General features: G+C 34.3%; 2 pseudogenes; both read left to right on the top strand.

The window, feature by feature from the left end:
- The first annotated feature begins 24,956 nt into the window (after positions 1 to 24,956).
- Positions 24,957 to 26,464, top strand: LOC122212096 (annotated as a pseudogene).
- Positions 26,465 to 28,396: 1,932 nt separating this feature from the next.
- On the top strand, positions 28,397 to 124,002 carry LOC122211548 (annotated as a pseudogene).
- Positions 124,003 to 137,779: the final 13,777 nt, after the last annotated feature.

Raw genomic sequence — 137,779 nt, 5'->3', positions numbered from 1 at the left:
TGTAGTACTGCCACATGTTTTGGTGAATAAATATTTGATATTCATATACTCTGTAGATATTGAAAGAACTTTTGTTCAAGTATATGACCTATAAAGCAATTTTAATTGTTATCATATATAAATAATGCATATATGTATGTATATGTATGTATTTATATATGTGTATATGTATATATGGATTTCAAAGAATGTTCAAATAATATTCATGTAAAAATAACATGGCCTAATTTTCTTTTAATTCTGAATGTAGGGCTTTAGTGGTGAAGCTGAAGTGGTTAAGACATTTTTATGATTCTCCAGGAAGGCAACTCAGTGTAAAAGAACTAAACTAAAATCATTGTCTGGTGACCTTTCCCTTGCCATTTCAAATGTTCTTTCCATGACGTTTGTCAGTGACTCATATACCCGCCTGTGATATTACAAGACTTAGGTGTTTTTATTAATGAAATTTAAGGCATGTGACAATTTTCTGAGATAATTGGAGCCCATGAAGATGTGACTTTATCTGTCAAAAGAGTGTCTCTCATTAGCACATTGGGCTTTTCCTATGAATGATGTATACAGGGACACAATGAAGCTAAGCTAAGCAGACACTTTTGTCTTGATATTAGGTATCGTATGCATGTGATGGATGTGGAGACAGTGGAGAGAGTGATGGGTTTTCCCAAGGACTTTTTCACATTAACATTCCTATAATACCTTCCCTCTGACAATATTCTCTTAGAGGCAGTGCATTTCTACTATTTAATGATTACTTTTACTTGGTAGTTAAAACTCAGGGTATACTCACTGTCATGATCCAGAATATTGCATTGTTCTGGGAAAAAAATCTGTAACACATATATAGAAAGAGATTTAGAAATATATAGAAAGGCTTCTATAATTGCTTACTATAATTTTTTCCAGAGAAATTCTGACCCTATTTTGGAGGTTTTTCATAGGACATAACTTGATAAATAATTTGTGAAGCAGAAATATAGTGCCTAATGCCTATAATGTGCAGTGCTTAATTCGTTCCTGTCCATAGAATTTGTCTTCTATTGAATAGGTCAGTGCCATAGAACTGGTTTTCTTTGAGTCACTAACATAGTCCCATAAAGAAATAAATAATAGGCTTTATTTTTATATACACTTTTAAGATTTTTAAACATTGTTTCTTACCTATTTTATTTTTGTACAATGTTGCTTTTGATTCTGAAGACATATAAATTTCCATTTCTATACATTTTCTCTTCTCATTTGTAAATTAGATAAATATAAAGACATGCATTTTTATCCATAAATTGAACAAGTAGAATAGGGTGCATAGCCAAAGATGCTGCCCAATAAAGACAGGTATGTATAGGAACTGGATTATATGCAGATACCTGGTAGGTAGAAAGAGGGGTCACATTTTGCTCTATCAGAGGAAAAGGGAAGACAGGCACCAAAGCAAGTAGCTGGTAGAATTGGTGGGGGGTTTACGAGGGAGCCCCAATCTGATCTCCATGTGCAAACTGCTCTGCTAGAGGTGGCAAAACATGCAGAACGAAATAGTATGTAATGTTGGCCCTAAATCACTCAAATATTTTAGGGAAGTGTAAACTTATTCAGGTAGCAATACCCATGCTTAGCGTGGTAGAAGAGCCCTGAAGCAGTCATTCAGACTGCAGCCGTCCAGGGTTTACAAACTATACCGTCTCCTGCCAGTGCCAAGGAGAAGACATGCTTTTCTTGGGTTGAGTGCTTATGTCCATACTGAAGCACAGTTAATGTCCTGTCAATGTATTGCCAGCTCAAATTGCACATTTCTATACTTTGAATGGATCAGAGCTGAAGAATTTGCTTCCTTTCATGCCAGACTGTATTATGGTCAAGAGACTTTTCCTTAGAAAATAAGTAAGGCTTAAGCCTGTTATCACGAAGTTTATTGAAAGGAATAAGCCATAGCTTCAGGCAAAAGTCTATACAAATCAGTTTGATAAACCTAATTACCACTTTTTATAACACCTTTGGGCCACTTTGAAATAGAGTCGAAGCACCATACAGTGAATAGCTGACTTTCCCAAAAGGCACTGAGACATTGATTTAATTGAACTTTTTCCAAACAAAGAGCAGTTTCAATTTTTTCTCACTCTCCTAAAATATAAGGAAAAGCAGAACTCAGGCAAGTCCTGGCAGTCCTTCATTTCCGCTCTTCAAGCCTCAAATTCCTCATATGAGCATCTTCAGTGTCATTAGCTAGGTTTAGGAGTTTTACATTACACTGTCTTTTTAGCTTAACCTTATTAAATTGCCAGGTATGTTAGTACATAGAGTGCCTGATTTGCAAGGGTTTTCCAACTGTTCTCACACTAATGCATTGCTGCATAAACTATTGTCTGGTTTATTTTACCAACTGTTCTAATCCCTAAGTGTGCTATTACCACTTACTGCCTACCCTTCATTATCTACATTAATTCAGATTAGTTTTGGGAAAACTAAACTGTATTTATACTACCCTTTATACTTTTGCGTGTAATTTTGACACACCAATTCTTCTTAGCACTGTTTTTATAGCTTATTGCAGTATAATTCCAGTTTTCAAATGTGTGTCCATCCCACTGTTGTTCAGTATTAAAAACCTAACCATTCATTTATTTTTACTCAGAATTTGTTGGTATTTAGTTTAATATTGAAATTTAGCTTTATTAAAGTATAATATACACATGTAAAACTTTATAAATCAAAATATGTAGCTCAATAAATTTTCATAATCTGAATACATTTATTTAATCAGATTAAACTGTTTAATCACCAGATCAAGAAACTGAACATTAGGAATTAGGAGCACTTCAGAAGCCTCCCTTATGGTGCTTTCATTCATGAACCAGGATCCAAACTGCTAAAAGCCTATTTTGAATTTTGTACTGAAATCATATTGAATATACTTTTGTATATATATTTTCCCTAAACATTATGTTTATGGGATTCATTCATGTTGTTGCTTATACTTTGTCTTTATTCTATCAGGTTTGAATTCTCAGCTTTTTTATTATTGTTCAAAATACACAGTGTTTAAAATGCTATTTCCCAACTTCAACTTCATTTTCTACCAACTCCGCTCTTGGCATTTCTGAACGTTTCTCAAGCCTTAGTTCAAAGACTTCTTCCACAATGCAGTCCTTGTAACTTTATTTCTTCACTTCTGTTCTCAGCCGAAGGATAGTCTTCAATATTCTAAATAAGGCTAAAATATGTATGGCATTTCTAATATTGTACTGTGTATATTCTGCTCAAATAAGACCCTGTTTCAGATATTAGGAAGAATGCTGAACCTTTTGCCTTACATTTAGTTAATGATTGTATAGTTATTTGTATTGCATCTTTTCCCACTTACTGGACTCTAGGCACAGGATTCAAAAGATGGCATCATTAAAAGCAAGGCATACCTTACACTACACCAAAGAATATGGACAAACTGTAATGCTAGCATTCTCCCACAAATTGTTAAATTCCATATAAATGAATCTCAGTCTAGTCAACATTTCCTTGTGGACTTTCTCCTAGCTATTCTTTTCCATTATTGGACCAAAGACAGCCTACATGGCCTTTGTAAGTATTTTGATCATTTCACCCAGATAGGAAGGACTCCCCTAAATTTGGTTTGTATATCATGACTAATGGTGCTATACACCAAACAACAGAATATAAAGGTATTTATCATTCACATAATCGGACTTTTTGGAGGGAGCAAGGTTCCAAGCAGATCAGAAAATGGCTTGAGAGAGAAGGGAAAGGACAGTGGCTTTGTGGCTGTATGGTAATCAGGATATCGGACTGGGATGATGATCCCTGCACACCTGCTGGAGCTTGCAGATTTGAACTTCCTGCCTGTATCAGAGTAGGGGTCACCCAGATTTTATCAGTTTGGCCTGATTGGGGAAAGAAGTGGAAATAAACAGAAGTGTTGGGGCTTGAAACCTATGATCAAATATCGAAAATGGAGTTAGATTCTATTGCAGTAAACTTCTTGGTTTTACATCATAAGATTCAAATAATAATTCAGAATATAGTTTGTAGATATGGTGGGCAGTTAATACATTCAGGATTTTATTTTCATGAGTTAGTACAGATAGGTCCTTTGTTTTTGGCTAAAGGCATAAGAATGGATTTTTTTGGTTTGTTTGAGTAATTCTTTTGTGTGCACCAGGTTCTGATAAAAAATGGAGTAACAAAGGATTGTCAAAGTTCTGTGCCACCTCCTTCCCATTCCTAAACTCAATGATAGTTTTTTGTTGGTGGTGATGGTGGTGGTATTGTTCATTTTTTATTTTGTTTGTTTTGAATCACTGGTGTCAGGTAAATGTTTAACAACCACATTCTTCCAAAAAAAGCATAAATTGAACTCGATTTGTATCGTAAGCTTATTTACATGGTGTAATATTGTTACCAAGGTCTGTTTCAAGCGATCCACAAGATCCCACCGTTCTTTGAAATCTTTAGGGATTAATGTCATCAGATATGAAGTAGTTGACAAATATTTTCTGAGATTTAGCGTTTAAGCAGTATTTATCTTCAGTGCCCACATACCTAAGGCTAAGTCAGAGCTGGGAGACAACGATGGTTCTCCTTCTGAGGGCTTCAGGAAACTACCGGCAGGCAACAGCTGTGCTGTGCTGTGCTTAACAGCGTTCTTCTCAGGCAGAAGCCACATGGAAAGCCATCAGGAGGATAGTGAAGCAGAAAACACGATCTGGTTTCCTCCTGAGTACCATAGAGATATGACCCTGCTGATTCCCAGAAACGTGTGGGATGGGCAGGCAGATATTTTGAGGGCCTGTATAAGCAGATTAAGGCTAAGACAATGTATTTATAGTATCAATTTTAAATCCAAAGGTTGTTGAAGAGATGTGTTAACAGGAAAAGCTATTGGCATTAGCATTGATTAAAAACAATTGGAAAACAACTATGAAATGTAGATAAAAAATAAACTTTAGATTGAAAATACGAATATAATCCTAATTACAATGAATAATTCATGTTCATCAGTCAAGACTAATATTTACAATGCACAATGAGGATTAGTAATTCTTTAAATGTGAAGGTTTAATCTGATATTTGATTTAAACCTCATGACATATTTTTAATTTTCATAATTCATTCTGTTTGTAGTGTGCCCATTTGTTCATGTAACATAATTGCTCATCACTTAAATAATGAAAGACAGCCAAACATTATCAATTGCAGTATATTTATCCTTTTTGTGCCATAGACAATGTCAATTAGGCTCTGGGAAATGGAAAAAATTAACACACAGTACCTGAAAGTTAATAGGTATATTTTGTTTTACATGACGAGATACCTGTTGGTAGGTCTTCCATACCCAGTGTATCTTCCCTGAATCTTCCTGTACCATTCTTCTTTGTTTAAGACTTTAAAACTTCAAAGTTGCAATCTGGCTGTTACACTTTTTGGTGTTGAAATAATGAGAGAACTACAACAACAAAGAAAGATTTATTCTTTTCCTTTCTCTTCATGTTTTCCTCCTTTCCTTGCCCTCCCCTCCCCTCCCCTCCCCTTCCTTGCCTCCCTCCCTTTTCCTTCCCTCTGTCCCTCCTTCTCTCCCTCCCCTCCTTCTTCCCTTCCTTCTTTCTTCCTTTCTTTCTGTGGAAAGGAAAAACCATCCACCCAAATGCCATCTCACTAGCCAAAAACTGTGAACACAAAAACTTTTAGGTTCAAAGAGACTGGATGTTGGGTGTTTGCTTTCCAGCCTCTATAGTACAGTAACATAAGGGAGAAGTAGGTTGAAATAGTATTTGAGGAAGTCAGTTTGCAATACCTATAGATGTGGATCTTAGCTGAGTCTTAGTTGTATGCCTCAGTACCCAACTCCTATGTTAAGGGTACACAGGGAAAAAGGAAGCAAAAATACTGCAGCTTCAGAACTGATCTAGCGAGGACATTGTTGCGGTCTTCACAGAGCATTAAATGCTATCACTCTCCTTTCACTTTGCGGGTTAGCTTAGAGGATGACAATCGTTGCAGTGCTGTCACTGGCGCCCAAGAGCCACTGTTTTAATACAAGACAGGAATTCCATGGTGGAATAATTGGTAAGCAGGAAAAATATTCGGGAGCCATATTCTGGCAAATGCCTACTACTAATCCTTTGAAACTCTCGTGAAAGTCACACACCCTCTCTAACAAAAAATGCACACATTTTCATTCTCAATTTGTTACTATTAAGTAGTATGAAAATCCAGACCTAAGTATTGGAATCTCAGAGCAGTAGATGTATTAAGAGCACACTCTGAAATATGTTTTGTTTAAACATTTAGTGGAGTTGGAGTAAATAGTTTAAAGTAAACTCTGGCGAAAATATCCTTTTTTTCTAGTCCTGAGAGCCTTGAAGTTCTAGGGAGTCTTCTTGCTCTCTTTCTCAGTGATTTCTTAGGCCAGTTTAACTCTTTTCTTGCCATTGTGGCAGTATAACCCCTCTATTCTTTACATAAAACTCTTCTGTGTGCTCTCTTGATGCATTCACCCTCATAGCCCCAGTATCTAAGTGATATTCCTAAAACAATTGACCCATGTGTTCTTTTTTTTGTCACTCTTCATAAGAAAAAGAAGTGGAGAAGAGGCAAAGATGAAACACTGCAATGCTGTATAGCAGAGATCAAGGAGATTGGGTTTATGAAACTTTTCAAATCTATTCATCAGTGTATGTAACTGGGACAGTAATTAATCATAGGAAAATAATGGTATTAATATTTAGACATATTCTATTATGCAGTATTTCATGATAGAAAACAATATCCATAATATACATGGAAATTATGAAGCATAATAAGATAATATATATTCATGAGCTACAACTCCACCTAAGATGAGTTAGCATGCATCTGTATTCTCCTCCATTTCCCATTTCCCTGTCTTTTGTCAAATGTAGTTGCTACCAAATATTACTTTTCTATTATAGTTTAATTCTAAAAGCATTTATTCATAAAGAATTTCTTTTTATTTTGCGTATTTTTCAGCCTTTTATAAACAGCATCTTAATTTAAGTACTCATCCATTACTGGCCTTTCTTAGAAAGTATTGCATTTTTGTTTTGTTTTTTTTTTTTATTTTTTTTTTATTTTTTTTTATTTTTTTTTATTTTTTAATATATGAAATTTACTGTCAAATTGGTTTCCATACAACACCCAGTGCTCATCCCAAAAGGTGCCCTCCTCAATACCCATCACCCACCCTGCCCTCCCTCCCACCCCCCATCAACCCTCAGTTTGTTCTCAGTTTTTAACAGTCTCTAATGCTTTGGCTCTCTCCCACTCTAACCTCTTTTTTTTTTTTTTTTTTTTTTTTTTTTTCTTTCCTTCCCCTCCCCCATGGGTTTCTGTTATGTTTCTCAGGATCCACATAAGAGTGAAACCATATGGTATCTGTCTTTCTCTGTATGGCTTATTTCACTTAGCATCACACTCTCCAAGTATTGCATTTTTGAATATTACTAATGTTTTAGGTAACTGTTGTATGTTTATCTTCCCTGATATTTAATAATCTACAGTATGAATATCTGTTCTATTAATATAGTTGGTTATCCATTCTTTGGTTAATAAACATTTGTTTCCAGGTATTTCCTATTATAAACACTGCATTATACATTCTTGTACATGCCCCTGTACTTATACAAAGATTTCTGCAAAATTTATTCATGAGTATGGAATGTCTGGTGCTTAGGGTTTATGTGTTTTCATCTTTATAAGATAATACAAAGGTATTTTCCGAATCGTTTTTATCAGTTAGACACTCCCACTAGAGCAATGTTTATTTACTTATCTGTGCCAACATTTATTAATGACAAATTTCTCTCAGAGAAACTATCTATCTCAATGTTTTGAAAATTTACATTTTTTCCTAATACTAGTAAGATTTAACATACTGCCATTCATGTTTTTTTCTTTCTCTGTGCATTAGTAGTTTTAGATCTTCAGGCCACATTTTCCTGGGATGTATGTTTTTCTCTTAGTGACATACATGTCTTGCCCATCTTGGATATTGTTTTTTCGGAGCTATTCATTTCAAATATTTTCACTGAAATACTGTTCTATCTTTACACTATCAACAGAAATTACCAATTTCAGGACAAAGTTGTTAATTTTACCTTCTTCATTTATTCATCTTGTGTGCTTTTGCAGAAGTTGTTTTCTTTACTAAGTTGAGATCATAAAGATATTCTGGAGTTTCTTCACTTTAGTTTTATTTTATTTTATTTTTAATTTTTTTAAGGTTTATTTTTTGAGAGAGAGACAGAGCGTGAGCAGGGGAGGGGCAGAGAGAGTAGCAGTCACAGATTCAAAAGCAGGGTCCAGATTCTGAACTGGCAGCACAGAGCCTGATGAGGGCTCAAAGTCACTAATTGCAAGATCATGACCTGAGCTAAAGTCAGACTCTTAACTGACTGAGCCACCTAGATGCCCCTCGTCACTTTAGTTTTAAAGTTTAAGTTTATCTAGAATTGAATTTTGTGTTTAAAGTAAGAACCTTATTTCACTTTCATATAATAGTGTGGTTCCTGTCCTTATGGATGCTTAGGCAGTTGTTCCAGAAAAATTATTTTAAAGATTTACAATATTATCATTGTAATATAGCAATGTTCACTATGTCTGTCCATCTCTTTCTAGAGTTTCTACAGTGCTCCATATTTTATTTTATTTTTTTAGTTTTATTTATTTATTTTATATTTTAGAGAGAGAGATTGAGTGAGTGGGAGAGAGGGGAACAGGGAGAAAGAAAATCTTAAACAGATTCCACCCAGCTTCACCCTGGGATCAATCATGACCTGAACCAAAATCAGGAGTCAAATGCTCAACCAACTGAGCCACCCACATACCCCAGTACTCCATATTTTAACTGGTAAATCTACAAGATAGCACCACAGTATTGCATACAGTAGTTTTGTATTAAATAATGACATCTAGTAAGGTTAGCCATCCCAACGTATTTTCTTTCTTTCTTTCTTTCTTTCTTTCTTTCTTTCTTTCTTTCTTTCTTTCTTTCTCTCTCTCTCTCTCTCTCTCTCTCTCTTTCTTTCTTTCTTTCTTTCTTTCAATGTTTAATCATTCTTAGAGACAGAGTGTGAGCAAGGAAGGGGAGGGGCAGAGAGAGAGAGGGAGACATAGAATCCGAAGCAGGCTTCAGGCTCTGAACTGTCAGCACAGAGCCCAACGCGGGGCCTGAACTCACGAGCAGTGAGATCATGAACTGAGTCAAAGTCAGATACTCAACTGGCTGAGCCACCCAGGCGCTCCAACATTTTCTTTTTCAATCTACTTTTAGATATTGGCTTTTTCCTTTAAATTTTATACTTTTTTTCTGGAAAAGTCTTGCAAAAGTATTTGTAATTGATCTATAGAATTATTTGGAGGGAAATAACATATTTACAATATTGACTTATCCCTGACAAAACATTTGGCTAACTTTGGTTGATTGTATCCTGGAAGTCAGAGCACATACCTACCACACAGTAAGGTTAGTGAAGATGTTAGGTTAAATTAAGAAAACTTGTATGTTTTCCCTGATTTTCTCCCTTTAAACAAAACATTGCAAAAGAAAATTAAACAGGCTAGACATGTGCTGGTTGCAAGTTGTAATACATGGAGCAAACGCTCTGCTATAGCTCCTCGAGGCTTATAGTCCACTTTGATGGAGAATGTGGAGGCACAAAGTTTAGGAACTGTGACCCTGAAGTGTTGGTCTTAAGAAAAGATAAATATTTGACCCAGACTTCTTCTCAGACACATCTTCTGTTATGAGTTTCTGCCTGTGATGGGAGCCAGCATAGAGTAAGCCAGCATATAAAAGGGTACAAGGTCCCATCCAAGCTGCTTGTTTTATAAAACACAACTGAGTTGAGGGATGAGCACAAAACACAGACTTCTATATATAAGATAAAAAAAAACCCTTAGGCTTAACAACAAGATCTGTAGTTGTAGACAGCATGTATAGTTGCTTGTACATTGAGTGACCAGAAACAAATAAACAAATATTTTATTTTTATTTTTATTTTTTTTAGGAGTTGTCTTATCAAGAATTGTATTGTCAAAACACCAAAAGTAAAGCCTGGCCTGCAAAACTTAAAATTGTTCAGCCGTTAGAGCACAAGTAGGAAGTAGGACAAAAATGTTGTGCATCACCTAACTGACAGCTTATCTGAAGATTCACATCTTTCAGTAACTCCGGAAAATTCTTGGGTGTTATCTTTGAAATATTGCTTCTCTTCCAAATATCTTATTTCCTTTTCTAGGGACGATGATTAGCTAATTTTACCTCTTCTCATTCTGTCTTCCATGTCCTGTAATATCCCTTTCTATATTTAAATCTCTCTGTGCCTCATTTTAGTTAGTCATATCAAATTAACTTACAGCTAATTGTATGTGTTTAATCTGGTAGGAGTTTTTTTTTTTAGAAATAATTTTTTTTCATATGTGTGTCTGTGTAAAATACTACCTATTTACATTCCATTATGTAATTCCAAATTTCCATTATATAATCTTTTGTTCCTTGCTCATTTTTTGTGATTCTTTCTTTTATTTCATTTGTATTTCCTACCTAATAATTTTATAATTCTTACCTAAAAATTTCAATATCTTAAATACTTTGGGATTGTACCTAAGACTTGCTTTTTTTTACCTTAATTTTTAGAAAACAGTAATGAAATGGTTATTTGCTTTTAAAGCTATTCTTCCATTTGCTTTTGCTTACTGCCTTAGTGTTCCTGTTCTTACTTTGGTGTACTGCTTTTCATTGTATTTTTTTAACCAAATATACTTCTATTTTAGAGGTCCGCTAGAGAAGTTCATGATATATTAAGCTCTGTTACAATTTATGTTGCGTATACTTCATTTTATTGGGATGACTCTTTAGAATACCCAGTTCACCTTACTGCCACACATAGTGTATTGTTTTCTGCCTAGTCATATTATAAACACATAAATCCATTTCATCTAAATTATTGCATGTAATTAACTTTAAAATTAAGTTGGCATAAATACAAGCAACATCTACTGCATGCCATGAACTCTGTTCAATACTTTCCCAGTATTCTTAATGATTAAAGATCTCATGGGGTAGCAAATATGAATTCAGTTAGTAAAGTACAATGTGAAATAACAAGATGAATACCATGCAATGTTAAAATGGTGATGGCTATAATATTTTCTGTTGCTTGCAACCAAAACCTCTGATCAACATGTGAGGTTTAAAGAAGGCATGGTGGAAATACAGGTTAAGAATTTTATATCCACCTGTAGGAATCAAGGAAGGCTTCACAAGAGCAGTGCAGATTGAAGAAAAGTCAAGAAAATAAGTATAATTTAAAGTCATGCCTGGTCAAGTGGGCATATAGGTTTCAGAGAAGAGATGAATCATATATTGAAATATTTCTATTATGTCATCATTGGGGATTTGGTAAAGAATTTGGGTTTCCAGTAAATGACATTAGTGCTATATGATAATAGGAAGCAAAAGGAGAGTTAAAGAGGGCAATAAAGAGTGATTTGAGATAACCTCAAAAGCAGATGATGATTTTGCAAGTAGAGGAATTGGGATGAAGATGAGGGAACAGAATATTAATAATTTATAAACTATTGAAAATGTATGACATCTAGGATGGTTTCTGCTTTGGGCAAATGAGTAAAGGAGACTGTCATTAATCAATATTAGAAATACAAGAGAAAGAGATTCTTGAAGGTGTTTAATTTTGGATTGAGTTGGAAATGAGGTTGAGTGTTTAGTTAGGTATATAGAAATACAATTTAGCATTAAGTGAGATAAAATGAGATATGAATTATTGACTTTAAGTTTTTTCATGGACTTTATTTGGAGAGTGTATAAAATACTAAGAAGGAATGAGGCAGAGTCTTGAGCAAGCCAGTACTTACAGGATAGACAGACAGTAGAAGAGTTGCCTACAGAGGAAATTGCAATGATAAGACTTTTTTCCCTATCCTTAGTTCATTCATTATTTTGTATTTGTATAATCTTAAAATGACTTGACTAATTTTAGATAAATGTACACAAAATATGAATCTTTTCTCCAGTTGCCAAATTGTTTACATACTTCTATAGAATTGGTATGTTGAAGATGTTTGATCATACTATTTTAAGAAGTTATTTTATCATACTGAAAAATTAGCCAAGTAGTCTTTTTAACATTAAAGCAACACTTATACTGTGCCTCTGGATTTTGTAGATGTAAGAATTTCTTAGTGTTCTCAGTTTTGTCTGTCATCCTGCTTATCATTACTACCTGCTCATCATAAGGGTGCTCATATTGTAATGTCTTATATTGGTGAATATTATGTTTGCAATGCTTGTATTTGAAAAAAAAATCCTGTTGTATTTTCTTTTTCTCTTCTTTTTATAACATGATTTAAACATAGTAATTTTCTTTGTTCCCCAATTCTAGAATCACATAATTTGTTGTCTCTTAGCAACAGACGAGAGAGGCTACCAGATGCATGTATTTTATGTGGCTTGATTTCTGAGGAGAAATACACATACTATATATCATTTAAGGAGTGCCTAAAAGCACTTTCTCTAGTCAACAGGACTGTTTCAAAGCCTACATAAAAAGGTTTAATGCATTTTGCTTAGCTTATTTTTTAAGAGTTTCCAAAATATTTAATCATACTTGTTTTAAAAATGGGTTGAAAGTTGAAACCACTGTCCCCACCAAAATTTTAAAATAAATTCAGGGTAATAAAGAAGAATGATTAAGTGAGACTTAATTTAACTAGAGTGCTGTCTGAATGCCAAATTTAAGACAAACGTGAATAAAGTACCTTTAAAAGGAACAGTCCTTGATCAATAAGTTCACCTCTAGGAATCTATGAGTATATTTGCAAATCCAATGACTTTCCTGATCTATTTTGGGCAAAGGTAAACTTTAATTCACTCTAAGTTGAAAATTTACTAATTAGAATATCCAAAGGTAAAACATAAACTGTGACCATGATTTGGAAATAACAGCTATTTTCCCCCCAAGATCAGGACTGCTTTAGTTCGGAAAATGTAATGAGAAAAGAACAGGGACTATGAGTTTGCTGGTGTTATTAGTTTCCTGTAGTCACTAACATAAATTGCCGCACATTTAATGACTTAAAACTACACAAATTTATTCTTTTATAGTCTTGAGGACTGAGTCCTATGGGGTTAAAATCAAAGTATCTGCATAGCTGGTTCCTTCTGAAGGTTCCCAGGGGAGCCCTACAGATGCCCTGCAGTAGGCTGACTGCCTACAGGCTGACTGTACTCCTTGGCTTGGGTCCTTTCCTCTACCTTCAAACTTCCTCAAATCTCTGCATCTGTCATTACTTTGCTTTCTTCCTGATTCTGACTCTTCCTGGGTCTCTCTTGTACGGGCCCTCACAATTACATTGGACCTATCCAGATAATCCAGAATGATCTCCCCTGTGTATATTCCTTTTTATATGTTTGATACCATGGAGTGGTCCTAGACTTGAGAAACTAGCTTTTCTAATCTTTGAAAAAAATGTATATGGCTATTTAGCACTATTTTGAATTTTCACATATGTTTTATTTTGGGGCTTAATTTAAACTTTAACATTTGTTATATGTGAAAACCTGGAGAAAGAACATTTCAGATACAGAGAAGATCATGTTCAAAAACTCTGTGGCATTTATAAGTTTGACAGTTTTGAGGAAGATAAAAGAATTTGGGATGGCTAGAATTAGTGTTGCTAGATAAAATACAGGGCACTCAGTTGAAACTGATTTTTAAATGAAAAGATAAATACCTCTCTCTCTCTCTGTCTCTGTCTCTGTCTCTGTCTCTGTCTTTTCCCTAGAACTATATCCCAACTAATAATGTATGGCACATGCTTATACTTAGAAAAGAGGTTTTTTTTTAATCTAAAATTTAAATTTAACTTCATGTTTTCTTTCTTTCTTCAGTGTTTTTTGTTTTGTTTTGTTTAGTTAAATCTGGACTAGTTTTGTTTAGCTAAACCCTGGACTAGCTCACGAGGAATTAAGGTGTTTGTACTTGATGAATTTAGAGAAGTCAGAGTTGTATCATGTAGTGACTGTGAGGCCAACTTAAAATGTTTGCATATTTTCTACATGCAGTGCAAAGTCTTTGGAGTGTTTTAAGCATTTGAATGATATATATAATCTTTTATTTTTATTCCCAGATAATTACTCTGGTGTCGTTATGGAAGACAGATCATGACAGGGCATGCGTGAAAGCAAGGAGGTAGTATGAATAGCTGTTAGACCATTCTTGGTGAGAGATAATGGTAACTTGAATTTGGGACATAATGACAGTAGAGGAAAGTGTCATTCACTTGGGGTACATGTGCTTCAACTCAGTTGGGAGCATAGTCATTGTGGATGGAAAGATAACTTAATGAGGTAGATTCAAACAGGATAGATTGGAAAAAGCTTCCCAAACCTCCAACCCAAGTATGTTATGTGGTAGACAGGAACTTCTATTAAAAGTGACCCTGGGGAAGTGATTAAATTTCTCTCTAATAAGGAATAACAATATGAAAGAAGTAAACTTTCTGTGTCTGTATCATTTCTATATATATAAAGGAATTACAAGATTGTTAACATGCTTCTTCAGGAAAGTTCTGTTTTTCCACCTATTATAAAGGTGACTGAATATTCATTGTATTTTACTAGTTCATAAACAGATCTCTAGAAATCAACTATTTAAACTTTAGCACCTTTTTAGAATAGAAATTCAATGTTTGCCTCCTTTTTATTAGACTTTCTTTCATTAAATAGATTTTATCAGCAAATGCTATCAGTCATTGTATTCTTTCTCCAGTTATTTTTCCCTCTACATTAGTTGAACATAAAGCTGTATATGTGAACTTAACAAAACTTAATGTTCAGTAAGTAATTACATTTAATAAATAGAATAATGTATTATTGACTATGATAAATTTTGAAAAAAAATCATTAGTAGGACACAAACTGAACATACAAGGTAGTTACATTGCCACTCTATGAAAGAGTATGAATTATTTTTAAAAATCATATATATTATTCACTATATAATTAATGTCATTTTGAAAAAGAGGCACAAAAATCAGGTAATGGGATAATTTGGCATATGCCACAAAACAAATGAAGAATTAAAAAAACCATAATGTTTAGGATATTTGTCTTTTCCCTCAAAATTTTAATTCAAAATTTTGCCTTTATTTCCTCAAGGAATTGAGGTTACCTAGAACTAGTAAATACATTAATATGTTGTTTGTTATTAAATAATTATTTAACAAAAACATATATTTCAAATATATGGAATTATTTCATTTGGAAGTGATTTTCAATGGGACTTACCTGGTTAACATGAGTATGTTTAAAGCCCATGATTGTTTTCCAGAATTGTGACATTTTAAACTACTCCCAGCAATGTGTCAAGGTATCTATTCCATTGGCATTATCTTTTTTCAATTAAACCATGTTACCAGAAAATATTTGTGGATTCAACAATAAAGTAATAGATCAGTAGTTTTTTGTAATGCATCCCTTTGAGAATATCTGAAATATTTTTGAGAATGATAATTCCTGATGTTTAATTAGGTATTTACTTAAAAATGCATTCTTGTCCTTAGTTGTCCTTAGTATATAATATTGTGAGGAGAAATCTTATTATCATCACTTATGAATTCTATGAGTTCTTAATTTAGAAAATTACATATAGTCTACATAAGAAATTATCATATAGCATTTGTTGAGAATATTTTATTGTGTTTCCTATTTGTCCTTCAATAAACTGTTAAACTGTTTGTTTGTGTGTTTGTTTGTTTAAGTTTTGAGAGCAAGGGAGAGAGCAAGCATGCACACATGTACGCAAGTAGGGGAGGGGCCGAGTGAGAGGGGGAGAGAAAGAGAATCCCAAACTGGTTCCATGCTGTCATTGCAGAGCCTGGTGGGAGTCTAACTCAGGAACCAAAAGATCATGACTTGAGCGGAAGTTGAAGGCTTAACTGACTGAGCTACCCATGTGCTTCTGTCCTTCAATTTTGTTTTGAACAAAAATACTTTTGGTTGGCTTGTCTTGACCTATACATTTCTATTGTTTGTGGTCAAATTGTTTGGTCTTCTTTTCATCAAAACACCCATAATTTATGGTTTAAAAATATTTTTCTAATTGAAAATTACATTAAAAAAAACCCTTTCCTAATGACTTGATTTTTAATATTAACTCACAATTCATAAGACTTTTGAGATTCACATGTTTTTTTACATAAAACATTTATATGTAATTTTATCTTTAAATAACTTACATAACCACATATGCTGTGTTCAGACTAATATTAAAACTATATTTTATTGCTAATAATAGGGTTTTGTTACAGTTATTTTAATATAAGGAACAGATTAAAAATACATCAGGTTCCCTTATATAATGCTTGCTTGCTTACATATCATTAATCTCACCTCTTCAATTAACAGATTATTATTTTTTTAATGTTTATTTCTGAGACAGAGACAAAGCATGAGCAGGGGAGGGGCAGAGAGAGAGGGAGACACAGAATCTGAAACAGGCTCCAGGCTCTGAGCTGTCAGCACAGAGCCCGATGTGGGTCTCGAACTCACAAACCGTGAGATCATGACCTGAGCCAAAGTTGGTTGCTCAACCGACTGAGCCACCCAGGCGCCCCAATTAACAGATTATTAAAATCTGTTGTCTGAAATTTAGAGAAAGTGTAGCACCCTAATTTTTTGTTTTGTTTTGTATGTAATGTAACACAGAATTTTCCTGGGATTTAATCTAATCATTCAGCTAAGAAAGGTTTGTGCTGCCACATACATCAAATTTCCTTTGGATCTTCATGAAGTTTTAACTGTCTCTGTGACAAAAAGTCTGCTTTCTTTCTTATCTGATCCTGTTTTTACATCTGTCAGTTACATCAAATGTCCAAATTAGTTTTGCTTGAAACTATGGTCTGTACAATGTTTGATGCATTTGCTGAGAATCTACTTTATGTCCTCTTCAGACTGTATCTAAGTCTCTACAACAGGGTAAGTCTAATTATTCTTACTTTACAGATAACAAAACTGAGACTTAGAAAGATTGAGAAATTTAGCTAATAAATACTAGTACTTGAATCTCTATTCATACCTCTATGGCATATAAATTTGACTCCCTGCTCACTAGATCCTGTGGATTTCATTATATCAAGTGCAGTTAGTATAAAAAGAGCCATCAAACTGCTATCAAAACTATCAGCTATAGAATAAATTGCTTTCCATGCTTACCAAACGTTAAGATTTTCAAATGTCCTAACATTATGATTTTAAAATGTTTCTTCAGCCTCCTTAGATTTATTTATAATAAATCATATTATTATAAAAGAATTTCTCTGTGTTAAAGATTCAACTGACATTATAGAGTGTTGATTTAACCTTCTGAGATTTGTTAATGACATATCAACCAACAATTCCCACATGCCCAGCAATACTATCAATAAACAGAATGATTTATTAAGAACTAAGAATTCAGCAGAAAATAAAGATCAATGCTGTCTCTTTATGGAATCAACATTTATTTTATGTTATTGGTTAAAATAAAGTACTAAGACATGCCAGTCGATTTGGATACATATTACTTAAGTCTACTCTATGTAATTAATATCATTGATTTCTTGAGCATAAAATATATTGCTCAAATAAAAGTGTGCCTTTTTAAGGAAATATCAAAAGTGCAGATAAAAAATAAGGAGACTTTAAAAGTCTACTGATAACAGATAGGCATGTAGAGTTAATGGACTGTGGTCCCTATAATCCATCAGTTGTCAAATTGTTGCTATCTAGTGATAAAATCAATGCAAGTGCTTTCAAATACACAGCGCTGCTTCATTGAGAACTCTAACCTCAATATGTCATCACACAGGTATTTAAACATCAGGAATGATGTAGAAAAGCTTCAAATGGTTTTGAACTTGTAAAGCCTGACAAAAGGTTTATATATTTTACAGATTTGTTTTCTTCTAGCTCAGTACACAATTTCAGAATATATCAATCCATCAACTATTCTTCTTCAAACGGTTGTGAATAAATTGTAGCCAGGAATTTTACTACATCTTACATTGACTAGTTAAATGAATGCCCTGACTTATAAGAAGATAGGGAAAATGTAAAACTCCTAGAGTATAGAGATAAGCTTCCTATCCAGTATCTATTGTTAAGATATATGATTTTGCGTTTTAAAATTAAAGTCATCTTAAAACATTTCCCTTTAAATAATGTGATTTTCTGCATCAACACTCCCCAAAAGCAGTGATCTAAAAGTTATAGATGGGCTTAGAATGAATTTAAATTGAAATTCGATTTATATAGTGTGGAGAAATTTTAGTTCTAAAATAATCTATTTTGGTCCAGTGTGCTAGAAATAAGGATTTGTTGTATAAACCTCACACATGATTTTTAGTATAGCAAATGTAACTGCTTTTGGAGAAATTGTTGGTCCTCTCATCATTAAAATGGAAGGAGATTGATTTATTTCCATTCCCCTGGGGTTAAGATATTATTCCATCAGGATTCATGGCTAGAACTAGAGAATTCTTTTGTAAAGTTAATTAAAAGTTGATTCAAAATCAAAGGAATGTAGATGCACAGAATATACTGAGTAACATAACCCATGATTAAGAAAATGGCATCAGTTATTTTTCAGAATTTTGTAATTTTTATGTGCTTTCACATGTTCTCTTAATCATCTCAGCAATATTAATGTATGCATAATTGGTGAGTTTGGGAGCACTATAAAAAGCTATACTTGGCAAATTCAGTCAGTTTCCCTATTTACACAACTTAATCTCTTGAACACATTTTATTTAATTCTTACAGTTAAATAAACTGAATGAACATATAGTATAATTGTTATTTCATAGGGAAAACAGGACTGAGTAGAACATTGCTTGGGCCAAATGAACACAACTAGATACTAAGCAAAAGGATTACACAGAGACCAGTCTTGATTCTAAGTACTGTTTTAATTATTTTTTTTTATTTCATTGTCTACTAAAAAAATGCTAACTAGAAATTTCTGATTCAGAAGATACTTTGTGTCTATAAGCGTAATAAACAATACAGGTAGAATCATCTGCCCTTGAAGGCATATCACTGTATGCATGTACATAAGTTCCTGTAAGATGATGTAATTGGGTTGATGACTAGACAAGATACTCACTTTAGACTATTGAAATTTATAGAAGTATTCAGAAAGTAGAGTCAGGATTTAAAAAAAGAAAAATATTTAAAAAATGGTAATACACATTTTAGAAGTATCTTCAAAAGCTTTATGTTTAGAACATATTTATTATAAAAATAAGAGATGTCAGACTGCTTTTTAATTAATTTATTTATTTTTAAGTTTTTAGTTAAATTCCAGTTAGTTAACATACAGGATAATGTTAATTTCAGGTGTATAATGTAGTGATTCAACACTTTCATCAGCCAATGGACATTTGGGCTCTTTCCATCATTTGGCTATTGTAAATAATGCTGCTATAAACATCGGGTTTCATGTATCCCTTTGAATTACTATTTTTGTATCCTTTGGGTAAATATCTAGTGGTGCAATTGCTGGTTCAAAGAGTAGTTCTAGTTTAACTTTTTGAGGAATCTCTGTACTGTTTTCCAGAGTGGCTGTGCCAGTTTGAATTCCCAACAATAGTGCAAGAGTGTTTCCCTTTCTCTGCATCCTTGCCAACACCTGTTGTTTCTTGTTTTGTTGATTTTAACCATTCTGACAGGTGTGAAGTGATATTTTACTGTAGTTTTGATTTGTATTTCCCTGATGATGAGTGATGTTGAGCATCTTTACATGTATCTGTTAGCCATCTGTGTGTCTTCTTTGGACAAATATCTATGTCCTCTGCCAATTTTTTAATTGGATTATTTATTTTTTTGGTATTGAGTTTGATATGTTCTTTATGTATTTTGGATATTACCCCTTTATCTTATATGTCATTTGCAAATATTTTCTCCCATTCTGTAGATTGACTTTTAGGTTTGTGGATTATTTCCTTCACTGTGCAGAAACTTTTTATTTTGATAAAGCCCCAATAGTTTATTTTTTCCTTTGTTTCCCTTACCTCAGGAGATGTCTAGTAAGTTGGTATGGCCTATGTCAAAGAGGTTACTGCCTGTGTTCTCCTCCATGATTTTTATGGTTTCAGTTATCAGATTTAGGTCTTAATCCATATTGAATTTATTTTTGGGTTTGGTGTAAAAACATGGTTCAGTTTTATGCTTTAACATGTTGCTGTCCAGTTTTCCCAACACCATTTGTTGAGGAAACTCTTTTTTTCATTGGATAATCTTTACTGCTTTATCAAAGATTAATTGACCACAAATTTTAGGTTCATTTCTGGGTTTTCTATTCTGTTCTAGTGATCTATGTCTCTGTTTTTGTGCCAGTACCATGCTGTCTTTTTTTTTTTTTTTTTTTTTTTTTTAATTTTAAACAGAGAGCAAGAGAGAGCAAATTAGTGGGGGAGAGAGGCAAGGGAGAGAGAAAGCGAATCTCAAGCAGGTTTCATGCTCAGTACAGAGCCCCATGCAGGGCTCAATCCCACAACCCTTGCATCATGACCTGAGCCATAATCAAGAGTCAGACAATCCGACTGAGCCACCCAGGTGCCCCAGTACCATACTGTCTTGTTCACAACAGCTTTGTAATACAACTTGAAGTCCAGAATTGTGATGCCTCCAGCTTTGATTTTCCATTTCAAGATCGCTTTGGCTATTTGGAGTCTTTTGTAGCTCCATATATATTTTGGGATTGTTTCTTCTAGCTCTGTGAAAAATGCTGTTGATGTTTTGATAGTGATTACATTGAATGTGTAGATTGCTTTGGGTAGTATAGACATTTTAACAATATCTTTTATTGTCACCCATGAGCATGGAATATTTTTTCCATTTCTTTACATCATCTTCAATTTTTTTCATCTGTCTTTTTTAATTTTCAGAGAGAGTTCTTTCATCTCTTTGGTTAGGTTTGTTCTTAGGTATCTCTCTCTGTCTCTCTCTCTCATTTTAAAGTAAGTTTCGCTCCCAGCATGGAGCCCAGTGTTGCAGGGCTTGAACTCACAACCCTGAGATCAAGAGCTTGGCTGAGATCAAGAGTCAGACACTTAACCAACCGAGCCCCTAAAGCCCCTGTTGTTTTTGATGCAATTGTAAATGGGATTGATTAATTTCTTGTTATGCTGCTTCATTATTAGTATATAGAATGCAATAGATTTCTGTATGTTGATTTTGTATCCTGTGGATTTACTGAATTTGTGTATCACTTATAGCAAACTTTTGTTGGAGTCCTTTGGGTTTTCTACATAGACTGTCATGTCATTTTCTTTTCTCTTTTTCTTTCTTTTTTTTGCATTTTATTTTATTTTATTTTATTTTATTTTATTTTATTTTAATATGAAATTTATTGGCAAATTAGTTTCCATACAACACCCAGTGCTCCTCCCAACAGGTGCCCTCCTCAATGCCCATCACCCACTTTCCCCTCCCTCCCACCCCCCATCAACCCTCAGTTTATTCTCAGTTTTTAAGAGTCTCTTATGGTTTGCCTCCTTCCCTCTCTGTAACTTTTTTCCCCCCTTCCACTCCCCCATGGTCTTCTGTTGAGTTTCTCAGTGAAACTTAGTGAAGAGTGAAACATAGAGTGAAAACATATGGTATCTTTCTCTGTATGACTTATTTCACTTAGCATAACACTCTCCAGTTCCATCCACATTGCTGTAGAAGGCCATATTTCATTCTTTCTCATTGCCAAGTAGTATTTCATTGTATATATCAACCACAACTTCTTTATCCTTTCATCAGTTGATGGACATTTAGGCTCTTTCCATAATTTGGCTATTGTTGAAAGTGCTGCTATAAACATTGGGGTACAAGTACCCCTATGCATCAGCATTCCTGTATCCTTTGGGTAAATCCCTAGCAGTGCTGTTGCTGGGTCATAGGGTCAGGAAGAGGACAAGGATGTCCACTCTAACCACTGTTATTTAACACAGTACTGGAAATTTCTAGCCACAGCAATCAGACAACAAAAAGAAATAAAAGCATCCAAATTGGCAAGGAAGAAATTAAGCTTTAACTATTTGAAAATGACAGGCCAACTAACCTTTGTCTTTTGTTGACAGCCATCAGACTTTGTTGTCTGATTGTTGTGGCTAGAAATTTCCAGTACTGTGTTAAATAACAGTGGTTAAGGTGGACATCCTTGTCCTCTTCCTAAAAAACTCTTCAGTTTTTCCCCATTGAGGACGATATTAGCTGTGGGTTTTTCGTATATGGACTTTATTATGTTGATATATGTTCCCTCTAAAAAAATGAAGCCGAAAGCCAGTAAAAGTAAGGAAATAATAAAGATTTGAGCATAAATAAATGATACAGAAACTAAAACAACAAAAACAAAAACAGTAGAACAAATAAGTGAAACCAGGAGCTTGTTCTTTGAAATAAAATTGGTAGACCTCTAGCCAGACTTACCAAAAAGAAAAGATAAAGGACCCAAATCAGTAGAATCAGAAATGAGAGAAGAGAAATAACAATACCACAGATACAAACAATAATAATAATATTTTGAAAAACTATATGCCAACAAAAAGGACAACCTAGTGTAAATGGATAAATTCCTAGAAACATATAAAGAACCAAAACTGAAACAGGAATAAATAGAAAACTTGAAAAGACTAATAACCAACAAAGAAATTGAATCAGTAATCAAAAAAACTCCCAACAAGCAGAAGTCCAGGGCCAGATGGCTTCATAGGTGAATTCTACTAAACATTTAAAGAAGAGTTAATACCTATTCTTCTCAAACTATTCCAAAAAAATAAAAAAGAAAGGAAAACCTCCAGTTTATTCTATGAGATCAGCATTATGCCGATACCAAAACCAGGTAACGACTCCACTATGAGAGAGAACTACAGGTCAATATCACTGATAAACATGGATGCAAAAATACTCAATAAAATAATAGCAAACTGAATCCAACAATACATTAAAAGAATTATTCATCATGATCAAGAGGGATTTATTCTTTGGTTGCAAAGATGGGTCATTATTCACAAATCAATCAACCTGGCACACCAAATTAATAAAAGAAAAGATGAGAACCATATGATCATTTTAATAGAGGCAGAAAAAGCATTTAACAAACTATAACATCCATTTTATAACATTCATGATAAAAACCCTCAACAAATACTCTTGGATGTTAGAAGGAAAATAATTTTGAATCTGTGAATCTCACTTTATTTTCATAGAACACTAATTATATTAAGATCACCTTCTCAGTAGTACTAGCATAATAACACTGTAAAGATATTGGAGAAAATATAACAAACTGAGAATTTTTTAGATGACATCTAATATACAAAGTCATTTCATACATATATAGAATAAAAACATAGGAAATAAAAATATATGTTTTCAGTATTTAGAAAGTTTATAATACTTTTTATCTTTATATGATGTATTTGTCTTTAAAAAGTTTATTGTTTCTCAAAAATTCAAATTTATATCAGAAAACGTTTGACACATTTTATAACTACTTCAAAATGTTATCAAAACATTGTTCTGATTGTTACTGTACTACCTTTTCCAATGTAACTAAAAATACCACGGTAATTAGCATTCTTCCTATTTCAAAAGTTTAAATAAAATGCCATCATGTAAGTTTGTTTTGGAATAAAATCTGCAGGTAAAATTTTAATAAACATTTTTGGATAAGTTATCTTGATTTATTTAATTTCAGATTTAAATTCTTCTTTAGTTTTCTGGCAATAATTATAAATGTGAGTGATATTATACTTAAAACTCATAAATTTTACAGTGATTCTTAAGACATCACCCCAGGGGCACCTGGGTGTCTCAGTTGGTTGATTGTCTGGCTCTTGATTTCTGCTCAGGTCATGAATTCACGGTCATGAGATGAGCCTATATTAGACTCCATGCTTGGTGAGGAGCCTGGTTAAGTTTTTCTCTCTCAGGGCCCCTGAGTGGCTCAGTTGGTTACGTGTCCAACTTTGGTTCAGGTCATGATCTCACGGCTCCTGAGTTCGAACCCCACATCAGGCTCTGTGCTGACAACTCAGAGCCTGGAGCCTGCTTCAGATTCTGTGTCTCCCTCTCTCTCTGTCCCTCCCCGATTCATGCTCTGTCTCTCAAAAATAAATAAAATGATAAAAAAATTTTAAAAAATTCTCTCTCTCTCTCTGCCGCTCTCCTGTGCTCCTGCTCGCTCTCTCTCTCTCTCTCTCTCTCTCTCCCTCTCTCTCCCTCTCTCTCCCTCTCTCTCTCCCTCTCTCTCTCTTACACACACAAAAAGCTGAAGAAAAAAAAACAAAAACAAACCAACTCTCTTAGATCCATCAGATGATCAAGGCCACAGGGCAAACCATTGCCCTGAGAAATTGGAAAGAAAGCCATCAGATGCAAAGCTTATAGTTTATCAGAAGCAGAAACAGCCAGTTGAGTCAGCATTAGTAGTCATAAAGGACAGTTGACTAATTGCTAGAGGCTAGTGTTGACTATCTTGAGATATAAAAACTTCAGGAAAATCCGCCCCAAGGATCTCCTGCACTTTTGTAGTTTTTCCTCCAGGGGCCTTGCCAGGTTCTCACCGTGAAGATCTGAGAAATATCCCTCCGCAACAGGGATAAGGGAAAGTATCATTTTTGAGTATGCTCAGAGAAGTCTCTCTCTTTGATAAAGGCATGTCCATAATGGAAATTATTTTACCAGTGTGAAGTAAGGGAAATACCCATTCCCCGCCCTCCAGGCCCCAGCCTTCCTGTGTCACCTAAGGTGGGGGAAAAAAAATGAAAGAAAGAAAGAAAGAAAGAAAGAAAGAAAGAAAGAAAGAAAGAAAGAAAGAAAGAAAGAAAGAAAAGAAAGAGAAAGAAAGAAGAAAAGAAAGAGAAAGAGAGAAAGAAAAAGGCTAAGTAGCACCTGTGAAGATCACAGTTCAGGGACATAGACATACCAGAAAATGACCCAATTTGATCTTACCACTAGAGAACATTTCTCTTGCCCCACATCTTACTGCCACATCAACAGGCTTCTATATGCTACCTGGGAATTGAGGCTGAAAAGAATTGTAAGACTCAGACCCTATTCAAAAAGGAGTCTCAAGGAAAATCCAAGACAACAGAGGAGACAAAAGCTGCAAAAGGAATTTTAGTTTCTGACATCTGCAGCTAGAGCAGATTTAAACACAACATAAGTCCTAGCCAAGTAAACATAAAACTAAATACCAAGAGCCTTTAGTCTTTAAACATAAAACCGAACACCAAGATTTACCACTGTTCCTAAAGTTAATATGGTTGGTTTTCAAAATTCATCATAAGAATACAGCATATCATTAGGAGTTATGCCAAGTGTGTGTGTGTGTGTGTGTGTGTGTGTGTGTGTGTGTGTGTGTGTGTGTTATTTACACCAGTAAATTAATAAATTGTGTTGTCTTGGCTTGCTGCAGAGGGCTACTCAACAGGCTCTCCAGCCAGCACCTTACACACTCCACTGGCTCCAAGGCCCTCAGTCTCTGCTCATCTCACTGTAGGCCATGCCAACATGAGCAGCAAAGAAGGATCAGGAGGTTCAGGAAAGGGAAGCATAACAGTTCCCCACATAACCAGAGAAGAGAAGGGAAGGATGTTCATTCACCTCCACCTATGATACTGGCCTTCAAATCATTTCAGCAGAAACTTGATGCAAAACATGACAAATAGGAGAGACTTGTGAAACTTTATGGAGATATAACTGTTAAACATAGAAGGACAATTTTTCATCTCCATTGGCTTACGAGTTCTCCCGATATGGAAGAAATACTGACTGACTCGGAAATTAAATTGGATGGTATTAGACAAAAGGTGTTACAAGTAGCTCAAGAGCTCTCAGGACAAGACATGCATCAAGTCCATAGAGCCGTTACTATAGGACTGAAGGAATATGTGGACATTATCTCTTTTCAACACCTCATCAGAACATGATCACTTACCAATATGGATGAAGTTAAATAATTGATATTTACCACAGAATAATATGGAAAAGAAAATGAGACCCCCTCCTTTGATGCACAGGATAAGCAGTTTGGGACTTGGAAACTAAAAATCACCCCTGTTGATTACCTTCTGGGAGTGGCTCATTTAACTGGAGAGTTGATGCAGATGTGTATTAACAGATGGGGAAACGGGGACATTGACACCCCCTTTTGAGGTGAGCCAGTTTTTACATCAGGTTTATGATGGGTTTTTATTCACTGGCAATATGGACCTTATGCAGTTTCTAAGAAGCTGTATACCTTGAGACAAAGTTTGGCCAAAGTGGATAATACTTGGTTATGCCTTTAAAGTCAGAGGTTCAGAAATTCCAGAACATATGCTGGCAGATGTCTTTTCAGTTAAAACAGAAATGATTGATCAAGATAAGGGCATTTCTTAGAATACCGTACTTCAGTTTTTATTCTCTTGAGAGATCAGTTTGTAAGACTATTATTTAGTATTTCACTTGAGTTTATTGTGGTTTTTATATAGAAATGTTAAAAATTAAAAAAAAAAAAGGGGGGGGGCGCCTGGGTGGCTCAGTCGGTTAAGTGGCCGACTTCGGCTCAGGTCATGATCTCATGGTCCATGGGTTCGAGCCCCGCGTCGCGCTCTGTGCTGACAGCTCAGAGCCTGGATCCTATTTCAGATTCTGTGTCTCCCTCTCTCTGATCCTCCCCTGTTCATGCTCTGTCTCTCCCTGTCTCAAAAATAAATAAAACGTTAAAAAAAAATTTAAAAAAATGTTTTCAGTTGTACTTGTTTTAAAATGTATATAAGCAGTGCATAAAATTATCAAAACAAATAATTTCTTATGTCTTATAAAAGTTTGCATGCAAATGTTTGCACCTATGCCTATCTGAATTTTTGGTGGCTACACTTCGTTGTTTATCTTAGGAATGTGAACATGCTTCAGAGAGCACTTTCTGCTATACCTATTTTAATTCATATTGTGTGAATTTTGGAGTGTTAATATTTAGTGGAAGTCATTTATGATTTAACTTAGTGATTTTGTTATATGTAGAAAAAAGATTTCTTACTTGTACATCTGGACTTGACTTTCCTGTTTAAATTTCTTGGTAATATTTTGCCAAGTCTCCAAAATAGGTTTATTCCACAGAACAATAATTAAAAATATATATATCAGGTTATCAGTGTACTTAATTTTCTGAGGTATTATAGTGAGAATTCCTATTATATTCTTGCCAGTGTTCAGGCAATTTTGAATCCATTTGAAACAACCTTCCAGAAAAATCGACAGATACCCTGATTTTAGTTTTTACATTTAATTTTTATCCTTTATCACAGAAAGTCTGATAGCGAATTGGAGCTAATATTTTCACTGGTATTTAAGTTTAATTATGTACTTGTACATACATCTGAGAAAGCTTTTAGTAATGGTTATTAGCAGTTCTTTTGTTGTCATTATATTACATTTGGCATGTTTCTTGTAAATGCATTTATAACAAATTACATTTAAATAATTATAATGAAGTTTGAAATTTTCCAAATACTAAGTTAATTCAAACCTTTATAGTTGTCAGATTGTGTTATTTGATAGTAAAAAAGTTGCCACAGAAAATTTATCATGTACATCTCAGCAAAAAGACAGTTGTCAACAGAGTTGGGAATAGCAATGATAGTCTCTAGTAATGTTTAGAATTGGAGTTTGCCTATGAAATTCGTTATAGATTCTTCCCTGTGATATGAAACTGACTTGAGCATAATGCTATTGGCTGACAACCAGACATTTCCTTTTGGTTTTGTGAATTTTGGGAATCTATGTACTGGATTTTATTTTTGGAAAGATTAGCTGCTCTGTTTGCAAGAACCTGATCCTTTGAAAGTGAAATTTTCAAAAAAAAAGTCATATAAAGGAAAATAAAATATACATATGCATAATAAATTAGGTTGGTTGGTTAAATTTGGAGGTGAGCCTTTTGGGAAATCATGAGGGTGGAGATTTCATGAATGAGATTAGTGTCCTCTAAAAGTGATTCCAGAGAGCTCCCTTGTCTCTTCTGCTAGGTGAGGATACAGCAAGAATGCAGCCTTTTATGAATCAGGATATGGCCCTCACCATACACTGAGTATATGGGCAACTTGGATTTTGACTTCCATTTTCTAGAAATTTAAGATATAAATATTTTTTAAACCATACAGTCTATAGAATTTTGTTACAGCAACCCAAATGGACTAAAACAGAAATTGGGTCTAAGAAGTGAGGTGCTTCTGTAACCAATACTTAAAAATATGAAAGCAGCTTTGATCCTGGAGAATGAGTAGAGCCTGGAAGAGTGTTGAAGTGATGATAAAAAATGCCTATAGTGCCATGGGCATACCTTTGAAGGTGATTCTCTTACAGCTCAGAAAGAAAAGAGCTATAGATAAAGCATTAAACATGAACAATATTCATGTAATCCTGAACAGAATGTTGGTAAATATAAGAGCAGTAAGGGCCATTCTGGTGAGGTCTGATAGAACTGAGGAACATGTTATTGAAACAGAAGGTAAGGAAAACCTTGTTATAAAGCATCTGAAGCTTTAATTGTGTTAGTGTTCTATTGTTTTGTGGAAGGTAGAACTTGTGAGTAATGAAGTGGATAGTTATTTGAAGCTATTTTTAAGCAAAACGTTGAAGGTTCTGACTGCTTATAGTAAACTATGTGAAGGGAGAAATGACTTAAAGATGGAATTAAGAAAAAAAGGAAGTAGAACTTAAAACTTAGGAAAATTCTTAGCCTATCCATATTACAAAATATGAGAACACTAAGGGCTGTGGCCAATTGGCCATTTGAGAAGATTTGTGTGGGTCAGCCATCACACCAGAAACCAAGAGCTATTGTTCAGGACCATGGAAGGATGACTCCAAAGGCAATTCAGAGATCATCAGGTCTGTTTTACTAATCACAGGCCCAAAATGTAAGGACCTGGGAGGAAGTGTGGTTTCAAAGGAGGACCTGTGCCTTTGTGACCCACTGTTCACACAGTGCCAGGTGCCACCTAACCTTGCAGGCTCCCTTCACACTCTGGCACCAGGCTCCTTCACTGTCCCAGGTATGGTTTTGGTAGGCTCTAGTGCAATGATAGCCTCCACTCAGGAGTGCACAGGAAGCAAATTCAGTAGCTTCCTCTAGCCACAGTCCTCACCAGCAAGCAGTGTGTAAAAGCCCAAGTGGACATGTCTACCTTTACCTGGATTTTAAAGGATGGAGCCACCAGTCAGACTGGTAGGACCCAGGTAGAGAGCCACTACAGGGCTCTCCCCCTGAGCCCAGGGAGTGACATTGCCACCCCAGGAGACTATGAAGACTGAGCAGTTAGCCAAAGGTTATCATTCTTGAGTTTTAAGGTTTATTGTTATTTTTCAGCATTAGGTTTGAGACTTACTTAGAACCTGTTACCTCTTTCTTCAATTTTTTTACTCCCTCTTGGAATGGAAATGTTTATCTTACGTATGTCCCACCATTATATTTTGGAAGCTTGTAATTTGTTTGGCTTTACAAGGTTCACATCTGGATAGCAATTTGCCTCAGGATGAATTATATACACAGTCTCACCTGTATCTGATTTTGATGAGATTTTATACTTTAGACTTTTGAGTTGATGCTGGGATGAGTTAAAACTTTTGGTGTTATTGAGATGGAATGGACTTATTTTGCATGTGACAAGGACATGAGTTTTGGGGAGCCAGGGCAGAATTATAAAGACTGTGGTCCCCTAAAATTCATATGTTGAAACCTAATCCCCAGTGTGATGATATTTGGAGGTAGGGACCTTGGGAGGTGATCAGATCATGAGGGCAGAATCCTCATAAATGGATTAGTACTCTTATAAAAGACCCCAGAGAACTCCCTTGTACCTTCTACCATGTGAAGACACCATGAGAAGAAGGCCACTTATGAACCAGAAAGCAGACCCTTCCCAGACATGAATCTGTCTGCAACTTGATCTTGGACTTGTAACCTTCAGAATTGTAAGATATAAGAGTTTTTTGTTTAAGCTACCCAGTGTTTGATATTTTTGTTCTAACAGCCCAAATGGACTGAGATAGTATTCTATCACTCATTCATCCCATCAGTTCACCTAAAAGCAGCACAAAACATCAGTACTTCCTTCTTCCCACCAGGATCCCAAAGCATACACCTATGCTACCTTTATTTTCTATAAAGAAAATAGAACAAGTGTGCCTAGTTGGCTCAGTCGGTAGAGCATGAGACTCTTGATCTCAGGGTTTTGAGATTGAGTCCCACATTGAGCATAGAGCTCACTTTTAAAAAAATGAACAAAAACAAATCATTGCATATAAAAATTAAAAAAAACAAAAGCACAAAATATGCCACTTAAAAACATAACCAAATTGACATTTAACATTTAATCAACTTAGGTCAACTTAAACCAACTTTAAATCTTCACTTTTTTCATCAGAATATTTTCTCTGTCTCTTTCTGTTTCTTTCCTTCTTTCTGTTTCACTCTCTCATTCTGAATTTGCTCCTCTCTCCTGTTCTCTTAATTCTGTATATACTAGAAAAATTTTAATAGGACAGTAAGAAACTATGTACTTAAAAAATCTACAATTGTGGTTTTATTGTCCAGGAAGTTTATACCATCTGTTATTGGTTTTAAGGGTGTATTGCTTTACTTATTTAGATATTTGGACAGAAATATAGGTAAAAAAGAGATATTTTGCTGTGAAGGGATTAATGAGGAATATGTTCTATCTGGAAACAATCTGTGTCAACTACCCTGGTGAAGGAATTTCACAAAATTTATTAATAAATGAATAATCTCTGGGTTATACTGAGAAATTGAGAGTTAGCCGAATTACCTTTTGAACACAAAATGTTAGAAAAAGTTATAAATCATATAAGTCAGCATTATTGGATCTCTGAGAAACTGTATTAAATCAAGGTTACATATATTAAACATAAAGCATATCCATAACTTATTTATTACAAACCATACATTTCTATTTGTTCACATCAGTGAAATATAGATGAGATGGTGAAATGAATTAGTTATGAATCACTTCCCATTGAATGAATGCTAATGTTAAAGTTATTGATTTTTCCATGATTTTTTCCCTTCAAATTCTGGAGAACATGTCCTTTAATTTCAGTTCAGCCTTGTTATTATATTATAGTCTTTGAATGTATATTTGCATTATTAGGTATTCCAGTCTATTAGACACTTTTTAAATACACTCTGAATACCCATTCTCATCTTTAGCTCTGACGACCTACTTTTTTTCTTTTACTTTTTTTTTTTTTTTTTTTTTTTTTTTAATTTTTTTTTTCAACGTTTTTTTATTTATTTTTGGGACAGAGAGAGACACAGCATGAGCGGGGGAGGGGCAGAGAGAGAGGGAGACACAGAATCGGAAACAGGCTCCAGGCTCCGAGCCATCAGCCCAGAGCCTGACGCGGGGCTCGAACTCACGGACTCACGGACCGCAAGATCGTGACCTGGCTGAAGTCGGACGCTTAACCGACTGCGCCACCCAGGCGCCCCTTCTTTTACTTTTTAAAGTAAAGCTTAACAGTTTAAAAATCAAAGATCACAGTATATGAAAACTAATACCCTCTGGCCATTCATTAAGAAACCTTAACAAACTAAGAAGGCAAGACGAAAGGGAAGGTCATTCTAAAAATCACATGAAGTTATGATTAACTTTTCCTTTTAAAAATCTGACAAAATATGAAAATATTCTGTATGACGACAATGGGAAGCTACAAAGACAGTGAAAATTTGGGGGGTTGTAATCTTAGATTGGAGGAAAGTACAAAGTTATGACATGGGTGTTTGGGGCCTCTTTTTCTTTTGAAATGATTGCTGATTCAGAAAGGGAAACCGGTGGCAGTAGGCTGAAGAGCTGAGCAAAGATTTTGCAGTTTCATGGGAGTTTGAGAGCCCACTTGAAATGAAGACTGTAAATTTCCCAAGCTATTGATTGAGAATCTGAAAGATCCACATTGGAATGAAAGGTGAAGCATAAATAGATCACTCAGTCACAAAAGGCTAAAGCCTGGTTTCACGTGATCATAGTCTCCATGTGGGAAAAGTGATACGGGATTGCTTGTAGGCAGAGAATAGCAGCCTGCCCCAAGGAACCATAAATATTCCCTGAAGGACAATGACAGCAAAAATCTCATATATACATATGTCTACAAGTCAGTGTAAAAAAAAAAAACAGAAAAACAATTTTATCAGAACACAGAACTTTTTTAAAAAGAAAAATTCAAAATATAAAGTGACCAGAGATATTTTAAAGGGATTTTTAAACACGGACTTCAAATTAACTATGATAAATAAATCTAAGGATGTAAGAACAAGGAAAATATTGGCAGACATTATAAAGATGAAGCAAATAAGAATTTTAAAAACATCAAATAAACTATGAGTGTGATAGATTTAATGGCAAATAAGAGATAATGAACTGAAAAATAGATTGAGAAATACTCAGACTGAATAATAGAGAGACAATGTGTAAAATACAGAAGAGATCATATGAGATACATAGAACAGAGTGAAAAGACTAACAAAAATATAAATATTGTTGCACAAGAGAAGAGTTATAATAGGATACAATCGGTCATTGTAGAGATACTGATGAAGAAATTTCCAAAGTGGGTGGTAGAAATCAACTCACATATTAAGCCAGATACACATAAAGAATGCCACACTTAAGCTCCTAAAAGAAAAACTCCCAAAAATTAATATATGAATAGGCCTAAGTCTTTGATACTGTTTTTTTTTCTTTTGTATTTGCCCTGTATTTTCTTTCTTTCTTTATTGCTGCCTTTTTTGTGTGTTAATTATTTTTTAATTATATTTTTAAAAATATTCTTTAGGATGTTTTTATAAGACTTTACATATACATTCTTGCTTTGCTATAGAATTCCATGAGCTGGGGCACCTGGGTGGCTCAGTTGGTTAAGCTTCTGACTCTCAGTTTCAGCTCAGGTCATGATCTTGTGCTTTGTGGGTTCAAATCCCACATCGGGCTCTGTGCTGATGGCGTGGATTCTCTCTCTCTCCCTCTCTGCCCCTCCCCAACTTGGGCGCATGTACTCTCTCTCTCTTTCTCTCAAAATAAATAAATAAAAATAAATAAAAAGAATTCTATGAGCTAACTTTATGCCATTTTTACATATAAGATAGAAGTCTTATGAGAATTATATGTTTGTGAATGCTAGTCTGTTATCTTTACTGCTGTTGACCTTTATTTTACTTACCATATTATTCATCCCATAATATAGGTGTTTTGTGGCAAATACACAATGAATTATTAGTTAATTCCTCGCTATTCTGTATGTAGGAGTTAAATAAATCCCCAATGGGGAATAATAGATATATATCCAAAGAAGAAAGGAGTCTATTTTTAAAAGAGTTTAATCTGGCCAACTTGATAATAGGAAAACAAACTTCACAGAATAATTTTACTATTTTTGTTTAAATATTCAACTATGTTTTTAAGAAATTCAAAAATGAGAAAAACAGGTTTTACATTTATAACATATTTGCTTCTTCTTATGCATTTCATTCCTTTGTGTTTATTTCTATACTGAAAATTTTTCTTTTCACTCACTATATTCATCTGTTTTCCAAGAGCCAAATAACATTTTGTTAAAGATCCTAAAACTAAGTACTTTTGCTTGTAGCCATATAGCGTACATCACAATTCTTCAGCTTTGCTGTTGTTTGACAGTTGCATCACTAAACAGTATGTAAGTGATGAGGTTTAGCTGTTACCTTTTGCAACTTTATTTGTAAAATTAGGTGGCCAGTTTGTGGGCTACAATTTCCTGCCCCTAATCTTTTACATTACATCTTTGAACATATTTGTAATAATGCTTTTAATGTTTGCATCTGCCAGTGCTGAAATCCATGCCATATCTGGATCTATTTCTGTTGACTATTATTATTTTCCTGCTGCTGGGTCATATAATTAAGCTTCACACATATATACACGTACATATATATGTATATATGTGCGTGTATACACACACACACACACACACACACACACATACACACACATATATATAAACGTTTTATGTTGGTTATTGTAGATAGAATTGCTGTTGAAGGTTGAAGTTTTATTGTCTTTCATTATAGAGTGTTGAATTTTATTTTGGAAGGCAAGTAATTTGCTGGCAAGTGAACTTGATTCTCTTAAGGCTTATATTTGTCAGTGAGACATTAGAGAAACCTGACTGACTCTAGGTCAGGGTAGTTCTACTGCTAATGAAGCCCTTTTAGGAAACTCAGTTGAATGTTTGGTCGGTTTAATTTAGTTTTTTTGTTTCTGTTTTGTTTTGTTTTTTAATACTTCCTTTTTTTGATGAGATAAACATGTATTTATTAAAATATTTTTCACCAAGAGACTGTTAAATTTTATACTTTAAAACCCAGACCACTACTGAAAGAGAGAATGGGGGAGGCTACAAAAACTGTGTGGCATTGACCAAAGGACCAGGACAGACAAGGCCTAGGCAGGGCAGCCCCAGGGGATTAGGGTATCTCCTCTTCTGAGGGCATGAGAAGCGTCAGGTTGGAAACCCAGAGCACCCCAATCCCCTGGCATGACCCAGTGCACAAGCCTCTCTAAGAGGGAACATAGCCAGAAGAGGAACCCTCAGTATGTGTGTTCATCACACAGCTGGTTGTGTATTCTGCTCAGTCAACTCCTCATTGCTGAGGCTGCACACTGTGGCCACTCTGTGAGAATGAAGTTTCCTTTACACCAATTTTTAAACCCATAAAACTTCAGAAAAACAGGAGGTAGCCAGCCAGCAGACCATCATTCATCAATTATTTCTCTTGAACATAAAATTATATGACTCGACATTTCCAACCTTCCTAAACTGTGTTTAAATCCCAGCACACTAATGCACTATGAAAATGTTACTTGTGGTAAGCTGCTTAAGTTTTCCAAGCTATTTAAGTTTTCTGATATATTAAATAGCTTATAGAGGAGCACCATAGGCTGTTGTGAGAATTAAATTAGATAATTCATGTACAGTTCCTTACACTGAAAAATAACAAAAAAAATTAAAAATGTTAACCACTATTACTTAAACTTATGTCATTATTTTTATTATGCCTTTACTGTTACTTGTCTTTTATCTCTGACATCGAAAAATATAGTACTATATTAACTTAAGAATGCCTCAGAATCTATTTGGCATGGAGATAGGGTGAGAAGAGAACTGTGGCTGGGAAAGACTTTCAGACCTGTCTTCCCTTGAAAAGCTTGATAGTTAAATACATATTTAAAATGGGAGATTTTATTTCATGTCACAAAAAATGCCATCTTTGTTCTTCTATATCAACTTCCTCTTTGTCTACTGTAAGTTTAACTTTAGAAATGTGGGTTTATCTATAAATTAGAATGCTAGGTTCCCCTCTTTAACTTGGAATGACTATATTAACATGATTAATATTGTAATGCCTTAGGCAAACATCACCATTCTCTTCTTTTTCATTTGCTCTAAAATTTATTGATCTACAGTGACCAAAAACTGACTGCATATTATCATTCTCTTTGTAATATTTTCCACAAGGATGGAAACCATATCAAGTAACCTTCCATACTTACAAGCTTTTCAAACCCTTACTAAGTATAAATGGTTAATTAATTCCATAAAACATAACAACGTGTTTTACAACAGAAGACAGCTCTAACACTGAATAAAAATCATGAGAACAATATAGAATAATTCGCACAATCAAGAAATGCCTCAGTCAAAACACATGTAAATTAGCTTGTAAACAGACTCACACAAATAAACACTTCTTTTACTTAGTAGACAACTTAATTTAAGTCTGTACTTCTATGACAAAATCATATTTTATCACAAATATGAGTTTGTGAATAATCCAAGAAGCTTGTTCTGAGAGTTTTGAGATAGTCTACTATACTCTAATTTGAATGAAAAAACTTCATGTAAAATCAAGCAAAAGCTCATGATGGATTAATTGACCTTTAAACCATACATGCATAAGCTTGGAGTTAAAATAATTCTCAACCTGGAATATCATGCTGGGATATAAGAATATTCAGCTTCACAGATAATAAGAATTCAAATCTTTAATATAAATTCAGATCAGATAATTCAGATCTGATTCATGTGAACTGAATTTATTAGATAATTACATTTTCATTCAGTTATATACTTGAGTGAAAATATCTAATTCTGTGTTTTTTATAGCATCAATATTCAGTCATTTATACACCCTCTCCCTACATATAATATGACATACATATTTATATCCATATTATACATTATATTATATTCACATCTAGTAGATATATTTATAGGTATATAATAAATATATAATATGTAACATCATTACATACCTATATTCACCTTATACATTATATAATATACATGTCTTTATTAGCTACATAAAGTAATACATCTAGTAGATGTATTGATGTCTAACATATATAAATATAGAGATGGAGGGAAATAATTTAATATTGTTCAAAGTAAAGACAGTTCAGGTAAACTATATTTCCACACAGCATTATACAGATGGTTATAATCTAATACAGGCTTTTTTATTTTTTATTTTTTTTTAATGTTTATTTTTGAGACAGAGAGAGACAGAGCATGAACAGGGGAGGGTCAGAGAGAGAGGGAGACAGAATCTGAAGCAGGCTCCAGACTCTGAGCTGTCAGCACAGAGCCCGACGTGGGGCTCGAACTCACAGACCATGAGATCATGACCTGAGCAGAAGTCAGACACTCAACTGACTGAGCCAGCCAGGTGCCCCTAATACAGGCTTTTTTAAACTTTTGCTTTTTATAGATTTATCATTTAACCTAAAATTCATTTCTTTGGAATAATATTAATTACTACTATTGCTTTTAATAAATAGTTGGAGAATCACTGTAAGAACTTAAAGAAACATCAATAATTTCTTCCTAAAAAAGTAAATAAAACATTTTATGGGCAAGAATCAATACTGTTTCCCAGATCTAGATTATTTCCATGCTCTATAAACTCTGAGCATACCATAATAGAGAAGATTGATAAAAAGTTTTTAGTCTTCTTTTCATAAAACATCATAAGCAAAATTAAACAATATACAGTAAACTCTGAATCAGCATTTATAAAATAACGGACAGAACAAAGTGTTAATGTCAATATATAAATAGAAATCTTATTAACCTCTTTGAACAGTTAAGGGATAAGTGTATGAGGTTTAGATTGAATTTAGAAAAGAATATACCTGGGGGGCGCCTGGGTGGCTCAGTCAGTTGAACATCTGACTTCGGCTCAGGTCATGATCTCGTGGTTCCTGAGTTCAAGCCCCGTGTCGGGATCTGTGCTGACAGCATACAGCCTGGAGCCTGCTTTGGATTCTGTGTCCCCCTCTCTCTCTGCTCCTACCCCACTCATGCTCTGTCTCTCTCTCTCTCTCCTTCAAAAATAAATTAAAAAAACATTTAAAGAAATTTAGAAAAGAATATACCTGGGGTGCCTGGGTGGCTCAGTCAGTTAAGCAACTTCAGCTCATGTCACAATCTCATGGTTGGTGAGTTCGAGCCCTGTGTCGGGCTCTGTGCTGACAGCCCAGAGCCTGGAGCCTGCTTCAGATTCTGTGTGTTCTCTCTCTGCCCCTCCCCTGCTCATGTTCTGTCTGTCTGTCTCACTCACTCTCTCAAAAATAAATAATAAACATTAAAAAAAAATTTAAAGAAAAAAAGAAAAGACTATACCCAGAGAGAAATCATATAAAAGTTACAGAGATAAATTATCTGAAAAATAAAATTACAAACTGACATCTTACTTTTACTATATAAATATTTAAAATTATAGCAAATAATAGTGTGGAGAAATGGCTACCTTTATAATATCCTAGTTCTAAATTGTTACATGTTCTTTGGACAATTGTCAATGTTTATCAAAAGTCTATAGGGGTGCCTAGGTGGCTCAGTCAGTTAAGCCTCCAACTATTTCTGCTCAGGTCATGATGTCACAGTTGTGAGATCGAGCCCTGCATTTGGCTTGTGCTGGGTGTGGAGCCTCCTTAAGATTCTCGCTCTCCCTCTTCTCCTCCCCCGTGTGCTCTCTGTCTCTCAAAAACAAGTCTTCAACTAATCAGATCCTGTTGTATATCTTAAAATATATTTCAAAGGCATAATTTAAGAGAAATTTACATATGAGAATGATATTGTAATGTTATTACAGTTTTATACAGTTAATTTTAAATAATCTGAGAATCAGAAAGCTAAACTAATTTGCTATATACTCAATAAAGTCAAGAACATAATTTAAACCCAAATTTCTTTATCTCTCACTAGCCATTTTTCATTTCATCACAATATAATAGTAATACATTGATTAGATACTTTCTAATAATTATATGTGATACATACAGTGCAACCTCTATGGCAAAGATGACTAGATAATAATTTGAGAAAATTCTGATAGTATATTATTCTTATAAACTTACAAAAACATCTTAAATTGAATATATTGCATAACTTTATATAATATTTTTAATTAATGGCAATGTTGTAACACATGTCTGTTGTGCATGTGTGTGTGTGTGTGTGTGTGTGTGTGTGTGTGTGTGTGGAGAGATAATGAGAGAGAGAGAGAGAGAGAGTTATCAGTGAATTAAAATCACATCTCTGCCCTTTGTGGAACTTAATATTCTTGTGGGAAATATAGACATTTATAGAAACTAATATTTGGGATATTCACTTTTACATTCAGTTAAGTAACTTAATTGTATAAGTGATGGGCAGAAATAAAACAAAATAATGGGAAAAGAATAATGGCCTAAGAAGTTGGCATTTTCTGTAGAGTGGTCCAAAAAGATCTTTGGGATAAGAATTGCTTAGGATGATTATGGTGGTCTGGGTGAAAATGGTAGTCTGAAAATGCCTTTGTGAATTTGAAGAAGTGAAACAATGTCAAGAAATTATCTGGGGAATATCATTCCAGGAAGAAGAAAGAACAGGTTCAGAGGTCCTGTGACTAAAGTCTGATTGATATGTTCAAACATTGGTAAGAGGCAATAGTGCCTGGAGGGGAAGGCATGAAAGAACAAAACAGAAGCCCTATATGAGGCAGGGTTATGTAGGGCTTTGTGGGTCATTTGTGTGAATGTAGAATTTACTTTGAAATAAGGTATGTTTAATGGGTCTTGAACAAAAAGTGTCATGTTCTGATACTTATAGATATAGATATAGATATAGATATAGATATAGATATAGATATAGATATGGATAGACATAGTCTTGGCTCTCAACATTTAAATCAATCATGATATTAATAATTAATTTATACCAAAACCCTTCTGATATTCATGCCAAAGTATTTTATACAATAAAATTACATACACTTTGAAAGTAGAATTTATTTTACTAATTTCACAGATGAACTCAGATTTGTGAGTAAACAGAATAAATTTTTTTCTCTTTAATTAGTTTCTCCTGCTTTTCAAGTTATGTGTATTTGTAAATTCCACTTAGCATTATAAACATACTACTAATACTCATGGATATAGCTTCAGACTACAAATATGAAATGCCTCATATCTAGAATTATTATATTTTGAATATGAAGAAACATGGATTGTGACATGAGAAACAAAACAATTTTAATAATCTGTCATTTTTTAAGTTTTATTTTTTATCTTACATTTTGAATTGCTCACTTAGTATTCTCTTTTTCAATGTGGATATTTTCATTGTTGTTGTGGGTCATTAATTAATATGTTCTTTACATTTTTTATCTTTCCTTAATAAGGTTTAAGTTTTAAAATTAAGGTTTTCTTTCATAGAGAAGTTTCAGTTTTAGAAAGAAAAGTGAGTGGTAAGTACAGAGTTCTCATGCACCTCCTCTGCCCACACATAGTTTTCCCTATTAATTGTCGCTTGCATTAGTGTTATATGCTCGTTACAGTTGATAAGCCAATATTGACATTATTTTAACCCAAGTCTATAGGTTACATTAGGGTACACTGTTTCTGTTGTATGTTCTAAGGGTTTTGACAAATATATAATAGCATGTATCCAGTATTTCAATACGATACAGAATAGTGTCATTACCCTGAAAGTCTCTTTTGTTCCATCTATTCATTCCTCTCCTTTTCTTTTCTCTGTCCTTTCTCTGTTCCCACAACTGGTGATCTTTTTACTGTTTCCATAATTTTGCCTTTTCCAGAATATCGTAGAGTTGGAATCATTCCATAGAGTTGGAATCACATAAGTGTGAGTCTTATCCAGTTGGCTTCTTTCACTTAGCAATATGCACTTGAGTTTCCTCCATTACTTTTCATGGCTTAAAAGCTCATTTCTTTTTTATCACTGAATAATACCCCTTTGTATGGATGGATGTACCACAGGTTATCTGTTCACCTATTGAAGGGCATAGTGATTGCTTGCAAGTTTTGAATAAAGATTCTATAAACATCCATGTGCAGGGTTTTGTGTAGACATAAGTTTTCACCTCCTTTGATTAAGTACTAGGGATCACAATTGCTTGATCATATGGTAAGAATATATTTAGTTTTGTAAGAAACAACCAAACTGTCATCCATATTGGTTGTGCCATTTGCATTCCCACCAGCAGTTAAGGAGAGTTCCTGTTGCTCCACATCAACACTGACTTGTTAGTGTTTTAAATTAGCCATTCTAACAGTTGTATGGTGGTCTCTCATTGTTGTTTTAACAAGCAATAATCCAATGCATATTATTCATCATACTTTTGAAAGATTAATGCACACACTGTTCTATAATTTAGCGATATAGAACTTCACCAGAATGTCGCTACTCATTTTGGTGGGGACAGGAATATCAAGAAACAAGTAAATAACTAGTATAAGGTGATTTATATTTTCTAATATAGCTAATATATCTAAGATAACATCTGAAATAACCTAAATAATGATAAATTCTATAAAGAAAATAAGTCTAGGATAAGGGAAAAAATGCAAATAGATCTGTGGGTGACTCTCTGTGGGTCAAAAGAAAGGGACCATGATAGTGGTATGGGCTAGGGTGTTAGCTGGAGTTGATAAATAATGTTTATAATTTGAAAAGTTGGCTTAGTATATGGTATGAGAAAGGGATAAATCAAAAACTAATCCAAAGTTTTTGACCTGAGCAAATGGATATATGGTGTTACTGTTGACTGAGATGGGAAGGTTGAAAGCAAGATGACGTTGATGATGATGATGATGATGATGATGATGATGATGATGATGATTTTTGGCAGTATTTTAAAGTTTTGTAAAGACTAAAAATTCAGTATAAAGTCTCAAAACACTCATAAATTTAATCATTCTCACTTTTCTCATTCAGTCTAAGACCTACTACTAGAGTAATAATACTAGACACAGTTTTACTGTAGAAATTCAAATTATTTAACTGCTTGGGAAAAACAGAGGGACCAAGGAGTTTCAAGCTGTTTCCTTGTCTACTATTCACATCCCTTGCCAAGAGTGGTTTAATATCCAGAGGCTTGCAAAGAGAAAAAAGAAACAGAAAAAATCCTCCAGTGTATCTGAGACGTGAAGATGCAGCAACACATTTTCCTCTTTGCATTTCCAACTATTTCTTTTATGAAGCTTCATTCACACTGTTTAAAACTTGCTGTACTGTATTTAGCATAGTTATATATTTTCTGCCCACATTTAATTCTACTCTGTCTCTAATTTACATTTTAACAAGATCATTCTGGCAGTTGCTACTGAAGAATACATCGGAGTTCCAAAAGTGAATGCATAGGCTCATATTAGAGGCTGTTGGAGTGGTTGAGAGGTAAATATCAGAAAATAGTCTAATTTAATGTTGACACTGATGAGGTAGAGAATTTCAATACAGTTAGTGATCGTTTGGGTGTGGGTGGTAACATAGGAAAGAATAAAGGATGACTCTAGATTTTTGACCTTGAAAAACTGGATAGATAGATGGGAGAAAAGTTTATAGACACATTAAATTTAAAGAATCTCTACAAAATGGAATTTATCACTCATTTGGCATTTTACATTTCAAAGGACACAGTGAGAGGGCATTTGGAAAGAAAACAACAACTATCTTGAATCTTGGTTGGCTTTAAAAATATTTTTCATGGATTATTTCTTTTTATTTTCATTTATTTCTTTAAATGACTTTTGCTAATAGAAATAAACGTATTTCATAGGTATCTATATTATTTGTATGTTCATAGCTTTTGAGAAAAATTGCAAGAATGAATTAATGATACATATGTTATTTCTCTTTTTGTTTATTGTTTGGTTCATAGAAAAAAAATGACCTAAAATATTATTTTCTTCTTTATCATTCCACATATAATTCCTAACCGCATGCCATTTTCTGAATGAATATTACTTTTAATCAGTTTTGCTATGAAAAATGCTATATTTAAAAACATACTTTTAAATTGAGAATATATGTAAGCACACATATATATTCATATATATATATATAAATTTAGAGCATTCCAACTAACCATGTGGAATAAATATATCCTACAATCTGTATACCATTTCAATTTTATATATCATCCTGTTATATTATTTTTTTAAAATTTTTATGCTTTTTTTAAATTTTATTTTTGAGAGGGAGACAGAATGTGAGTGGGGGAGGGGCAGAGAGAGAGGGAGAAAGAATCTGAAGCAGGCTCCAGGCCCTGAACTGTCAGCACAGAGCCCCACGTGGGGCTTGAACTCAAGGACTGCGAGATCATGACCTGAGCCGAAATCAGATGTCTAACCGAATGAGCCACCCAGGTGCCCCTCATCCTGTTATATTATTAATAAGATTGTAACTTTCTTCAAATGTATAGTTTCTGTTGGACAGTTTGAAATAACTTTTGTTCCTTTGTCCTCCCTGAAAAAAGAGACCAGGAAAAGAGATAAACCTAATGCCGAATTTATTTAGAATCCTTCTGAGTATTCCCAGTAGACGTCACTATTGCAAATAGGCCTACATTCTCTTTCAAAGATCTGGCCCTACCTAAAGATCTGCTCAGAACTGGAACTCTCCATATGTTTATTTTATTTATTTACTTATGCATTTGTGTGTTTATCTATGAGTCTATCTTGGTATTCTTGAAGTCATTTCACTTAAGTGGTTGTCCAGTATAACTATACACATGGTTATCTTTGGCTCCCTTATTCGGAGAATGTTGATCGAATGGTTTTGCTGTATATGGACAAAACTCCCCCTCAGAGATTTAAATATGAAATGTCTATAAGTCACTATTAAAAACTGTCTAATGCCTTTTTATATTCTGTGCAATAAATGCACAAACTTGGTACGTAAAACTTTTTATAGCAGCATTTCCAGTGGTGAAAGACTGGAAACGACTTCTTTGGAATCTTGTGACTTAATTTTCACATAACTGTGACTTTATTGTTACCATTTAAATTACTAAGACATAATGTGTAGTTCAACACATTTCGACTTTGTTTTTTCCCCATAAGAAATAAACTTAGTAGCTTTATTTTCCATCAATTGCATTAAATATAATTAGCCTTAAATAATATAATTACCAAGACTTCTTTTCAATCAGACCTTTATAAACTTGTACCAAAAAGTGATTGTGATTCTGTGTACAATATCTAAAGTGTCATTATGACCTAAAAGCTTTGTGCCTTTTATGTACTTTAGCCTGAAATGTTTGCTGCTACTCTTACATTTTGCAATTACAGTGAAGTGAGGCAGAAAATAGCAGCTCAAAAAATGTATTCAAGTAATGAAGTTTGAACCATTAGTTTCAAGGCTGTTGTTATTTTAGTAAATATTTAATCTTCCTAGCAGCATGGGTTCCTAATTGATCTTTAAGTATTATTGTTCCTGGACATTTCTAATCGACTTGTAATTGCTATATTAAAGCAGTTAGCAAATAAAGTATAATGGATGGTGGAGACTTTTACAGTACACTAAATCAACAGAATATCATAAAATTTACAATTCATTTTTGTCATTGAACTTTGAAATGGACTACACTAATAATCACATGTATGTTCATCTCTCTTATTTTTAAGTGTTCTACCAATCTAAAGAAAAGTATAGATCATATATTCCATTTATGTCAAATTAAAAGTCACATGTCTAATGTATTTTAAGATGATTTAAAATCTCTTCAGAATAGTTCTTTATCTATTTCTTTGTGAGAACAGGTGAACCACTTCCATTAATTTATGAGGAATTTATTGAGCATCTACATATTTTGCAAGGTACTGTAAACTAGAGAAATACAACACGAAGACTTCCACTCATTGCTAGTAATAGTTACATAGACACATGGAGGCAAGTCTTACATCTCACATGAGATTCATTTCTACCTTTTCTTACATAGTTTAGTGTTTAAGATTTTTCACCATCTGTTACTCTCCACTGTATGCAGTTGTTATGGTTACTAACACTCTGAAAATGTGATACTATTTTCCAGAGAGTTTCTAACTATTACAGTATTATAGGATTTTTTATTTGGCTTATCCTGGATACATTCTTTCATGGACATTTTTTTTTCTTTCATAGATAAGCACATTATGGACTTAGTCAATTATAGCAATACCTCGGTCTTTTTTTATGTAATTGACAGAAAGGAAGTGTTTTGTTTTCTTTTTCCTAGGGTTATAATTTGTAGGGATAGAGTGACTGGAACCTCGTTTGACACCACATATAAAAGATCACTCGAGAACAAACATAACATAGAAGGAAAAAGACCTGAGGGCAAAACTAGAGAGACAAATACCTGGTGATTTGGTTTGTGCTCTTGTGTTCAGCTCTACCTGAAGATTATAAAGTACTCTACTTCCCAGTTTTATGAGTGAGTCTGTGTGTTTGCTGATTTTTTAAAGACAATTTTTTTTTTAGATTTTTGGTCACCTAAAATAGATTATTTAATCGTGTAAATAAATTAATAATGGTGCTAGGTTGTTGGCAGTGACTCTTGCATTGCGTTGGGGGTAGGAGGGCAGGGGATTTTGTTTTCTTAGTTAGAAAGTCAGAAATCCTAATCAAACAATAGCAAAGTACGTGGCTTTTGAAAATTTTGTTCTTTCCTGTTGCTTAGATCATTAATTATTAATGCTAATGGCTGTGATGATATCAGATAAAATATCAGGGGGATTCAGCAAGAACCTGTAAAAAAGCGACAAATGATTGCCCTGGCAGATTTGAAATTAGAGACGGATTCTGCCCTTATAGAAAAGACAATATGCCTGAAGTTCATGAGCCAAGATGTTTGAGAGAGGCTCATGTACCTTAGAGGGTTTGAAAAGTGTAATTCTTTTTCTAAAATTCAAGTTGATAAAGGAAAGGTAAGGGAGCTAAAAACAATAGGCAATGTGACTCAGACCAATTTTAGGTGTTTGCTCGGCTACTGCAAAGCTCCATTATAAAGAGTAAGCCATTATAAAGAGTAAGAAAAAAGTAAGTCTTTTTTCTGTGTCTATGAATTTCCTTTTTTTAGATTTTACATTTAAGTGATTTGATTTGATGTATTTGATGACATGGGTGAAGGGGGTCAAAAGGAACGAACTTTCAGTTATAAGATAAACAAGTTTTGGGGATGTTTGTGCAGCATGGTGACTACAGTTAGCAGTACTGTACTGTGTATTTCAAAGTAGCCAGTAGGTCTTAACAGCTCTGTTCATAAAAAAATAACTATGTGAGCTTATTGATGTTAACTAAACTTATTGTGATAATCATTCACAATATATACATATGTCAAAACATTATGTTATACATTTTAAAATATTACAATGTTATATGTCAATTATCTAATGGAACTGGAAAAAAAAAAGAGTAAATCATTAGGATGTAGCTTAGAAGAAGAGGAAGATTATCCCATTTTTTTTTTTTAATGAAATGGCCAAAATTGACAGTGGCCAAGGTAGCAGTCACTTAGCTTCAGGCAAGGAAAGTGAGTAGCACATTGATATCTATTATTTAAGGACAAAAATCCTAAAGACAGATCTTATTTAAAGATCTAACAACACATGGATTGGGGAAAAAATGAGAATCGACAAAATGTCTACTGAAGTATTTCAGGGGGTCAAAGGTGTCAAAGGTAGGCTGGTATGATGAGTGGCTGTGTTTGAAAATAAGGCAATGCAGAGAAGAGGAGAGAGAGAGAGAGAGAGAGAGAGAGAGAGAGAGAGAGAGAGAGAGAGAGAATGAGAGAGAAAGAGTGCTGATGTTTTCATCAAGCCCTGGTAGACAGCTTTGCTCTGCTTTCCTAACTGGAAACACATGAACCCAGCCCCTCCCCCCACACTGCACACCATGCTGCCTCAGTTGATAACATTTGACACACACACAAAAACATTTCATAGATGCTTTTCCTGTCAGCTCTCTAAATATTTATCTTATTTATTTATTTTTGTCATCAGGATTTCCATCCTTGAATAGTTGAAAATTAGAGGAACATTTAATGTCTAATCATGGAGGAATGATAGAAATTCAAAGATTGACATTGAGCCTCGAAGGAAGGTGCATATTTTAGAGATTTGTTTCATTGTTTCTTGAAGTAAAAGAGGTCCAAGTGTAAATACATGTCTCTAATATCAATAGTACTGCTACTTAAATTAACCTTTTTTTTGTTTTTTGTTTTGGTATATGAGTTCTATTTTCCCAAGATAATTCTGTTATGTTTAAGTGTTTAAAATGACTCCTCCAATTACTTTATTTGGCTTTTCACATATTTCATAAATTCTAAAAACATGTAAGTATGTTTTGAACTGTCGCATTGCATTAAGTTTTTTAATGTCATTACTGAAGAATTAATTATCTTTTACTTTGACATAACTCACAATTGTAGTAATACTTATAATGCATATTACTCATACTATGTCAGAAAAATATTTTACTGTTTGATTTTCTTTGTAATTAAACTTTGTAACTTTAATATAAATAGGTAAAGTGCTTGTAAAAAGATTGAATTATTCTCTTTATTAAGTATCACTTTTGTTTTTAACCCTGAATGATAATTTTTACTGATTTTACTTGCATTAATAATTGTGAGCAAATCATGTGATTAAAACTATCGGTATTCATTTTAAAAGTATAGACAATTAGAAAATAGTTAATGGTTGTTTTTTAATTTCATTTGAGGTCACTGAATATTTGAATTTGATTGTATCCCACTATTTTTTTTCTTTGAAACTGTGAATAGTAGTTAATTGCTAATGACCTCTTCATTTTTGTCATACAAAAATAGATAATCAGAAGTTTCTGGAAATGTGACAGAATATTGTTTGAATAAAAAATTCTTCCTTGTGATACATTAACTAATTCAGCAGATTTTACTAAACTTAAACTGAGACTCATATTACCAGGTTAGATTCAATATTATATTACAACTAAAGTAGTTTATTTATGTTCAATTTAGGGAAGCTCTGCATACCATAAATCTGAAATGATGAGATGGTTATACCCATTGACTACTGGAGTCAAGATAAATCTAGTTTTCATTGAAATTGCTTATTAAATCTGGTCAATTTCTAAGAGGTAATTTATTTCCTCATTATAGTGGTGATGAGAGTAGTAGCTACAGAACTGTTTAATTATGAAAAAAATACATGCTGAATAACTGACTAATTAAAGTCACTAAACTTCTTGATGTTTTTCCTAATTAAGCCTGAGGGAAATAGAGGGGGTATTTCCAATTACCATAAACCATGTAAATACACTGATTGCTGCAATTTGAAGTTTGTCTTTACATTTAAGGATTTAGAAGTCATGGTGCATCCAGAAATAATCTGATCTGATCCTTTATTTTTATAGAAATAAATAAACTATTAAGTTTATCTCTAAAATATGTGATTTTGAATAGACAAAAAGTTAAAAGACAAAGGAAAGGATGGTTTTTGACTATAAGACCCATGACATCAGAGACAATATAATACGACTCTTAAATTGACAATAACATAAGGTATGGTAAGAATTTTTTTTTCATTGTTACATAGAGAAGGAAATACAAATTTGATCCTTGAAATAATGAGGATAGTGGAAAGTTTCCAAAGTACGAGGAAAACAAAAATCATGTTCTTGGTAAGAATATACATTAATTATTTTCTTTTTTTTTTATCTTTAAAAATATTTTTATGAACTTCATTTTGTTTGTTTTTTTTATTATGAAATTTATTGTCAAATTGGTTTCCATACAACACCCATTGCTCATCCCAACAGGTGCCCTCAATACCCATCACACCCACCCCTCCCTCCCACCCCTCATAAACCCTCAGTTTCTTCTCAGTTTTTAGGACTCTTATGTTTTGTCTCCCTCCCTCTCTAACCATTTTTTTCCTTCCCCTCCCCCATGGTCTTCTGTTAAGTTTCTCAGGATCCACATAGGAGTGAAAACATATGGAGTCTGTCCTTCTCTGTATGACTTATTTCACTTAGCATCACACTCTCCAGTTCCATCCATGTTGCTACAAAAGGCCATATTTCATTCTTTCTCATTGCCACGTAGTATTCCATTGTGTATATAAACCACAATTTCTTTATCCATTCATCAGTTGATGGACATTTAGGCTCTTTCCATAATTTGGCTATTGTTGAGAGTGCTGCTATAAACATTGGGGTACACGTGCCCCTATGCATCAGTACTCCTGTATCCCTTGGGTAAATTCCTAGCAGTGCTACTGCTGGGTCATAGGATAGGTCTATTTTTAATTTTTTGAGGAACCTCCACACTGTTTTCCAGAGTGGCTGCACCAGTTTGCATTCCTACCAACAGTGCAAGAGGGTTCCCATCTCTCCACATCCTCTCCAGCATCTATAGTCTCCTGTTTTGTTCACTTTAGACACTCTGACTGGCGTGAGGTGATATCTGAGTATGGTTTTGATTTGTATTTCCCTGATGAGGAGCAATGTTGAGCATCTTTTCATGTGCCTGTTGGCCATCTGGATGTCTTCTTCAGAGAAGTGTCTATTCATGTTTTCTGCCCATTTCTTCACTGGATTATTTGTTTTTCAGGTGTGGAGTTTGGTGAGCTCTTTATAGATTTTGGATACTAGCCCTTGTCTGATAGGTTATTTGCAAATATCTTTTCCCATTCCATTAGTTGCCTTTTAGTTTTGTTGGTTGTTTCCTTTGCTGTGCAGAAGCTTTTTATCTTCATGAGGTCCCAATAGTTCATTTTTGCTTTTAATTCCCTTGCCTTTGGGGATGTGTCAAGTAAGAATATGCTGCGGCTGAGGTCAGAGAGGTTTTTCCCTGCTGTCTCCTCTAGGGTTTTGATGGTTTCCTGTCTCACATTTAGGTCCTTTATTCGTTTTGAGTTTGTTTTTGTGAATGGTGTGAGAAAGTGGTCTAGTTTCATCCTTCTGCATGTTGCTGTCCAGTTCTCCCAGCACCATTTGTTAAAGAGGCTGTCTTTTTTCCATTGGATGTTCTTTCCTGCTTTGTCACAGATGAGTTGGCCATACGTTTGTGGGTCTAGTTCTGGGGTTTCTATTCTATTCCATTGGTCTATGTGTCTGTTTTTGTGCCAATACCATGCTGTCTTGATGATTACAGCTTTGTAGTAGAGGCTAAAGTCTGAGATTGTGATACCTCCTGCTTTGGTCTTCCTCAAAATTATTTTGGCTATTCGGGGCCTTTTGTGGTTCCATACAAATTTTAGGATTGCTTGTTCTAGTTTCGAGAAGAATGCTGGTGCAATTTTGATTGGGATTGCACTGAATGTGTAGATAGCTTTGGGTAGTATTGACATTTTAACAATATTTATTCTTCCAATCCATGAGCACGGAATGTTTTTCCATTTTTTTATATCTTCTTCAATTTCCTTCATAAGCTTTCTATAGTTTTCAGCATACAGATCTTTTACATCTTTGGTCAGGTTTATTCCTAGATATTTATGATTCTTGGTGCAATTGTGAATGGGATCAGTTTCTTTATTTGTCTTTCTGTTGCTTCATTATTAGTGTATAAGAATGCAACTGATTTCTGTACATGGATTTTGTATCCTGCGACTTTTGTGGATTCACGTATCTGTTCCAGCAGACTCTTGGTGGAGTCTATTGGGTTTTCCATGTATAATATCATGTCATCTGCAAAAAGCGAAAGCTTAACTTCATCTTTGCCAATTTTGATGCCTTTGATTTCCTTTTGTTGTCTGATTGCTGATGCTAGAACCTCCAACACTATGTTAAACAACAGCGGTGAGAGTGGACATCCCTGTCGTGTTCCTGATCTCAGGGAAAAAGCTCTGAGTTTTTTCCCATTGAGAATGATATTATCTGTGGGGTTTTCATAGATGGCTTTTATGATGTTTAAGTATGTTCCTTCTATCCCGACTTTCTCAAGGGTTTTTATTAAGAAAGGATGCTGAATTTTGTCAAATGCTTTTTCTGTGATTGACAGGATCATATGGTTCTTAATTTTATTTTATTAATGTGATGTATCACATTGATTGATTTCCGAATGTTGAGCCAGCCCTGCAGCCCAGGAATGAATCCCACTTGATCATGGTGAATAATTCTTTTTATATGCTTTTGAATTTGATTTGCTAGTATCTTATTGAGAATTTTTGCGTCCATATTCATCAGGGATATTGGCCTGTAGTTCTCTTTTTTTACTGGGTCTCTGTCTGGTTTAGGAATCAAAGTAATACTGGCTTCATAGAATGAGTCTGGAAGTTTTCCTTCCCTTTCTATTTCTTGGAATAGCTTGAGAAGGATAGGTATTATCTCTGCTTTAAACGTCTGGTAGAACTCCCCTGGGAAGCCATCTGGTCCTGGACTCTTATTTGTTGGGAGATTTTTGATAACCGATTCAATTTCTTCGCTGGTTATGGGTCTGCTCAAGCTTTCTATTTCCTCTTGATTGAGTTTTGGAAGAGTGTGGGTGTTTAGGAATTTGTCCATTTCTTCCAGGTTGTCCAATTTGTTGGCATATAATTTTTCATAGTATTCCCTGATAATTGTTTGTATCTCTGAGGGATTGGTTGTAATAATTCCATTTTCATTCATGATTTTATCTATTTGGGTCATCTCCCTTTTCTTTTTGAGAAGCCTGGCTAGAGGTTTGTCAATTTTGTTTATTTTTTCAAAAAACCAACTCTTGGTTTCATTGATCTGCTCTACAGTTTAGATTCTATATTGTTTATTTCTGCTCTGATCGTTATTATTTCTCTTCTTCTGCTGGATTTGGGGTATCTTTGCTGTTCTGCTTCTATTTCCTTTAGGTGTGCTGTTAGATTTTGTATTTGGGATTTTTCTTGTTTCTTGAGATAGGCCTCGATTGCAATGTATTTTCCTCTCAGGACTGCCTTCGCTGCATCCCAAAGCATTTGGATTGCGGTATTTTCATTTTCGTTTGTTTTCATATATTTCTAAATTTCTTCTCTAATTGCCTGGTTGACCCATTCATTCTTTAGTAGGGTGTTCTTTAACCTCCATGCTTTTGGAGGTTTTCCAGACTTTTTCTTGTGGTTGATTTCAAGCTTCATTGCATTGTGGTCTGAAAGTATGCATGGTATGACCTCAATTCTTGTATACTTATGAAGGGCTGTTTTGTGACCCAGTATGTGATCTATCTTGGAGAAGGTTCTTTGTGCACTAGAGAAGAAAGTATATTCTGTCGCTTTGGGATGCAGAGTTCTAAATATATCTGTCAAGTCCATCTGATCTAGTGTTTCATTCAGCGCCCTTGTTTCTTTATTGATATTATGTCGAGATTTTCTATCCAATATTGTGAGTGGAGTATTAAAGTCCTCTGAAATTACCACATTCTTTTCAATAAGGTTGCTTATGTTTGTTATTAATTGTTTTATATATTTGGGGGCTCCTGTATTTGCCACATAGACATTTATAATTGTTAGCTCTACCTGATGGATAGACCCTGTGATTATTATATAATGCCCTTCTTCATCTCTTGCTACAGCCTTTAATTTGAAGTCTAGTTTGTCTGATATAAGTATGGCTACTCCAGCTTTCTTTTGACTTCCAGTAGCATGATAGATAGTTCTCCATCCCCTCACTCCCAATCTGAAGGTGTCCTCAGGTCTAAAATGAGTCTCTTGTAGACAGCAAATAGATGGGTCTTTTTTTTTTATCCATTCTGATACCCTGTGTCTTTTGGTTGGTGCATTTAGTCCATTTACATTCAGTGTTATTATTGAAAGATATGGGTTTAGAGTCATTGTGATGTCCGTAGGTTTCATGCTTTCAGTGATGTCTCTGGTACTTTGTCTCACAGGATCCCCCTTAGGATCTCTTGTAGGGCTGGTTTAGTGGTGACAAATTCCTTCAGTTTTTGTTTGTTTGGGAAGACCTTTATCTCTCCTTCTATTCTAAATGACAGACTTGCTGGGTAAAGGATTCTTGGCTGCATATTTTTTTCTGTTCATCACATTGAAGATTTCCTGCCATTGCTTTCTGGCCTGCCAAATTTCAGTAGAGAGATCGGTCACGAGTCTTATATAGGTTTCCCTTTATATGTTAGAGCGTGTTTATCCCTAGCTGCTTTCAGAATTCTCTCTTTATCCTTGTATTTTGCCAGTTTCACTATGATATGTTGTGCAAAAGATCAATTCAAGTTACGTCTGAAGGGAGTTCTCTGTGCCTCTTGGATTTCATTGCCTTTTTCCTTCCCCAGATCAGGGAAGTTCTCAGCTGTTATTTCTTCAAGTACACCTTCAGCACCTTTTCCTCTCTCTTTCTCCTCTGGAATCCCAATTATGCGTACATTATTTTGCTTAATTATGTCACTTAGTTCTCCAAGTCTCCCCTCATACTCCTGGATTTTTTTTCTCTCTCTTTTTCTCAGCTTCTTCTTTTTCCATAATTTTATCTTCTAATTCACCTAGTCTCTCCTCTGCCTCTTCAATCCAAGCTGTGGTCGCCTCCATTTTATTTTGCAGCTCATTTATAGCATTTTTTAGCTCCTCCTGACTATTCGTTAGTCCCTTGATCTCTGTAGGAATAGATTCTCTGCTGTCCTCTATACTTTTTTCAAGCCCAGTGATTAATTATATGACTATTATTTTAAATTCATTTTCTCTCATATTGCTTAAATCGTTTTTGATCAGTTCGTTAGCTGTCGTTATTTCCTGGAGTTTCTTTTGAGGAGAATTCTTCCATTTCGTCATTTTGGATAGTCTGTGGAGTGGTGCGGAACTGTGGGGCACTTCTGTGCTGTCTGGAGTAACTTGTGTTGGTGGGTGGGGCCGCAGTCAGACCTGATGTCTGCCCCCAGTCCACTGCTGGGGCCACAGTCAGACTGGTGTGTACCTTATTTTCCCCTCTCCCAGGGGTAGGACTCACTCTGGAGTGGTGTGGTCTCTGTCTGGGCTACTTGCACACTGCCAGTCTTGTGGTACTGCTTCAGTGGGATCTGGCATATTAGCCAGGGTGGATCTGCAAGGTGCACAGGGGCAGGAGGGGCAGCCTCAGCTCGCTTTGCCTTTGGTGGTCCGCTTCGGGAGGGGCCCTGCAGCACCGGGAGGGAGGCAGACCCGTTAGAGGGATGGATCGCAGAAGCACAATGTTGGGTGTTTCCGTGGTACAAGCAAGTTCCCTGACGGGAACTGGTTCCCTTTGGGATTTTGGCTGGGGGTGGGCGAGGGAGAAGGCACTTCCCAGTGCCTTTGTTCCCCGCCAAGTTGAGCTCTGTCCTCCTGGGTTCAGTAACTCTCCCTACCGCTCTCCGAGCACAGCTGTTGACTCATAACATTCCAGATGTTAAGTCCCACTGGCTGTCAGAACACACTCCTTCCGGCCCCTCCGCTTTTGCAAGCCAGACTTAGGAGCTCTGACTTGCCTGGTGGGCTGGCTGCCCCTCCACCGCCCTGGCTCCCCTGCCAGTCATGTATCGTTCACCGCCTCTCCGCCCTTCCTACCCTCTTCCATGGGCCTCTCGTGTATGCTTGGCTCTGGAGAGTCCATTCTGCTAGTCTTCTGGTGGTTATTGGGGTAAATTAGGCAGATGTGGGTGGAATGTAAGTGATCAGCAGGACGCGGTGAGCCCAGCATCCTCCTATGCTGCCATCTTCTGAACTTCCTACATTAATTATTTTCAATTACAGTTAATTAAAAAGTGATGGGTGGTGGGCCATTCAGTTGGGAAATTTTAATTTTTAAAAATTTTAAAGTATGAATGAACATTTTTTTAGTGAAAAAATTCTTGGTGGAAATATGTAAGATTAAATTTTTAATATTTTAATTGATGATTGGTAAATACATATTTATACAGGCATACCTATTTTATTACTTTGCTTTATTGCACTTCACAGATGCTGCATTTTTTTACAAATTGAAAGTTTATGGTAATCCTGCATCTAGCAACTCTGTCACCACCATTTTTCCAACAGCATTTACTCACTTTGTGTCTCTGTGTTACATTTTAGTATTCTTTCAACATTTCGCATGTTTTCATTATTGTTTGTTACGGTGATCTGTGATCAGTGATCTTTGATGTTACCATTGCAGTTGTTTTAGGCCACCATAAGCTATGCCCATATAAGACGGTGAACTAACTGGAAGGCAAAAAAAAAAAAAAAAAAAGCAAAATAGGCCAAAAATTAGCCCTCTTGAGCCAAACAGCCACATCTTGAATGCAAAGGAAAAGTTCTTGAAAGAAATTAAAAGAGCTACTTCAGTGAGCACATAAGTGATAAGAAAACAAGACAGCCTTATTGTTGAGATGGGGAAAGTTTTAGTGGTCTGGTATGAATTTCATACCAGCCATATAATCCCCTTAAACCAAAGCGGATTCACAGCAAGGCCTTAACTGACATCAATCCTATGAAGGCTGAAAGAGATGAGAAAACTACAGAGGATAAGTCTGAAGCTAGCAGAGATTGGCTCATGAGGGAAAGAAAAAAAAAATCTCTATTACATAAAAGTGTAAGGTGAAGCAGAAAGTACTGGTGTAGAATCTGCAGAAAGTTATCCAGAAAATCTAGCTAAGATAATTAATGAAGGTGCCTGCACTAAACAACTGATTTCAAAGTAGATGAAAGAGCCTTATATTGGAAAATGCCATCTAGGACTTTCATAGCTAGAGAGGAAAAGTCAATACCTGGCTTCAAAGCTTCAAAGCTTCAAAGGGAAGACTTGCTTTTATTAAAGGCTAATGCACCAGGCCACTTTAAGTTGAAGCCAATGTTCATTTACCATTCTGAAAATCCTGGGGCCCTTTAGAATTATGCTAAATCTATTCTGTGCTCTATAAATGGAACAACAAAGCGTGGATGACAGCATATCTGGTTAAGACATGGTTTACTGAATAGTTTAGGCCTGCTGTCAAAACCAACTGCTCAGAAAAAAAGATTGTTTTCAAGTGTGACTGCCCATTGACAATGCACCTGGTCACCTAAGGTGTAATGGAGATGTATAGTGAGATCAGTGGTGTTTTCCTGCCTGCTACCACAGCATCCATTCTGTGACCCATGGACCAAGGAGTCATTTCAACTTTTTTTAAAATTTTATTTTTTTAAATTTACATCCAAATTAGTTAGCATTTAGTGCAACAATGATTTCAGGAGTAGATTCCTCAGTGCCCCTTACCCATTTAGTCCATCCCCCCTCCCACAATCCCTCCAGCAACCCTCAGTTTGTTCTCTATATTTATGAGTCTCTTCTGTTTTGTCCCCCTCCCTATTTTTATATTATTTTTGTTTCCCTTCCCTTATGTTCATCTGTTTTGTCTCTTAAAGTCCTTATAATCAGTGAAGTCATATGATTTTTGTCTTTCTCTGACTGACTAATTTCACTTAGCATAATACCCTCCAGTTCCATCCACGTAGTTGCAAATGGCAAGATTTCATTCTTTTTGATTGCCGAGTAATACTCCATTGTATACATATACCATTTCTTCTTTATCCATTCATCCATCGATGGACATTTGGGCTCTTTCCATACTTTGGCTGTTGTTGATAGTGCTTCTATAAACATGGGGGTGCATGTGTCCCTTCAAAACAGCACACCTGTATCCCGTGGATAAATGCCTAGTAGTGCAATTGCTGGGTTGTAGGGCAGTTCTATTTTTAGTCTTTTGAGGAACCTCCATACTGTTTTCCAGAGTGGCTGCACCAGCTTGCATTCCCACCAACAATGCAAAAGAGATCTTCTTTCTCCACATCCTTGCCAACATCTGTTGTTGCCTGAGTTGTTAATGTTAGCCATTCTGACAGGTGTAAGGTGGTATCTCATTGTGGTTTTGATTTGTATTTCCCTGATGATGAGTGATGTTGAGCATTTTTTCATGTGTCAGTTGGCCATCTGGATGTCTTCTTTGGAGAAGTGTCTATTCATGTCTTTTGCCCATTTCTTCACTGGATTATTTGTTTTTGGGGTATTGAGTTTGAGAAGTTCCTTATAGATTTTGGATACTAACCCTTTATCTGATATGTCATTTGCAAATATCTTCTCCCATTCTGTTGGTTGCCTTTTAGTTTTGCTGATTGTTTCCTTCACTGTGCAGGAGCTTTTTATTTTGATGAGAGTCATTTCAACTTTTAAGTTTTATTTTTAAGAAATACATTTGATGAGACTATAGCTATCATAAAAAGTGGTATCTCTGATAGATCGTGGCAAAGTGAATTGAAAACTTTCTTCTAAAGAGTCACCATATTAGATGCTACTAAAAACATTCATGATTCATGGAAAGAAGTCAAAATGTCAACATTATCAGCAATTGGAAAGAAGATTCCAACCATCATGGATGACTTTGAGGGATTCAAGAGTCCAATAGAAAAAGAAATTGCAGATGTGGTGGAAATAGCAAGAGAGCTAGAATTAGAAGTGGATCCTGAATATGTGACTGAATTGCTGCCAACTCATGATTAGTATTTTAACACATGAAGAATTCTTCTTAGAGATCAGCAAAGAAGTTATTTTTTGAGATGCAATCTTCTCCTAGTAAAGATGCTGTAAAGCTTGTTGAAATGTCAAGAAAGGATTTAGAATATTACATTAACTTCGTTGATAGATAAGTGGCATGTTTCAAGAAGATGGACTCCAATTTTGAAAGAAGTTCTACTGTCAACAAACAACATTGCATGCTATAGAGAAATAGTCCATGAAAGGGAGAGTCAATCAGTGAGACAAACTTTATTGTTGATTTTAAGAAACAGCCACAGCCACCCCAACCTTCAGCAACCACCACTCTGATCAGGCTGTAGCTGTTGATATGGAGGCAAGACAAGACCTTCCACCAGCAAAAAGATTATGACTCACTGAAAGCTTAGATGATGGTTAGCACTGTTTAGCAATAAAATATGTAATTAAGGTAGTACATTTTTTGAGACATAATGGTATTGCACACTTATAGTATAGACTACTTATTGTATAAACATAACTTTTATTTGCCTTGGAAAACTAAAAACTTCTTTTGACTTATTTTATTTCAGTATTCTCTTTATTGCTCAGAGATATTAGCTAAATCTGTTACTGTGGAGAATTCATTGTAAAATAGTAAATCTTATTGAGAACAATTAGAAGACAATTGGATTATTCTTATCAGGAGAAGTTAGACTGAACAAGGTTTGAAATCAAACTGACCAGAGTTTCAGTTTAAGAATTTGCTACTCATATCAATTGGACCTACTTAAATAGAAAAAATAAATAAATAAATAAAAGATTAGGTTCGTAACATATTATTTCTACTAGTGGAAAGGCAATAATAGCTAAAACATAAATAAATTTGATATCATAATATGTGGCTTGTTTAAAAATGACCAATAATGTTTTTCACTTAGGCAATACTATAAATGTAATGAAATGCAGAATAGATTTGTACCTGAACATTGTTAGTTTTTTTCTACTACATTTGTATAAAAGAATAAATATTTCCCCTACTAAATTTCATTCTATCTTTTGTGTGCTTATTTCTCCTTTATTATAGAATATTTCTTGATATGTAAACTAGTATTTAATGAAAATAACTCATGGGATAAGTGAAAATGAAATTAAAATAATTTTGTTGATGTGATAATCCTATTAATATATTCTGGAATATTTTTCTCATCATTTTCATCCATCTGAAAATATCTATTGATTGTTCCCAGTCACTAGGGATTATAATAGGACCAAAATTATGATTAAAATCATCAAACAAACAAGAAAAAAAAGTATTACTCTGTTGGCAGAGTTCACCAATAAGATAAAAGAAGTAAACCAGCTGTGTTGAAGCAGATTGTACCCATTGATTATTCAATTAGATCTAATCATAAACACAACTCTTGTCTCAAATGTAAGTAATTTGTTCGTTAACATTTTTTATTGAAGAAGATCGTATTAAGGATTAATTACATCACTGACATTCACAATTTTTTTTTTTGCTGTCAAAATATTTTAACAGGAAGAGACCTTGGTAAATTTTACCTCAATGAAGTACTAGGGATTTGCAAAGCATGTTTAATAAACACTGTTTAACAAATGGAGTCCACAGACTACTAATCTGATCTTGTGATTGAAAAGGGATCCCTAAGGCAATTTGCAATGTCCAGAGTAAAGAGAAAATGGGAACTAAAACATTGTTTTCACATTTTACAAGTCTAAAATGCATGAACAGTCAATATTTCCACTCATTCAATTTCATTTATAGAAATCACTAGAGGTCTAGAGATTGTGTGTGTGCTACACGACTATGTTGACCATTTTTGTATTGCTTGTATAAGTCAACACAATGAATTTTGTCTCCACTTATCATTTTATCACCTCATTAACATGCTGTTATTATTGTTTGTTAAAATTTTCCCTTTGTTAATATTATCATCATACATCAGAGCTCCAATTCATAAAAATAAATCAAAGGCTCAGAAATGGCTTATTGAAGTATCATAGCAGTGATAAATATAAAAACATTAATAATATAATGTAGAACTTAATTGTAAATGTATAATAATGAAGAGAACCTAAGGGTAAATTTATTTTACCCTCACCTTTGCTTTCTGAGAGCTCTGAGAGATCACCTCTATTTTATTGCCCCTCACACAGTACTCCAAGCCCTTGGCAGTCCCTACATTCAGAACATGTTCATTCACATTCTTGACTCACTTTGGCTATGGAAACTAGAGACATATGGCATATTGAGGAAGCAGAGAACTTAAAAGTGACTGTAGATCTTAACATGACCTAACTAACATATCCAGTACCCTTTCAAACCTGGGGCAGTATTAATAACTGCTATCAAATATTATATATTATATTAATATATTGAATCATAATGTATTTAAAGCTAAATATTAAATATTACTGTTTAAGAATAGTAATTATGACTGTTAACCTATTATTCAGACACTGCTTGACAAAGGGCCCCTTATTCCTACTTCTAGCACCTGGAACACACCCATTTTATCCAGAGGTGAGGGAACCAACCCAAAGTATTATCAATTCATCCAAGATTTGTAGGTCATAAATAAAACTGTGAAACCAGATTCCTTTGTTCCCAAACCCCAATACTTGATCTTCATGTTCATACCTCCAATGCCACTCATTTTGCCATTGTTGAGTTATACTCTGATTTCTTCAGCATACACCTTCACCCTAACTCCCAATACTCCTCCTTTGCATGGAAAATCAACAATATACCTGGATAGTCATGCCACAAGGATTTACAGGAAGAACCACCTTATTTTTCTGAGACATTTGTCTTGCAGTTCAACTCTTATGTAACATGTATATGACTTCTTTCTTTGTTCTACAACATTTAATAATTCTTTGCAAGGTACCCAATATTAAAAACTTTGTATGGACATAAGGTATCAAGAGATAAAATCATCTCATCATTTAGAATAATAGAGCTAATGGGCTATTAAAATTAAAGATTGCTAAACTGATGAAAAGACTTAATCTTTACTGGCCTGAGATTTTACTCTTAGCCCAGATTTTGCTCTTCACTCTTTTTCTGCTGGGTCACACTAATGTCTACATATAAAATAGTAACTGGCTGATCTGTGAAAATTCTCTATTCTTCCTGAGCTCTTGAAGATTCTAACATGATCAATCAAGACCTTGTAAAATACTTCAAGGATCTTATTAATTATATTCACACTGCTCATCAATGAGTTGAGGCTGCTTTCCTCTAGTTTTCCAATGAATATCACTGTACAACCTATAAACTCAAAACTTACTTTTCTGGAGAGGATATCATCAGAAGACCAATATTCAACCCTGTTTGAAAGACCCTTATTTCATCTTTCTTACCACTAGCATTGCTACCAAACTTAAGGAGGGCCAAACTGGATGCATGTCGCTTCACCAGAAGGGTACAGAAGCTACTCTGAGTGGTAGTCACTCCAGTTGGAGACCTTAATCATGACTCTGTCCAGATCCATCAGAAGATGGCACTCGCGGGTAGATTGCTTTCTCAAATACTTTGGACCATGATGATGACAATACAAGTTGGTTTGCTTTCCTGCCAAGATTTTGGAAAAGGCCATGTAGGATTCCTTTATTTCCTATCTTCACCATTTTTATTGTCCTTCTTTGCTATATACTCCTTCTCTGTCTCCCCCAGCATAATCCTTACTATCCACATGATTGCCTACCCCCCACTGCAACTACAGAGTCAATAATGAGTCTTTGTATTATCTCTTTTCTCACCTTATCCAATCTGTTCTCCCATTCTTTCACTCAACTTATAGCACACCTCACAACCCTATTTCTGACTTCTGGTTATGTACTCATTTTCCTTATGAAGCCTCCAGCTTCCTCCAAGTTCCTATACCCATTTCAGATTTAAAGACATTTATCACTCAGGGGTCCTTTAGCTTCTCTCTTTAGATTTAAAAATGAACTTTCTTTAATATGTTTCCAAAAGAGCCATCTTTGTTTTTACCCTAACATTATCAAGGGTCCTTTCACGTGCCTAACTAGTTGCAATTACACATACTGTGCTAACAATCAAAATACTTTCATTTTTATCAGGAAAAGTAAGAGTACATATTTCTTGCCTTATTATATGCTCTAATAAACCCAGATGATCCTAAGCATTACTTCACTTGGTGTGGTTGGGTTTGATCTTCCTTTAAACAAAAATCCAAGAACTTTTCTCTTCCTAATTTAATAGGAAAATGCTACATCAAAAAGGCCAATATAAGCTCTGAAATATTAATCTATGGGACAGTTATTTCCATGACCCCTGGATAGAACTTAATAAGAAATATTTTATTTGTGGCAATATTGCCTATTGGTGTCTGCCTATTTATTGTACTGGATCCTGTTATCAAGCTAACTTAATGAGCTTTTATCAAATCTTTAATGAGATTGCCTTCTTTTCTTACTTTAACTATTCTGTTACCTTGGATTTGAGTTTTCTAGGCACTACATGATCCAAAAGCCTACAAAACTGTGTCACAGTGGGAGACTTAGGTACAAAATCCCAGTCCCAGAAGAATATGAGAACTGTCTTTTTTTTACCAGATTTTTAACAAGGCTTAGAACAAGAGGCTAAAAGGTTGGAATTAAACTTAAAAGGTGTTAGTATTGCGGCAGATAGTGTATTTGTGCCTGGAGCAGCTGCTTTATGATCCATTCAAGGAGTAACTGGAAGTCCTGCATTTTCCATTCTCTACTCCAGGAAATAACTAGGATTGTGGGCAGTCTTATCAAAATCGCCATCATTTCCAGAAAGCCAAGGTGACTTTAATGAGTGGTCCTCTACAATCACCTGCCTTTAGGCATTATTCTAGCTCCGAGGGACTGCTAGCACAGTGGCCAAAAGTGACTATTGTGCATAAATTCCCTGGGACTTTTTGGATGTCTATATCATAGCCAAAAATATTCAAACAGAAAATTGAGAAATTAGATTGTCACTGTTGTCCTTACTGTACAATCTAAAGATGCTTTGGCCCCAGTGTCCTGAATCGTCTTACTGGCTCCATTCAAACCTCAGATTTCTATTTAGTTTTCGTACTTAGTGCCTGTGTTATTTTTAATACATTCCTAAGCATACTCTCATCAAGTGCCGGATCTCTAACTCCCTCCAACAGTCAGTCTGACAGCATGCTCAACAGATGCTACAGGTAGTCCTTTAAGGCCAACAAGAACATGAAGTCCATTCCACCATGAAAACTACTTTGACCATCTTTACCCTCACAGTGACTCCTAATTTATCCCTAATTGTGTTTAAAGACCTACTTTGACTAAAACAGAGGAGATTGACCACTTACTTACAGTTGCCCATTACTCACAAACTGACTTGGCTTGACCAACTTCAGTCAAGCTTTACTCCTCCTCACATGAGCCTCAACTTGGTTCACCCTCAAACTTATGCAAGGGAACATCTTCCTGTAATGGATCATTCTGATTGCAAAAATACATATTTCCTGGCAACCCATCTGGATCATGCTATCTGCTCACTCGCTTCTCTTGCCGTGATACTTTGAGAAGTTTGTGCTCACCTTGCTTACCCTGTCTCATAAAATCAAGCCTTTTTTTTGTTTGTTTGTTTGATTTTGAGTTTCTTGTAGATTCTGAGCTTGGAGCACTCCTGATATTGCAATAGTCTTTTCTAATAAAATGTCTACTTATGGAAGTCTGATTTTTTTTTTATTTGACCATATCCACACTTTAGTTTTATGATAATTTATTAACAGAGTTTACTACCTGAGTGCCAGCAGCTTCTTTTCTTCCAGGGAGTTAATTTGTGGAGATGCTCTGGAAATCTTGAGCAAAATGACTTCTAGCCTTGGGGCTGGTTCTGCTCCCATGCAGAGCCTCCTCTTGTCTCTAGGCCATAACTCTGTTGTCACTGCTGTTAGTTTTGCTGTTGTTTCCCTTATCACTATCAAAATTCTCTAGCCCAGGGGTGCCTGGTTAGCTCAGTTGGTTAAGCCTCTGACTTTGGGTCAGGTCATGATCTTCCAGTTTGTGAGTTTCAGCCCCTTGTTGGGCTCTGTGCTGACAGCTCAGAGCCTGGCTCTCAATAATAGATAAATGTTAAAAATTTTTTTTTAATAAATAAAAAAAAAATATCAGCCCCAATTTTGCCTAGACCATACCCTCTGTGCTCCCTAAGCCTCAAATGCTGTGGCATGCATGTATATGCTGGGTGATCACATATTCTCAATGCACATATTGCCCACTGTTTCCCAACACCCCTTAACCCCTTCCCCACCACCTAGCAAACCCATAGACTGAGCCTGCATGTGCTTGTTGCCACCCAAGATCTCTTCTCTGCTCATGTGCAAGCTCCATCCTGTAGTTAAATTGCACTGACAAAATAACAAGTTCAAATATAAAATTATTAAAAATTTCAAGATGGTGGTGGCACAACATTTAATCAAGGGTGGGGACATTCCTGAATGTAAGGTTCTTTATCACTAAACTTGCCTCATACTAATGAAGCCAGTTCTTTCAGGAAAGTTTTCCAAGGGATTGGAATCAGGGCCTTATAAAGGTAGAACTCAGCCTACTGTAGGAGCCCACCAGAGTGTCAACCCAGTGAAATATAACAAAAGCTACAGACATGTGGCTGCTATGACTCAGTTTTTCCCTGTTTATTACAGAGATGTTTATTATACCAACTCTATCCAATTATTTAATATGAAATGACAAAAGAAAGTATCTTTTAAATTTGAAGTTGTCTGAACCAAGAAATATCACATTTGAGCTTTGAATTTTTAGGCTGCTATTAGATGGAACTTGTTAGTTTCTGTCTTGAAAAAGAGGATCGTTATATTTTGTGCACAAAAAGGAGTATAGGTTTCATATGAATATTTTTGGCCTGAAGTATAGCCATCATTAAGGCTATTCATAAATGTCCTATTCTTTCTTGCTGGAGACAGTCTGATCACTCTTTGCTAACTGGAACCCGGGCATTCCTTTCTGAATAAGTTATATGTGAAGTATTGAGGAAGAAGATTTTAAAGCCAGTCACCACATTCTCCTTTTTCTGTCTCTGGTATCATGAATATATGTGTCATGTTGGAGCCTCTGTTAGCCAGGGTCTCTGGGAGACGGTGATGATCAAGTGCCAAACCATGTGCATATGCACCAGACAAAAATAAATTTTGATGTATTAAGCGATTGAAAATGTAGTTTTGTATTCTACAAGTAATCCAGAATAATACCAGTAATAAATTATATAGTACAGTGTAAAGATTGCAACTATTGAAAAAAATAATATAAGAGCCATGTTGAATTTTAAATTGGGTATAGATATCCTATGGTAAGACTCACTATGAAGATTTTTGGGTTATTTTTATATAAAAACCAGTGATTCCCTGTAAAAACTAATCATAGCTTTCAAGAATAAACAGAAAATAATGCTTTGTAGGGCTAAATTAGTAAATACTGTCACTGAAAGTGGCAAACAGACCAAATCTAGGTTTCAATGTATTAGGAAAAAAAAACCCAAAAGACTAGTACATCTTATAATTAAGAAAATGGAAAACAAGATTTAAGATTGGTGGAAAATATATTTGGGAAAAAGCAGAATGAGTTGTTGGCAGTTTTTCTCATATTACATGCGTAGTTTGGTTATAAGATCACAGAGATATAATCAATTAAAGTAATTAGAAGCCAACATATTATTTTTGTAACAAATTATTTGTTTAGAATGACACAAAACTGTCACTAAACACATGTATTAGAGAAAAGGGATTAGTGATTTTTTTATATGTTTATTGCTGAAATGCATAATATAAGAAGGAGGTTTTTTCCTTAGTTAATGACAATTTTAAGACACAAGACACAATATAAAATGGAATATAATATTTTAGTGTAAGTGCCAGTAGACTATCAACTATGTAGCAACAAGAAAGTATTTCCTACAAAATTAAAACTATTACACGTGAATTTTAAGCTATTTTATGATATATTCCTATAAGATATCTGGAAGCCAGAAATTTCTGTACATTTATTCACTGCTGGAAAACATTCTAAAAACGTATCACTATTTAATGTATCCATCAGTATAGATTTCTTCAAGTGCATGGTATTTATAAGTAGAGAGTAAGTACAGAAGCATGATGACTTTAGAAGAGAAGATGCATTTAGATTTTAATAACATGATTTAAAAATTGTTTATGAAATAATTGTCTTCAGTGAAAGTGATTTCTATCATGTAAAATAACTACCCTCAGTTTATATCTCAGTGATATTAGTCAATACCTTGAGTATCCTAAACTGATCTATTCAGGACCTTTTAGCTTTCTGAGATTTTCATTTAAGAAAAATTATTTATTTGCAGTCATTTGAACTTCAATATGCAAATTTAGGATTTACATATCATACAATTTAATTATGCATGCCTGACCTTTATATTCACTTGATTTCTAATAAATTTTTGTGAAAGACATAGTACTTACCCAAGCCTTATTTATTCAGGCTATTTAGTTGTATGGAACAGAGCATAAGCAAAGATGAATTTGAATATCTTAAAAATAGCATGATAGTAATAAGGATAACATTTATTGAGCTTTGTGCCAAGGATTATGGTGAGAGCATCACACAAATCACTTTATGTAACCAAAAGGGGCTACTATCCTCTTGTAAACTTTGGTTTGGTTAAGTGAAGCAACTATGTTTGAGGGGCCATGACACTAATTAGTCCAATTTTGGCAATCTCTCTCCAAAGTTTATATCCTTAATGTCATGTTCTTCTTGTGTTTTACTGATTTACCTTTATCTTGCATCTGGACTTCTCATTCAACATCCATTGAAGACAGTTCCTAAAATTAATACAATCAGGTGGACTCTTGTAATCAATTGCCTTTCAGATTCTGTGTCTCCCTCTGTCTCTGCCCCTCCCCTGTTCATGCCCTGTCTCTCTCTGTCTCAAAAATAAATAAACGTTGAAAAAAAATAAAAAAAAAAAATACAAAGTTTTATCAGCCTCAAGTGTCAGAAATACCTAAATGTTATTTCAGTTCTACAGAAACAAAATGCCAGTTGTGAATTTGGGAAAGGACACTAGGCATCATGTTTGTGACTATTACTTGAATATTATAAAGCGTCACATTGAAAATTAGAAGTTTGTTGAATGGATATGTCACATTTTATTACACATTATTATTGGCAAGTCTCCAATGGCTCCTAGTATTTGGAACAAGATCCTGTAGTTCTATAATATGAGGAATGAGCTATACCAAAACTTAGCTGAAGAAAGAAGCCTGACAAAGTAAGATTAAATGCAGCAGATGATAATGTAACTCCCTGAAAGTCTTTTTCTCCACCCTCCAAATGTAGTTCTCTGTGCCTAGTGGTGTGTCAACATATGGTTGTTTTGTTGGTTTCTAGAAGCTGAATTTTGTGCTTCATCATAGTCATTTTATACCTACAGCTTATATCACCTGTCTGTAAGATTCTTTGCAAATAACCAGTTTGAGATATGAACATAGCTTATGAATTACAAGCTAATGTTTCTTCGTATGTGTATCTTTTTATAAATGAGGAAGCCTTTCTTGTTTAAAAAAATATTTATCTTTGGGAGAGAGAGAGACAGAGAGAGAGAGAGAGAGAGAGAGAGAGAGCATGAGTGGGGGACGGACAGAGAGGGAGAGAGAGAAACCCAAGCAGGCTCCAGTGCTTTCAGCACATAATCCAACGTTGTGTTTGAACCCAAGAACTATGAGATCGTGACCTGAGCTGAAATCAAGAAGTCGGATGCTTAACCGACTGAGCCACCCAGGTGCTCCAAATGAGGAAGCCTTTCTAAGAATTCTCAACAACTTTGCCTAAGTCTCATTGGCAGAAATGTTATACCAGCTACCTCAAAGTTAGTAACCAGTTAATATGGGGAACCATATTGTCCAGATTTGCCTAATCAGGACTTAGCTGTGAGCTTTTTAGAGGGTCATATTCCTTTTCCAACTATTTTAGAATAACCTTTCATAAATGATGAAACACTAGTCCCAAGTATTTTTAATATGTGCTTTTTTTTCAAGCATAAATTTCCCTACAAGAGGAATTTTATTGATGACACTCATTTATTTCCCTCTCGAAAGACCAACTGGAACCAAATGAAGTGAACATAACCTGTAGATTTTATTTTCTTCATAATATAACAAAATATGAAGCTTGGAACTGGATCACTTGACCGTTTCTCTTCTTACCTCTTCATACTTCAAAATGCTTGTATCTCTTAATAGCCAGCATTCTCTTAGATCAGCAGTTGGGCTCAGCACATCCAAGCCTCAGTACAGTCTTCTTTATATTTTTTTTTTTCCTTTTTCCGGATAATTGGCTGAGCTTGCCGAACAAAGCCACTCTGCTCCCTGTCATAATGTCACTTTTCCTGGGCATAAAGAGAATCTTTGCCTTTCTTGTACTATGTCACTCTGTGGGTTGGTGCTTACCACACTTCTCGCAGAAAGTCTGGTGGGTTTTAGGAACATTCACCATGGTTGTGAGAGCGCTATCAGCAAAGAAAGACAATATGTGCTTTTAAAAACAAAGATATAATGATGACATTTTTAGATAAACAAGTCTGAGAATTCCCGTGCTAAGCAAAGTCAAATACTTTTCCTTCCTTCAGGCATTCTCAGAGCCTTTAATATACTAAATCACTTTGTGGAGAACATAACTGGAAGCCTTTTTTCTTTCTTTCTTTTTTTTTTTTTTTGGTAAAGTTTTAACTAATTAATTAATGTTTTAATTCCAGCATTGCTAACATACAGTGTTATATTAGTTTCAGGTGTACAATATAATGCTTCAACACTTCTATACATTACTCAGTACTCATCATAATAAGTATACCCTTTATTCCCCTTCACCCATTTCACCCATCACCCCACCCACCTACCCTCTGGTAACCTTCAGGTTGTTCTTCATAGTTAAACATCTGTTTTTTTCATTTTTTCTTTTTTCTTTGTCCATTTGTTTTATTTCTTAATTCCACATATGAGTGAAATCGTATAGTATTGGTCTTTCTCTGACCTTCTTATTATTTCACTTAGCATTATACCCTTTGGATCCATTATGTTGTTGCAAATGAAAAGTTTCCATTATTTTTTATGACTAATATCCCATTGTATACATATACCACCTCTTTTGTGACCATTCATGTATCAATGGACACTTGGGTTGCTTCCATATCTTGGCTACTGTAAATAATGCTGCTTTAAATATAGAGGCGCATGTATTTTTTTGAACTAGTGTTTTCCTACTCTTTCAGTAAATACCCTGTAGTGGAATTACTGGATCATATGGTAATTCTACTTTTAGTTTTTTGAGGAACCTCCATCCTGTTTTCCAGAGTGGCTGCACCAGTTTGCATTCCTACAGATGGTGCATGAGCGTTGCTTTTTCTTCACATCCTTGTGATTGCCAGCATTTTCAAAACTGACTTTCCCTTCTCATGAAACGCTTGTTAAATCTATGTTCTGTAGAACACATTTCCATAAATATTACTCTAGTAAATGACCACAATGTAAAAATGTTTTTCTCTTCCCTATAGAATTCAACTTAGGAACTGCCAGTTGGTGTTGGATCAGGGCTTAATAACTATTTAAAATAATTTCATATAATGAAACTAGTTAGAAGAGCAGTATATTACTTTAGATAATGTTACATAAATAAGAGCTACCAAGAAGGGATGACTTAGTGAATTCACTTGAAAAGTGGGTAGTTAAATAGTGATATCACAGGACATTTATCTAGTTTATATTGCCAGCATAGGAAAATAATTAGTTGAATGGAATGAAGATTCTTTTACAGAAATCATGCATTTTGAAGTTGGTTTCTCAATGACATTCAAACAGCTGATCTCCTAGTAAGACTACGTGGAGAACTAAGGTTTTGTGCAGTCACACACTGTGTTTAATTCTGTTTAATTTGGGATATGTAAAAAATAAAGATGTGAGCACTTTGAGGAGAATTATAAAAATGGAGGAGAAATAATTTGAAGAAATGAGATTAACTATAAAAGTAAAAATGTCAGGTCTTAATAGTATGTTTCTGATTCAAGGCTAATGAAAGTATTCATTATATGGTGAGAGAGATTGAGCAGAATAGAAAGTGTAAGAGAGGTCAGCAGTTGCGAGACTAGTTGCTCCATTAAACTAGTGAGTAGATCACCTTGGTGACCTTCCTGATTGGAGAATGAGAACAAGAGCCTTTTAAAAATTATGAAGGGAGACTGACCTCTGATCTCTTCTTGAAACTTTTTACTATTATAAAAAGTAAAGATAAGGAATGTATAAATGCAAGCAAAAAAAAAAAACAAAAACAAAAAAACCCTGATGTTCTTAAATAATCCTAAAGAGGTAAGCAGGAATTATGGGGAGGCAAAAGAACTCCCCATTAAAGAATAAAATGGAATTAAATAAAATCATTCAAAAATAATTAATCTATGGAAATAAAAAGACAAAGGAACTCTAATCTCAGTAGTTTTTTAAATGTTTATTTTTGAGAGAGAGAGACAGAGACAGAGAGAGAGACAGAGAGAGAGAGAGAACAAGCAGGGAAGGGGCAGAGAGAGAGGGAGACAGAGAATCCGAAGCAGGCAGGCCCCAAGCTCCCAGCTCTCAGCGCAGAGCCTGATGTGGGGCTTAAACTCACAAACCGGGTGACCTGAGCCAAAATCAGACACTTAACTGACTGAGTTACCCAGTTGCCCCAAATCCCAATACGTTTTTAAAAGGGTATGTGACTGCATATCAACTTCATCAAAGCCATTTGATTTTATACCAGCACAATATAACAGCCAACTATGGAAGGCTCTTCACCATTGGAAGAGAACTTACTAAACTGTTACTTAATGTAACAACGAAATTCCATCTCAAAATACATGAGTATGCAAAGAAAATACATGAGTATGCAAACAAACAGATGCAGTCAAATCCAGAGCCAATCATTATTTATCTGAAGATCTCGATATGATATTGTGATTTTTAACATCAATGTGTTTTAAAATAAACATGTTTTGAAAAGCATTATCAGCTTTGCAGAGTTTGGCAAAATGTAAATAGGAAAGAAATATGCTATTGCAAATAATAACAAGTTCTTACTACTCCCAGAAGTAGTATTCCCATGCATGGTTTCTACAGAGGTTATATTGGGACTTACCAGTATCTAAGCTACATGTTTTTTCATGGACATACCATATCAGGTGGGCTGCCCTTGGAAATGTACAAAAGTTGAATATAAATGCCGTGGGGTGTTTCTTGTTGAGCTAATCCAACAATTCTTCCCATAAATATATTTATTAGCCTCGTCTTCAGTATAGTATAGTCTCAGCAATATGTCACTTTTTTTTTAAGAAAATCAAAATGTAACTAAAATTTTTGCAGGCCTTGACTAGTAGGAAATATGTTAAAACTTTTATAACCAAACCCTCCACTTTCTGTTTGCTTCACCTGAATTCTTGTGGTAATCAAGTCACAAAAATAGTCTCCATAAAATATTTAAATATGTGGCACAACCGAATATATATATTCATGGTATCTTACTACCTGAATCAAATGCATCCTCTTGTCTTGACATTTTTCCATGAGAATTCAGCTAACATTACCCCAGAAGATGTTGTCTAAAAACGTTACATGAATTTTTCCCATGATGTCTTTTTGACAATTGAGAAAGAGCAAACAATTATAAAAAGGCTTTTTCCAAAAATAAAACATCTCAGTATGAAATAAATCTTATGGGATGCTCAAATCACTGTACCTAGTGAGGGAAAGAATTTTGATCGAATATTATTTAGCCTTTCACAAAGTTCTAAAATCCTTAAAATTATTTTAATTCATTATGATTTTTAAATTAAATATTTGGAGTTTGTATTCATATTCACTCTGAATCTTTTTTAGGAAAAAGTAATCAGGTAACTAATTTATTTCAACCAGACTTCTATAATTAATTGTATGTTGAGTGTGCTGGTGTTACAGCAATAAAAAGGGAAATCCTTCCCTTCACAGAACTTAACCTCTGAGCTGTGAGAGGTGGACAAACACCTATAATAAATACGTAAAAAAATGTACCTACCATCATATTTAATTTTTAGCATTATTCACTCTTGTTTTTCTTCCATAATTCACCCCTGGTGTAGGTTATGGACACTTTTGTATTACTAAAAGAATATCCAAATGGTTGATATTTGTTTCAGTATCATGATAACTGTGAGCAATTCTTTTGAAATTTTTACTTTTCTTCACATTAGCTACCCTTGCTGTTTCTAAATAAATAACTACTCACTCCTCTCTCTCAGTTATTCCTTCTCCTGTTTTCCACAAGTCACATGTGCTCTTTTGGAACTCTTCTCTATGTACAGAACCTTTTTTTCTTCTCACTCTACACACATCACATGAGTGACCTCATCTCCTCTTGCCTCACTTATGGTCCACATGTTCCTGAGTTATACATTTATATCCCTCTCCTGAGGACCAGAGATTGATATTCACTACCAACTGGTCTTCTGTATTTGGGTTTTATGAAGGCCTTTCAAATTTAGTATATTCAGAACACCATCTCATCCTTTTCTCTAAAAGCTCTTTTCAGTTCTTCCCAATGTCATCCCCATACATAAGTCAGGCTCCTTCGTTTTTTGAATCTCATCCCTTCAGATACTCAAGGAACACTATCTTTTCTATTTTGTTTCAGTGTTTCTGTAATCTATTTATTTTCTGCCATTCCTGTGTAACTGTCTCAAGCCACCAGTATTTCTCAGCTGGATCATATCATTTTGATATACAGCTTCTTTATACTAGCCTTTCTGCTTCTAGGCTTTTCCCATTCTAGTCTTTTTTGCTTCCCAGTAGTGTGAGCTTTCAATGTAAATCTCTCTCTAATCATTTCTCAGTTTAAATTCCTTGGATATAGTCCAGATTCATTAAAACAGTTCATTAGCTGACCCCTGATTATTTCTCTAACTTCATCTCTTGTCGTTTCTCTGATTTATACTCTAATGTCCCGATGTACATTTCTTCGTGTTATGTATTACGTGTCAGTCTTTTTGCAAGCTTTTTCCTCTTCTTGGAATGCATTTTCCATCCCTTTCCACAAGTCTAATTTCTACTTAATGAAGTATGTGGCTAAAGAGCACAGAATTTCACATCAGACAAATCTGAGTTCAGATATTAACTCTGTCATTTATATTGAAATATGAGTTGAAAAAAAATTAAGACTCTATAAGTCTTTAAAATGAGAGTAATTGTGGTACTTACTTGATCAGGTTGCTACAAGAATTAAGTGTCATAGTGTATGTCAAGGTCTAGGTACAGTGTCTTCTGAAGGGGTACAGAATATGCCACCCCAAAATATGCGATTTTGGCATAAGGATTATTTTGAGCTAAAACCAGTTTAGAATCAGCAGATTCAGGAAGTTTTCTGCGATCCCCTTATTTGCTTAAAAAAGCAGGGCGTACATTTCCCTTCGTGAAGGTGTCCCTCTTGTATCAGGAAGAGAAGATCACTCATCTTTAGAGACTGAGAGTCGACACGGAAATGGGTTTGCATCAACAGACCTTCCTAAAGTATAGATAAAATAACATTTGTCTTCCATTAGTTTATTAGTACCATATTTCCTAGTGATTTATCCCATGATTTATCATCTTTTGAAGCCCCAAAACCCCTTTGCTTTGTTAAAATGGCATATAAGTCCCCGAGACTACTTTTTTGAGTTTCACTTCTTTTCTGTGAACTTCTGTGCACATCAAATATTAATAAAATTGTATGTTTCTTTCTTCCTTTAGTCTGTCCTTTGTTAGTTTAATTTGCAGGTCCCAGTGTCGAGATTTAAGATGGTAAAAGGAGAAGTTTTTTCCTTCCTGGCACTTGCTTACCAGGGCAAGAATCATGTCTAATCACAATCCTTAAATGCTTGCTGGGGAAAATTTAATAAATAAACTTAAATATATATGTTTTTGTAAACAGTTTTTAATTTTACTAATTTTTAAACAGTATATAGATATTAATAATTCCACATAACAATTTTATTCCAAGGATTTTTAGCTTTTATTTTTATTTTTATTTTTGCATGTACGAGAAAAGGCTAAAGATACTTTTAATAACAAAAAATAAATCTGAAAAGTCTAAAATCTTCCTGTGCAACATGGTCTGTCTTACTGAAGTATAGAAATTACTAAATACCTTTAAAATTTTGACAATTAGTTAACCTGCTACCCTGATCACAATGCCTTTGAGAGGGATAAGAGGCCTCTGAAAATTAAGTAGTCCTTGAAATTAATATACCTGGGATGTGTTCTATGGATACTTAAAAATAGATAATGGCTTCTTTATGTCCTTTAGTTCTGTCCATTGTCACTGTCTAAAGAGTTTTGTCAGTGACTGACCACAATATAAATAGATCAGATCAGCAGTTTGATAGCAGTCATGTAAAGGGGTAAATAGTCATTAATATAATTACTGGCACCTTATTATCATACAAAACATAAGATGATGATGCTCCTTGAGAGGATGTAACTCTGAATTATATTCTCTTCCACTGCATAGTCAGATAGTGGGCAGTACAGAGATAGGGACAAAATAATGGAAAACAATACACATATCATTCTAATTTCTCCATAACAATAAAAAATATGTAACACGTTTAATGCAAATAGTATCTTGCAGAAATTTTACATTTAGCAGCATTTCCAGTTGGCAGTGCATTTAATAGCTATACATATAGCTGCTGCATACAAGATAGAAACTATGATCTGATACATCAAGTGAAATTAAATTAAATATAAATATTTCACATGTAAATTCCATCTATTATTAATTCATGATTATCTGGCTCATTTATTTGATTTCAGTACCAGAATGTTCTGCACAGTTTATCCCACAAGATCCCTCATCCTTGAGGTGATTATAATGTACAGAGGGTTATCTTATTTCTAGTAAAATAAGTGATGCTATTCAAATGCTTCAAGACATACAGCAGGTAGTTTCAGAATTTATTAAAGGTTTCTTTATCAGTAAGCATATTTCTGATATGGTTATGCATCTCTTGTTTTTGTATGGTAAAAGAGTACATTTGTTTTCTTTTGCTGTTGTAACAAATTACCACAAACTTAGTAGCTTAAAACAACAAACATTTATTATCTTGCAATTCTGTATATGTTTGAAGCCCAACACAGTTCTCACTGGGCTAACAGCAAGGTGTCAGCAGAGTTTTGTTCTTTTATTCTAGAGGCACTATGGGGAAATGTTTCCTTGTCTTTTCCAGTTTCTGTTGACTTTTGGGCTTCTTCCCCCATCTTCAAAGCCATCAAAGGTGGGCCGAGTCCTTCTCACATTGCATCACTATGGTGTCTTCTATACCTCCATCACTCGGACTCTCACTTCCTTTTTCACTTTTAAGGATCCTTGTGATTGCATTGAGCACACCAATACAATTCAGGATAGTTTTCTTATTTTAACATCATATGATCAATGTATTAGAGTTCACCAGAGAAACATAATAAATAGGATGTGTGCACATATTTGTAGAGAAAGATTTATTTTAAAGAATTGGCTAGGGGTTAAATGGATGATGGGTTTATTAAGGACGGCACTTGTGAAGAGCACTGGGTGTTGAATGTAAATGATGAATCACTAAATTCTCTACAAACCATATATTACACTTATATGTTAACTGACTAGAATTTCAATAAAAACTTAAAAAGGAAAAGAAAGAAAGAAGGTGGCCTCAAAGGGGAAGGAAGGAGGGAGGTAGGAAGAAAGAAGGGAAGGAAGGAAGGAAGGAAGGAAGGAAGGAAGGAAGGAAGGAAGGAGAAAAAAAGAAAAGAGAGAATTGGGTGATGTGATAGTAAAGGCAGGCAAGTCCAACATCTGTGGTGAAGACTGGAAGGATAGTGCCCCAGGGGAGAGTCTGTGTTGCAGTTCAAGTCTGAAGGCAGTGTAGGGCAGAATCCCCTCTTTCTCAGGGCACTTAGGTCTTTTCCTTTTAAACCCTTAAACAGATTGGATGAGGCCCACCTACGTTTTGGAGGGTAATCTTCATGTAAAATCTACTGAATTAAATGTTAATCTCATCTAAAAAATACCTTCATAGCACATCTAGACTGGTGTTTGACCAAACATTTGGGTACTGTGGCCTAGCCAAGTTGACACACAAAGTGGTAGCCTCGTTTCCATCTGTAATCTTAACTCCCCTTTGCCATATAATTTAATTTACCTGCAGGTTTCAGAGGTCTAGGATGTTGACATCACTTGGGGGGTCCCTGTTCTGCATACACAGTGTGTGTGTGTGTGTGTGTGTGTGTGTGTGTGTTTATTCATATCTGTCCCTTGGCCACATTTTTTTTGATCTCTTCTTTTGCCCACAACTCCTTGTGCAGTGCCTAGTTAGACCAAAAGGTTACTGCATAAATAGGCAATCATATCATTTCCTTTTCTCCAATTTCTTGCTTCCTAACCTGCTGTCACAATCTAAATTCAATCTTGGCAATGTCTTTTGGTTCTTTGGCTTCTCCTAAACTTTCTGATTGCTATTGTTGAATTTCTTTTCTTTCCCTAAAATTTTTATGAACTTTGTGGTCTTAGGCAAATTACTTTCCTTTTTCTAAACCTGAGTATCCTCATCAATAAAATGATACTAACAGTCACTGAGACTTATTTTAAAATAAGTAAGAAAATACATGAATAACTTTTTTGAAAACGTGATACCTGGCACGTTAAAAATAGCTAATATTAATCTTAATATTTTGAAATTTTTTAATCTTAATACTTTGATAATAATTGTTAATGTTTTTGCCACATTTAGTGGGGGTATCTTCCCAAGTAATGTTTTTTGTATAAATATTTTCTAGATCATGTTTTTCTATATATTTTAAACTTTCATTTAGTACAAAATATATATTGGTGATTTTTGTGTACTTTATTAAGAATTGAAACATTATTCCTTCTCTTAAAATCCACAAAATATCTACCTATGTTTTCTTTGTATGTTTTCATTTTTATATATTACCTTTGAAGCATAGGCTCCATGCCTGTTCTAAAGTTCTCTTAGCAGGACTCACAGAGATTTCTGAGGAATTGGCAGGGCTATACAACCACGAAGTCACTTTCCTTTCTTTATGGAAATTTAGACTTCACTGTCCAGCCCTTAAAGTTAGATGCCACTGTATAACTGAGTTCAAGTTGAGACATGAAGTGAGGGAGTGATGAATGCCACTTTCATAATGTGTCTAATAAAACTCTCTCCATAGTCCTCTGTGCCCTTCCCCACCAGCTCCTTGTCTGTTGGCCAGATCATAAGGCCCTGGGGAATGGAAGAGCCTCTAGACAGAAACAATCTGAGTTCCTGAGTAAATGCGTGAACGCAAGCCCTGGCCACTAACGTACAGTGATGTTAGTGAGAGAGAAGGGAAATAAACACAAATGAAAACCAGCTCTTTTTCCGTTGAGCCACTGAGGGGGTTGTTAGAGTAGTTAGCCTGTGTAGACTAATAAATACTCCTGTTCTAGTTCCACTGCTCTGAGAGCACTTGAATTAGGCTGCCTTGGTCTGGGAAGGCTAAAGATTGAAAAGTGAGGACTGAGATTTATGCAACTGTAATATGTACTTCATTAAATTAGATATCACATGCATGGTTTTATGAGAGTGTTGTCACATAAAAGGAGGTTAATAGCAGTTTTACTCTTTTGAAAGTGTTTATAGATCATGGATATTAACAACTTCTTCCCACCAAATCCTGTATTCACATTGAACATTATCTAAACTAAACATGTAAGATAGCCTTATCACAGAACAATTCTAGCCTTGGTTCCATGAGGCTGCAGAATCCACAGGATTGAAGACCTGATGTGCCTCTGGTTCACTCACATGTTATTATCTGCAGCTCATCTCTCCAGGTGAGGATTTTTGAAACCTGATAGCGTGTGGTGTCATCTTTCCTAGCAAATCCTGTTGATCATTCCGCTATTTATCTTGGATTGACTAACTTCCTTCTCTCTATACTTTAGGTAAGTAAATCTTGTTTGATTTATCCAAGAGTGTGCAGGGCACCCCTCACAATGTTGGCATGCCATCTTTCCGTCAGTCTGAATACACTATTCACATATATCAAGACAAGTTGCACACTGCCTTTTCAGCCTGATTTTATTTTGGTGCATGGTGCAAACCAATGGCCTAATTGATATAGGCATATTTCATTTTTCCAAACAATTTGTTGAAAATTAAATTCCTTTTTGTTATGAACTAAACTTTTTTGCTAGCAAAATTTATATGTTGAAGCCCTAACACCTAATGTGATGATATTTGGAGGAGGAGCCTTTGGGAGATAATTAGGTAAAGGTTAGGCCATGAGAGTGGAAACTTCATAATGGGATTAGTGCCCTTATAGCAGGAGGAAGAGAGAGAGAAATCTCTTTCTCCAGGAGTAATTACTGAAGAAAGGGCAGGTGAGCACATGGTGAGAAGGTGTTGTCTACAAGATAGAAAGAGGGCCTCACCAAGAACTGAATCTTCTGACACTTTGATCTTGGTTTTCCTAGCCTCCAGAACAGTGAGAAATACATGTCTGTTGAAGGTGCCTGGTCTGTGGTGTTTTGCCATAACATCTGAGGCAGACAAAGACACTTTCCATAAAAATTTGACAGTTGTATTGAATAAGATCATTATCAGTTAGTTATGCCTTATGATTACTTCCCAGTTTCTACACTATTTTACTAGACATATAAAACAGTCATACATATTTTCTGAGTACACACACTGTACCTCACACTCTCCCTTATTTCCAACCACCAAGTAAACCGATGTTAATAATCAATGTGAGTTAACCAATGTGAATTATCTTCCTAATGGGTTATGGAAAAATTAGACTAGCAGGAAAGAAAAAGAGATAGAGGATGTTAGATAGAAATCCCTATTTCACTTTTCACAAAAACAAGCTTATAGTATAGACATTATTCTCAATCTTGTTTTATTAACAATTTACTATTTGTTTTTGTTTAATATGTATCGCTTTACCATCATCATACAAAATAAATTTTTACTTTTGTAAATGGCTTCAAAGCATTGACTTAGTAGTATGCCCAATAAATACAGTGGTTTTGCTATCAGTAGACATTCTGGACGGTTAAGTTTTGCTTGTTTGTTTTTTTCTTTTTTCTGTTATGAAGCAAGCTGATACATATCATTGCATACAGATCCTTGTATTTGTGATTTTTTTTCCCTGACTGCATTGTTGAACTATTTCTGACGTCTTGAATGAAATAATTAGTTTATTTTTTATTACCTCCGTCATATGGCAAATCCATTTCAAGTTATACATTGCCATACAAATAAAGGCGGTTTTCACTATACCCAGTTCCTCTACGCACAAATTTTTACCATAGCTTAGTTAAATGTCTTATTCCTCCTCTGACATGACACAGGTTTTTGTTACCATAATAGATCAGCCATGTGTAATTTCATGTTGTAAACTTGGCTGCTACCTCTTCAGTCCATAAATACTATGTAAATAACAGACACACGTTATGGTCAGTGACCAGTCACATCCATTCTATCAAAGTTGGTCAGTATTTGGTCACTATGCTACTTAGCTCTTGCACAAACAGCAAAGTGTGTATTTATAATTGTCCAACAAAGATGAAACTGCAACAAACAAATAAACGTGATAAATCTGAAAGGAAAATTTAAATTGAATATATAGTAAATCATAGCTGACCACAGGCATGTTAATATGGTTGCCTATCTAGAGATTCTGGGTATGTAGACAGAGAAACTTACTCTACACAAACTTATCAACATAAATGAGAGAAGTAATTGTGACAAAAAGGATGAAGATGTCCCAGAGGAAATAACATCCACAAAAACTTTCCGTTAAAGACCCTGAGAGATATTTTATGACATTAAAACTTCGAAGGATAAATGGAAGCTTAACCAAAATGAGAAAGTAATTATAATTCATCAAGGCATAGAAAGATGTTCACTGTGTATCATAAATCATATGGTAAGAAAAGAAGGAGAGCATTATTCAAATTTGTTTTTTTGTTGTTGCTGTTTTTTAAACAGAAGAAAGTAACACTATAATTCTCAGTGTGTCTGATGTTTACCATTACAGTGCCCTAAATATTAGTTGTACTAGTTTTTTAAATTTCTTTATTCATATTTGACCAACAGAATTTTTAATGCTTTAACAAGAAAATAAGTGTCACAGAAGTATTATCATTTTCACATTGATTTTTTTAAATATAATGTATTGTCCAATTGGTTTCCATATAACACCCACTCATCCCAGCAAGTGCCCATTTTTAATATGGCTTTGCACTGTAATTTTTGTGGTTTAGATATTGTCTTTCTGTTCACAGATTTTCATATATAAATTTAATTTTTTTTTAATGCTTGGTATTTCTGACACACAGTTAACACTCCCAATATAGTTTTAGATAGTACAATTTAATAACAAAATAAAAACAGATTTACATAAATAGGTGGCAAATTCTAGAATTTTGGTTAAGGGAATGCTGTATTTTATTTTATATTTTAAAATTTTTAATGTTTATTTGAGAGAGAGAGAGAGATCATGTGTGGGGGAGGGCACAGAGAGAGACACACACACACAGAATCCAAAGGAAATTCCAGGCTCTGAGCTGTCTGCGTAGAGCCTGACATGGGGCTTGAACTCATGACCATGAGATCATGACCTGAGCCAAGTTGGACGCTTATCCAACTGAGCCACCCAGGCGCCTGTGAGAGAATGCTGTATTTTATAAAATAGTACAGCTTATAAAGAGTGAGTCCATACCAGCATTTAGACCTACATCTTTTTAAATCTTAGCCAGATAAATCCTGATAAATGAATAAATGCTTTTCTAGTATGCCATTTACTTTTTGATGATAACCTGGATTTTTAAAAAAAAATTTTTTAATGTTTATTTATTTGAGAGAAAGGGGTGGGGGGAGGGAGGGAGGAAGCATGAGTGGGGGAAGGGCAGAGAGAAAGGGAGACACAGAATCTAAAGCAGGCTCCAGGCTCTGAGCTGTCAACACAGAGTCCAGTGCAGGGCTCAAACTCATGAACTGAGAGATCATTACCTGAGTGGAAACCAAGAGTCGGACGCTTAACCCACTAAACACTGACTGGTGCCCCCATGATAACCTGGAATTTTAAAAATATAATGCCTGCAACAAATTAAGAATTCCTTGGCCCTAGCAGTTAGTTATATTTTAGATAACCTGTCTCAAAAATCTTCAATTAGACAAAAATGAATTCTAATGACTTTATCAATTAGAATTTTTATTTACATAACCAGAATACAAACAAGAGAGCTACTTTTATTCAAAAAATACAAAATATACGTCAGACAACACAGATGTGTGGGCATTTATTGTAAACAGCAATAATTTGTGTTTAACAAAAATTTACAATTAAACAATGATTTAACTAAACTTTTTATTATTTTTTTTTATTTTTTTTTTTTTCAACGTGTTTTATTTATTTTTGGGACACAGAGAGACAGAGCATGAACGGGGGAGGGGCAGAGAGAGAGGGAGACACAGAATCAGAAACAGGCTCCAGGCTCTGAGCCATCAGCCCAGAGCCTGACGCGGGGCTCGAACTCACGGACCGCGAGATCATGACCTGGCTGAAGTCGGACGCTTAACCGACTGCGCCACCCAGGCGCCCCTAAACTTTTTATTATTTGAATTCAGTAACTTATTAATATAGATTGACGATCTTATTTTCAGTAAATCATTTAATTTTCCTATGCTCATTTTCACCTGTTTCGTCATATAGTAATTCCTAAATGCATTCAAGTTATTTTTGTATAAGTATAATTACATGTTACCAATAAATGTGAGTACTGCATATGAAGCTAGCTATGTCTACTAATGTCTTATATGCCCATATTGGGAGTAAATGCAAACTGGCAATCTCTACTGGACTACCAATAATCTTGGTATACTATATATACATATTTTTCAATATTTTAATATTCTTTTCTGTTTTTAGTTTTCTCAGCTTTGAGTAGTTTTTTAAAATAAGATTTGCAATTCTTGTGACTGAAGAAAAGTATATTAGTACAAAGTATGTTTTCTTTAAACTCCTTTGATGTATGGAAGTTGATATTTTCTACTTCATATCATTTTGAAAGATCAAGTTTTGATTTTGAAAGACTTAAAATACTAATGAAACATATAGATATTCTCTCATGTATTTTGGTCCAATGTAAAATATGAGTATATATGGGTGTTTATGTGTATATAATAGATATTTTATATCTATACACATATATATACATACACATACATGTGCTATATATGTACACTATATGCTTTTATCACATGTAATACAAAGAAAAAAATACATTTGTTGAAATCTGATTTGTAATTGGCTGTCAGATTTTGCAACAACTAAAATTATCTAATGTCTAAATTTCTCCTGGCTATATAAGGTTGTCCTATGGACAAGATAGTCCTTTGGAGTACCCTGTAGAAGTTTTGGGATTTGCAATAGCTCTCAGGATTCAAAACTTAATCTTATATTGCTAAAATTTTTTTACAGTATTATATTAGCTTTGGAGCCTGGTTTCACTAGGATACTTTCTACTGATGTTTTGAAAAACCCAAATGTGTTTGCTTGAAACAGTGAAAGCTTTCTTGGATATGAGCATTTAGGTAATGCAGTGGGTTTTATTTAAATTATACTTTCAGATTACCATCTAAATCTTTGAAGCTGGAATATTTAAATACACAGTGCTTTGATCAAATGATAAACCATTGATTGAATAAGTTATATGTTATCCAGGAGATACTTCTAGGATTTGGATTTTTGCTATTAAGGTACAATATATAGCAGTAAAGCAAAACAAATATTTGACTAAACTGTAGAAGACTATGTAGGGCTATCAAATTTCCTGAAACGTGACTTATGGCATTAATATTTTGAACCTTGCAGAAGATCTAAAAACTAGACATAATTTTAGTTGAACAAATGACACCAATTATCTGCTTGTCGACAGTTGACAAATCATTTATTTTCATGGTTCAGTGTGGTAGTAAAAAGATAAAAATGTCTGTTACTATAATCAAAGTGTATTGCTGTATATCATTCAATGACAATCTGGAGCAGTTTTCAATTGCTCTAAGGACTGAATTTTTTTGGCAATTGACTGAACAGAAAGTGTAAGAAAGATTTAAGAAATACCTTGTAAGTGCTGAGCTCAGAACTTAGCACTGAATATCATCAATCTGTATCCTCCTGAGACCAGAAGACTTACCAAAGAGTTATATCAAACTTTCATAAGTTATTCTGCTTCACAGGCTGATACTGGGTAGTACAAATTCCTGAAACAGTATTGCAGAGAGATACGGAATAACTAAATAACAGGTATTTACTTTGTTATAAATGAAAGCTATTAATCATCAAAACACTACTGCAAATATCTAATCGTCATCCAGAACACTTTAGAAAGATATTGTTAATTTTTTTTTTAGCTTTATTGTACAAATGAAGTTTCTGGAACATAGTGTCATGTAGTAGTTACAGACACGCCTTTGGGCAAGGCACAGCAGACCTGAATCTTGGTTTTGCAAATTTATTAACTTAGAGCAATTACTTAAATGCCATGGGTAAGTTCTTTTTTGTCTGTAATATAAGGAAAATAATATGGAATTTTGAGAAATAAATAATATATAAAATGTGCTCATCACAAATTAGTGTTCAGACAATTGAGTTAGTCTTCCTGCTTTTTATTACATACATTATTCTAGATACAAGTTTCATGTAAATACTGAGTTATCGCAAAAATCCTGTGATAAATTACTTTGCTATGATTAATATATTCTTTATGACAGCTATATTTCTGTAAATATTGAAAGACACAAGGAAAGGAATTAGATCGAATGACAGGTTTAAAATTGTTTATTTTTTATATATTTTTTAAATTGAGTATTAGTTGACACATTATATTGTAGACATTTTTCCAAAGAAGACAGATGGCCAACGGACACAGTTTAAGATAATTTAATGAAATAAACTTGCTACATCCTGTATCTATATTTATGTATTTATGGGAAGAAATTAAAGATCTTTGCAGTGTTGCTCTAGTCATATAATAACATTAGTCAAGAGAAAATAAGATTGTTTTTTTTTTAAAAAGAGTAGACATAAACTGATAATCTGTCCAAGTGAGTAATAGAACTGGTTAATTCATTTTTCTTTAGTTAAGCAATAGAGAAATTTATCATAAAATCTTAACTAGAATTAACATGAAAGGACATAGTTCCATCTTGCAGAGTGTTGATTATGGCAAATAAGTATTACGTTATATGCTAACTAACTGGAATTTAAATAAAAACTTAAAAAAGAACCTTTACAGTTCACCCTTGAACAATGCAAGTGTCATGGGTGCTGACATCCCACAAAGTCAAAAATTCACATGTAATATCTGAGTCTCCCAAGAGTTAACTATAGTCTACTGTTGACCAGTACATAATTGATTAACACCTATTTTGTCTGTTATATGTATTATGTACTGTATTCTTACAATAAGGTATGCTAGAGAAAAGGAAATGTTAAAAATAATCATAAGGAGGAGAAAATATGTTTATAGTACTATACTAAAGAAAGAGTACTATACTCTAAAAGTATAGTACTGTGCTTTTGAAAGAGAAAAAATAAAACTGTATAAATTGGCCCACACAGTTTAAACCTATGTTGTTCAAGGGTCAACTGTAATTAATTAATTCTTTCAGAAAAAAAAATAGTGAAGACCACACTGTCCAGTAGCCTTTAATATAAACAAATCTGCCTTATTAAAATTTCCTCTCATCTTGAATTTTGTCCATGACAGATTTTTTTTATATTCAGTCTTAAAGTGACTTTTTGAGAGATAGCGGATAAACTTTCTACCCACTAGCTCCAGATGCCTTATTCCTGATTTGCTGACTCATCCAATAAGCAATCTCAAAACTGTCAATTTGCTCAAGAGGGAAAAAAGAAAAAAAAAAAAACTAAAAAAAAATGGAACCTGTAGTCTCTACCAAAAAGGAAGTTACTTTATGAACAGCTGTTCTCTGAATGTTCAATTTAATGAATCACCAAACAAGAACTATCAAATATTATCAAAAATGTCGCTATTGAAAAACAGAAGTTGGCATTGAGCTTAGCTTCCCTCTGAACAATCTGAGCCCATCCAGATGATGAATTTGTCATTAAAACATGGTTCCTTCTGTCAGTGACACCAGTACTGTACTTAAGGTGTTTATGAGTGAGAGGAAGAAGTACCTAACCTGAGTTAAACCTAAATTACCAAGACCAAATATCTCAGAAATCAATGCAGATAACTTATCAGGTATGTCTCAAAATGCTCCATCCATAATGATACAAACCTAAACTCAGCATTTTTATGAATAATTTGTGAAATTGCCTCTTTTCTGTGGAACCACACTCATTTCTCAAGCATACCTAGTGTATCATAATGAGGACATGGTATAGAGTTCACAGCCACCAAGAAGTTTATATAATGTTCCCTCGAGGCTAGTTCATTCAAAGAAAACTGACTTGAAAACTAAATTAAGCTGCAAATGTATTAAAAACCTTTGTTGTTGCCATGGATACTTCTATTTAGATGATGGTTAAATGGAGGATTGGCATTATAGTATTTATAGTCATTATAGGAGAGGGTTATATTTTAGCCAACTTTCTCCATGATTTTTAGGAAAAGAGAAAATCCAGGAAATACAATGTCATGTGCTACAATATTGCAAAATGGAAGGAGTGAGTACAGATTTTTTTTAAATCACTAAATTCACATTAGAAAAAGAATGATTATTTGCTCTTTGAAAGGCTTATAATTTTGGCAGTAGTAGTAGATTTTTACCATCAAAATGGTTTTATTTTTTAAGTTTATTATTTATTTTGAGAGAGTGAGAGAGCAAGTGGGGAAGGGGTGGAGAGAGAGGAGGAGAGAGAATCCCAAGCAGGCTCAGTGCAGAGCCTGACATGAGATCATGACCTGAGCTGAAGTCGGACACAACCGACCAACCATCACAATAGTTTTATCATAAAGTTTACTTGAAGGTCTGTGGATATTTGTTGCTTATATATTAACATTGTGTCATCTGATAACAGCAAGTCTGCATGTCAGATATCTCTGTGGCAAAGGTAATAACCACATATTTTGTTTTCACATGTGAACTGCCTGTGATCAACTATGGTTTCTCTTACATAATTAACACTTCATATATTTAAGAACCATAGAAATTGTGAGTGCTTACCATGATTAAATTAGTGTGCAGTATTTTGTACCAACTCATCGACTAAATGAAAGATTGTCACCTACTTTGAAAAAGCATACAGTTCTACTTGAGATGAGCAATGCTTAATAGGTGTCAGGTTTATTTAAATCAGAAGAATACAAGTGTACACACACACACACACACACACACACACACACACACACAAGGAAAGTTCCAAGGAGGCATTAGAGTAAATTTCTTACTATTGGTAGAGCTTTAATGGCATAAGACATGAAGAAAAATATCTTAAAATATATATAAAGAACATTTAAAAACAAAACAATTGTAATGATTTTCTTCAATATTTTATAATAGTTTGTTTTCAGTAAGCAACTTAGGTATTTTCTCATAGAAATAATACTTATAAGAAAAAATCATACATATATAGAAATTAAACAATAAACAATTACTTTATTTAAATGTTTTAAAATCCATTTTAAACAATGGACTTTATTTTTAGAGAGGTTTAGGTCTACAGAAAAATTTGCCAGAAAATTCCCATTTACCTCTACTTCCCTCACACACGATTTCTTCTATTATTAAAATATTGCATTCTTGTAATGTATTTGGCACAACTGATGTGCCAATATTGATCCATCAATATTAGCTAAATTCTGTGGTTTACATTAGAGTTTACTCTTTGTGTTTATAGTTCTGTGGATTTTGACCAATGTGTAATGTTATGTATCCGCCATTGCAGTCTCATTTAGAATAGTTCCACTGGTCTAACATCCCCTCTGTTCTATATGCTCATCCCTCCTGTCCTCATCTTGAACCCCTAGAAAACACTGATCTTTTACATCTCTACAGTTTTGCCTTTTACAGAATGTCATAAAGTGGAATCATATAGTATGTAGCTGCTTAGCAATATACACTTAAGGTTCCTCATGGCTTTTCATGGTTTTATAGCTCACTTCCTTATTTCTCTTAATAATATTCAATCATATGGATTTACCCCAGTTTCTTTATCCATTTCTTTATCCATCTATCTGTTAAAGAACATCTTGGTTGTGTCCATGTTTTGATGATTATTAATACACCTCTACAAACCATAGCTGCAGGTTTTTGTATGTTCTTGTTTCCAACTCATTTGTATAAATATCTAGGAGGATGAGTCTTAAATTTTTATGCTACGATTATGTTCCACCTTTTAAGAAACTGCCAGACCATCTTTCAAAGTGGCTGTACCATTTTGCATTCCCACCAGCAATGAATGAGACTTCCTGTTACTTCACGTTTTCCTCAGCATTGAGGGTTGTCAGTGTTTTGGATTTTAAGCACTGTGATTAGGTTGTAGTGACTTCTCACTGTAGTTTTAATTTACATTTTTCTGATGACGTATGACGCTGAACATCTTTTAATATGCTATTAAAAGGTCAAATATACATTAATTATATGATGAATAGTTATAATGCTATTTCTCAGACATTTTCCAAAGGAGTAAATGATAGAAGGACGGGCTGGCGTATCCAAAACCTGGACAACTGTTCATTTTTAAAAATGTATACTGTGGAATAATAATTTGTGGAACAGAAAATTTTTAGTTTATAGTTGTGAAAAAAAAAGGCTATGCGTCATTTGAGGTATATGATCCCAATTTTGAATAAAGAATAGCATATAAATGTTTTTAGTATATAAGAAATTTTAGTATATATTAGTATACATATATACACACTATATTTAGGGTTTCGGTCACTGTTTGGGGTTCCGGTCGCTACAGACAACTCTTACAAGATGTTCCCATCTCATGAGTCAAAACAATTTATATAACCTGTATATAATTAACAAAGCAAAGATGTAAATTTTGTGATTTTCAGAAATGACGCATGTGTGCTGTTTTTTTCTGATAGTGTATGCATGAAGGCTTACAAGCAGTCTTCTTCAACTTTCTGCAGCCTATAATCTGGATTCTTAGAATCTGTTTTAGCTCTTTGAGCTCTTTATCTAGGTTTTTGCATCCATTATGTATTTTCAATTTTAGATGTAGTGTGTTGACTTACTATTATGATAGGTGAGTATTAGGCTCTTCTCCATGGCCCTTGCACGCGCGTGCGCGCGCACACACACACACACGCAATAATATGTAATAACATTGTTCAATTTTGATACGCACTAACGTGTCCTTTTTTTTCATAAGAATCTGAAATTTCAGAATGGGTTGATATTCATTTTTTGGGTTCACTTGGTCACAACCTTTTAATTGGATACATGTGATTCATAGAGTTCTTATTTCTTTTATTATTTTCATGCTTCAGTTTCCTCCATTCTCTTTCTGGTGCAGAGAATGATTGCTAACTTCCCTGAATTTATCTCCCAATTTTCTCAAGTCTCTTATTTTCCATATTTTGGGTTTTATTCTTCATGTGACATTTCTTTTCTCAACTAAAAAAAATAGTTAAATATAATTAACATACAGCATCGTATTGGCTTCAGCTGTGCAACATAGTGTTCAGCAGTCCTACACATTACTCGGCACTCATCGTGATAAGTGTATTCTTCATCCCCATCACCTATTTCATCCATCTTCCCAGCTGTGTGTTTTCTATATTTAAGAGGGATTTTTATCTTTCTGTATTTTTTGTTTCTTAAATTCCATATAAGAGTGAAATGAATGGTATTTATTTTTCTCTGACTTATTTCACCTAGCATTTTACTCTCTAGATCCATTCATGTTGTTGAAAATAGCAAGATTTCATTCCTTTTTATGGCTGAGGAGTATTCCTTTATATATACACCACATCTTCTTTATCCATTCATATATGGATAGACACCTGAGTCGCTTCCATATCTTGGCTATTTTCAGTAATTTTGCAACACCTATAGGGATGTGTATATCTTTTTGAGTTAATGTTTTTATTTTCTTTAGGTAAATACTGAGTAGTGAAATTCTGGATCATATGGTAATTCTGTTTTTATCAAGTGGAATTTCCTTAACTCTATGTTTTAATTCTTCCAAGATTTTTTTTTTTATTTCATGAATTGTATTTGTAATGTATAATACGTTTTCTGAGAGTTGTTTCTTTTAATGTTATGCTATTTTGTTTATAAATACCCAAATCTTCTAAATTCTTTATTATATTTTCTCTCTTATTATTATTAATTTTGTTTCTTTGTTTGAGAGAGTGTTGATCTCCCACCTTTGATGATTACTTCTGTATGGACGGAAATCTTTAACATAACATACCTATCTTTCTCAATCCCCTTACAACAATGTAACCCAGAGGAGGTGAATTTTGAAAACCCCAGTGGTGAGTTATGAAGGAGAAAATAAGTATGTATAACTCTGTGCTCTCCTTTTTTTGTTTCTTGGAATCAAGTTGCTTGTCTAGGCTACACAGTGCTGTGTGCCACATGCAAGCTTTGTCCCTTCGAGGCAGAGGTGCAGAGGACTGGATGTGGCACAAGTTGTTTCTGCCATGTCTGGATAATTTTGGGATCTTATATTAAGCACGTTTACTTATAGATCTTATTGATCTAAGATTTAGGAATAGCTTTATATGTTAGTAATAAATACGACATTTAGTCTGTTATTTGCCAACCCTCAGAGTTTTTTCTCAATTAGTTTGATATTGATAGGGGAATATTGTAGGAATATATTGATAATCCTACCCACCCACATTAAGACAATAACATCCAGAGTTATTATTTTCTTTCCAGATTACTATTTTATTTTTAATTCACTTGTTTTTTTTTTAATCTCTTTCATATAGTTTCCCTCAAGCACCACAGGTTATTAAGAATGAAGCACTGAAAGCTAATTAAAAGTTCATATGAAGTGGTGGGATTTATAATGCACAGGATTTATCAAGAGTAATATCGTGGACATTTAGGACTGGATATTCTTTGTTGTGCTGGCTGTCCTGTACACTGTAAGATGTGTATCCATTGGATGCCAGTAGCACCCCCTCAGTGTGTCAGTCAAAGTGTGTTTATATTTAGTTACATATCACCTGCGGGTAACCTTACCTCTAGTTGAGAACCACTTATTAAGGGTGGCATGGAGAAAACATGGCAACATTTTTGTAAGATTTATAAGTAGCACTTCCAGTAGGGTTTTCACTTACATTAATTTCTCTAGAAAGTAGAATCTGCCCTGGCACAATCCATCCTCTGTTTGATGTCTAGATACTTGGTTGATATAATTTCTGTTGATTTGTGTTATCCTAAAATCTTTGTCTCTTTAAAAATTACTGTTGTTTTAAAGGGATTCTGACTCAAAAAGGAGGCAAGTAGGTAATTATGTGAGGGTTAATTTGCATGTTTGAATAGAATTCAGGCAGAATTTGTAGCCCTAAATGGCATAGATTTTCGAGGTCGGTTATTCATTTATTCACTTACAAAATACTTATTTAAGGTTTATAGTTTCCATAATTCAGTGTAATCTATAGAAGTAATGACATTAATTTGGGTATAGATCATTCACATTTAGATATTAAGATTAAAAGTTGCTACAAATATCTCTTATAAGGAACATAGCTATTTTTAGACTAGATGGAAAATCCAACTTAATTAAAAAACAACTCTGGATTACTCGATTCAATCAGGCTGAAATAGCCTGTGTTTATTTTCTTATTTACATACACTTGATAGCATAAAACGAGTAAAATGCCTAGTATAGTTTCCTGATAGAAATAACTGATTTTGAATACTTCCTGTTTCAGGCTTAACTGTATCCACTCAAAAGTCGTATGTAGAAGTCTTGACACCTAGTCCCTCAAAATGTGACTGTATGTGTTGATAGGGCCTTCCACAAGGTAAGCATGTGGAAATGAGGTCACACTGGTGTGTCCTAATCTAACATGACCCGTGTCCTTGTAACAACAGATTAGGATAGGCACACAGAGGAAAGACCACATGAAGATGCAGGGAGAAGACAGGCATCCACAAGCCCAAGAGAGAGTCTCGGAGGAAACCAGCCCTTCATCTCAGACTTCTAGCCTCCAGAATCATGAGAAAATGTAGTTATGTCACTTAAGCCACCTCACCTGTAGTTCTCTGCTAGGGCAGCCCTAGCTAACTAACGTATACCTCCCAAATTCTCACGTAAGTGCCAGTAAAGAGAAGAAATAAGCCATAAAGAAAGCAAAGGAACAAAGCCAGCAAAACGACCACTGATTTCACAACACAACCCAAGATGGCCAAGGGGTATCCCTGAAAATATCAGTTCACATAACAGAACTTCTAAAGGTTTGAAAAACTGGTGTGAAAGTGGCTACGTGGGTATGACTGAAAATAGGAGGACAGATTATAAAGCCTATGTACGAAGCGGTAGTACCTTAGACTCTACCCTCACCTCCATTTCCACACCAGGATCTCATTTCAGCTTACAAGAAGACTTGTGGGGAGTCTTGTACACAAGTCCAGCACTTTGTATGGAGAAACAAAGGCATTAAAAGGAAGCTGAAGCCATGAGAAGTAAGAAATTCACCTTCTGTTTAGCAAGACCACCTCCACTCCACCTCCACTCCTCTCCCTACCCAGCCCTTTCTAAATCACTTGTCTTACAAAATGATGACAGCCCGGCATTCAACTTTGGCACATTATTGGGAGATTTGTTATTGAGCAAATGATAAAGCTACTTAAAAAATAGCAATATATACCTGCCTTAATATGTGCCATGCATATATATCTTCTTTAAGTTAAATATATAGTAACTGATAATCTTAACAATTCTATGAATTAGAAGAATTACTAATATTTTATTTTCCGTTTACCGTGCAATACAGTGAAAGTTCCAAGAGGGCCAAAGCTGGGGATTTAGTCACTTTCTCACTAATTTGTTTCCAGTAGAAAAATATATGTGTCACAATAGTAAGTGCTCAGTAAATATTAGATGAATGAAGGGATGCTTGAATTACCATTTCATGGATGAAGAAACTAAAGCACATAGGAATTAAGTAATTTTTTAACCTGCAAAACAACGAAACGGCACACCTAATCCTTTTCACTCTCAAAGACTTGTAGATATTAATAGCTGGAGGTCTTTTCCCAAGGAGCCCGTATTTGTCATCTACCACACTGCATGGCATACACATGATTTTTTTTTTAACTGAGTTATAATTTAGGTACAGCAAATTTTGTTCCTTTTATGTGTACAAATCTAAGATGTTGACAAATGTATAGAGTCATGTAAACATCCTCCAGATTCAAGGGAGAGAATATTCTCATCATCCCCCAAAATAGCTTCATGTCTGTATAACCAACCCCGTTTCCCCTTTCCAAGCCCTTAGCAACCACTGATCTGTTTTCTGTCCCTATACTTCCGTGTTTTTTGCAGAATGTCATACAAATGTAATCATAGAATATGATTGTATATCTGACTTCTTTAATTTAGCATAGTGCTTTTGAGATCTCTCCCCATATAGATTTTTAATTTTTAATGTGTCACTAGTTCTTTCCTTCTTATTGCTGAGTAGTATTGTATCATATAAATGCACTACAGTTGGTTCATTCACAAGTTAATGGGTATTTAGTTTTCAGGTTTTGGCAATTATGAAGAAACCTGCTATTACCATTGGTGTTAGGCTTTTGCATGGACTTGTGTCTTTGCTTTGACAAATACTTAGGAGTATTGGTTTGCTGGGTCATATGATAGATACATGCTTAACTTTATAAGAAACTGGCAAAGCAACTTCCAACGAGAATGCTCTATTTTGCATTGACAACAATATTGTGTAAGAGTTCCAAATGCTTCAAATGTCCCTAGCAATTAGCATATACACTGTATTTTTCTTTCTTTGTCTTTCCTTTCTGCCATTCTCCTGGGTGGTATTTCATAGTGATTTTAGTTTTATTGCCCTAATTGATCATATTTTCATACGTTTATTTACTATTCCTACTCATGAGTGTTTTATTCAGAAATGCCTAGATTAGAACCTCTACTCTGTCTCTTTAAGAAAAGTTTTTCTTGGGGCACTTGGGTGGCTCAGTCAGTTGAGCATCCGACTTTGGCTCAGGTCATGATCTCACGCTGGGCTCTTGAGTTAGAGCCCCACTTCGGGCTCTGTGCTGACAGCTTGGAGCCTGCTTCAGATTCCGTGTCTCCCTCTCTCTCTGCCCCTCCGCCGCTCATGCTCTGTGTCTCTCTCTGTGTCTCTCTCTCTCTCAAAAATAAACATTCAAAAAAATTTTTATAAAAAAGTTTTTCTTGTTCAGGTTGTTTATTCATGCTTAAAATGCAATAAAATGTTTTATGAGGATTAAATACATTTGCACATGAAGCACACATATCCTAGGCTATTAATAAATGCTATTTTGCTCCCTCTTGTTTATCTTTTTAAAAATATTTATTTATCTATTTTGAGAGAGAGCAAGAGAGACAGCGCACAGGGAGTGGTACAGAGAAAACACCAAGCAGGCTCTGTGCAGTGTCAGCCTGAGCTGGACATGGGGCTTGATTTCACAAACCACAAGGTTGTGACCTGAGCTACAAGATCAAAAGCCGGGTGCTTAACCAACTGAGCCACCCAGGCGCCCCCTTCCCTCTGACTTAAAATTTCATTCTTCCTTTCTGTATTCAGAGATACCACCATTTGTAGGAGTTAATTACCAGGTACCCTCAAACTGTTCTAACTGTGCCCTTTCTTATGTTTCTTTCCTTGTATTCATTCTATAGGCTGTTCATTTTTCCTCAGAACTTATTTGATACGTCAATTCTCTGTTCAGTAGGGACAGATTCTCTGTTCCCTGTTGTCAGTGGGAATATATGATTTAAGCTTGTTCTTAATTTCCTTTAGAGTCTTCCTTGATTGAATATCTCCAATTTTATTTCTGATTAATCACATTATGTCCAGGTTAGGAAATACGCTGTAGCTGCTGCTGCTGCTGCTGCTGCTACTATTACTTCTTCTTCTTCTTCTTCTTCTTCTTCTTCTTCTTCTTCTGCTTCTGCTTCTGCTTCTGCTTCTGCTTCTTCTTATTATATTCCAAGTACTATATTTGCCTCCTCATTTCTTTACTTTTACTGATTCTCTCTCCTCTAATTTAGATACATTTTTTTTTTATATCTGTAAATTTCAACAACTTCCAAGTTTGATATAGACAGACTTCTTCTGTCTTGTTGACCCTTAGATATTTCCCTTGAGTAGAGTGTGGCACATGTTATGTGCTTAATCTATATTAACAATAGTCTTTTAAAGACTAATGTTACTAAAAAAATTAAAGCTACTTTACATGAGAACTAAAAGCAAAAATTAATATTATATGTCAGAGAAAAATAAACCCTTTTAAAGTAGAAAAGGAAGTAGATAATCGATGCTAGTAGAGTTTATTCCTTCTTTCTTTAACTCAACAAACATGTAATTAACAGTAGTATGCTACAGGTATTGTATGTTCATGCTGTATTTACCAACTAGACTAGAAGTTGATTGAGAATAGAAACAATTTATTACTCCAATGATGGGGAAATATTTTATGTGCCACTGAAGAAAATAAAATGCAACAAATGATATAGGTTGGGTTTCTTTGTAAAATAATATTAATCAAGTGGCTTACAGACTACAGGACTACAGGCTAAATTATTGCTTAAAATGCATTATTGATGTCTATGCAAAAAAAAAAAAAAACAAAGCAAAACTCAGGGTATAGTCATTGAAGAAAAGAGAAAACTGTATGAATTATGGAAAGATATTTTCTTGGGATTTGTTGTTTCTTGTGATTGTGGACTCTTTTCCCTTAAAAAAAAAAACCTACACTGATATTCAGATCAAACTCTGAAATGCAGTTAAAAATAGATTTCAAGAGTTATTTAATAGATGACTTTGATTAATTTCTCTCCCATACACAGTCAATGTACACGGGTTTTTTTGCCCCTTATAATGTTAATTTATGAGAGATGCTGTTTAAAAAAAATTTTTTTAACATTTTTATTTTTATTTTTGAGACAGAGAGAGACAGAGCATGAACAGGGGAGGGGCAGAGAGAGAGGGAGACACAGAATCTGAAGCAGGCTCCAGGCTCTGAGCTGTCAGCACAGAGCCCGACGCGGGGCTTGAACTCACGGACCGTGAGATCATGACCTGAGCCGAAGTCGGACGCTTAACCAACCAAGCCACCCAGGCACCCCGAGAGATGCTTTTTTAAATGAGCTAACCAAAGGAATTAACTTTTAAAAAGTTCCTTTTTCCCACAGGCTATTAAAATAGTAGTAGCTGATGTGGAATATATGCAACCCAGGGATTACTCACTTTATTTCTACTTGATTGTGGTTGAAAATGACTGCCCTGCTATGCACCCTGGCCAAACCTAATGATGGTCTGTCTGTTCCAGGAATTCCTCAGATTGGTGTCCTTGGTGTCTCCAGGGGCCTCTCAGTGTTTTGTTAAAAGCACATCACCAGTGAGCTTACTTTGATCGAGATTGTCACAGTATATATAGGTCCTTCAATGATTTTTTTAAATCATGAAGGGTATTTTTATATAATTGTGAACATTATGCTTGACCCCAGAATTATAGAAATTCTGAAATGTGTGGTTCAACCATTATTAGGTTTCAGATAAGTTCAACCATTTTCAGTTCTCAAACCCACACAGCATGCTTTTAAGAACATATCTTGAACAAACTCACATTGAATAGCTCTCATTTTATGCATTATAGCATGTTTATGTAGCTGAAATATTTAATAAAAAGTCATGGTCAGATCATTTAACCTATTTTGAAACATATGAAGTTTATAAAGTAGGGCAGCCTTGTAAAATGAGAAGCAAGCACAATTTGAATCAGGACCCACGCTGTCTAGTCTGCCACACTCACTGTCCTTGTTCTGACCCGGATGATCTAAAAATGGGAGAAACATGCAAAGCAGTTTGTGGAGTAAGAGTACATGGGGGGAGGGGGTATAGCAACTCATCAACTTACTGACTGTGCATTCGTAATCAAATTGGGTTGATGTAGTGATTAAATTAAATTGGATTATCCATATAAGGTGCCTGCACATAACAAACACTTAATAGTTATTAGTTATATTAATATTATGTTATATTATAATATATATAATAATATAACATATAATATAATATATTAATATATATTAATATATATCTTATATATTAATATATATTAAATAATATATAAATAATTATATATTAATATATAATTAATATTATATTAATATTATATGTTATATTATAATATATTATAATATAACATATAATATTAATATAATTAATATTATAACCCTCCACCAGCTATAGACAGTGTTGTCTATGGGGAAGACAAAGGGAATGAAAATGAAATGCAGTAAACCATGAAACTAGTCCTTCCATTCGCATTAATTTTTTGAGAGATTCTTTGAAAGGTGAGAGTGAGGGAAATGCAGAGCTCATTGTGATCCTGGAAACATTTTTCTGTCTGGAAAACACCCTTAGCAAGAGTGAGTACCAGACTCCCAAACTCTGTGTGTCCCTTACTACATTGCTCTTCCTGAGGCAAGAATGAAATGGAGAACACAGAGTATGATGTGCGTGTTTCTAATGACAAACAGAAAAACACTCTCAACCGCAACCACACCAATCTGCCTAAGAAACAATCAGGACACGACCCCTCATCACAGTCATGTCTGTTCCATCACTCACTCAAGAAACCCACAAGTCCTGGGATGTCACTTATCACCTATCCCTTCCATAGCTGCATAGTTCTGTACATTCCCTTATCCATCCCCCACATGCACCCTGTCCCAACTGCAAAATATTTATTGCCAATATAATTAAAATACACTCTATCTTTAATCTTTACCACTACTACCTCTCTCTACTTCCTTCAACTTCCGTCTCTTAACTGAACTATGCATCTCCCTTGAGAACATTGCTAGTGGCTGTTTTGTTTTATTTTGTTTTGTTTTTTTCTTTTCTTTCATACCACTCTTAAATTGAATTTATGAGATAGCTACATTCCTAACTCCTCCTTGCTGATTCCTGATCATTGTATTAGTCTTAGCCACATTGACCCCTGAAAACATTAAGCACAGAAATACGTATCATTAGACTATAACAGGTATCTTCAATAAGTATGATTATTTCAAAGGCTGTGATATCTTTGGCATGTAAATATGGTAAACTGTCTAACTTCGTTCTTTTAAGTGGCATTTTCTTCCTCTGGTGGAAAACACAATTCTCAGTTCAGTTTTCACCAGAGCAGTGAGGTCCATAGACAAGTAGTTTCCATGGACAAGTGCCAGCCCATAAATTGTTATTATATGTCTGTAATGCAATAAATACAAAACTTGAAAAAACATTTGGAAAATTATAATAACTTGATAACTACATTCATGTCTATTGAATCTGGTATCTTTAAAGGCTTCTATTTTGTATGTATTTTTATTCTATTTTTAAATCATTTATTATGGTTTAGAAAGGTATCAGTCTGCGTTGCTTTGGGGAAAGTAAAATAATCAAAAAATCAAGATGAACATAACCGGCACCTCCAACCATGGTGGACCAGGTGAAGAAATTAGATTCCGATTCCAGTTGACAACTTCATCCACATGCACTCTCTACAGTACAGATACTGAGGGGCAGCCTCAAGGTTTCTAGCAAGAAAAAATTATATATATGATATAATATAAAATCATAACCGACATAACATAGCAGAACTTAGTACCAAGGAAATTAACCCAGCAGTGTGGCTCAGCCTGACAGAAGTTGACTATGTTCAAGCTGAAATAAACATACCATGCTGCTTGCAGGTAACAAGCTATCAAACAAGCTGCAGTGATGAAGGGAAGGCTGATCTCCGCCCAGAACAACCAAGAGAAAATATTGGTCTGTTGATTTTGAATTATTGAGAAGTTTCACTCACATTGGAAATAAAACTTATAGTATGTTATAATCCTTTATATGGTTCATAATTAAGATAAAATAATGTTGTGTAGTAAAAACAAACTAGTAATTCTACAATTAGGAGAAAAATCCATTTCCATAGATTTGTCTGTTTCTATCTGTCTATCTATCTATCAATCTAATATATACAGACATATATGTATGACCAAATCATTTGAACCACTTAAATGATCAGGCTCAATTTGTTATAAGCTATTAACTCATAGGAAACTCTTTTAAAAATAAAATTATTTTTTAAATTCAGGTTTGTAAGAAAAGAAAATATTATACTTTAAAGATCTGTAACAAATCAAGTTCATTTATTTTGTAATCTTAATCTGCAGTATTCCAGGAAAGTATTATAAGATTTGAGAAGTCCTTCCCAGATTCAACTACATATGGTAAATGAAACCATTACCTTTTCAGTTTAGGAATTCATAGATATGAAGTCACTGTATGAGCAGTAACTGTGGTTTGAAAACCCCACCAAACTCCGCCTTTTTTTTTTTTTTTTTTTTTCTGGAGCTGAGATGTAGAAGTACTGATTTTATTGAGAATGTCTAGATCTTGTTACTTGCATAGACACAGCTTTATTCATTTATTGAGTATTTTAGTGAAGTTATAGTGAGTGCTTATTACTATGTGTCAGGTAATGATCTAGGAACCAGGGTTATAGCAATGAATAAAACCAACAAAATTCTTATGTGCAGAAGAAGAAATTAAATCAAAGATGAAGATAAGACATGTTGAGACATTTCCAAAAGTTAAACATGAAAAATGTCATTGAGGGGCGCCTGGGTGGCGCAGTCGGTTAAGCGTCCGACTTCAGCCAGGTCACGATCTCACGGTCCAGGAGTTCGAGCCCCGCGTCGGGCTCTGGGCTGATGGCTTGGAGCCTGGAGCCTGTTTCCGATTCTGTGTCTCCCTCTCTCTCTGCCCCTCCCCCGTTCATGCTCTGTCTCTCTCTGTCCCAAAAATAAATAAAAAACGTTGAAAAAAATTTTAAAAAAAAAGAAAAAAGAAAAATGTCATTGAGATCTGACTTCTGATCTGAGTTCTGAGAAGTGCAGTAAGCAAGCTTGTGGATATCTGGGGAAAGGGCATTTCAAGAGAAGAGAAGAGCAGGTGTAAGTTCCCAGAGGCAGAATTGTCCCAGGCATGCTGTAAAAACAGCATGGAAGCCAGCATGATTGTAACAAAGAGGGCAAGGGAGTAATGGTACCATATGCAGTCAAAGAAGGGGTAGCAGGTCACATAGGGCTTTGTATGTTTTTTCTGTGTGAAGATGGAGAGCTGTTGAGAGTCTTGGAGCAGAGGAGTGACATGATCGGAATGCTGAGTGTGAAACAACACTGTTACTATTCTATTGTTGTAATAATCAATTAGGCTAAGAAAAATAAACTACTCAAATTTGTTAGAAGGCCTTGAAAACTTAAGTGACCCAGTGGTAATTCGATCCTCAGCTATGAGATGGTCAAAGATAGTCAAAATTTGGATTTCCTGATGGATTGGATAGGGGGTGTAGGAGAATGTGGTTGACTCTAACATTTCTGGAATTAGCAGCTAGATAATTGTATCATAAACTGCACAAAGACCAGGTTTGTGATGAGTGAGGGTCAGGAACTCTTGTTTTGTACACTGAGTTGGGCAACTTTTAATTATGCACATTATACATTGTCAAAGTGGTCCTTTGACACCAAGTTCTAGTTGATACTACTGAATAACATTGAACTTAGGCATGTGGTACAATAGCAAGCTCAACTTCAGTAGCATTTGTAATCTGTGCCAATAGGGCAATGCTAGCTTGTATAAGAATTTAAATAAATGTAATTATATTTAATTTTAATTTTTAAAAAATGAAAGAAAACTAGCAGAGTCAGAATGGTACCTATGATGAGAATGGAAACTTCATAAACTCCATACCATTTACACAAACATGGAAATCCCTAGGCATGGCAGAAGCCATAGCAAACCTTCATCTTTTATCAAATGATACTGGATTTAAATGAATGAAAATAGTACCATTTATGAACTTGTACAAAAGTCTAACAGTGTATTTTAATGATGGTGCCTAAAGTTGATGGAGAATTTTAGACATTTTATGTTTCAAATTCCCTGAGAAAAGAGCTTCCTCTTACCCTATGAATATAAATTTCATGTTTAACTTTTGCACCCACATTTCAATACATATTTTCTGTTATTCTTTTATGTCAAAATGAGGTATTTACTTGACTAGACTTGATCTAGAGAGAAACTGCCATCATTAAGTCATGCGAAATCAATTGATCTCATAGAATAAAATTGGATGCATCATGTTCAGAGTCCTATTACTTTCTGCCTTAACTTTACTTTCAAAAAGAACCCTATTGAAGAAACAAAGAGAATATTTCAAAACTCTCTTTTGATGGAAAGGGAATATATTGCACAATATGGTTATCAGAAAGTAACAGGGAAAGAATTCTCATACCCTGGTTCTGAATTATCTTTATAATTAATTGATATATTTTACTTTATTTTATTTTATTTTATTATTTTTTATTCTTGTAATTATTTTATAATTCCCCATTTCAGCGATTCTTTTTGGGAGGCTTAACCATAGGCTTTTTCATTCAGTTAAAATGTTAGAATCCATAGTAAAAGTTTCAGGAGTATTTTCCTCCCAACAAACTTCTATTTCTCTTTACAGTTAATCTGCAGGTGTATTTGATTAAGAGATAGACCACAATGAAGCCAGATTCTAACTTCTAGAGGTACTGTTGGAGTACCCAGCAGAATTACCACTATCTTGGGAGAAGATTATATTAGTGTTTAAGTGTATTAGATTTTTTTTTCTAGTAGATTTAGACTCAAGACACAGGGAATTGAAGTTTACTTTATAGAATATGAGAATTGTTGGGAAGCTAACAATTTCATGGAAATCATGAAAGACAAAAAATATTCTCTTAATGGGTTTGTTTCCTCTTAGCTTATACAAAATGAGAAAAATAAACTTAAATAATAGAAGTAAGTATACAAAATCAGCTGACAAAACAAGGAAATGAAAATTTAATATATAGTAAGAGTAAACAAAAAACAACATATTAAAATTAAGAAAACATGATAAAAGATTAAGCTAAATTAAAGGAAGAATTTTTACAATATACTAGACACAAAAGTGTTAAATGTAATAAAACATAAATTAAGCTAAAAGACACATGAAATGAGCAATTATTCCTCTTCCTTGCTATGCTTTTATGTGCAGGTACAATCTTTCATTGATTTAGGATAATCAACATATAAATTCCTGTATTTTGCCTTCCCTGGGCTGCAATTTCATAGTTATGTTTTGAATTTGGGTTCCAACTTATTTTTTTTATTTGAACTGCACATTTTCAAAATATGCAGTCATTTCAGTGTTTGAATTCTAGCAATAATAGAAGATATACCACCATACAATTTTTGTTTCACTTATATTAAATTGAAACAAGATAGCTGTTAACAGATGTTTAGGAAAATATTTGTAGTAATTGCTACTATGTTGTCACTGCTAGGATATCAACCATATATAAGCCGATGAAAAGAAACAGACCAAAGCAGTTGTATTCCTAGGTCAGAAATGTCTCTCAAGTACTCATAAATGTACTTGAAAATGAAAGCTTTTAATTGTATCATAACTGGCAATTCTAAAATTGCAAACGTCACAGCAAGCTTAACCAAATGCAAAACTCTTTAGAATTCTTACTACAGGGAAGAAGTATATTTCAAACCTGGTCCAAGGACAGGATTTTAGCTTGCACAAGCTCTTTTTCAGCTATCTCCTTTGGCCATGATGATCACTTTTAAAATGCACTTCACTTATTCCTCTGACTAACCAAACTTACAAAAACTTCTTTGAGGTTTTAAATATTTAACCCAAAAGAAAATTTCACAGGATAAAAAGGATTTTACATAACTGCTTGTCCATTAATGAAGGAGGACTAAAATTCATGCATCTAGTAGCTAAGTAGAATTTCAACTTATAGAGCTCTAAGTTTACTTATTCAGTTAGTTTTACTCCAGAGAAATTGGAAATCTGAATGAAAGTAATCAGAGATAATCCTTCTAAGGGAGCAAAAAGGTTCTGAGGTTATTTATTTTTTTTTTTTTAATCTAGGTTTTGTGGATTGGCTCTAAATTTAATTCTTCCAGTTTCTCAGTCCCAGATCTTGAAGTCATTCTTTATGGGTCTCTTTGTACACATCCCATCCAATGTATCTTTGATTACAGCTGTCTCTATCTTTGATTTATATGCAGAATCTAAATACTTAGCACCAACCACCTCAGCCCAAACCAGCCTCATTTCTGACTTGGACAATCTCTATATCCTCTAAATGGAAATGCTTCCTCTGTTTTTATGCTTGCCCCAAATAGATAATTCCCCAAATGATCTCATTTAAATATAGCAGATCTTGTCACTCCTGACTCGAATCCTTCCAAAAGCTTCCTATTGCTCTCAAAAAAATAAGTAAAAAGTCTGCTTTCCTTATCAACATTCTTTGCCTTCATTATGCCCCCTTTTCCTCTGCTTCTATTCATTCCTCTCTGTTTGGACCCAACTTTACCTCCATCCTATCATTTCAGCCTCACAACACAGATATCCCATCCCAGCCTTCACAGTGCTGGAGCCTGTGCTTAGGCTGCTGGTCTCCAGTATCCATAAGACTTGCCTTCTTAGAGCATTTGAGGTTTCTGCTCAAACACTCAAATATCAAGTAAAGATATTTTTTAAAACAAGACCTCCTGCTCTCCATTCACTCATTCAACTTTGCTTATGCTAAATACAACTACCTGGATTCAACATTTTGTTTTATATTTATTTTGCCTTTTTCTACTATACATCTCTTCAAGAGATGTATAAGATCATACCTTATATGATCTCACACTAAGGTATATTTAAATAATTCAAAATAATAATAATAAATTTTAATTTTTTCCTGTTATCATGATTACCAAATGTAAGAAATGTAAATTAGAAGAAAGTTGCCAACATTACATATCACATATATCAATTGAATGATGCGTTCTCTTACTCTCTCTGCTTTGATTTTTGGTTTATTTCCCATTTATCAGATATTTACAAACATCTTTTTATTACATAGATTAGCAGAGTGGAAAGGTTCAAGTTTGTGGAGATTAACTGACCTTATTTTGAGTTCTAAAGTTTGTCAGTTAAACACCATTGTGATTTTGCCCAAGTCACAATTTTAAGCTCTGACTTCTTTACCTGTGAAATGGATAGAGTAATATACCCTAAAATTTCTGCAGTATAGCATTCTGAGCATTGACAATGAATTGGGACAATCTATATCAGGTATTTATGATTTTACCTTGCAAAAAGAGTCTTAAAAATTTTAAATAATTATCATTTGATATTTTTCCATTGGGTACACAAATATGGGTAATACATTTAAAAATGTCAAAATCTCTATTAAAAAAGGAAACATGATAGCAGTCTTCCCACAGGAGATTTGAAAAATAAATCATACTGTGATATATAAGATACTTTCAAAACTAATCAGCCGATTTACCTTGTGTTTGGGCTTTCATCTTAATATTATGTCCTTTATTATTCCTAATGTTAATTATTACATAGCTATCATGAATTCTTTCACAAAATTTTGAACAATTAATTCCTGGCTCAGAAAATTAAAATTAACTCATATTTAAATAATCACTTCTTATATGTTCTCTTTGGAAATAAAATCCTTATGTAAATATGATTATTTTTAAATAATCTGTTCAAAGCACAAATATCACAATTTTAAACATGAAATGTTTTCTGGTCTAGTATTGACAGTACTAAAAAATTTGAATGAAAAATTCTTTCCATTTTTAACTTGTTTTCTTACTCATTGAACATCTAATAGTTAAGCAAGCACAATCTGAAGTATATGTATAGTATTATAAATAATAGATGGTAGACATTTTTAAATGACATTTCACAGGTTATGTCAAAGAGGTAAAGACACTGATACTATAAACAGATTGACATTATTAAAGTATCCCTCACCTATGATTATGTTAAATACATTTAGAGAATCACTCAAGATAAAGGAAAAGAACAGCTCTGAAATTGATTTGGATTTCTAAAAATTATAATCTTAAGAAAATTACTGAAACCTAGGAATTAGAATAAACATTACCTTCATGAGGCCATAACAGATGAAATTTTTTTTGAAAAAAATGACTTTGAATGTTTACATATTTAATTCTGTGATTTTTTTATATCTAGTCCATTATTCTATTGCAGTATAGAAAACACCACTAAACATATTTCATGTGTTCACAATCTGTAAAGATAATTATTTTCCCAAAATTATGTTACCAAGAAAGAAAATAGGTCAACATATCTAGATATTTTTAAGTCAAGAAAGGAGCTCATGGCCCACAAATTCATTTTGCCTTTAGGAAGAAAGATTTTCTTAATGCCAATTTTTACTGACCTTATTAGAATAAGAAGTATTTTTGATATGGCTAAATCATAGCTATAACTTTTTCATATATGAATGAATAGAATTACATAAAACTTATTATGCTGTTCCTCGTTTGCATATAAAAGTAATGTAAGTTGTTTTATCAATAGTTTTTGTTTAGTTTGTGTTCATATATGAAGAAAGGTTTTATCAAAAAGATAATTAACATTTCATATTCTTGATAGTAGGACATATTATAATATTGAGTGTAAGAACCTTGTTTGTTATAAATTAAAACCCTTAAGTCATATTTTAATAGCATAAATAACTGGTAAATTAACAATTTGGCCCCTGAAATAGAGTGAGAATTAACTTGTTTGATAAAAAATGTAAATGCTAAGTGTTTTAAACTGAATACATATCTATCTATGTCTTATTCATATTTGTACTTTTGAATTAAAATTGACATTCTATCTTAATTCCACATGCAAAAATTAATTGCTTTATCATTATGGCTAGAGAAATAAAATATTTCTCTCTCAAAAAGAGAGTGGTCAAGGAATTTTAGAAAGAGAGGACACTTTTTAAGGATTTGCTTTGTATTTTTCCGTCTTGCTTGAGATCAAGAATAAAGTAACCATATATATTCAGTAACCAAATAATGGCTTCAGTGTATAATGTTACTTTTTCCTCTTTATTCTGGATGGAATTCTAGAATCTTGCAGCAAAATGGTAAATAGATAAGTTCTGCCCTTATTCAATGAAGAAACAGGTACAATAGATAATTATGATGCAGCTTTGTGGTTCTATAATTGAAGAAGGGAGAAAAGAGTGAATTGAATAATATATTTATAAAATGAAAAACGTTATCTAAATTTTAAAATTATCTGATGAAAAGATTAACCATTTTGTTGAAATTATTTCAGTTGAACAAGAGAAATTCACTCTGTGTCTGTCCACTTGTGATGACTTCAAAGAATCTTTTAATTTTGAAAACAAAAATATTATTAATCCATAGTCTCTGGATTTGACCACTCATGATATATGGGGAAATAAACAGAAAGAAATAAAAATACAATATAAATAATAATTTGTGTTATAAATTTGCAAATAAAATATCACAAAACTTATGAAATAGAGTGGATAAATTTCCCTGAAAGACAGAAACAACATTTTATGGGGAAGGTAAAAACTTAGTTGATTTAGGATTTATTTTTTAATCACATTAGCTTAAAAACTAAATTATAGTTTTCCCCATTGGTTAACTATCTTTCTCAAAAATGGTACCATTTCTGAATCTTCATATGGTAGGGCTAATAAAATAAGAAACATTATTTGTCTCACTATTTCTTTAATAAAGTACTAGAAGATAAGCCATGACTGCATAAAACAGAGATATAAATAACACTACAAATGGATTATTGAATATTAATATTAATGAATATTAAAATTTATAAAGTTAACAGATTTAAATAAACATATGATTAAATTTTATAATAGGATAATGCAAATATAAACATTTTGCATATCTTAATTTCAATATATTATGAACCAATAGTGCATTTAGATGATTATTATGTTACAAATTATTTATTGGCAATTAAAATTCTCTTTTGTTTTATAGCATATCTCAACTTCTTACGTTTTCTTTTTTGTACTTTTAGGTTTTCATTTTAAAAATCAGATGAGTTACTTTTCTGGAGTAAATGGAAGTAATAATCTTGGTAACTCCTATCTGTATAGTAGTTGGTCTTGATGGTCATTTTATAAACTTATTTAGATTATTAGTGACTTAAGAGAATAAATAATGAGTCAACTTCTGTTTGAATGCTTTTATTTCAGGGCATTTTTCTTAAATAATAAAATTTACAACTTTTGTGTTGACTGCTTATATGGAAAATGCAATAGTGACACCAACATACATATATATGTTCATATATTAATCGCTAGAGGATTGCTGACGTAACCAAGATTAGAGGGGCCAGCATTAAAAAAAAGGGGGGGGTATCACTGAATGAAGAGCTGACATCTTCAGTGTTTTTTTCCCCAGGACTTGCCTATACCAAGCATGAGGCAAAACTGAAATCTCATGTTTTGTTCAGGAAACAGGCTGCTTATGTATTTGGATTTAAAGCCTTGCTCTTACTATTTGTTTCACATTTGTTTCTCTCTTCTTTCCTTCCTTTCAACAGATTCCTTCTTCCATGTGTTTGTTCTGCATATTTTTTATTGTTGTTTGATGGTTTCTGTATTAGTTTCTTTTGTGTACTGTGACAAATGATCACAAACTTGATGGCTTACACAACAGAAATTTATTCTCTCACAGCTCTGGAAGCCAGAAGTCTGAAATCAGTTTCACTGAGTGGAAATCAGGGTATCAGTAGGGCTTTGCTCCCTTTGGAGGCTGCAGAGAATTTGTTCCTTGGGTCTTCCAGCTTGTTGTGACTGTTGGCATACCTTGACTTGTGGCCACATCACCCCAAATTCTGTACCATGGCCATGTTTCCTTCTCTTCTGCATATGAAATCTCCCCTTGCCTGTTTTTTAGGACACCTGTAACTGATTAAAGGCCTACTTAGTCCAGGTTAATCTGGCCATGTCAAGATGCCTAACTTAATCTAAACATCTGCAAGGAACATCTTTTCCTTATAAATTAAGATGTATAGGTTCCAGGACCTAATAGGACCTAATATCTTTGGATGTCCATTACTGAGCATTCTCTGTACTTATTCTAGAATTAATATACATCTATGATTTCATAGAGTCTACTAAAAATTAAAACTTTTCAAAATGTATATGAATCCCTGAACTCACTGGTATTATATTGAAATAAACAAGTCCTGTGCATTGAGGGATTTCCACTTCTGACTTCATGGAGTAAATGGCTATCAGATTTTCCTCCCTACATGAAAACAACAGGAACAGCAAACAAAGCAAAATACATGACACAAAACTTTTTGAGACACTGGTTAGCTAGCAACAAAGGACAATGTTCCTGAGACATTTTGAGGAAAAAACAAAACTAACAAAAAATAAATAAAATAAGATGAATATTACAGTTGTCCCAGCTTATTAGATTGTGGGATAGGGAGAGGAAGCTGAGGCAAAGCCCAGCATAATCCCTAAGTTAAGGAGATGAAGCTGAGAGTAGGAAAAGTTCAAGGCACCTAGAGAGCATATGAAAAATCTCTGATAAGACAGAGCTACACGAAGAAAAAACCCTGGACATTTGCAGAAGTGGTCACCTAACTGTTTAGTAGAATGGTAGTCATTGTGTACATGGGAGAAAACTATGTATGGCTAGGGAGTAGGGAGAATTAAAGCAGTTGTTTTTAACCAAAGATAGTTTATTCTGCAGGAAACATTTGTCAATGTCTGAAGACAGTTTGGATGTTCACTGCTGGGATGTGCTACTGACATCTAGCTCATAGCAGGCAGTGTTGCTGCTTAATATCCTACAATGCACAGGACTGTCACAGGTCTCACAATATAGAATTATCCAGATCAAAATATAAATAGTGCCAGGATTTATGGAGTATAGAGTATAATACCTGCACTGCACAGGGATGGGAACATGGGCTCTTCTCATCAGTCAGTCTAGAAAATCTCATACTTCACAAAGTACCAAAAAAAGTCTTACTAGAGTAGAAAGGAATACTTAGAATTGCTCTGCAGTACCCAAAAGGATCACACTATGTCTAAATAACCAGAGCTCAGAAGAAATATAATTATTTATAGAGATACAAAAAAATATCCAACATCCAACAAAGTACAATTAATATTATCTGGTATCCAATCAAAGATTATGAGGCATCCATATCTCAGTTTAAAAGCTTTCAGTTTTCACCGTTGAGTATGGTGTTAGATATGAGCTTTTCATAAATGCCTTTTATGTGCTGAGGTTACTTTCTTCTATACTTAATTTGTTTTGTTTGTATTGTTTTATTTTTTTTATTTTTTTAGACTTTATTTTCTTAAGGCAGCTTTAGGTTCACAAAAAATTGATGGGAAGGTACAGAGATTTCCCATATACCCATGCCTTCACACATGCATAATATCCCCTATTGTCAACAATCCCCACCAAGTAGTACATTTGTTATGACTGATGAATCTACATTAATAAATCACAATAATCAAAGACAGTAGTTTACATTAGTGTTCACTCTTTGTGTTGTGCATTTTTTTAGGTTTGAACAAATGTATAATGACATGTTCTCATCATTTTAGTATCATACAAAAAATATTCACCACCCTAAAATACTCTTTATCATACCAAGTATTTTCACTAACCTAAAACACTCTGTTCTCTGCCTCTTCATCCCTTCTCCCCACCCTAATCCCTGGAAATCACTGACATTTTCTTATTGTCTCATAATTTTGCCTTTTCTAGAATGTTGTATAGTTGGGTTAATAGAGTATGTATCCTTTTCAGTTGGCTTCTTTAATTTAATGATATGCATTTAGGTATTCTCAATGTCTTTTTGTAGCTTAATGGATTTGGTATCAAGCTGATGTGGCCTCCTAAAATGTGTTTGGAAGTGTTCTTTGCTCTCTTTTTTGAATAGTTTCAGAAGTGTTGCTAGGACTTATTTATTTATTTTTAATATGGTAAAATTCACCTGTTGCGGGCTTTCTTTGTGAAAGGTTTGTGATTAGTGATTCAGTCTCTTTATTATTGGTCTGTTCAAGCTTTCTATTTCTTCTTGATCCAGTTTTATTGTTTTAATTTTTTAAATATTTATTTTGAGAAAGAGAAAGAGCATGAGAACTGAAAGGGCAGAGAGGGCGGGGAGGGGGGAGAGAGTGACAATCCAAAGCAGGCTCTGGGCTGTCAGTGCAGAGCCCAATGCAAGGCTCAATCTCATAAACCATGATATCATGACCAGCTTAGCCACCCAGGTGCCCCTCTTCTTGATTCAGTTTTGGCAGGTTCTATGTTCCTAAGAAATTGCTCATTTCTTCTAGGATATCCAATTTGTTAGCATATAATTTTTTTTGTAATAGTTTGTTACGACTTTTTTTCCCCTGTGGCATTCCTCTGTCTTTATTTTGTCTATTTGAGTCTTCTCTTTTTTTGTTCTTGGTATAGTTAGGGGGTTGTAGATTTTGCTTATCTTTTCAAAAAATTAGTTTTTTCAAATTTTCCCATAATTTTTCTATTCTGTATATCATAAATTTCTGTTCGAATCTTTATCATTTCCGTTCTGCTAATTTTGGGCTTAGGTTGTTCTTATGCCCAACTTTGCTTTTTCTTTTCAACATATTACTGGAAGTTCTAGCCATAGCAACTAGGCAAGGGAAAAAAAAGGCATCCAAAATGGAAAAGAAGTAAAATTTCTGTTTGCAGATGACAGATTCTTATATGTAGAAAACCCTAATAACTTCACACACACAAACTTTTAGAACTAATAAAAAAATTCAGTAAAGTTTCAGGGTATAAAATCAACATAAAAATTAGTGCATTTCTATTCACCCATAATGAACTATCTGAAAATAACATTAAGAAAAGCAATCCCATTTACAATAGCATGAAAAAAAAAAAGTACTTAAGAATAAACTTAGCCAAGGAGGCAAAAGATCTGCACCTTGATAAATATAAAACACTGGAGAAATAAATTAAAGCAGACAGAAATAAGTGGAAAACATCTTATGTTCATGGATTGGAAGAAATAATATTGTTAAAATGTTGATACTATTTGATGTGACCCACAGGCTTTATGTAATCCCTATCAAAATTCCAGTGACTTTTTTTTTTTTTTACAAAAATAGAAAACAATTCTAAAATACCTATGGGGGGAAAAAAAAGATACTGAATAGCCAAAGTAATTTTGAGCAAGAAAAATAAAATGGGAGGTTATCACACTTCCCTATTTCCAAATACATTACAAAGCAGCAACAGTCAAAACAGTATGGTACTGGTATTAAAACAAACAGATAAACCAATGGAACAGAATGGAGAGCCCAGAAATAAACCCACACTTATATCATCAACTGATCTTCATCAGGGGTGTGGAGAATACACAGTGGCTATGGTGACTCATCAGGTTGTGCAAACTAAATATGTGCAGCTATCTTTTTTGTCAACCATTCCTAAATAAAATGGTTAAAAAAAAAAAAAAAGAGGAGGCATCCAAGGAAGCAGGAAAAATGAAACATGTTAATAAAAGTAATGATGTCATCAAAATTGAATGAGAAATGAGACATATGTTATAATTAGCAGGGGAGGTTATTAAAACAGGAATTATAATTGTATTTTAAAGGTTCAAAATTTAAATAGATGCATGAAATTTGCCTTTTTCATGTCTTAATATAATCAGCATGTAAAACTTCAAAAGCCAAATAAATACAGTCTTACATTGTATTTATTTAGATTCATACAATATTTAACATTTTGTATATTCTTTATTCCTTTCTTCATTTGCTATTTTCCGTTCAGAGCCATTTTTTATCTTGAAGTCTCTCTTCAGTTATTTTTACAACGGCTGGTTAATGTGAAATTCAAATTTAATAGTATGAAAATTATTTCATTTTTTGAAATATTTTTTTAAAATAGAATTCTAGCATTCAGTACTTAAAGATATTATCCATTGTTTTCTGGCTTTCCATATTTCTATTGATAATTTGACTGTGGTTTTATCTTTGCTCCTTTAATGATAATATATTTTTTCTACTCTTGCTCATAATTTTTCCTCTGGGTTTTAAGGTTTTTTTTTCCTCTGATACACCTAATTTTTCTTTTATTTATTCAATATGCTGTTCTTAATATGAACCAAGTCTGTATGTACACCATCCTTTCACAATGTATTTAATCCACATTTTTCTCAAAATAATTACCTCTGTCATAGTCTCCTCTCATTTGGGGACTCATTACATGGAGGGTTGCTGAACTTCTTTTTGTGTGTGTGTAACAGTCTGTCATATGACTCATCTCTTCATACTATCTATGTAAGTTTTGTCTCTTTATGATCAGTCTGGATATTTTTTCTGACCCTTTCTCTTTTTTTCTTTTAAAATTTTTTAGATGTTTTTATTTATTTTTGAGAGAGAGAGAGAGGGAGTACTAGTGAGGGATGGGCAGAGAGAAAGGGAGACACAGAACCCGAAGCAGGCTCCAGGCTCCAAGCTGCCAGCACAGAGCCCGACATGGGGCTCAAACTCACAGACTACGAGAATCATGACCCAAAGTCGGACACTCAGCTGACTGAGCCAGAAACCTCTTTCAGACCCCTTTTCTTAGTCATTATTACTATCTGCTGCTGTCTTGCATACTATTAATCTGTTTATTTCTTAAATCTTATGATTTTCTTTTTCCTTTCTAAAATTTGTATTGAATAATGTAGACTCCAGATTTCAGGGAGTAATTTTCCCCCTTATTGAACATTCTGCTCAGAAATTAATAACAAAATATTTGAGAGATCATAGATGATAACTACCATATATTGATCACTTCTGGATCTATTCTGTTGTCTGCCCCATCTACCTCACAGGACTATTGTATGGATGAAATCAGAAAACTGAAAGAAATTTCTTTGAAAAGAATAAAGCCTAAAGTATATTGCAATTGTAAGAAATGGTTTTCTGTGTTTACCTGACATCAGTTATTTGACAACATCTTGAATTTTGTCATCTGGTTCTATTTATCACACTGCTTATTTTCTTTTTACAGAATGATTGGAATTGCATATAAAAAATTTGAAAGTTCTTGATGGTATCTTTCTGCAAAGGGGAATTAACAATATTCCACAGGTAATTATAATAGGATCAGATTTCTTATATCTAAACAGTAATTGAATTGATTCATGTGAGAATTTAGTTTTGAAGAGGATTGAACTACTTAATTTTAATCTTAATGTATAGCCTTTCTGGGGTTTTAATGGAAATCAAGGATATTTGCCAAGAACACACCTCCGTGGATATTTTTTAAAGTCTCATGTTTGTTTCCTCGGTCAATGAGACTATAAAAAGCTCTTCAGAGTGACTAGCTCCCTAGCCACTATGTTCTGCTTGGGTTCAAGATTTCTTGTTTGTAAAGCTTAGGGATTAGTAAATTCATTGGGAGAAATGTCTCACATTGTGAGGCTTAGTTCCCTACAGTTCCCTTTTCGCCTTAAATTTGATCCCTCATGTCTGTACTGTCTTGGTAGAGCTTCATTGTCAATTTGTCTCCTCAAGCATGGGACACTTCTGTAGCATCTATGCTTTTACTTTCTCTTTGACCCTTGTGTCCTTGTTTCTAATTGTAAATATCTCTGATCAAAAACAGAAGCTGGACTTACCGAAGCGTATGCATAAACTCATTTGTATGATTGTCAAAAAAAGAAGAAACAGCATCATTTTCTACCAGACTGAATCTATTAATGTGAATGTGCACACCAATTAGTTTTAGCCCAATGTGCTAGCTTCAGCCACTGGGACCCGATGATGGACATTATTTTAAAAGTGAGTAATTAGAAATTCCTTGTAATATCATAGATCAAAAATCCAAATATCAAGGAAATAGTAATGGTGGTGTAGAGTCATTATAAGTGGCCTGCCCATCCACCACCTAATCATGTCATCCCTGGAGGTCCCATAATAGCCTTCATTAAATTGTTGAGAAATTTACTGATGTAGTAATGGCCACAATAATTGAAAAATGGTTCAAGTGTCATTATCTGAAAAATAGGAATGCTGGGAAAAGATATTAAAGATGAAGCTTTCCCCCTGCTTGTTAAGATGATGAGATGACAGAGACCAGAAAATGATATTTAGCTCACATAGATCAAGTGACTAAGGAGCCCATACCAAGTAGCTGGTAGTGTGATAATGAGAATGTTCTGACCACAGGAATATTTTATATTTGTTGAATTGAGTTTGCATTCTCTAAATCAAAGCAGATTTCTCTTCCATTAATGCCCTCCATGGTTAACAATAATATGAATATCTTCTTCAAGGTGATTTTTCTAACACAGATGTTTTACTTGTTCATTACACACCAGACCCTGGTCCAAGGTGAGATGAAAAAAAGAACAAAAACCTTCTAATCACTTGATCACAAATGTGTGTGATTCTTATCACAATGCACTCATACAGAGACAGAAACATCTGCAAATATAAATAGTACAAACCTCAGAAAAATATATAAGCAATCCTTATTAAGGATGATATGTTTTTCTAAACGCAACAAATATAAACATGACCTTTCATGCAGAATAGATACAACTCAGCATAATGACACTATTGCAGTTCTTTCTCTAGCACAATACATGTGTGTGTGTACAATAACCAGATTCAGTAGAGTATCTTTTCAGTGAAGAAAACTGTAAATTCTTAATAGTTAACATTATGACACCAAGACTTGGTAGAAGTTTGAAGTTCAAATTTGTCTTGATCACGGGTCAGGTAAAATTCTGTGCGTGATTTCTTTCCTCATTCATTCCTGCAAGTTTAAAAGCTAGAACCTAGATATTCTATTGCTTTGGTGGGACTCCCATCTTCAACATCCACTCCAAGAGCTATGGAAACAGTCTACATTGTTTGTTATTTTAGTAGTAAATTTATGAGGAGGTGTCTCAAAAATGTACAGGTTTTCAATTTGTCCTAGGTGATTCTGATGTTGAATATGCTTGGGAACAAGTGGACAAGGGAGACAGTGAAGAGTAAGAGTAGAAAGTGCCCTAACACCACACCCTAAGGAACTTTGACATTCATTTCTAGTAGAAGATTTTTGGCTCGGCAAAGGATATAGTTTAGCTTCAATTAGTAAAGTATCAGAAATAAATGTGTGCTGGGGCACCTGGATGGCTCAGTTGGTTAAGCATCTGGCTCTTGATTTTGGCTGAGGTCATGATCTCACAGTTCATCAGATTGAGCCCTACGTCTGGCTCTGCACTGACAACATAGAGCCTGCTTGGGATTCTCTCTCTCTCTCTCTCTCTCTTTTAAAACAAATAAACGTTAAAAAAATACTGTGTTCTATACTGTGAGGAATTGACTTCAAAGAGCATTTCAAGGATGGTTGGTCAAATATTTGGAATGTTCTAAAGAAGATAAAAAATGGAAAATGAAAAATTCCATTTCAATTTAACCACTTATTAAGCAAGGTCATTTTCAGTGAAGTGTAGGAAAAAAGGGAAAAAAATAGAGTAATTTCAAAAAAGAATGAGATATAAAGAAGAAAAAATGTTAGATTCATTCAATAATTGTTGAAGAGAAATTAAAATTACATGCAAAGATGTATCTTTCAAAACCTAATCTTCTAGACTAAAATTATCCTATTTTTAAAAAACGTTCTCCCTAGTCAAAATTGTTTGTATCATTTGCCTAAAATTATTCACACAAGTCAATAATATAATCTGTTAAGAAAATTGTAATTCTATTATAAGCATAATAGTTGTGGATTTAGCCGAGAGATAATAGCAAATGTCTATTATAAAGGGTCTATTATAATTGACTTTAAACAGTTGAAATTCTGGGCCACCTGGGTGGCTCAGTTGGGTAAGGGTCAGATTCTTTATTTTGGTTCAGGGCATGATCTCAGGGTTGGTGAGACGGAGCTCACCAGGCTCTGTATTGATGTGATGGAACTGCCCCTCTCCCACTCATGAGCACGTGCGCTTGCGTTCTCTCTCTCTCTCTCTCTCTCTCTCTCTCTCTCTCTCACCCTTTCTCTCTCTCAACAAACAAATGAATTTAAAAAATTAGAATTATGTTTTATATAGCTAAAATGTTTCATGGAATATCTGTCAATGTTCTTTTCCTAACAACCATAATATTAAAGCAAAGAGAAAAATACATTATAGTGTTCTAAAAGCAAGCCAAGGAACTGCGAAGCAGAGTGGTGAAGAGTATGAATATGATAAAAGTAAATAACAAAGACTTGAAAAAAAGCAGCCAAAATATGTTCAATGTGTAACAAATATTGTGTCAACTGTTTCTTAAAAATGTAACTCTGAAGCAACTTTGATGTCAAGAAAGTTGATAATGAGGATATTCTAAGTAAAAATTTAGTCGGCTAAATACAGGTTTTAATGGAAACAAAGCATATATATATATTTTTTTAAATACTACCATTTGATATACATATTCATCAGAGCTAATTCATCCAGCTCCAATCACATCTTATTTTAAGTTCAGAAGCACTGGCAGTTTTTGCCTTTATTATGAGAAAATGACAATCACATTAGAAAGCCTTGTCATTCTCCCAGTAATGAGTTTAATATGACATTTGGGAAAGTACTTTGCTGTGACTAGAATAGCAATGTTGATTTTACATTTTAAAAGATGCTTCAAAACACATACAGTGAAAACAGTTTCATACAGGGTTTTATTTTTCCACCCATTTCAATTTGAATGTGAGTTAAATTCAAAATTACAGTAATTGTGAACTGTTTTCATGTTACGATAAAGTTTCAAATTGTGGGCTAAGTCTTATTCTAGAAGCGGAATCTCATCAATAGAAAATGATTTTCAAAACTGCTATTATTGATTTTTAGTCTGAGAAATTTCCTTTACATGCAGGGCAAATTCTGATGATTGCACATTAAATCAGAAGTATTAAAATGAACACAATTGCTATCCTTCAGTCACAGTGAAGTAACGAATTTTTGTTAGTCCAACCTTTTTAAGCTATTATATCTAGTTTTAGAATTAAAACTTGTATGGATCCATATTTAAGGGTATTTTGAAGAAAATGAGAGATGACTATTCTAATACAGTTTATTTCTAATCAATAATATTCATTTGTATTTTGCACCCTGCAGTTCTTGAAACTGTCATTTCATAAAATAAAAATGACACTAAGTATTGTTAAAGCAAAAATTGCACCAGATACAGTAAATGGTAACGGAGATTTTATTGGAGGCTCTTGCAACAGCGAAGAGAGAACATAACAGTCTAACTGTTTTTAAAAAGAGGGGCCAAGGGAGTTTTAAGAGCAGAGTTGGGGGAATCCTAGGCCATCTGTGTTTGCTCTTTGGACTTATCCATAGGAAATGTAAACTTTCTCCTCTCTTCATGACAGGAGGTAGCTTTAGGACTCTGAATAAGATGCTCACTAAGGCTAGGCTCCAATTCCCCACATAAACTAAGAGATGGGGTAGCTAGCTACTATCCTTGATGATGACATTTCAAAGGGAGAAAGTCAGTCCTGGGTTATAAAGCTACTCAGAGACATTTGAAAAAGATTTACATCTCAAAGAGGCAGGGGAAGAATTTGCAATTAGAAGTGATTTAAAAGCAAATGCTCCAAGAAAGGAGAGTGGAGGGACCTCTTTGGTTAAGGTATTTGGATTCTGTGAAGGCCAGAATAGGAGGGAGGTCATGTGCCTAGAGGCAGGAAGAGATCTGCCTCAAGTTTACTTAAACTTAAGAAAATATTCAGGCTGTGTTGGCCAGTATTTTTTTTTTTTTAATTTGTTTCTGAGGTTATTTTTAAAAAACAGTTTCAGGTTCACAGCAAATTGAGAGGAAGACTGAGTTCTCCCATAAACTGCTGCCCACTGTCACATTCATAGCCACCCTCATCTATCAACACTGGTAGATGTTACATTTGTCAAAATTGATAAACCTACATTGACACATCACAATCACCTAAGTCCATAGTTTACATTAGTGTTCACTTTTGATGTACATTCCGTGGATTTGGATAAATGTATAGTGACATATATCCATCATTATGATACCCTACAGAATGACTTCACAGCCACAAAAATTCTCTGTTGTTCATCTGTGTTTATATTTTAAAGAAAAAATAAGTTCGAATTTCTTGGGTTACTGTTTTCTTCAGGGTATTGTAATATGTGATTTCTCTTTTCCCTTAATTACCCATTATGTTTAGTGTTAGGGTCAGTCGTAAGGCAGGGTAAAGATAGGAGTCAGAGGCTAAAAAATTTTAGCAGTCAAAGGCTTTATTTGGGAACTAAGGTCTCGGGCAAGGTTCCATGACTCAGGGAGAGAGAGAGAGGAGTCAGGGAAGTCGCATCCAGGTGTGGTGGGGTGGGGTTTTTAAGCTGCATCGGTTCCGGGTTTAGGTCCGGGTGGGCCTTTTTCCCGTCTGGCTGGTCATGCTGTCGCTGGGTGATTGGTTGACCTCCAATTCATTCTGGCAGCTACTGGGGGCTTTTCCTTGGGTTGTGCTGGCAAGATGGTCGTCCCCTCTACTGTGGTTCTAAGGACATCCTAACAATTGGATCTTGAAGTTTGGTATTTTTATTAGGATATGGCTTTTTTGTTTATCAATTTACATCATTTTTCCATATGGTATTACGTTACCTTTCTTTTTTTCTTAAACGTCATTTATTTTTGAGACAGAGACAGAGCATGAACGGGCAAGGGGCAGAGAGAGAGGGAGACACAGAATCTGAAGCAGGCTCCAAGCTTGGAGCTGCCAGCACAGAGCCCCATGTGGGGCTGGAACCCATTGATCACGAGATGATGACTTGGGCCAAAGTCAGACATTTAACCAACTGAGCCACTCAGGTGCCTTTTAAGTTACCTTTCAATATAGATGTTCAGATTTCCTTTTTATACATAAATATTTATTTTCATATGAAGAACTTTACTTGTTCTGTTTTCTTCTCCTTTACATACCTATATGGCATCCTATTTGTTCTTCATCCATTTTCACCAGTGCTTTTCTATTGCTATTTGTGTCTGCTATTTCCATTTATTTTCACATGTTATTTAGATGCCTTTCGCTTATACTATTTCTCTATTCAGATGTTTGTGCATTTTAGTGCATGTAATATAGTTTATGAGTATCTTTTTCTTATATTATTTTGTTAATAGTTAACTCACATTTTATTTCCTCCTGTTAATTTATTATTTATTTTATTAGATGTATATTTTTTAATATCAAAGTATAATTGCTTTGAGGTCTTAAAGAAATATATCTTAAATTCTATGTGTATTCCTAGATTCGTTATTTTCTGTGGTTTATTTTACATATGCTTTTTTATAAAATCCTCTTTTATCCATATTTTGGTAAATCTACTCATAAATCCTTAGTTGGTTCCTTTGGTCACTTTTCGTTTCTGAATAGGTAGATCCAACAGCTATATATTGAGAAACAGTGTGGAAAGAAATAAAAGGAAAATCTAAGTGTGTTGATGGAAAATTTTGAATATATTACAAAACATATTTTCACAAAAAAAGAACTGTGCCCCCTCTGATTTGAAAACATGCTTCCCCTGAGTTATTTTTAAAATATCTTTCATTTGAAAAATAGTTGGCCCAGGAAGCACCATAAAATATAAAATGAAAAAATATATAGCATTTATTAAGAAAGTAGATCTTAAAATTTATCATCACAAGAAAAAAATGTACAAGTATGACAGATGTTAACTAGGCTATTGTGGTTAACTAGGCTATTGTGGCTATATTTCACAATATATATAAATATTGAATCATTATGTTGTACACCTAAAACTAATATAAAGTTATATGCCAATTATGCCTGCATTAAAAAAAAGAAGAAGAAAAAAGAAAACATATATTGGGTTGCAAAATAGTAAAAATATAATTCCCAGTGGTTTACTGTGACAGTGGATATTTCACACTCAGGTAAAGTGCACTGTGAAACATGAAGATACTATGACTAATTCTCCTTGTAATGATTCAGTGATGCAGGCTGTTTATTACCAGTTAAAACAACATTATTTTTTTGTTACTGTTTTATTACATTTCATCTTTTACCCAAAACACTACATTGTAAAATAAAAATACAATAATTCTCTTCCAAATTTCTCAAGTAAAAGCATATTGTAAATACCTATTACCATTAATATTTACTACACTGAAAGAAAAACAGCATAATAAAAATGCAAAGGTCATATGCTCAGTACCTATAAGAAAGAGTTCCTCCTTTTAATTGAAGTCATTAAGCTTTGTGAGAACCCCACTTTATTGTTTTATATTATTAACTCCATTACAAACTGGCACATTTCCAAACACCTGTTTTTGGAGACTCTGACTAGATGTCTGGCACTAGGAAACCTTTACCATTACTCTCATGATATACTATGGTAGTGGAGATTAAAGCATGAGTGAATGTTGGGTAGATGAAAAAGGATCAGGAAATTATTAAGGAAACTTCTATATATAAAGCTATTCCTGTTTGAAACCTGTTCAGAATACATAGATATGTTTACATATTTAATCATGTTATTTGATCATCTGTTCGCATTTGTGTGAATACTCAATATATCAGAGAAATCTAAAACATATGAATTGCATTATTTTTGTATTGGTCCACTGATCAAAACTATGTAACTGTAATTGCCCCAAGGCAATACAACCCAAGCACAAACTGTATTTTTTTGTCCATAATAGAGTGAAACTACATTCATAGAGAAATGATTGGAATTGCAGGGTTTTATTCTTCAAATAGATGATTTTAATGTTAATTTGGCTGCATTTACTGTAATAATCACACATGTTCATTCAAAAAATTAAAAATAACTAGGACTTAACACTAATAAGCCCTATGATTAATACTGTAGTTCATAGAAGCACAGATAGAGAATATGAGGAAAAATATAAAATACTGATTTATGTGTGTTATCTCTTTCATTGCTCTTGGCTACTACTTATATAAGAATTTATTTTCTATGTCAGTGGCATTATGTGTTCTATAGTATTCAATTAGATGGAATGTGGGACTTTTTTTAACTTTTGAAAATGGGTGCATGAGTGACGCCAACAAAGGAAGGTTTTATATACTTAACACACTTTATGACAAGTCTAGCAACCTTGCAAAAAGGGTAAAACTTTCATTTCTAATTTTTTGGATATTGCTGTGGTTTATATAATGAATAGAATAAGATAATACAAATATATCAATTAGTAATGGAAATGAAGAGTTTAATAAATTATATGCTACATTAAACAAAATAGGGATGATTTTAGTAAAGATATATGAAAGTTAAAAATATAAACATAATAGGCACCTGGAGTGCCTAGGTGGCTCAGTTGCTTTAATGTCCACCTCGATTTTGATTCAGGTCACGATCTCATGGTTTATGGGTCTGAACTCTCATAAGGCTTTGTGTTGACAGAACAGAGCCTGCTCAGAATTCTCTCTCTCCTCTTCCTCTGCCCCCCCCTTTCTCTCAAATAAATAAAAACATTAAAAAAATGTAAACATAAAAACATGATAGTTGAGGAAAAAATACTTGTTTTCTCATTTTTGTACATATCCAGTAAACCCTGCATCATCATGTGCATCACACAGGCAGTGGTTTTCTCAATTAACATATATTTCAAAAATGTGTGAAGCAATATTAAATGTGGTTTAAGAGGACATTCAAATGTAGTTAAAGTATTAAATAAATAAGGATCATAAACCCCAAATTTAGAATTCTTTCCTCTTGGAAAAGTTTTAGGAAATATGTTGAGGGGCTCCTGGCTGGCTCAGTTGGTTGAACGTTGGACTCTTGGTTTCAGCTCAGGTCACGATCCCATGATGGTGGGATTGAGCCTCTCATTCATCTCTGTGCTAAGCATGAAGCCTACTTAGAATTCGCTCCCTCCCTCTCCCTCTATGCCCCTCTCTACTACTCAAACACACACTCTCTAAAACAAAAATTAAAAATTTAAAATAAGTAATAAAATTAAAATTAAAAAAAATAAAAGGAAATGTTATTTATTTTTTTATGTTTTAAGCTTAGTTATTTATTTTGAGTGAGAGAGAGAGAGACAGCGTGAGTTGGGAAGGGGCTGAGAGAGAGAAGAAGGCAGAATCCCAAGCAGGTTCTGCACTGCCAGCACAGAACCCAATGTGGGACTTGAACTCAGGAAACCAGCTTATGACCTAAGCTGAAACCAAGAGTTGGACACCTAACTGACTGAGCCACCCAGGCACTCCAGGAAATATGTTGGCAAATGGAATATTGGGGCTTCAATTTTTCCATAATATTTGCTTCTTAATGAAAAAGATCTAAAATAATTAGTATTTCATATAATTGATGGATTGATACCCAATTTTTCTTTATATTTTTATTTCATGTTTTGCTTGATAGGCAGTAGTAAATTTTTTTAAATGACATGCATTAACAATCAAGTCTGTTTACTGTTGTTTATTTTTTTTTTAATGCTTATTTATTTTTGAGAGAGAGAGCACAAGTCGGGGAGGGGCAGAGAGCGAGGGACACATCGAATCCAAAGCAGGCTCCAGGCTCTGAGATGTCAGCACAGAGCCTAATGTGGGGCTTGAACTCACAAACTGTGTGATCATGACCTGAGCCGAAGTCGGATGCTTAACTGACTGAGCCACCCAGGTGCTCCTGTTTACTGTTGTTTAAAATTCAAATTTGTATGACAAACCATAGAGCAGATATTTGTTTCCTTCATAATACTGATATGACTTTTCTTACCTTGGAAAAGTAGAAACAAAGATGAGAATACCACATCATGCTAAGTAAGTTTTAAATACAAATATATCAAGAATTAAACAGTATTCTTTACTGTTTTAACTAAATTAAATCTATTTTCCTAAATAAAGGTAGAGCATTTCATGTAATTAAATCCCTAAAACTGACTTTTTTAAAGTTTATGTATTTGTTTTTGAAAGAGAGTGAGTGGGGGGAAACCGTGTAAGTAAGAACACAAAAGCGTGTTTAACTTTGAGTTATTCACAACATTAATGAGGTTAATCATGTGATTTTCTCTCTCAGCCTTATCACTATGGTAGTCATATTCATTAACTTCCTAATATTGAATCATCTTTAAGTTTCTAGAATTAATGACACTTGGTGAAGATGCATAATTTTATATGCTTTTACTCTGTTAACGAATATATATCTAGGATATATGGCTATTTAAGTTAGTTTAGGTTATAATTTTATGTTCAAAGATTATAACCATTAAATTTCAATATTATACATGCCGCATAAAAAAGATTTTGGAATATTTTAAGTGTCATTATGCCTCTGGTGTTTGAAATTGTGTTGCACCTGTGGCCTTTTTCTGGAATAGGAGTTTAGGAGTAATTATTATCTATATACAAGAACTGTAAAGATATGACCCATATGGGGAGAAAAGCAAACCAGTCAAATCTGGCCTAGAAATGACCTAGATGATAGGATTAGTAAGCAAGAATATTACAATGATTATTAAAAGTATATTTCAATTATTATTAAAGTATGCATTTCATATCAAGAAGATATAGGAAATATTGAGAATGTTAGAAGGAACGTGAGTAGTAAAGAAGTCCCATATGAAAACTCTGTACATAAAAACTACAATATCTAGCATATCAGAAGGGAGGTTAGTGGGGGGATGGGTGAAATAGGTGAAGGGAATTACGAGTACACTTATGATGAGCACTGAGTAATTATCTATAGAATTATTAAATCACTATATTATATACCTGAAAGTAATAGAACATTGTATGTTTATACTGGAATTAAAATGAAAATTTAATTATAAGTAAATAAATATCCCCTAAAAAAGCTACAATATCTAAAATTAAAACACACACACACACACACACACACACACACAAACCAATTGTAATATGTAAACCCTACTTACATTCTTGTCAAAAGAAAGATGACTTTAGGAGACGTTCTGAAAAGAACTGGTGAAATTTTAGTGTGGACTGGATACTAGAAAATTTCATCAAGCTATTGTCAATTTTTTTTCAAATTATATTATTTTAATTTATGTAAGAAATCTCATTTTTAAGAGATATATACTGAAGTCTTAAAAATGTACTACATGGGATTAACAACAGATTATACATTATAGGAGAAAAATAATTTTATTATTTTATTTTTTTTATTTATTTTTTTCAATATATGAAATTTATTATCAAATTGGTTTCCATACAACACCCAGTGCTCATAGGAGAAAAATAATTTTAAAACATGGAAATAGAAACTAAAATGAAATAGGAAGAAAAATAAATAAACATAGCATCAGTGAGTTGAGCCACAAAATAAAGCAATCTCATGTAGGCCAAATCAAATTGGAGTTTCTTAAGAAGAAGAAAGAAATGGGGGTAAACATGATATTTAAATAAATATGTCTTAAAAAATAAAAATTTTATGAAATGATAAACTTACAAATAAGCTAAAAACAAAAAATAAGAAACATAAAGTCACAATGTAATCAAATAGCCTAAAACCAATGGCACAGAGAAACTCTTAAAGGGAGTCACACACACACATACACACACTTAACATATACTAGCCATCCTCCAATGGTGCAGGGAGCCTGTCTTGAAGAAGGCAACAGCACTCATGAACCCCTAGGCAGTGCTGACTGTTGTAGTCATGAAGGCCAGACCCAGGCAGAGGAGTGTCCTCATCACTACCAACAGCCACCATGCCCAGAGTACACACAGAAGAATCATCTTCAAAAGAGAATTCTTACCCTTCCAAACCGGTGGTAGGGATTAGTTACCCTCTTCTATAAAGATCAGGGATATCATTGATAGCACTGACAAATTTGTGGCCAGAAACAGACCTGAATTTGAAGCTTAGAATATAACAGAATTAGATAGCCCTCAGTACAACTTCCTAAACCCCAGTGACCCTTAGAATGCCTACCACCATCACTAGGTCAGTGAATGCAAGGAGGGGAAGGCTCAGGAGCCCTCAGCTTCCATCCTCAAGGTTATTAGGCAGCATTAGAAGCAAGCCACCCAACAGCAGCTGCCCTAGAATGCTCAACACTAGGTAATTCAGGAGACCATCATGCCCAAAGAGCCTTCCCTCTAGTTTGACTTCATCATAGCATGCCCCTCCATCTCATAATCAGCCTGCATCTCAGCCTTCAACCTGGATGTGATGAAGCTGATAGCTCAGCCTGTGGCAAGGAATGGGCACTTGTTTCTGACGCAGCTGATACAGAAAGAATAGCACAGCTACCAGTTTGACACTACTTCACCATGCTGGTGGAACATTATACCAAGGTCGTAATTCCACCCAAAGGCTTATTTGCAAAGCTCAAAAAAGAAGGGTACCTTGGTGACTCGATTGAGTATCCAACTCTTGATTTCAGCTCCGGTCATGATCCTAAGGCCTTGGGATCTTCTCTTTCTGTGTGTCTCCCTCTGCCTTTCTTCCCCTGCCCCTCTTCCCTGCTCACACACACTCTCTCTCTCTCTCTCTCTCTCTCTCTCTCTCTCTCTCTCTCTCCCTAAAATAAAATAAAATAAAATAATCTCAAAAAAGAGAAGATTTGGACCAGGTATGTTACTGAATGGAGCAAGCCAAGTTCCAAGATGAGAAAAAGAAGAGGAGAAGGAGCGAATGTACATTTGCAAATCATCAGATCAGTCAGTGGTGGAAGTGGCAGAAACAATGGACTTGAACTTTTCTCCCTTCGCCACCTTGGAGAATCTGGGGGCCCAAAAAACTCATTCAGGAGCACTGGGAAAAGTTTGGGGAGGGTGGGGTGGTCAAGATAGAGGCGGGGTCTGATGAGAAGGTTAAGAAACACTACAAGGTAGAGTAGTGTCCATCCCAGCTAGATCAGGACGCCCAAGTGCAAGATAAGGATGAGGGTTCAGATGATGAAGAAGGGCAGAAAGTGTCCAACCTTCAGAGATCTATGCTTCCACCTCTGCCCTTGACTGCAGACCAAGTCATTATATAGAGGGACTGTGATCCCAAGGCTCTCAAGCCCTGCTCAAGATAAGTATTTTGTGTTCCCTACCTTGGGAGAAAAGTTTTTGGCCAAAAAAAAATATAGGAAAATGTGGTCGTCAGGCTCAGAGGACAGCAGCATGGGACCAAAGAACACACAGACACATTAACAAAGATAAATCTTATTCTTATTGAAACTTCTCTTTGAAACAGTGTAAGTCAGAACACAGAGGAGAAACTTCTTAAAGTACTGAAAGGATAAACAAACAAACCTGACAACTTAAGAGATCTACTCCTGTAAAAATATCTTTCAAAAATGAAGGAAAAATAAGGACTTTTTTTAAGACATAACAAACTGAGAGAAATAAAAACCTGCTGACTATACGGAAAAAATATTAACTGAAAACCGTCAAACAGAAGGAAAATCATACCAACAAGAATGAAAACCACTGAAAAGAATAATGTGGGGAAATATAAAATACATTTTAAATCATAAATTTCTATACAATATAATGAACTGATTAAACCAAACAATAAAACAGCACACTGTGGGATTTATAATACATATAGAAGTAAAATGTCATAATGTGAACATCAAGGCCAGGAAAGGACACGTGGTAGTATGTTGCTGGGAGATTCTTATAATTTTATGGGACATAGTATATATTACTTGAAAATAGAATATGATAAAAATACAGTACTATAATGTAACCCTTATATAACCACTAAAATAACATAAAGTAATAGGCGAGAGGCAAAAAAAGACAAAATCACAAAAAGTTACTCCAAAGAAGTAAAAAAAAAACAAAAAAAAACCCCAAGATTAGACAAAAAACAGATGTCCAAATCATAGATTTAATCTCAAACATCAAAATTATGCAAAATATAAATTATCTGAACACACCAGTTAAAAGTAAAAGATAGTAATGATAATTTCTTATAAAATTTATTTATTTTGAGAGAAAGAGATGAGTGTTCATGAGAGAGATTAGGGTAGGGGCAGAGGGCGAGGGAGAGAGAATTGCAAGCAGGCTCTGTACTGCCAGAGCAGAGCCTGAGACATACTGGTCTCATGAACCATGAGATTATGACCTGAGCCAAAATCAAGAGTCCGACACTTAACCAACTGAGTGACCCTGGTGCCCCATTAGTGATAATTTTACCAGTATGTTCATTACTCTAATTTCAGTGAGGAAAAATTAAAAATTACATTTCCAAAAGAACACTGTTAGTAGGCAAGAATATAGCCTTTGAAATCTCTGCTGTACATTGTTTGTTTGTTTCAAAGATGGTAGCCATATTTTGACAAGATGATTTGAGTGGTCAGAGTGACCAAAGGCAGGGCAAAAATGAAGGGGAACTCTGTGGGGAATGGAATCAAATGAAAAAACAAAACACCAAAGCACTTGGAGCGTGACTACCACATCAAGGAAATAATTGTTGAAGAAAATGTGTTTCTTCTCAAAACATCAGCTGACAAAGATGAGAGAAAAATGCATTTGTACTTGTTGGATACGCTTCTCATAACTATTTTAATGTTGGCAAAATAAGCTCAGTAATGTCTGTTGTGATTTTTTATTTTTATTTTTTACAACTTGCCTCTTTTTTTTTTTATTTTTTAATATATGAAATTTACTGTCAAATTGGTTTCCATACAACACCCAGTGCTCATCCCAAAAGGTGCCCTCCTCAATACCCATCACCCACCCTGCCCTCCCTCCCACCCCCCATCAACCCTCAGTTTGTTCTCAGTTTTTAACAGTCTCTTATGCTTTGGCTCTCTCCCACTCTAACCTCTTTTCTTTTTTTTTTTCCTTCCCCTCCCCCATGGGTTTCTGTTAAGTTTCTCAGGATCCACATAAGAGTGAAACCATATGGTATCTGTCTTTCTCTGTATGGCTTATTTCACTTAGCATCACACTCTCCAGTTCCATCCATGTTGCTGCCTCTTTGAGGTGTAGTTTTATTTAATGAGGTAAGAAGATAATCAACATACACGAATGCTGTAATGGTTTTAAACTAGAATTTTCAGGGGTGCCTGGGTGGCTCAGTGGTTAAGTGTCTGACTTTGGCTCGGGTCATGATCTCATGGTTCTTGAGTTTGAGCTCCACCTCAGGTTCTTGTGCTGACAGCTCAGAGCCTGGAGCCTGCTTTGGATTCTGTGTCTTCCTCTTGCTCTCTGCCCCTCACTGGCTCCACTCTGTCTTTCTCTCTCTCTCAAAGGTAAATAAACATTAAAAGAAATTTTAAAAATAAATAAACTAGAATTTTCATTCCAACTTTTGTAATAAGTTTTATACTTCAGTAATTTGCAAGCTTCCAAAAAGTTCTAGGAACCCTTATTTAGAAAGTTACATATGGAATTGAGATAAATAATAGGCTTTTGAGACACATGATTTCTTTCACTTGATTTTGAATTGTGAGTCTACCTTCATAATGCATCAGTTTTTGCCAAGAATTCCCAAGAAGTAAATCTTCTTTGGCAGCAGAGATTTAAAAGCCATCAATAAAATCTAGCAAGATACTTTTAAATGGTGAGCTAATTGACAAGGATTTGTATCACAGCTTTAGCTGAGCCAGTGTGGTTTTGGCTCATCAGGAAAAAATAAGACTTGAAAAAATAACACTTTGGACCAAACTAAAATGATTGAGATGTTGCTGCCCAAATTCTTGAAATTGCAACTGTGTTTTTATCTGTGGACCTTTGTTCTCACTATTTTCTTTGCCTACAACTTGCCCCAGATCTTCAGGTGGTTTACTCTCTCAGCTAAATATATGTCTTTGTTCAATGTTACAAATATATTCTACTGTAAAGCTTCACATTACTGTGAAGTCAGATGTGAATAATTAAGAACAATGTGGTATAACCTGGCTTGTCCTGAGTAGCTACTGGTCAAAATATTAGAGATTCCATATGTGTGTACCCCCAAAAAATGGACATAGTAAGAAGGAAAAACTGCTAAATTCTGATCTGTTTCACAGCATGCCTGTTTCTTAGTTATTTTGATATAAAATCTTAAAGTTTTGCAATGTGTTTTAATCCACACCAACTGATTGACATTTGTCATCATTAACTGTGTGAGGGAGACTATTAATATATTGTTGATATTGGAGGCCACCAATGGAATACATACCTCCTAGTACTCATTCTCTGCTGCAGTCCCCTCTCAACAAATCTGGGTTTAGCTTCAGTTAATAAACCTTAACAGAGCGGTGCCTAACTGGCTTAGTCAGTGGAGCTGTGACTCTTGATCTCAGGGTTGTAAGTTAAATCCCAATGTTGGGTGTGGACATTACGTTAAAAAATTAAAACTTGAAAAATAAATAAAATTTAGCAGAAATAACACTATGCTCCTTGCAGTTCTCAGCCTTTAGAATTCTGACAGCTTCTACTTTGGAACCCTGCACATGCATGAAAAAACTCCATCTGTCCAGCTGGAGATGCCATGATGACAAAGCCACATGAAAGGGAAGGATGATAAATTCATGAAGAGAGAAAGATGACTAGTTGTAACAGTTTCCTACAGCTGCATTAACAACTTACCACAAATTGTGTGACCTAAAACAACAAATTTACTCCCTCACAGTTCTGGAGCTTAAAAGTCTGAAAACAAATGTCAGTGAGGTGGGTTCCTCCTGGAGGATTGGAGGGAGAATCTATCCATGCCTCTCTCCTATATTATAGTGGTCACCAGCAGCCGTTGGCATTCCTTGGCTATTGTACACACCATTTCAATCTCTGCCTCTCTCTTCACAAGATGTTCTTTCTGTGTGTAAGTCTTCTCTGCCTTTGTGACTCTCTCTTCCTTCTTTTATAAAGACACCATTTTTTATATTTAGGGTTCATCCTAATCTGGCATGACTTTATCTTAGCCAATTAGATCTTCAATGACCCTGTTTACAAATAAGGTCACATGCTGAAATCATGGGTAGATGTGACTTTGGAAGGAATTACTGTTCAACCCAGTACACCAGTCATCTCAGTGAGCCGGGTGATTCTAATCTCTACCCTCCATCCAAATACAGCCACACCATAAGGGAAGCACAGCTGATCTCAGCTCACTCTAAAAAATCATGTAAGAGGAGGAAAAGGGGCAAAATGGGTAAAAGGGATCAGGAGGTACAAGCTTCTAGTTATAAAATAAATAAGTCATGGGAATATAATGTACACCATGGGGAAAATTATCAATAATATTGTATTAACTTTGTATGGTGACAGATGATAACTGGATATACTGTGGTGATCACTTCACAATGTATACAAGATGTCAAATGGCTTGCTGTACACACAAAACTAATGTAATAGTGTAAGTAAACTATATTTTCAATAAAATCAGAAAAAAGAATAATGGAAGAGAATAATAAGAATTGTGTTACACATCTATGTTTTGGAGTTGTTATACAGCAATATATAATACAATGATTGGTTAATATTCTTTCCCTCAAACCCTTAGAGATTTATGTTAAAGGATATAAATGTGAATATATAAATAAATGAGCACTAAGTGAGAGTAAGAACAAACAAGGTCTTGTGTCTCACATCTTGAATAGGCAGCAAAGATGTTCTAAACCAAATCACAGCAGAGAAGCCCTATTCAAAGCAAAGTCACTATTACTCATGGTCAATAAATATAGCCAAGTTGTAAAAGCACCTGTTTATGCTAGCTAACTTTACAATCAAGGATTACAATTCATTGAAATGTCCTTTGGAAAAAAAAATCTAGCATTGGCCAACTTGAACTTCTACGTATTGATCAACTATGCCAGCATTAGCTAGTGTTTATTTAATGTAGCTTTATAAAATGTTTATGTCAATGTATCCTATTTAATTTCAGTCACAACAGTTACATCAACTTCACCCTCACCCTCCAGCAAGCATTTATGTACATGATAACTTTACAAAAGCAGTCCTTTGGTCTGTTTTTGTTTGTTTCTTTGTTTGTTTTGTTTTTTAACTTGGTTTTGTTTGTTTTTATATGGAAGATGTAGTTTTTGGAAACAGCTGTTCCATGAGTTTGTTTGTTCCTTTATTTGATTAGTCAACTTTGTATTTTTAAGAACTTGAATCTTCTAAAATCTTATGATAAAAAATGAATAACTTGCTATTGGACAACTTCAGTGATCTTTCTTTATTCTGACTTGTCTTCTTTTTTGTCTGCCTACCTTTTTTTTTCTCCTTTCTTCCTTCTTCTTTCCCTTCCTTCTACCCTCTCTCCTCCCTCTCTCTCTCTTTCTCTCTCTCTCTTCCCTTTCAACAGATGCCATTTTTTATGCCAGAGTTGTTGTTTTTCCAGTATAAAAATTCATGAACATTTTATGCTCTGGAATTATGATTAATTTTCCCTGTAAAAAAACATCTGGTGCTAAATCTTTATTAATCTTACTAAAAATTACAACCTAATTTTCCAGAATTTTGTGGAGATACACAAGTGTGATAAAGAATTTCAGTTTTGAACTTACCAGACTCAACACCCAAATACAAATAATCCCCTGAAGAAATGGGCAGAAGACATGAATAGACACCTTTCCAAAGAAGACATTCTATGGCTAACAGACACATGAAAAGATGCTCAACATCACTCATCATCAGGGAAATACAAATAAAAACCACACTGAGATACCGACTCACACCAGTCAGAATGGCTAAAATTAACAACTCAGGGACAACAGATGTTGGCAAGGATGTGGAGGAAAGGAAACCCTCTTGCACTGTTGGTTGGAGTGTAAACTGGTGCAGCCACCCTGGAAAACAGTGTGGAGTTCCCTCAAAGAATTAAAAATAGAATCCCCCTACGACCCAGCAGTTGCACTACTAGGAATTTATCCAAAGGATACAAAACTGCTGATTTGAAGGGGCACAAGCACCCTGATGTTTATAGCAGCACGATCACGATAGCCAAAATATGGAAAGAGCCCAAATGCCTATCAACTGATAAATGGATTAAGAAGCAGGACATACATATATACACTGGAATATTACTCAGTGATCAAAAAGAATTAAATCTTGCCATTTGCCACAACATGGATGGAATTAGAATGTATTATGCTAAGCAAAATGAGTTACAGAAAGATGTCATATGGTTTCACCCAAATGTGGGATTGGAGAAACTTAACAGATGGACACAGGGGAAGGGAAGGAAAAACAAGATAAAAACAGAGAGGGAGGAGAACCATAAGAGACTCTTAAATGCAGGAAACAAACTGAGGGTTGCTGGAGGGGTGTCAGGTGGGAGGATGAGTTAAAATAGGTGATGGGCATTAATGAGGGCACTTGTTGAGAGAACACTGGGTGTCATATATAAGAGATGAATCACTGGGTTCTACTCCAGAAGCCAAGACTACACTGTATGTTAACTAACTTGAAAATAAATAATAAAACAAATAGTTTAGATTTCTTAGAAAATAAATATGCTTAATTAAGTGTGTACTGGAATTCAAGTAAATTTAATAAAAGGAATCATACTCCTTATTCTTCACTTCTAACAACACATTATTCCAAGAATACTAACATGGAAATTTCATGTGTACTCTTTCCCAATTATGTTGTTAAATTGTTAAAAATTATAGGCCACAAGTGTTACTCTTTTTTATGGATGTCAGATTTGCATGTGAAAAGTTATAGAAAGTAAGGCGTCCAGTGACTCAGTTGGTTTAACATCCAACTCTTGACTTCGGCTCAGGTCACGATTTCAGGGTCATGGGATCAAGCCCTGCATCAAGCTCTGTGCTGAGCATGGAGCCTGATTGGGATTCAATCTCTCTCCCCCTGCCCCTACCTTGCTGTCTCTCTCAAATAGTAATAATTTAAAAAAGTTACAGAAAGTGACCATTTTTCTCTTTCCAGGAATGTACATGTGAATGTATTTGCCCTCACATGAACAGAACAGTTATGTGAAAACAAAAAGATAATTTTATTCTCTGCACTGGTTCTTTAAATACAGGGAGAAAAAAGCCCCCCCCCCCCCCATTGGCTACATGGAATTATTTCTTCTGATCTTCAGTCTGAAAAATCAATGACTTTTATTTTAAATAAATGCTAACAGATATGTGGATATAGATCTGAAATTTCACTAATGTGTTTTAACTTTCTTTACTCAGGCAGAAGTGGCATTTCTTTTATTATTCTTTGGAATCACATAAAATCACCAAACACAACTATTAAATGTAATAGCTGCACACATTAGATATTCAAGGTTGAAGTAACTAGAATGAAACAGCAGATTTTAAAGGAACAAGACTGTCACTTAGTGTCAATGTTACAATTCCATTTATCAGCTCCATTAACTTAATGGTCAAAAAAAAAATTCTCCATACTTTCTTCTCCCTGGTGCATATTCGCTCTCATACACATCTAAACTAATGCTAATAGAGAGTAAAGTGATGCTATCAGCATTCTTTTATGTAGCTTTTATTGTTTTCCATAAAATCCTGTCACTGGGATAAAACTAATGATTTTATACATCTGGCTCAGCCATACAAACTCCAGTTTTTTTACTTTTCTTATTTTCATTCAGTCCTTCTTTTCCACTTCAACTTAGACCACTTTTGTCACGTGTAAGTTGAAATACCAAAAAGAAACCTCATCGAAGAAAAACAGGTGCTTTACTACCTTTTGATTCTCTGTCTTCATATGAACCATTTTAGATGACTATTTACCTCTCCAGTCCTCATTTATATTGCAGACAGCTACACAATAGACTTTCTGGTATTTAATGCTGAAAAGCCCAATTGGTGAAGTGTAGTAAAATTTTACTGCTTGTCTCAGTAAAAAAGGGAGCAATTCCTATACCTACTTTGCAGTTGAAAAGTTCAACCTTTATCTGTTTAGCCAGCTTTAATTCAAGAATAGGTCTCTTTCCACAGAGAAGAGAATTGCTGAGGCATCAGGCCCTTTCCAGCAATCCCCTGTGCAAGCTGATTTGCCTGCTGATGCTCATGCATTTTTTCCCCTCCTGTCGGGAAGTTTATATTGTTTTATTTATAAAGAACTCTTACCTGATAAATTTGTCAATAACTCATCGTTTTCTGGCTTTACCAATTTTTGTATGTATTAGTTTACAAATATTAAGTATGCCATTTTGTTACTCAGTTATGCACTTTTAAAATTGCATGAAATCTCTTGAGGGTCCTGTGCTATATCCAGAACAGTTAAGTAAAATGTGTAAATTAATTTTGACATGTAGTTTATTGCCACAAATCAATACGTCACAGATGCAGGTACTTGTTTATGAAGCTAATGATCTCACTTAATATCTCTAATGTTTAGGTTTTTTTTTTAACACACACATTTTTAAATTTTTAACTAAAGCTATACCCTCCCATTTTTTTCCTCCCACATATAGGCATTCATATAAAGTGTGCTAAGGATATAAAAATGATAGTTAAAAGAAAACCATTCATATTTTCATTGGTTTTATTATTTCAGTTTTAATAGAACTTTTTTTTTTTCAACTCCAGTGTTTCCAAAGACTCGCAAAAGAATAGCAGCCATAAAACCACTTGTGTGTTTGGTTCCTCTGCTTACAAGTTGTGGAACTTTGGTTCAGTCATTTAAAACTTTTTTTTATTATTATTACAATTATTTTAACTGTTCCAAGGGGATAACAGTAACTGCTTACTTCACAAGGTTGTGTGTAAATCATGTGAGATAAAATATAATTGTCCTTTTCTGAAAACCATAGTGTCATAACTAAAATATGAAATTCCAGTACTAAAATTCATACAAAATTAATTCAGATATGTCTTCTTTTACACATCTATGATTTGCATCAGATAATAGTAAACTCACATTATACATTTGGACAACGGGCACTTTTCTCACTATTGTGAAATGCAGCTGTTGAGCACAAGTAAGAAAATTTCTGCCTTCCTGAGGGCTAAAGTCTTTTTATTTTAATGAAATATTTACCTATAAATATTGTAGATGTTACTGGTCTAGTAGACAAGTTTTACAAATGTTCTTAAGTGAGATACTGAGATGATGTGTTTTTGGATACAGTGTTTATCTATATAAAGTTCTTTTTTTATAAGACATAAGATGAGCTTTAAGGAATAGTGGGTCAGGTCTATTCATCTTCCACATATGAAGACCCTGTATTTAATTTGAAATGCATAGTACTTCCTGAGGTTCTGCCTTTTATATTTTTACTTATTGTCTGCATAGCAAATGTGTATGTGAGAATTCTACTTCATTACTACATTTCACTCAAATGCACGTTACCAAAGTGAGATAGAAAGTATAAAATGTCCCTGGTTTCCATTTTTATCTTCTTTTTTCAGGTGCTTTTGAAACTTGCCAAATGAAATTTTAATTACCTGGTAAAGTATTTTAAATTTAGTACTCACCTGACAAGTGATTATTTAAGATTTATACTTGCATATTGACCATGCTTTATTTTATGCATATGCTTTAAATATAAATTTTCCACTTTATTTTTTTTTCCAATTGTTGATAAATTTTTCTGTTCTAATAGTTCTTGAGATCAGTAATAACATGTAGGATTTCATTTATCTTCTCTTTCATTATGATTTGAAAAAAGATAATTTATATACAAGTTTATTGTTCAATATAGAATGTACAGTTGCAAATTGAAATGAATGTAACACTGAATGTCCCACAAACAGGTATATTTAACTAAAATTGCATGAGTAAACATGAGGTAAGGATAAATATCATTATTGTATAGTAATATAATTTTGAAAATATTTGAAATATGAGACAAATATTAAAATAAGAGAAATAAACTTGGTAATAAATGGGATATGTACCAGAGTTAGTTTTATATGTATGTCTATAAATCTAAACATAAGTATAAATATAATTATTAGAAGGAAATATATTCACAAGTTCCTATGTTAGTGGAATACTAACGGGTACTGTGGGTTTTAATGGGTACTGTTATTTAGACAATTTAAAAAATCAGGGCACCTGGGTGGCTCATTCGTTTAAGTGTCTGACTTCGGCTCAGGTCGTGATCTCATGGTTAGGGAGTTGGAGCCTGCATTGGGCTCCATGCTGACAGCTCAGACCCTGGAGCCTGTTTCAGGTTCTGTGTCTCCCTCCTGCTCTCTTCCCCTCCCCCCCTCACACTGTGTGTCTTCCTTAAAAATAAATAAACATTAAAAAAGTTTTTTTAAAAAAGGTAATTTAAAAATGTTCCTTTGACTTTGTATGTGATTACTAACATTGCTGCCATAAATATGTCTTTAAGCTTTGTTCTGAGATTTGAATTTAAAATATATTTTTAGAAGTATAGTAAAACCTTAGATTGTTACTAACGTGTTCTGTGAGTGTTCTGCAGATGAGTAAACATTTCTAATGAATTTTAACTTGATAAAGGAGCGATGTCTTCCAGTACGAGTAGCACATGACACCAAATGGCACGTGATCACAACTGAGGAATGGATCTTTTCTCTTACTCTCTCTTGCTTCAGGACTGTGAGTTATTGTCTCAGGCCACGGTGTTTGGCAGTAATAAGTGGCTTTTCAGAACATTGGAAGGTGCCCATAACTGGCACTAGTGTGTTTTTTGTCACTTCAAAACACCTACGGACAGTCCTTTGCTTTTGCATAAAAGAGGAAACTTAGGAATGCTTTGCTTCATTCTAGGTCAGGCTGCCTGCAGATACAGACCCTTTCTCCTCTGGTGCCTTATTGCCAGTTACGTATACACTTTATGACAAGAGTTTATTAATACTGTACTGCCAACATCCGTGTGAGCGTATACAATGGCCCCCATGCAATAAGGTGGTAAGAAGATGATCATGGTGGAAGTTAAGAAGTAAATCATTGAGAAGTATGAATGAGGTATACGAGTGGCTAAAATTGAAAGATTTTATAAAAAGTCTATCCCTCTCATCTGCAGAGCAGGAGAAGAAAACGGCAGAGGAATCCCTCACTTCAAATGAGATTAGGGAGATGTGTAAAATGTGGGAAACAGTGCAACATTTTGTAGAAAAGCACTACACAGCTAAGGTTTTAGCAGTGTGAGCAGTGAATCTGTTTCACAACAATGCAATGTCACATTTCCGTGAAATCCTCAAAAGGGGGCAAAAACAAGTGTCATTGGATAGGTTCCTGTTAAAGTTGTACAAAAAGGAAAAGATTCCATTGAGCCAATAGGCAGCAGTGATTCCATTAGTGATAGTGAAAGTTGTCCCACACAATAACCCTCCTTTCTCTTGCCTCCCTCACACCAGCCACGAAGGTTTTATTTTTCTTTGTATTTTGTGTTTTCTTTATTATTTTGTATTATGATACAGTATTGTAATTTTATATGAATATTTTTGGGTTGTGGAACAAATCATCTGAGTTTCCATTATTTCTTACGGGCAGATTCACTTTGATATACAAGTGCTTTGGATTACAAGCATGTTTCTTGAAAGAATTATGCTCGCAAACCAAAGTTTTACTGTATTGGGAAATCAAGTGATAGGTTCTCTAACATAGTCTCACATGAACAAAAGTATTAAAATGTTGTAAAACACTTTCTTAATGTGCTATGAGACAGGCAGTCTTTTATAGCTTTGTGGCTATTTTTATTCCCATGCCATTTAATTGAAATGCAGATAATATGTTTTGGGTGCCATGTGCTGTTATTTAACATAGTTTCAGATAATAAGGAATGTACTATATTTCAGATAATAAAGAATTAGTGTTCTGTAATCCTTTGATGATGTTTTCTTGTTGTGTCAAGCAAAGTTCATGTTATTGTGGTATATGATTAGCAGTGACCAAATTCTCAATTCTACGTTGGAATTCTGGAAATTGATACTATGGTCTCAATAGGATATTACCATGTAGTTTGATGTGACATAGCCTTGGTTCAGATCAACAGGCTTAATACTCTAAAAGTCGGTTGACCTAAAATGTACTTACTTTCTTAGGGCTTATGACTTCATTTGTTAAAATGGAATAATGATGCATAATCACTTAGTAATTGAGTAAGCTAAAATCTCTCTGATTTTTAACGTTGGCCTCTCAGTGAACCAAAGAAAGGTAGAGAAGTCAGAGATAAATGTTTTACCAACATGCAATCTTTACAAGTATATGTAATTAGCTTGGGCTCTACCTCAAACCATTTTCAGAAAATAAAATCATTTTAAATAGTTTTATGGATATTTCTACCTTTAAGAACCATATCTTAAGTAAACTCCTCTCTGGTTGTGATGTAATTGGTGCTTTGTGGGTCTCATCATATCCTTGACTGGATGTTTGAAACTAGTGATTTTCTGTCTGGTTTTGTTTCTCATTTTCCCAATTTTCAGAGTATATGCACTATTTCTATGTTAGTTTGTTACTTAGTTTTTTCTCCTTCTCCCCCTCTCCTATCCTTTCCCATCCCTCCTCTCCTCCTCTTTCTCTTTCTTCTCTTTCTTCTTTCCCAACCATAATGGGAAGAGGTCCTTTCTTCCTATTTAGTCCTCTACTTTATAATTTAGAAAAGCCATTTTGCAGTATTCTTGAGGATTTTGAAAGAGTGAAAAAAGGTAACTAAGTACAGTTTTCTAAGTACAGTTTTCTAGCTTAAGTCAGTAAAATTCTGAGTTTAGGCCTTCTTTACTTTATTTCAATGCTCTGCAAGCCTTTATGCCATTCAGCATGTACAAAACATTTAGACAATTATAAGTAATTTAATGAGTGATTAATTCTATAATAATATGTCAATGAAGGATCAGAATGTCCAGGTAGTGAAGAAATAGAATGACTACGGCCATCCCATCAAACATTATTCATGGGATTATTCATGTCTTCATATTTAGCAAAATGTTTTTTCTCCTTAATGCCTCAAGGTAATACATGTTTGATTACATTTTTATCTCATAGTTTTATGTAAAGTTCACAATGAAGAAGTCATTAAGTTCAGACGTGATTTCCCTCAATGTGTGAAAAAATGGAATGCAAAATTTATAAAATAAGCAATACAAATGACATTTTTTTCATATTTAAATACTGATGAATCAAAAAACATCTTTGGCCTTTTAAAAACAATTTACAGTGTTACTGACTTCATGTAAACTTGTGTCAGTGTAACTTAAAATCAAAGTGCATGAAAAGCAGAGCCTTAAGAAGCAAGAGGAATAAAGTAAAATAGAGGAAATACTAAAACAAGTAAAATAAGATAAAAATCAGTACTATTTTACAGATGAACAATAGTAATAATATCTCAAAAAGCAGCAAAAAAATGAACTATTTAATAAGTTTTTCTTTGTTTTCAGATGTCAAACACATGGAGATTCCCAAAAGAGTAGCTGCTTTGAAATTATCTAAATATTTGTTATTCAGGTACATTGGCATTGTACATATAAAAACCTAAATTGTTTGACCTTTATTAGCATTTTTACCCCAAAATATTTTCATATCTTTCTGTCATTTACTGCTTCAAATATTTTAGTCACTATGGGAAAAATAATTTAGGCAAAGGTATATGGCTTTTGACATAAACTTATATTTTATTCTTGGATAAGAATAATGAAGATTAACACAGGTTAGGTTAATATAAGCAGAGAAATTACAAAATAGAAATGAAATATTAACATGATTTTGGGATTTATATATGTTTTTCTTTATAGGAAGGAAGAGGTCCTTCATTTTATTGATAAACATAATTTGGCACAAATATACATGGTCAGCTTCTTATATAAATCTTAGGGGTAGAGACCACCCTAAATTCAAAGAAGTCATCATCCTGGTTCTTAACTTCTAATAATGGATCCCAACATTCATTCACCCCTTCAATAATAGACCACAAGAGGAACTGAAATGGAGAAGTCTGTTACTTACAGGTTTTGGAGAAAGTACCCATCATATCTTAAGGGGTCACACTGG

Source organism: Panthera leo, chromosome F3 (genome assembly GCF_018350215.1).
Source record: "Panthera leo isolate Ple1 chromosome F3, P.leo_Ple1_pat1.1, whole genome shotgun sequence".
Classification (NCBI taxonomy): Eukaryota; Metazoa; Chordata; class Mammalia; order Carnivora; family Felidae; genus Panthera; species Panthera leo.
This window is presented reverse-complemented; position numbering and strand designations above follow the sequence as displayed.